We start from the raw sequence: 112,766 nt of genomic DNA on the forward strand, positions 1-112,766 counted from the left end.
TTACAAAATAATTCGTAGTCACAGGTATTTCTAGATTTGACTAAAATATGTAAAAACTCATTGCCATGTAGTTTTGTGGAGCTATAAAAGAATGCGTTGGGAGATTAATGTTTTGTAACATCACAGTCTTTGTAACCAAGGTAATCCTTCACACCATCTCTACTGGTACTGGTACTTGCCGGGCAGCACAGTGGCTGCCCAGCAAGTACTGTCAAAGTGCTGTCAAAGACATGCATGTTAGGGTTAATACTCCTGTCAGTACCCTTGACCAAGGCTCCTGGTCCCCAGGCAAGCCACTGTGGCTGCCCACTGCTCCTAGCTCCTAGTGTGTGTGTGTGCTCTCACTGCTCCGAGTGTGGGTGTATAGGATGGGTCAAATGCAGAGGGGTCAAATGCAGAGGTTGAATTTCACCGCTCACTGCTCCTAGTGTGTGTGTGGCCAATAAAGCACTTCAACTATTTAAGACTACTACCATAAAAGTCTCATGATACATGTGGAAGCCAAGCTTAAAGCCAAGTTTAAAGCCTGCTGCTGTAACGCTGATAGTGTTTTTTATTTGGGGTTCTCAAACAGTTTCATAGCACTCATAAAGAATCATACGATTCATATAAATCAAGGGTTAAAAAATACATATATGCTGAATTACAACAAATGAAAAACAATGCTGAACACACAATTCTCTCAGATTTTTCAAATCTGCAATTCTCACAATTTAACCCATAATCGCATAGTCATTGCCCGGTCATTGTGTATAAATAAACCAAATGCCATACATACCCAAACTAAATTATTTCCACAAAATTGCAGGATCAGCTTGATAAAACAAATAGACGTTGAATTTTTTTTTTCACTCTGATTATACATATTGCGAGTCAGTTTTGAACTTTATTGTCTTTTCTCGAAATCAAACCTCACCATTACCTTTCATGTAGTCTCTTAGTTATCAAGAAATTAATTTGAAAATCCACATGATTTTTTTTTTTTTAAAAAAGAAGAGGTACTAGTTGCAGAGTTATAAAAGGTTCTATATGAAGACGTTCACCAACAGTAGCCTCCTGACACACAGACGGAGGTGGGAAGTAACAAAGTCCAAATACTTCCTTACTGTACTTAAGAAGAGTTTTCAGGTAACTGTACTTTACTTCAGTATTTATTTGCCTGACAACTTTTTACCTTTACCCCTTATATTTTCGCTCCTTACATTTTCAAAACAGGCTAATTGCTTTAGTTTTAATGCATCTGAAGAGAATTATTGATTATTTTTATTTTGCATCACTGCGCGCCTTCCCACCCTCAAGACCGATTTCAACCTAAATGGATGATATGGGCAATAACACATAGAAAAGACTATCCCTTGGTGTATCCACTGGTGCATATCACACACGGTGGATGTAACAAGACGAAAATGACGTAACAGGGCGTAAAAGACTAGCAAGATGAAACAGGCAAGAGAGGGAGACTAGACCACGGAGAAAAGGTGTCTATTCATTGTGATGCCTGTGACAGGGAGAACTAGTAGCGGCATGAATGAAAGTGAACCAGACAACATTACCGACGGAACAGATTCAGAGCAGCAAGACATTCCCCCTCCATGGCCTTATTTAAGAGAAATGTTTGTTGGTAGCCCTGTCGAGACGAGGGAATTTCTAACAAAAGAGTTTAAGGCTCTATTAGACTTGAAATACGTTCTCATGTTGATCATGATGTTAGCTCTGTTGGTGACACTGAAAACTGATTTGCACATTGGAGTGCAGTTAATGTTCATTATTTGCAGTATGCTGTTTTTTATTTTATTTGAAAGTCTTCGATTTATACTAATATGATGTGAGGGTTCAGGTAACTTTGCATAGAAACAGCCAGTAGAAATGTCCTTCAAAGGGCTACTTTTTCCTCTTATACTTTGAGTACGTTTCACAGCCTGTCCTTTTTCACTTTTAGTTGAGTAAAGAAGTTGAATCAGTACTTCTACATTTACCGTAGTCTTTTTTTGTCTTTTACAGAAGTATCTGTATTTCTACTTGAGTAAAGAATATGTGCACCTCTGCCACCTCTGCACACAGATAACATGATAGGACCAAGACAAAAATAAGATCTTGGAATTTGGGATTTAAATGTGATTTTCCCATTATAACACCAACAACATCCAGTTATTCTGATAGCAACAACGAGGCAAAAACAACAGAGACTTACCAGTGCTGATGAGCCCATAGAGGGTGATGAGTAAAAGCAACATCTTCAATATTCTATTTCATCAGACATGCAGGGTCTGATTTTTTGTCCTCCTGGTGAGTTACTGTATGTACCTGTATCTAATAGGTAAAAATAGATGTAAAACTTTATCACAGGTAATAGAGATTTTCTTCTCAGGCGACACGTTACAGCCAGCAGTGCATCCGTTATAAGTAGACGTCTCACAATTCTCTAAGAGGGGCCCAGTATTTGTACCAGCTGCCTCTCACTAGAGATCTGAGGATCTGAAGATCTGAGCATTGAAGCATCTTCTTTTCACCTGCAGCTCAAGGTCCAAAGTTTAGGGATAGTGAAAAAAAACAGTGTCACAATCTAGTAGTGGGCCTTCCTCCACACCCTTCATGACACTTCAGAATGACACATTCCAGTTTGAAACAAGACATGTACAACTGACCGATCTTTAAGATGACCTATTTAAATATACAAAATGTGGGGACAACTGTGTAATGGACACATGCACTTTACGTGCTTGGATATTTACATGGATATTTACATATATGTATAAGTATGTGCTTCAGGACAGAACAGAATCAGAAAAAAAAAATATTGATTTTGTCACCTCAGTGTAAGATGCTTTACAGACCCCCTAAACCAAACCATGCACATTAAAACTAAAGTAATACATTAAGTAGGGACTTATTGCTTCGCTAAATCTGATATTAATCATAACTAATGTTATGTAACCATCTGACGCATAACAAGTCTGACTCTATGGAAAAACTCATTGAAAATGTAAAGCTGTGCTCGGTAATAGCTAATAGGTAGATCAGAATTATTGTCTATAAAAGAGAAAGAAATGACGAAACACTTATGTTAAACTTGCTGGTAGGCTGCTCTGCATAAATTATTATCAAAATCAAATTTAATAATGTCCATGACAAAATTAATTTGATTTGTTGTTTTTTGTCTTTTAACCATTTCACGTAAGAGAACAAAAGGCACTTACTATAGTTATATAAACACACAAAATATGAAATGACCTTTTATTGAATTTTATGTAAAGAAAAAGGCAGTCACAAGTGTACACTTTGTTTTTCAAACAGACAAATAGTCCACATTGTGGTGGTTTATCAGGATATTTTGATAAATAGTTCCTGTAAGTTTGAATCTATACCTGTGTTTGAACGGATGAAAAAGAAGATGCAATGAAGTGCAAAAGTTGGCATTTTATAAGCTTTACCACCCTGCATTTTTTCAGACAGTAAAAGTTTATTACAAACACTGCACCACAATGTTACCTATTAACTTGAATTTACGCTGCATGACAAAATAGTCAGCAAATCAATCAAGGTAAACAAAGGAATGTAAGATGCTGTTTGATGCCAAATCACTTTGTGATTACACTGCCTGCCTCCCCAGAAAAAAAGAAAAAAAAAACATCTAGTTGCACAACCATTCCAAATATTAACAGCACTTTATGTGAGTCAGATTATCTAGACTTTTCAAAATACAAAGCTCTGCTGATTACAGGCGATGGCTGCACATGAAATGTAACAGTACATGAAGAGAGATTCTCTCACTTCCCTTGAAAGAAAAATGTAGAAATGATAACTTTATAATAATTAAAAAGTGGATCAAGAGAGGAGAGCCAACATTTATTCTTTGCACGTTTACATATTTCTGAAGGGTCTATTGTCAGTGGACAAACAGCATAAATTCTAGTTTATTTATCTCCAATTCAAATAACCATCATTTCCAACGAGGCATTGTAATTTTCGGTGATGGTGCTACATTCATTAATAAGCTACATTCATGAATCAGTGTAGAGGAATGAATGCACTGTCAGAAACAAAGTTCTGAAGTCTGACAACTTTATTGAGACAATACAAAACAACATGAACAACACAAAGTTTCAGGCAAAATACATTACAGTACAGGTCAATCCTTCACTGAGAAAGCCAATATAGAAAAGCATTTACAAAACTCCATCCCAACAACTAGATAGGAGGGTCAACATATCAATAAATGTGATGTTACAACACTCTTAATGGTCAAATATTTCAGATAAGGATTATGCAAACAGAGCTGAATACCAAAAACAGAACAAAAAAAAAATCCTGATTGTTGTACAAGTTCAGTCGTCTTTGTCCAGTGATGCCAGGACAGTCACCCGTTCTCAATGAATTCTCATCACAACCACTGTATTTTTTTTCCTTCAAAAAAACCCACTGTCACTGAAAATCAGCTGAAAATCAGTCAAACAGAAATGTACCGAAGAGGAAAAAAACTTTTCTGGCACAGAGATATCACAGATCACAAATAAACAGATAACCTTTAATTCTAACTAAAGCTGTATGCTTTAGTTATGCTGAGGGACATGTGAATGCTTTCACAGGTCTTCGTATGATGGTGTACATGTAATTAATTTAAAGTTACAAGTTATGCATTGTTACTATACAGCAAACAATAGCGATATGATGTCACAATAGCCTTACAAGAGTTCAGTAGTTCAGTTATGCAAATGAACGCTTGCCCTTAAGAGAAGCTGTAATATAAGAAGTTAATACTAATTACTCCTCAACCTTCAGTCAACAAAGGCTGTTGATTTACAGCTGTCCAAAAGTTATAAATCCAAGAAGAAAATCTCAAAATATTAGATATGAGAGAAAGAATAAGCATAACACTTAACACCAAATAACCGTTTCCAAGCGAAACTCAGAGAGAAACACCACCAAAAGATACCCAAAAATAGCATTAATTTCTTCACTTCAAACATTCATGTCTCTACAATAGAATAAAAATATACTCAAACATTGCTTCTATCCTAAGAAAATAGTCCACAACAGAGCAATAAAATAATGCTATAGAAATGCACAGAATTTCACTGTTTAACAGTTCAAAGAAAACACAATATATTAAAACATCTTGGTGCTTTTTCACTCTCCCTGGACTTGTCATTCTGATTTGGCAGTGATAGGGGTCTCCTGCATTTGAAATGTGCTGTAAAATACATGAGAGCATTGGCACTTCAGTTATTGAGGAGTATGTCAGGACTAAGCATAGCTTTAACACTGTTCTATTGATAACCAGTAAGCCATATTAGATCTCTCCCTAGATCAACATCTAAACTCTAAAGCTTTAAAGCAGACAGGGAGTCCCATTCTACAGCAGCATAATTCACCAGATATCATACAGACCAGAAGACATCACAAACATTATTTCTCTCTCTTATCTCTTTATAGAATTTCTCTCTCTCTGTTGATTGTTTTAACGCAAACACAAGCTCTAGCAAGTCGTCACATGGATTGGGGCTGAGCGTTTAGAGTCCTGAATAAAATTCAACCCAAAACAGGTTGTGTGTTTTTCAGACCTGTGAGGAGAGTACTACTTCATCTGCATATACCACTGCTAATACAGCTAAACGAAAACATAAACGATAAAAAGTTTAAATATGTTTTACAGGTCAAGTAAGTCACTGATTAGTGCAGGTTAGAGACAACGAAGCTGGAAATGTTACCTGGCTAAGGGTATTTGTCAGCTTGTTACGAGGTTGCAGAAGCTAGCTGAGAGAGAGCAGGTGGAGATGTGCTACAGTTTCCAATGACAGCTCTGAGAATGGATCCAAATTCATCTTCAGCTGCTTTCATTTCCGAATAGAAACGTTTCTAAAGCACCTCCCGCTAACTGTTTTAGCTGAATATTTTAATGGCCCACCATTTTTATTTTTTAATTAAAGTAGAGGTTTAAATAGTCAAAACACAACAGAAAAAGCATGATACAATACTACCAACACAATTACTGAGTGAAGAAAAAAAAAATGTATAGATTGTGAAGAGCATTTTTGTTCCTGATCAAAACAAGTCTCCAAAACAAGGCTCCAAAACAAGGCTCCTGATCAAATCAAGTCTGCAAAACGAGGCTCATGATCAAAAGAAGGTTCCAGACTCCATACTGATGCCTAAGGCCTCTTCCATACATTGGGAATATGGGTTCAGCTGGAAGAAACGCTGTGTGCGTCTTGAAAAGCGTGGAAACCATTCGACCGTGTCTTTCAATGCGAGTGCGTCTGAGAGTCAGGAGTGATTTTTTTTTTTGATCACGTGCTCACATGCAGTCCACTACGTTACTGGAGCCCTGTCCCACATCTCGAATCTGACTGATATGAGAGGCACAGACCGCTACTCCAGCCCCGGCTCGGCAGTGAGACACCGAGCCCACCAACTCCCACCTGTGGATATACACACACGTGATACACACAACTTAACAGTTCCATACCGGGCATTTTCAGTTCCCACACCATTGAGTGAAAAATAACATATTGGTAGCACAATACTCTCTGAGTATTAGCGACGTTAAAAATCGCACACATTTCACTCACCTTTAAAATGACGACAGCTTAGGTCAAATACCATGTTTACTTCAACACTACCCCACTCACGCACAGACACACACACAGACACAGACATGCACATACCAATGTTTTGGAAACCAGCAACCCTATTTCTTACTGAAAACCAGCTCTCACCTGTTCATGCGGGGGTCAAAGGCTTCCACCGTATTCAGATAGATGTTCCCATTGTGTCCACCAACTGCAAATACGCGGCCCATCACCGTGGCAACACCAACACCCCCCCTGGGGGTAGTCAGCTCAGCAACATACTCCCAGCGATGCATCCTGGGGTCGAAACGCTCAACTGAACTGAGCGGCGAATTATCATCAAAGCCCCCTAAACAGACACAAACATTGACAGAGACAATGTTAGTACTACACTAGAATCAGCTACTGACTGTGAATTTGTGTGTTCAGTTTGCTACAGCATCATACTAACATCAAGACGTTCATAGTGCAGATTCACTAAAAATACTCTGGAGCACTGTAATATTTATGTTCAGCATACATACATACTATCACAGAGCTATATTAGCTGATATTTTAGAGAACATCATGCGAATCACAGAAAGGCTGAGGAGATGAACAAGCAGGGAGGGAAGCCATTCATTCATGTCGATTCTTTCAAACAATAAAAACAAAAACAAAATGGAATCCTTGGATGACTCCAGTAACTGTGAACTACAGTAGAGCAATAAAAACCTGTGAATGGCCATTTACCACACCTGATGAGTGACTTATTCATAAAAACAACCCTCACACCTCTGCACTTTGTGTCATTTCTTTCATGTGATACATATGTGACATCAAAAAAGAGCCGAGGGCATAGACCTGCCGACAGGCCGCTCGCCTCAGAGCAGAGAAGACTGAACGGGAAACACATTCTGGTTATCGGTATTTTTCTGAGAGGAAAACTTTTTCTACACCACCTGTTCCACTATCTGTCTTTCTGTAACATTTAAACTAAAACGATCATTTATTATATATTACTTATTTTCAAATAATTACTTGAATTACTTGAACTTTCCCAGTGAATGTCCCCAGTGAAAATGCGTAAATAAATCAGAGAAGACCGGGGGGGGGGGGGGATACAAACGTTGAAAAAGGAGGACTCTTTCATACCGACGACGTAGAGGCAGCCGTTGAGTTCGCTGACTCCGTTCCCTGCTCGTCTCTGACCCATCTCTCTGACATCCGTCCATTTGTTGAGATGCGGGTCAAATCTCTCCACGCTGGACAGAGAAGCCACGCCGTCATTTCCACCCACTGCATACACGTAACTCTGCCAAAAACCCAAATCCACACACAGCCCTGTTACTCAAACACACTGCACCGACTCACACATATCTATGTATAATACAAAGACGAATACGAATTACTTTATTAATCCTGAGGGGAAATTCAAGTGCCGCAACAACACCGTCAATGCACACCAAACACAACATAGAATAAAAAAATAGAATATAATAAGATAAATAGGAAATAGGAATAAAAAATTAAAACAAGTTAAAATAAAGGTTGTTTCCTGTACATAGTGCAGTAATTGGTAATGTAATAAATAGCCCTAAAGTGAGAATACTTTAGAGAGGTAGATAGAAGTTATTGCCATAGTGCAGGAGTTATATACATAGTGTATAATGAATATAATATAATAACACTGGGCATCACTGTTACATGATCAATATGGAGTCATTTTTATATAACATAATTTAAGATAAGTTCTCAAAATATGCTGTTATGTATCTACTTTGACCGTGATCTCGTCAGTTGTTTTTATTTGCAAGTGTTGAGATGTTTTAAACAAGAATAGAGGGTGAAATTTTTAAAAAATTAAAGGTTAAACAGTGTAATTTATCCTGCTTTCGTCAGAGTGTCAATAAAATACTGCATAATTTACAAATGACGGTTATAAAAATGGCCATTACAATTTACAAGGGAGGAAGTACATTCACCTCATCTGTGTAACAGCTTACATATTCAACTGTGATACACAGTAATTTAAAATTTCATCACACAAAGCTTACCGCATGGCCCATAAACCCATAAGTCCCAGTTCTCAACTCTTACCCCTAAGGCCACAGAACCTACGCCCCCTCTTGGAGTATTCATGGGGGCGACGGCACTCCAGCGATCTGATTCAATGTCATACCGCTCCACATCACTAAAGCAGGAGTTATCATCCAATCCGCCAATAGCATAGATGGGTCCTCCCAAAGCTGCCAGGGCAATTCCCCTCCTGCACAAACAGAAGGAATCGACTTTAAGGTCTGATGTAAAACACTATGACAATACCCAAGTGAATAATTCCTGTAAAGAAACATTAAAAAACGTAAGGCTGTAGCAAAGTGCCAACAACAGTGACCAAAAAAAAAAGAGACTCAGATACACAAAGTTCTTTTATTTTTTTTTCTTAGACAGAAAAAAAAAAAAAACTATGGATGGACTCTGAAATATTATTCCTTCACAAGATATATCGTTATAACACCTCTTTTTTGCTGATTATTCACATGCCGATCACATACATGTTACACATGGATAAAACCTGGTTATGTAGCGGTGGTAAATTCTGGTTATATAGAGGTGGACAATTGAATACATGAAACATTAAACTGTAGTTAGTTTAGGACTGATAGAGGTTCCTCTACCGTTTGGTATTCATGGAAGCTTTCATCATCCACTTATTGGTGAGGGGGTCAAACATTTCCATACTACCGAGGTGCTCGCTGCCGTCATGGCCTCCGACAGCATACACTTTGCCTGAGAGAGACAAAAACATTCATCCAGAGCTGACAAAGCAATCAACAAAATGCGTGACACGCACAATACAAAGTGAATTACACGTCTGTTTTTATGGAGGCGTCTGAACTTTTAAACTCTGATCTTTTGATATTTATTCCACGGAGTGTTCCAAACCCAAATGTAATTAGCAACAAGATCTAACCTCTAAATGCCACGTCCACACCAAAACGACTGTCCTTCCAACACTCAGCCCCACATCCCCTACCATCCAAACGTTTCACAGGCCTTGCTGGCTGTAAAGGGTGACTATATAACACGCTTTAGCGGGCTCAGACTTTTCAAAGTTTTATTTCGTTTTTACATTTAGAAATGTCAACAAGAGGAAGATTTTGCCAGCTGAACAAAACAAAAGAGTTGCTGTATTTCATTTAGCTAACAAACAAAAACAGACACTGCTGGCAGCTAATATAAGGGCCGCTGGGAAGAATATGGAGGAGCTGAACTGTTCTGGACAGGAATCTCGGCTGTGTTTGAAGAGTTTGAACGGGTTGGATCTGTGTTCTGAGAGACCACTGTGCACTCCACCAGAAACCAGCGATGCAATTAAAATCCTCAAAGCTCCTGCTAACACTCAAAACATTCAAGAGACAGAGACTGTTGAAGGCAGCCACACTTCATTTTACAGAGAATGAAAAAAGTGCAAGCCCTCGACCAGCGCAGTAATTACCCCTTTTTGTGTCTTCAATTACTCACCACTGGGATCAGAGATATGTAAGCTCCTGAACAATCACGCATGCATTTTCTCTCTCGTCTGCAAATTGTCTATTATCAACCCTCATCTTCTGCTTTCTTCCTTTCTCAGTTCAATTCAAATCTGCCTATTTAACAAGTCAACTTCAACTGAGTAACAGCTGCTAACACAAAAGCTAAAAAAAAATAATTTGAAGAATAAAAACAGCGCTCAGTTAGCATCAGTTCTCTCTGTAATATCAGTAAGCACGCTCTCTCACCTCCCACGGAGATCACTCCCACGTGTCTGCGTCGACTATTCATCTCTGGGCCGAAGAACCAGCTGTTTTTGGTGATGGAGTAACATTCGATACTGCGGAACGGGTCTCCAGACCCACCGCGGCCGCCCACGCAGAATAAAACACCTGCCAAGTCAAAAGTGAACACAGACTGTCTCCTTAACAGTCTTAAATAAGTATAAGTGTGCTGATCCAGCCTACAAAATGTCAGTACAGTGTAAGCCCATTTTATATAGCTGTACGTTTTCTCTTTTGCAGTCTTTTGAATCAATTCATTTCAGAGGGTTTCTGACCACGCATTGAACCATGCACTGCTGCTCAGTCCTTATGTGTCTGGTATCTTTCTCACCTGCCGTGTGTTTCCGTGGTGTGGTGCGGACAGAGTACTCGAAATCGGGCACGATCTTGTTGCTGAGGTGAAGATGATAGTTCCTGGCTTCGTCCAAAAGGTCACGGCAGCTCAAGTTAGCTTTGATCATCTCTTCTTTAGCCACTGTACCAGTCAGAAAGTCCACCGGGAGCAATGGGAGCCGAACCTGCCAACCAACACGTGAATAAAATGTCAGTGACGACAAAAACACACGACAAACATAAAAACGTGGCCAAACGCGGCCAGCTCCGATTCTTACAATCGGCATACATTTGGCAAGAACCGCGCACCTGAGACATGATCTGGTCCAGCCAGGCTTCATGGTGTTGCGGATTGGCTTTCAGCCACTTGACAGCAGCATTGTAAACCTGCGTCTCTGAGTGGATGTTCAGGTCACTGGAAGACAGCAGCGTGCGCAGGTGTTGAGGCGACACGCAGGGGAAATCCTCACATTCCACCACCTCCCGAAAGTGCTCACAGGCGTAGCGGTCAGCCATGTCCATTAGGTCGACACGGTTATGACTCTCGGCAAAGGTCCGGACCGCCAGGCAGTTGGACGGGTGGAAATGGGCCTTCATGTACTCACAGCAGGCTCTGGCCACCAGCTCCACTTGCAATATACAGGCAGCGTAAAGCAAAGGCTGCACGTTGTCCACAGTAAGAGTCAGTTGTGAAGAGTAGGCGAAGCGCACCAGGTCCTGGATGGCATCTCCATCGAAATCTCGGATTTCGACCAGTTCCTGTTTGGCCTCTGCCATGTCAGACAGAAACATGGCCCGGAAATATGGAATTACACAGGCCAGGACCAGCTTGTGACATGGTATGAGCCGATTACCCACCTCCACAAAAAAAAAAAGAGCGAGAGAGCGAGAGAGCGAGAGAGAGAGAGAGAGAGAGAAATGTGAAATAGTGGATAAGAAACATGAGAGAAAAACAAGTTAATTGGAATTCACATGTTGATCGTTCCCGTAGCTGGAGGCTTAAAATATGTTGTCTAAAAAGAAGATTTTAACCGAGAGTTGAATGTAATTTAGGCATTCACTCTAATTAGATTTGCTGACGGTTCAGCACATGCCTTGCAATACTGTAACCACAATAAGCTTCTAGTTCTCCTTGCTATTTTGAGGTTACTTGATGTGAAGCAAAACCTAATCTCACTGGCTGAGCACAAACTTTTGGAACTTCTCAACTGATCTGAGATCTGTTTCTATGGATACCTTCAGCGTGACATCACAGAGTTCTCCATTTTCGTAGAACTGCCTGAGGGAGTTATGGAAGTCCTTCCAAGCCTCGTGGGCCTCAAATACGAAAGAGCCGTCCGCTTCACACGCGTTCTCCGCTGTTCGTGCTTGTCGTTTGTCCTTGAGTTTTTGCTGCTTGCCATGCTCTGGCACCATGTCTCCTGGCACCATGGCAACTCAGAGACACCAAAACCTACAGAGAGCAGGGGGAGAGAAATAACAATTAAGAAAGAAAGAACGAGAGAGTTGGAGGGGGAGATCTATCCTCCTTCCAGAGACCTGCACTCTGGCAGGTTTTGAATCCCCTCCGACACCTAATTTGACTGTTTCTGATGGCTCCAGGGCTTTGCTTAATTGAATCAGGCGCATTTGATTGAGCCTTAACAAAGCTGCTTCCTTTGAAGGTGAGCAGCTCCCATACCTGGGTTTTGAAAACAAATGATAAAAAGCAGTAGGCAGCTAGTCAGCAAAGAATTTCAAACTTAACCTGTGCTTTCTTTCTCGCACTCTCTCCCTCTTTCTCACACTCACACACACACAAACACACATACAATGGGAGGATTAAAAGAGGCTGCACTGCTCTTTAAATATCTGGGTCATGTAAGGCATTGTACAGAGTGAAGAGAATGATGCTACAGTGTTCAGAGTGACGTCGGCTAAATTGACATGGCACAGCTTAAAATGGACCATCACAAAGAGAAGCTCATTTCAACCCACGCATTTCAGACTCCGCTTGGCTCTCTCCTTTTGAATAGAGTCTGTGTAGAACTCACTCCTCATCAGTATTCTCTCCCAGTTTAAAGGACAGAAGGCATGTAATTCACAGAGACTCACTAAAAGACCCCTTGTTCATGAGCCAAGTTTCATAAAATGTAACACAATCACTTGGTGCTGTTTTTTAAGATCCTCAGAACCTGAGAATGCTAAGACAGTGGAAAATGGGCTATATGGTCAATTTGCCTTTCCGTTTATTTCAGTGAGTCTACAGACCACAAGACAGATTTTCCATGATGAGCTACTTAAAAGCACACGTTAACTCCTAGTTTACCAGGGTTTAACATGGAAGAGAGTGAGTGTAAGTACAATCAAAAATTCTAGCAGGTCAACCAAAAACCGAGAGGAAAACACCACATGTAACAAGAGACGCACGCTAATGGCTAATATTAAATATCACAAATGATAAAATGCATGTTAAATAAGACTAGTTATCTATAACCACAACAACAGTTTGGTGTCTATTTGAACATCTGAATATTGATAAAAGCAAACTATCAGCAAGACAAGCAATTTTAAAACACAACAGAACAAAACAGAAAGGCATAATACGTGTCATGTATATACATATATATATATATATATATATATATATATATATATATATATATATATATATATATGATTTTTAAACTCATATCAGTACATACTTTATCTCCATTACAATTACAGAACATATACTATGTACCTAATTTATCAAGAGCACAAATTACATCGTGACAGCTTACCAACCAGGATGTACAGCTATCTGTTTGTTTATGTACCGCATATATACCTATGACTTGTTCCGAGTAAATAATATTGGAGAGGCAAACAAATAATTACATAACTTGCATCATTAAAAACAGACAAACTGCGATTTAAATTGGTTTTACAGTCAAAACGTCAATATCAAACTACAGTTAGCTAGCTAGCTGTCCTTTCCATACTAACGAGTTTACCTATCTCCATCTTTTTCTTTAGTTGGATGACAAATTTGTTACTAACCAAGCCAGATGACACGGAACCAAGAAAATGTCCCAATAATGCCAAAATATTTTTTCTAAAAATCTGTTAATTGAAGTGGTGAATGTCGTTAAATCAATGCTAGCTCAAGTCTTTGGTAGCTATTCTCCGCATGTCTAGTATACATTCACTTTGCAATGCAGTTAAGAGAAATCGACGTTCTGTTTGTAAAGCATAACAATCTAGGATATTCCCTTTCCAAAAAAGAAACGAACGATTTACTTGCATATTTTTGATTAACATAAGCATTTACCTCATTTTGAGGAGAGAATTCCGTTCTGTTCACTTTCACTTCGGAAGGCTTTTGACAATCGTTTGCACGCAAAGAACTATGGGAAGTGTCGTTTCAGCTCACGGGCGCATCCCCCCCCCTCCCCCCGACTCTTACCCCCATGTTTTCATGGTGTCTAATACGAGTTCAAATATAGAAGTTAATGGCAATATAATCCGAAACTAGAACGTAATCCCCAGGAATGCAAGGTAAAAAATAATTCAAATCTTAAGGAAGCAATAAATAAAATAAAATAAAATAAAATAAAATAATAATTAAATGTCTGGATGACAGTTATGATACTTACAGACAAAGTCAGTTCCTATGCATGTATACATTGATTTATATTAACTTATGGAACACAGTCATCAAAGTTGTATTTTTTTTTTTTCATCAGTGGTCTCATATTACATCTGTAACACTCCCTGGCCTGGAAGTGACTGGCCACAGTTAATATAGCATTACTTGTCATGGTGTCATTTTTGATACGTGGTCATAGCAACAACCATAGAGTAGCCCTTCAACTGTCCCCAGTCCAAAGCCTGAAACCTGAGGCCAAAGGTCAGATGAATTTGCCAGGTTGGGGGCATCACATAAACAAGTCCTGTGTGATCAGAAACTGGTTGTCACTGTACTCCAAGAGCATGGTATACAAATAAACCCTATGCTGTTTCTGTTTTCACTTCAGTGTTGCATAATGATTTAGTGTCACTTTCAATACACTTTTTTTCAGTTGTGAAACTATGACAACTATGGAAACTATGGAAAATGAGGCGGCATGTCATGCCAAGAAATGCTTTAAAAGACAAATCACTACAGCTGTTTACAAGAGAATTTTTCTGCTCTCAGACCACTGCAAAATCAGTATTTTCAGATATTTTACTTTAAAAGTTCTTTGTTTATACCTGTCAAAGCAAATCCAGTAAAATGTAATGTAGAATGTAGAACACCCTGACCAATTAAACCAATTAAATTCAGGGTAAATGACAAAGTAAAACATCCATCTGATTATCCTCCCTCATAAGTGGAAGAAGTTTATTAAATACGTCATCTATCTATCTATCTGTCTATCTATCTCTCTATCTATCTGTAATATAACTTGTATAACGGGCAGCCGTGGTCCAGAGGTTAGGGAACCGGGCTTGTGACTGAAGGATTGCCGGTTTGGTTTTCAGGACCAGCAACCACGGCTGTGTGCCCTTGGACAAGGCACTTGACCCCAATGCCCCCCAATGCACTTAACCCCAATGCAAGGAATGCTGCCCACTGCTCCTGCGTCTGGTGTGTGTGTGTTCACTACCGGTGTGTTGGATGGGTTAAAGCAGAGGATAAATTCACTGCTCACTTTTCACAGTGTGTGTGCGTGCGATCACGGAGATTTACATTTACATAACTTGCACTTGCAATGTAATATTGTCATTTATGAAAATAAATGAAATTAAATAAATAAAGAAAGAAATGTGAATTTTGCAAACCAAAGATAATTATGAAGTTCACTGCAGTTTACTTTAGGTCTGTCATACATTTTGAAATAAATAAGTGTACTATTTTCTGACTTTTTTTTTCACAGATTGTTGCAGCCCACACACACACACACGCACACACACATACACACACACACGCGCGCACACACACACACACACACACACACACACACACACAAAACACTGCGTAATGAATTAACAAGAACGCGGTAAATGTTCTTTAGTGCCATTTGCTATGTCAGTGTGTTTGTAATGGTCAGTAGTGATGCGCGGGTCAGGGTTTTTTAATACCCACACCCACCCGACCCGTTATGAGAGCCAATCCGCACCGCCCGACCCGCAAAAATCTGGGTTAATCAACCACCTGAACCTGACCCGACCCGCAAACCGCCAAATTTAGCCTGTATAGATATGGCATCCGTATCACAGAGCATGAGATAACGTTTTCTTATTTAGTGCGCATTTCAAAAAGGACAGACACTTGTGTAGACAACAAGGTTTTGCACGAGCCACCGTAGACTACAGCAAAGCGAGCAGTGTAGCACTATTTAGTCTTTTGGCTGTTTGCCCAAACGTTAGCATAATTATAATACATTGATTGCAGGACATAGCTTATTGTATCTTTGCCTAATAGCGTCTGGGTGTAGGCTAAGAAATAAACAGACGAATTGTTCTACACGGTGTTCTTTATTGCTAAATAGCAGCAAAAACGAGTAACTCCTCATGATCTCTCTCTCTCTCTCTCTCTCTCTCTCTCTCTCTCTCACACACACACACACACACACACACACACAAACGATGCGTCCACTACATCTTAACGGTGAACTTTAACAAAATAGTAGCTTACATGTATAGGTCTATACTGTCTTTTTCAGCCCCTCTCCCATACCTTACTGTTCTGTTTTTAACTTTTCCCTGATTAAGTAGGCCATGTTCTTTCTGACCAAAAAAAAAAAAAGACTTTTGGAGGTGTATAATCCAAACATAAGCTACGGAAAAGGGGTATAATGAGAACGAATGAACTGCCATAGCCGATAACCCTCGACCCCATAAAAGTGAATCTTTTAATCAGAAGCTGTGTATGTGTGTGTGTGTGTGTTACTGTCCAAGGATGGAGAAAAGTTGGCCCAGCCAGACTGGAAGGCTCATGACACTAGATCTGAGTCCTCTGAGGTGTTACACAAGCGTGCACACACACACACACACAAACACACACACACCAAAGTACACAAAGTAGAATATCTTTATGCCTTAAGTAGCTGACAGGGGTTATAAAGTTATAATATGCATTGTCTGGTATTTACAGGCCTCTAAAAGTCATATGAGAGACATGCTCTTTACTAGTAAAACTCTAAATTACACATTAACATCCATCTCTCTCCCTGACTCCCTCTGTCTCTCTTTTTGTGGGTCAACCATTCAAAATTGCATGTCACAACAACCATGAAAACTAATATTATTTCAGTGATTTTAGAAGAATTATATTCAGGAAAGGACTGAAATGAAATATTGTTAAGGAAATGAATAACAGCTTTTGAAATCTGATATTACTCCCAAACTATTTCTCATAAACTGTCAGAACACAAACTTTCACCACTTTCTGGAAAAAAAAAGCTGGGACAGTTATAGTACTCAAAGTATTTAAGGCTGGTATTATAGTACAGTGACATAGACATGGGCCCAGGCCCAGCCCAGCAGCACAACCATGACCCAAACCAGAGGACGTAGACTCCCGACCTGCACTCCTGCTGACATTTTAATCAGCTGTACTCAGAGTCAACAAGCACCTGCTGTCTGCAGTTATAGATCCAAATTGCTCTACAGACACAGGAGATACTTTGGTCTCAAGTCTCCATCTTAGAAGTGCCAAACAGGTTTTAATCAGTTGCACTCTGACATCCCTACAAATAAAGACAGTGGCATTACAGTGGTAGAGAGTAACATAGACCAGCACATTTTAGGCCATTAGCGTGATGTCAAGCGAGAGGTCAAGGCCAAAATTACAAGCTTCTTGTCCTACATTCTGTGAATGAGTCAACTGAGAGAGCACAAAGCATGGACAGTTACCAGCACTTGGATACTGTGAAGATTAGGCAACCCAATTCCTGTTGTGCTGTTAAAAATCAACTAAATATCGTGTTATCATGGATCATGCTTATCCAAAAAAAAAAAAAATAGAAATAAAAAAAGAACTTTTTGCACATAATTACAGAATCATCTGATTACTGTGGTTATCTGTGTCACACTGTACTTGGAACTGAGTGAATGGCACCTGAAGACATTTTTTTTCTATAATAAACGGCTGTACTTAATCAATGCTAAAACAAATTTAAAAGAATGTAACAATCAGAACACTGAATAACAGTCACTGACACTGACTAATATTACACCGACTAATATTAACAATTACTGATCATTTTTCTGTAAAATTTAACTGTTAATCGGTGCTTCCTCTGTGTTGAACTAATTCATTATTTGACAGGTCATTTTCAAAGCTTGCATTGTCTTCACCATGTTGTCTGTTCAAATCTGGTTTTCTCTCAAGTTCTTGTCCAGTAGAGATGATGCTGTCCTCTGACTTACATCTGTAAATGTTCTTGTAGATCTGATATACTGTAAACAAAAAGACTCATTATTGTTTATGCTCCAGTTTCAATACGGCACATTATCACAGCATAACAAGCTACAACAAAGACAAAAGCAATGATGGTAAATTTTACAGTAGAGTTATGTATGAAGTCCATTTCACACAGTGAAGGAATGTGAAAGGGTTTTACAACAGGTTATAATGAAATGAGCCACGAGATGAGTACACAACACCACAAACACACACAGCAAAAGGTAACAGACAAAAAAGTTAGAAAACTAAACAGATAAGTGAACAAATATGCCAAAATAGATAAGTGAACAGATAAGTGAACAAATATGCCAAAATAAATACATGAGTAAATGAAAATATGAGAAATCTCACTGAAATTCTAAAAATTAATCTATATTAAATAAAGCGATCAGAGTGAGGAATTGATGGCCTGTAGAGCTTGACATACATACACAAAGACGACTTCATTTAAACCTGCAATATGCAATGAATACAGTCTTCTTCTAAAGCTCGAATCTACCAAATGGCCACAGAGGCACTGCTGTAACAGTTAAATATTGTATCCTGTGAGAACTGATTTGATGCAGTTCTAACCTATGGCCAGCAGGAGGCCACTGAGGAGCTGGAATGAGGCATAGATGAGAGGGAAGGTAAACATTTGCACCAGTTGCTCTGCTGGGAAGGAGAGCTGCAGCACAGTGACAGAGATCGGACAGTTCTGGGCCCCAGTTTCCAAAGCAATTGTTCTACACCTAGAATCAAAATTCAACAAGATATTAGTCCAGGGCTTGACGTATACTTCAGAGTGCATAAAGAGGCCCATTCATACAGATCTGCACAGTAATGCTGGCACTGAGAATGTAAACAATTTCACAGTTTCACCACAAACACTCAGAGACTCACTAAGGTGAACTCCCTATTTTCACTATATCCATCTATTATATATGTGTATATTGATATATCTATACTGATCATTTATTTTATAGATTTATAAAATATATATATATGTGTGTGTGTGTGTGTATGTATACGCATACATACATATATGTATATATATATACACACATTAAATATTGAAATCTTAACCTCGGCCAAGGCTGCTGGACGATAATGGAGATGATAAAGCCTACAGCATATCCAATCATGGGAAATATCATGCCGATTATTAGTACAGAAACCTCAATGTTCCAAGAACCTCTGTACTGTACGACGCTAGCAATGGCTGCGAGGGTAAGGACCAAACAACCCACTACTGAACCCACCTACAACACAGCAAAGAGAGAGTGTTACACCAAAAAACTTCATTTCAAACCGAAAAAAAAAGCTAAACATATGGTGAAAGCTATAAATGTTGGTCCAGAGATTTTGGTGTACATAGTATTGTTTCTTGCGATACAATGTCTAGGATTAAGCTTTCATGACTGAGTGATTCAAACTGATTAGTACAAACCCTCAGTATTATCCTTGCTGCTTTTGGCCATTTGTACTTTACCAGGACTCCACAAGCCACGGGAACAACCATGGAGACCACTGTGATGGCTGTCACGAAAAAAGATTATTGATATCATTTCATTTTACATTTATGTTTATTCATTTTGTAGATGCTTTTCTCCAAAGTGACTTCCAACACAGGCTGAGTACAACGCCAAGCAAATAACCACTGAAGTTCTGATCGTTGCATAAATGCTATGACTAAGTTCATTATCAGGTTAGATATACACACAGCAAATTACAGGAAAATTATGAGTGAGGTACAAGTAGGTCAACAAGCCCCCGTGATATATTTGAAAGAAAGGAGTAAGGTACATAGTGAGGTAAGGGCCTGATATAATTTACCTATGTTTAGGTAGGGAATCTGGACATTTCCAGTCTTCATCCCGAAGTGTGAATATACATAGAGACAGAGAGGCATCATTCCCAACCCAAGCAAAGTGGAACATGTTGTCATGGCAATGCTAAACACATAGAGAAAGGCACAGTAAAAATTTCTACTCTGAAATTCCCATAAGTCCCCATCAGTGAGTTGGGTTATGGGCTTGACACAGTATATATATAGAAGATTTTCAACGTCTAGTGCTTAAAATACAAAATTCATCTTAATCCAGGGTAGGGTTTCCTTAGCCCTGGCATAAGGCTTATTTTTTTATAGAAGTTTTCATGTGAAATGTTACTTTGCCCTATGTATGAACCATTAGTTGGATAAACTGTTGACGTTCTGGATGTTACAAGAAATAAAACACTACTGACTGCTTACTAATGATAGAATTTATATACTTATTACACCAGGTGTTTTCCATCTACCATATTTAATCTGTTCCTCATTTATTTCAAACCTTAAATTAGCCTCTAAGTGAGTAATCGATCCAACATAAAAACTCACTAGATATTCTTTCAGTGGATTTTAAACGAAGTCTTTGGTTTAATGTTTTTTTTCTGCCAACAGCATATCAGTCATTTAACAGGGTATCAGTCATTAAAGAAAGGTATATCCTTGAAATTCTCATTCAAATGAGGACCTTAATATGATTTGAAATAAATTCCACTTGTCATTGCATTGACAAACAAGCAGGTAGAGATACGAGCATACACTCTCTCCTAGTCTCTCTCTGTCACACACACACACACACACACACACACACACACACACACACTCACCTCAGACTAATGTCCCCATCCACCCAGTGTGTAAGTATGTTAGAGATGATTCCGCCAGGACAGCAGCCCATGATGAGAATGGCCACGGCCTGAAGAGCTGTAACTCTGAACGCCAGCCCCAGCAGAAATGCGATGAGTGGCATCAGCCCAAACTGGCACACTAGACCCACTAAAATGCCCCATGGCCTCTGCAAGTGGTACCATACCTTCCCAAACTCCACACTGCAACCAAGGGCGAAGATCACCAAAGCCAGCATGAAAGGTAGGATCACATTCAGAATTTGTTGGGCGGACCCATTAACACCAACAGAAGTCCCATTAACGCTTGGTCCTACTTCTGCATCTGAGCTGTTGTTCCACATGACTAGCAGGATTAACAGAAACTGGGCAGATTTAACAGGGTGGCTGAGTAATAACAAGCTTTAGACCTCCAGCTATTCACGCTCCTCTGTAGGGAACTTGCTGTGTAGCCCAAATACACTAATAAATATGTATAAGAAATCAACAAGAGTCCAAATTATAATAAACTTAAAAATGTAATAAAGGTTGGAGAGTTTCTCTACAATTCAGTATCAGAAAAATACAGTAAGAGAGAAAGAAATCAGTGGTTATATAGATGTCCAGGGATCGTCCCCTCCATAGCTGATGACCAGTCCTGGCATGCAGGCTTCAAAACAGCCCAAGGTTTCCAGGGTGCCAACACGTCAAGATAAAAATAATGGACAAGCAGACTGGGCAAAGGTGTCTAGCAAACCATAGCTATGGAGGTCAGTGTGGTCTTCTTCAAGGATCACAGCTCTGTATCACTCTGACAGCAGGCTTTTGCAATGTAGTTGCATACCATAGCTATGGAGGTCAGTATGGTCCTCTTCAAGGATCACAAATCTGTATCACTCTGACAGCAGGCCTTCTTCTTCACACCACCAGTGGACAAGTCAGAACTTAAAAATTCTGGTCCACAAGGTAGGGGCTCTCTCACCTCCTGCTCACAACAGGGATTTAGTCTTTTCTCCCTCCAGGTATGAAATCAGGCAAAATGTTAATGTCATCCGCAACTCATCCTCGGGAATTGGAATCGCCAAGCAATCATGCACAAAACCTTAGGAGAATGCATTCAAAACCCATACTGGTGAAGATCCCAAAGGATGTCTCCAAAAGTCCCTCTATAAATTCACTGATATCAGAAAATGTTGCCCCGGGAACATGTACAAAAATGAAATCCACTGCGAAAGCTAAAGGTCCTTTTTTCTTGTCCACATACTATTCCTACAAACTTTTTTTTTCAGCACCAGTCTCTCCCGTCTCCACTGGAGTCGGAGCAGGCAGAGAGGTAACAGGAGCAGGAACGGGCTGATAAACAACTGAGTGTGTCGTAAGATCAGCAGCACGGTTCCCGCACGATTTTCATCACAGCTCCTTTCTCAGGAAGAGACAGGAGTCAGCCAATCAACCACTCATTTTTGATGATAAACAGTTAATCCAGCGGTAGTGAGAAATCTGGTGTCAATTCCACACCAGTTCAAGTAATGAAGAACCCCAGAAGCACACTCTTGGCGGTCTTGGTGTAAATGTTGACCATTTGTCTTTAAGTAAGGTGTAAAGCCCAGGAATCTGCAGGCTGCCACAGAACTACACTCAAAAATCTCCAAATGTTCACTGACAACAGTCAAACCAGCGTCACTGTCCGCTACTGTCACGAAAACTGGACCCGTGTCATCTAGCCAGGGCTCAGAACTTAAGGGGCTCGGATCGTCATGTAAATTAAATTAACACAACCTTATGGAATTCCCTCCCTGACAGGCAGAGACACACAGTAACACCAGCTGGTAAGGAAGGTGCAGGGAAGAATAATCCCTTTTTATGAAACTAATTTACAGCTTTCTCCGCTTCTCTACATGCTTCATTTTTGAGGGGCTTTGTCATTTGTCGGTTCTGTTTTAGCAAAGCCACAATCAAATTTACTCTGTGACCAAACCTCAGAAAACTTTCCAGTCAGGGTACACATCTTGTATAGGCTGAGCAGACAAAACAGAAAAATTAAGGTCATTGCGGTAGACAAAATGAGACAAGTGATATACCTCACTGCAGCACAAACAAATTATTTCATTACAGCAGCTAAAGCAGCTCTTCACTGCGGCATAAGCCAATTACTTTATTGCAGTCTAGAGAGAGCTTATATAGAAAGAACAGAATACCAGCTTCCAATTTATTCAAGATGTCAACATGAACATCAACATAATTGTACCAACATTGTTTATTTGTTTAGTAAAAAAAAAAATTAACACAAAAATGTAGGAATAGCATTCGACAACATTTACAAGAAATGAACCAGAGTCAAAATTATACGGAACATAAACATTTATTGGGGGGTTTCCCTACAAAACATAAGAAGAAGACAACAAAAGAGAAACAATGTTGAAAGCAGTTTAGACAGAGAGAGAGAGAGAGAGCGAGAGAAATTAAAAGTAGGATAAGGGCAAAAAAAAGAAGAAGAAGAAGAGAAAATTAAGAATAAGTCCTCAACAAAAGCCATCAATAGCTATATAACTATCTAGGGATCCTCCTCTGTACAGTTGATGTCAAGTCCTCATACTCAGGTTCCCAGACTAAGTCTCAGTATACTATTGTTGTATTACACATTTAACTAACCAACTGGCTAACTAAGTAACATGTAAACACAGTGACAGGCAAGAATCTGAATTAGAAGAGAAGGATGAGTTCTTCACAGGAGCATCTTAAAGTTTATTGGATGACATTGATGGCAGGGAGCATCCTCCGCACAGCACTTGCGGTGTCTCAGAGATGAAATGAGACAGACTTTGGTGATCTGGAGATGCTTGACTGTTCATCCTGGGTTCGGGTGTAAAGGCCTACTCCGGACTTCGAAAGGTTCCCTATTCGAGGGAGCACACATATACGAAGTCAGAGAACACCAGCACAAGCGCGCATGCGTAAAGTCCAATACCACCCACTGTTAGCACTATGTATGATGTTTGTCCACGTACTGAATATGAGAGAACATCGAGTGGAGTTATTCAGCATATTGGTCGTCGCCTACCTGACAAACATCTGGTCCTCACGTGTCTTAATAAGCGCCTGTCAAATAAGGTCAGCGCCAGTGCTAAAGGCGATTCATCACGGGCTGCTCTGACAACTTTTAGGAAAGAATCTGTAAACTCGATAGTCTCAGTCAGCTTCTTTCTACAAAAGAGGTGATACCCCTCCAAAATACACTCATATTCATTCATGGGCTATTTTAACGTTTTTAAGTTTTACATTGTTCCAAAATATATGCTTACTTGTACTGCAGTGGGTTGAAGTTAGCGCTGTAACAAGCTACGCGTGGCAAGACAGGTATACAGACCTTTAAGGTAAAACAGACCTTGTTTCTACGGTGGTTTAAATCCCAAAGTTCTCCCAGTAAATTCTACACTTCAACATAAATGATTAAGTCGCCTCCATCTCAGTAGCGTCTCATCTGAAATTTACAATTACAAACACTTACGTTGCAATGTCTGCTTGGCATTTCCGACGTAGGAGTAATTTGCTTCCCTTACATGACATCACAAGAGAAACAAGTTATTTGTTAGACATTATACTAGAATGTTTGTGCGTCACGTCACATTGCAAGGCATTAACAGGACAGTCAAAATACAGCGCCACATAAAATACTGTCCTATATATATGCTGCCAAGAGAACCTGAAAATGAAAACGCTACACATATAATGAAGTGTCATCACGTGTATGTTAGTAGATCATTCCAATACATTTAACAAATGACAGAATTGACAACAATTTTATATTAAACGGTGTTTAATGAAGGACATTAATAAATTCAGTTCTATACAGAATTCAGTTCTATACAGAATTTCATAGATATTATAATGAAGACGGAGAAAGACAAATTCAAATGTGTAAATAATGGTCCATATCTTGCAGATGTTGTCTCAATTATCCAATCAAATGTGTTCACATCAAGACTGCTATTTAAATTTCCTCTTCTTCAGGAGTGCGTCTCTTAGAGCAATCTGTGGGATCAAGAGAAAGGGATCAGATTTATGAGGTGTACATTAGAATATATAGAGAGATAAACAGTGAGAAATCACTGATTCTCAGTTTGATCATAAGTATCACGGTGATTAACTATGTGCAACGCTCAAACAATGTTTGAAAAAACTGTTTCCAGTAACTCTTTATTATGAGAGTTTATGATGTGTTCTTTACAGAAATAACAGTTTTTGCCAGTTTGAGTTAGACCAGCAAAAAATACAGAACCTGCAGGTAGAGTGAGTCACAACAATAAATCACATATGTACTGTCAGCATGATTGTTAAAATGTTTTAAAATATTAATGAAATAGCATGAACAAGGTTTCACTACAGAACGTTTAAGTTTAAACAGAATTAAATATCTTGAAATGGATGTGTTAGAAAGTAAAGGAATGATGTGAGGTAAAATGCCTGTTTACCTGTTTATCTCTGAAGGAACGCTTGGTCTTTGTCCTCACATTCTGACTGTGTCTCATCATCATGAAATTCTTTTTCTTCTTCTTCTCTTTGTTACTGGTACTGGCAAACGGGTTTAGCTTACTCCTCTTCTTCACAAACTCCTTCCTGTCTGTCCGACCAGCCTGGACAAATTCAGGGCAGATAAATAAGAAGAGAGTTGATATATGGAGGAGACATTTTATCAAAGTGCAGAGTAATAACCACACAGATTAAATAATGTAAATTCAGTCCCACTGATATGTGTTTAAATACTCACAGAGCACACTTCTCTCACAGTCCAGAGTGCAGCTGCTCAGCTGTAATTACTAACAGCCTGCTGAATATGCTATAATCCAGTGCAAACACACTCGATGGATTTTTAGATAAACCCACTAAATTTCAGCTGATCTCTTGTGAGCATCCAATGAGGGACGTGTTCTGTATGTAAAAGCAAGGACTTAGTACAAATTCACATCTATTTAACAAAGCTGTTCTTACCATGGCTGTTGCCAGACGTGTCTCTTTATCCGATTTGGGTTTTTTATGCAGACGTTCAATGTTTCTCAATGTGAGAAACTCCCCACTGAAAAATAATGAGAATCGTAATAATTTGTTAATGTTTTTATTTTATGTATGTAGTTGATTTTTTCCTCGTTCAGCATCTTCAAGTAGATCATCATGCATAGTACTTAAGTGGGGGGCCCTAGAGGCTACCTCAAAAAAAAAAAAAAAAAAAAAAAAAAAAAAAAAATATATATATATATATCAACTTATATAAACTAGGAAAGGTCATATATTAAAAATGAGTCTTACCTTTCCTCCTCATCATCGCTCTCCACATTCTTCCTCTTTTGCCCTTTTCCAGGGGCAGCTGCAACCTCTTTGGCCATCTGTGCTAGTCGAATCTTTTTGAAGTCGTCCTGAGTGAGGAGTCTGCTGGTGCTGACTGCTGCAGCCTTGGCTTTCCTCTCCTCCACGGGAATACTCTTGAGTTTCTCTGCCTAACACACATACACACACACGTGAACCATCAGTCGGTTTAATACTCTTGAGTTTAACTGCCTAACACACATACACACACACACACAAACTGTCAGTCGGTGTAGTACTCTTGAGTTTATCTGCCTAACAAACATACACACACAGGAACTGTCAGTTGGTGTAATACTCCTCATTTTCTCTTCCTATAACACATACGCATGTATGGATTTAACCATCAGTCAGTGTCGTTCTGCGCTGGCACTAAAGACAGAGAGGTGTATAAGCATCTGTACCACTTCCTCTTGGCCTTCATCAGACGAGTGATGAACAGTCACCCATTCTCCATCCTCATCATCCTCACTCATGCTGGCACTCTCCCATCCGTCTGAAGGGTGAAAAAAATATCATTCAAAGAAATATACCTCGTAAAAATAGGGGAAAGTATTAGAAAAGATAAAATACCAAAAACAACCCAACTCTATCATACCATTTATAACATTATTAAGCATCTGTGCTTAAATTCATAAAAGGTTCAAATGCTGTTATATCACTGATTCAATGTATTAAATGCCTACCCTCATCATCCTCTCCTTCATCTTTCTCCTTTTCCTCCACCTCCAGTACCTCTGCTCCAGGGACGTAGTCTGTGGCTGTCAGCTCTCCATAGTCATGAATCTTTGCCTCAGTGGAGGACTCTGTGGGTTTCCCCTAGCAACAAAACAGTGACCCCTTTACTCTACCGCGTTCAACATTTGTCAGAAGACAGAACCTAATTGGATGGAACATCCTGATCACAGAAACTGTTAATTAGCATTGACTGCTGTTGACCAACACTAATCTACCTTTGGTGTGCCGACATAAAAAATAATTAACAGAATTATGAGATAATAAAAACCTTAGATCAGTTTAATGTGTTTATTTTGGCTGATATTTGATTAGCTGGCAGTGAGTCTCTTACTCTGTCTTTCCTGTGAAGCATCTGTGGATTCAGATCTCTGAACAGTTGGATCAGACTTCTGGCTGACATCACCACATCTGCAAAAAAAAACCCCAACAACGAACAAAAAGCACAGTCAACAGCCGTGACAGTATACAATTCTAAGCATGTAAATAATCACCTGCAAATGTACATCACAAACCACTTCATCATCACTTCAGAAAGTCATTTCTCTGACGATATAGTACTGCGTTATATTTTCTGTAACTGTCCAGGAACAGGTCAAGTGAGCACTTGTAGTATTTTGACTGTGGACTGTCCTTCTGTTCATTTTGTTCTAGCTAATCATTGCATGGCAGTTATTGTTCTAATGTGTGATACACAAGGTGAACCGTTTGAATTCTGATGCAGAACAGTCTGTGGTTACGTACTCTTGTCTTTGTGAGATTTGTACTGTGTTAGATCCTGCAGCAGGTCCTCTGACATGGCGAGGGGACAGCGTGCCACCACCTCTCTGATGGCATTGATCCTGAGAAGACAGAGGGAAACACAACGAGTCGTTCACTCTTACGCTGCACGAAGACTACACTCTGAGCGATGCCCATAAAACACACACACAGCACTCACCCTACTGTCATGACCTCTCCTGAATTTCTGTCCGTAACAAAGTTATTGGCAATGGTCATGATCATTGGTTCAATGATCTGTGATGGAGAAAACATGAGGACACAATAAACAAAAGCAATAAACGAAAGTGACATTGTCAACTTTGCTGCCAACATTATTCATGTCATAACATTAAACAACAGTTCCTCAAACACAGCAGTCTGTTCAAGAACAGTTTTATAGCTTGTTTGGAGTAAAACACATTCATGTAAAACACCAGAGCTGGATTCAAGCAATGAGAAAAATGTGAATCTAAATGAAATTTCATTCATTTCATTTTAACTTTTGGAAATCCATACTGTAAAGTAGATATCAGTTAATAATAGTTATATAAACATTTCAATCAGATTATTTTCTTAATCAGAGAATCTGTATTCTGAAGGCATCCCTCCCCTTTGCCTTTATCACAGTTTAATCATTATGCATGAAAGACATGGCAGTTTTGAGATTCAAACCAACGGCTCAGACAGGTCACACATTTAGTGTACGTGTAGACAGTTCATTTGAAATTCTGAACCGGAATGAACCCTTTGGGGATGAAACAATATACTGCATGTAACCCGTTGTTGACAGACTGTAATATTTCAAACAAAATGAGTGTGGCTGTTGAGGAGGTATGGGAGTTAGCTCAGGTGTGACGGCGGATAGGTGTGGAGTGTGTTATACCTCAGGAGGGACCAGCTGATGAGAGGCTTGTGCTGCACACAGCAGGATCTTGGTCACCTCTGAGAGGAGGAACAGAAAGAAAAACTGGATTTCTATCTGAACCACAACCAGGAAACTTGCTCATTTCAGTTGAAAAATGACAAGGATTGTTGAACACTTGTAACAAATGAACAAATGGATTTTTAAATATCACAGCGACTGTTGCGTGTGGCTCTTTTTCCTTAAATTTCTTTAAGACTCCAGAAGCCAGCGCCCCTAATCGGGAGTGTGTCTTCTTAGACTTGTTGCTCACTTTATTAAATAGATTCTAATAATGGGACAGTTTTCTTTACCTCTTTGGTGAGGCTGCAGAAACCGCTGAACAAACGGGTAGAAGTTGAAGATGAAAAGCTGCAGAAAGAAAACTGTTTAGTTTTAAATCTGTCTTTGTATCACCTATTAACGTTACTGATTCATGATCAGTTTATTAAGCAAGTGACATTTCTGAATTGAACCAGTAATCCTTAGTTCACTTCTATGAGTTACCTCATGTATTCCAATCAGTCTGGAGATGAGTTCCATCATCATGATCTTCACCTCAAAGCGTTCCTTAGAGTCCTCAAGCTGCTTCAGAAGCTTCTCAGAAAAGTCTAGACGCAAATAACATTGTCACTGCCTTTTTGAAAGAGGTTTAGTAAAGGTATGAATATGTCAGATTTTGATTTAAACCTTGACTGTGCTCGCTGTAATGAATACTTACCTTGTGGGTCATGAATCAAGTGAATGGCTGAAAAATTAAAGACTTCAGCTTTCTTCTTCTTTTTATGTTTCTGTTAAAAGAAATAATAATATCATTCAGATAATTGCGTTTTTGCAAATCAATGAGTAGATCATATGAGACCATGTCAAAAGATGTATCAATGAAACGCTGAAATAATGCTGTGGTTCTGCCATGAATACCTTGAGAACTTTCATGGCCTTCTCCAGTTTTTTCTTATTTTTTGAGGATTTTTTTCCTGTAGAGTATCTTATCATTATGTCTCTGGCTGTGGGACCCTCATCCTGAAAAATGACAGTTCAAAAAAGTTCCGTCAGAGAGCACAGAAAACATCTGCCAGCCCAGGACCGTAAAAACCACTGTTCAGCTCTTTTATTTATTTACTTATCTATTCTTTTCACCTCAGACTCTGAATCACTGTCCTTCTTCTCATCTTCATCTTTACCCAGGAAAAACTTCATCCCAGCCACCAGGATCTGTTATCATACACATACCACACGAACATGAAAGAAATGGATTACGGACAGAGACAACTGAAAGCAACATGAACTCTCGATTTACGTTAAAGGATGGGAATCTCTAAAACAAGTCAAACCTTTGTGTATCATAAAAAAGAAGCTGGAAATCATACAATGAACAAATAGTCATATCAGCTGAAGGCAATTAATCTTACAGCAGAGACACTTTGTAACTGGATCATTACTCATACAGAGAAGTACCAGCAGTATAACAGGTTGACCCCACCTTTGTGACTTTGGAGAAACAAGCTGTGGTGATGACATTTACTGTTTTGGCATCGTTCCTGGGGTGGGGAATATATGGAGAAAACGATGAATCGTAGAGGAAAGACAAAAAGAACGTGCTGGTAAAATTATGAGAGAGTGGATAGAAAAGACTTACCAGATGTTCCTCTTATACAGTTCCACCATCACGTCTAGTGAAATCTTAGCGGCTATAGGGTTACTGTCCCTTAACATAGTGTACATAAAATTCTGCAGGGTCTGTAAAAAGAGCAAAAATACGTTAAAACGTTAGGCCAAATGCCCAGTGATGACTAGACAAACACAAAACTGTACAAGCTATAAAGGTTTTGGAAGGTAGGTTCCTATACAGTAAAAATATAATAGAATTGAAAAGGATAAGCTTACAGTTCAGAAGATTATATCAGCATTCCTGTTTTTAATATGACAAGTGATGAAAATGATTGAGACTCACTGTGTTCAATTTGTTGTTCTTGTGCTTGGCATTGATGTTTTTAATATCTGTCACGATGTGTGTACACAATGTCTGTAGAAAACACGGTGAAGAAAAGAGACCAGAATTCAGACAAACTCAGCTTACAGTAAGCAGGACTCTCACGCGTAAAGAGTCTTTAAAAGAATATGGAGTCACAGTTTTCTGCAAACTAAGAACGAGGACTGAATATTCTAGACGCACCTTTCGCAAGAGTTTATCATGACAGCGTAGCAACTCAAAGAACAGCTCCAGGAGACTGGTGGGATCAATCAAGTCTTTGTTTCTGAGGAGGATCAGAGCCTTGCAAAACGTCTAAGAGAGAAAGAGCAACAGAGAGAGGGAGCGTGAGAAAACTCACTCAGAGAACAAGACAATAGAGTAATATTTCTGTGATCATTGTGCAAAGCTTTGAAATGCTTTATTCCATATGTCTTTACTTGAATTCACAGTGATAATTGCATTGAGAGCCGAAGCAATATGTTAAATGTTGGATCATCTAGGATTCCCATTGGATTCTCTCCTAAAGAATTAAGCATGCTCTTACCATTCTGAGGTCAGCCTCCAGAACTGTGTGATGATTCAACAGTAGCTCAGAAAGTTCCTGAGGAAAATTTGAGAGTTCCTCCAAATAGCAGTGTCCAACCTGCATTTAAAAAAAACCCCTCAGAGTTTAGACTTTCCCTTCTCAGTAAAATGTCTGCAGATTTCACCTTAGGAGACAAAACGTTGCCCGACAACGTCGCTTGAAGTAGCTCGTACTATTTTTATTTGTAAACGTTAATACTGAATCACCAAATAGGCGATCGTAACAGAATCATCTTTACCTGCGCCAGGAACATGACCAGTTCAGACAGGTCTTTATTGGGTTTGTCCGGCTGGTGTTTAAAGATCTGCACATTGGATTGATAATGGCGATACTGCTGCAAGAACTGAAATAACAGAAGGTGAGGAATTTGATGTTAATGCAATTTCCGTCAGTTACAACGCAATATCTTTAACATTATCAGATTGTAACAAGTAGGCCTAATACATTTAACACGCAACAACATGTAAGATATTTAACTTCAACCAGCACTCAGCTAAAAAAATGATAAAAACAGCCTGCTCGATCAGTAACTAGATTGATCGCCATCTCGTTCACAATAATTTGATGACCCTGATGTCAAGACATCGCGCTCCGCTGAACGGAGGTATCTAGTTAGTAGTGCAAAGCACTGGTAACAAATGTTACATCGCCTTAGTTAGCTATCTTAGCAACTGGAGGAAACGCCACTTACTTCGTCAGTATAAGACTTGGGATCTCTTTTTATAAGGTTCTGCAGCTGTGGCAGATTCGTTGGCAACTTGTTATTGTGCCGACCCGACATGATATATTGTTTTTCTGAACCTCAACCGTGTTAATTAAATGTTTTCCTGTGTTCCAAAATGCGGTACAACTGGAAGCGTGGCTCATAGGTAAGTCGCCATGTTGAGCGTCTATTTGGACTACGGGTTGCATGACATGACAAACTGAACGGTTACTAAGCGAATTGAGAAAAACACTTTAGTATGTACGTAGTGTGGTACATTCTCATATGAGTTTTACAAATCCGAAATTACCAGATTAAACTGTTAGTTACGCACACAGAATGTACTGATGCTTGCAGATAAATTCAAATTTTAATCAGATTAATCCGTTTATAAATTTAGATAAAATGCTGTTTATGTACTCTATCCAACAAGTTGGCCACACCTTTCCGAGGATATGTACTACATTATGTCTTGCCAAAGTTAATAATCTTTTCTCTGTACTTTTGACAGTGCATACGAAAGTTTACACGGCAATATGAAGTTATTGAGAGTTTCTGGTTTGTTCAGTCCGAACAGACCACCCATTAAGAAATAGTTCGCTGTTATAAATGCACATCTGAAAATAAAGTTATTACTATGCTAGCATCTCGGTATTGCAGTTTATATGACTTTCTGATTGAAGTATCTTTTTTTTTTTTTTTGGAAACTAGTAAGCTTTAAAAACATACTTAATATTTTGAAACTTTGGAACTTTTTTGGAAATTTTTATTTATTTTTCTCAACCTCAAATTCAAAAGAGTATAAGACTGCATTTGCATTTTATTTATGTCAAAATTTCAGTGACTGAACATAACTAGGGGGTGATGAATTAGTTTATTTTCTTAAAACAAAGATGAATGCTGCATCGTCCAACATATTCTTATTAAAAAATAACAATGAAACACAGGTTATCAAAGGCATAATACTCTTTTATTTACAAATTGCAAATTGTCCAGTATGTAACAGTTTAAAACATATCAACAATTTTCATGAGATAAATATGTACACTTTAATTTCATTGATTACCAATGGCAGTCAGAGACTGATAATAGATTTACAAAGCAAATACTGTCATTGTATTCTGTCAAGGCAACTTCCAGCATCACATAACTTTAAAATACACATGAATGATTTTGTTCCACATAAAATAAGGTACTCATCTCTCATGTCTACGTTCAATCTCATATTTTTCATTGATCTATAAAAAAAAAAAAGTACTGTTTTCTTTGTCTTTTTTTTTTTTTTTACCAAAATAAGGAGAACATATAAAATCAATGGTTTCTCTGGGTTTCTGAGAAGTAGCAGCCAAAAGGAGAGGACTCAACCTGGGGAGATATGGAGAATCCTGTGACACTGTTTGTGTAGTGTGAGTGTTGTGCATTTTTCCACAACATAAGGCAATTCAGGACACTTGATAAGATGACGGTAGTTCCTCTGTCAGAAAAGGTTGTGAGTGCTGTGAGGACTGAGGTGGGAAGAACATGTCTCTGTCTCAGGCTCTCTCTATAAGAAGAGCATCAAAGCATCTGCAGGAGTCCATGTTACTATCCAGAGATGTTTTCCTCTGCTTGGAGACATCTGAGCACATATAAGATCACTTGATAGCAGAAAATGTATTGTTCCTGTGGGAAGACACAAAATTCATGAGAAGGTATTAGCATGGATTCTCCCTCTCTGTCTGTGCTGTGTACACACATACACACATACACACACACACCACACACACCATTTTCCAATGATGAATTAATAATCTGAAAATCACCTCTGTCTGGACCATTCCTTGCCTCTGGAGCCTCATGTTCCGAACAACGTCAGAGATGTCGAACTATTAAGAAAAAAATCGATCAGAAAAAAATTAAGAAAAAAATAGATCATTAGTTAAAGCCACACAAAGGACAAATAAAAACAACTATTCAATGTTTGTTGATGTGGCCCGACAAATAATAAATAAATAATCTTCACATGATAACTGAACTCACATCTGCATCCTTGCTGATGAGACCAAGGACCACGTCTATGCAGATGAGGGTTCCAGATCGACCAATCCCTGCACTGCAGTGAGTGATGATGGGCCCTGTTTGGTGGATGTGCCTCATGTAGGAGATGAATGTGAGAAGCTGCTCAGGCTGGGTGGGTGTTCCATGGTCTGGCCAACCAGTGTAGTTTAAGTGAGTGACCCTCTGAATCTCATTGGTCTGCGGGACAGAGAGTGTGGGATTGAAAACTTTATATGGTGGATGACACCTGAGCGACTTGCATCTGTCTAAATGCTTTTGTATTCAGTAGTTGTTAACATTTGGCAAGGCAGTAATTTCACATTGGTTTATAAATAATACCATTTTAAACCCATAATTATATTAAATTATTGTCAAATTAATTCAAAGTACATTTATGGGACACATGTAATTATTCCTTTGATTTTAGCATGGAAAGTAAATGAATTCATCTCAGTTCATCACAAGGACATTTAGACAGACTAATGGGAATCCTCATGTAGACACTGTTAAACACACAAGGTAAATGTTACCTGGATGTCTTTGACTTCGATCAGTCGGATGACAAAGTTGTCCAGATGCTGGTCTTTGACAAGAGTAATCTGAAGTCTTTCATCCACCATTTCTGCCGTCCTGGGTGTGTCGGGCCAGTAACGCTGACATTTGACCTTTCCTCCTTCCACTTCCTGAGTCATCATGGCGATGACATTGGACTTTTGCTCCCACACCATCTGCCAGAAGTCGCCGAGGGTTGTGGGTAAGGGGCCTTGGCAAGCGATGTACATGAAGACCTCGTCTTTCACTGTCATCTTAATGAAGTTGGCATTGATGTAGCCTCCATCTTTTCCCAGTGTGACTCGGGTGGTGTCAACTATAAATTAAGATGAATAATAGTAATAACAACAATAACAATCACAATGAGGAACTAGAGTTGCAGCGGTGCTTTGAAGCAGAACCATAGAGGACTTTACAGAGGGGAAATTACACTGCTGAGAATGAAGAGTCATCCTTACTCACAGGGGACTATGTTTTTGTATCTGTTCTTCTTTTTGTTTTCCTTGGACTGTCCAATCAAACAGTCATCCAGAGGCTGCAAATTCTGTAGATTCTTTTCAGTGAGAAAAAACACAAATATGAGCTTAATGTGAATGAGGCGGATGAACAAAAATATTCTTGTGATACTGGTAAACTTATTCTGCCAAAATTATTTGGCTTGACAACAGGCTACTGTTCAAAACACTGAGCTGCAACGACTCTTAACATGTGTGTCAATACTGTGAACAAGCTTTATAACTCCATGATGTGAAACAGCTCATCTCAACCACCTCATTTTTTTCAAAGGGCCAGAAATGAACGCTAAGGGCAAAGATGTAAGGGTCAGCGGTCAATAAGAGCAATACATGCTCTCAACAGGAGATAAAGGAAAACTGGAACATTAACAAAACTTTTTAAAAAAAACCCAAAAAACAAGTTATTTGTAAATTATACAAAGCAGCAGAAATTGTGTACCTCAAACTCCTGCAGAGGCACCTTCTGTTCCAGCAGACCCCTCAGCATGCGTACCACAGTGTTCAGTTTAGCCCCTGTGTACTGACCATCAGGGACCACCTTCACCAGGGGCAATGACGTCAACTCCTCCTCTGTAATAATGGGCCCATCTAAGAGAGAGCGAGAAAGAGAGAGCAAGAGAGAGAGAGACAGCGAGAGAGATCCGTTTGGGCTTGCCAAATGCATACTACATGAATTAACTTGACTAAACATGGGAAGGTGTGATACAAGGGCAAATACAGAACTACACTGAAATGAACTAACATGATTTCACTTTTATAAAAGCTAATAGCCAGCTGCTCTGGACTGTAAGATCTGTAAGTACAAGTGTGAAAAGCTGGAGAGAAGTGCTGGGTTAGCAGTGACTGACCTTCAGTAAACTTAGAGCTGATATTGTCTATGGGAAGTTCATCACTGCCCCAGGTAATTTCATCCTCCTCCTGCAGCCCTGATGAAGTCTGTAGGAAACTGGGAGGAGAAGAAGAGAAAGGTTACACAACTTGACCTGAAAATGCTCTTTTTTGTTGGTTTGTCCTAAATTTAATGTGTTAGGAGCTAAAATGACTCTTGCCCAAAACCTGCTTGAGACTGAAGATCTCAGTGATCTTCCAAGAGTCAAATGTTATTATTCTTTAAATGAAAGCCTGGGGTTACATAATGACCATCTGGGTTTTATTTTGTAGCTTGTGAGGGGAAGCATATTTCCCCTCTCTCTCCTCATTTTCTCACCTCTTGTTCTGTGGAGGATCAACATAATCTTCTTTCCACTCTGCCTTTCTGGAGGTCTGCAAACACATCACGTGCGCATTCAGATGAGGACCACATGTACATTCATATTTATTTTTAAAAGCGACAGAACAGTTATTTTTATATACATATTTGAGGAGTAAAATGGCACAGAAGCTGACTATAAGGATGCTGTTACACACACGCATTTATTTTTTCATTTTATTAGTAAAAAATGAAAAAATCCTGAAATTCTGATGTACCTCAGGAGAGTCCTCAGGGAGGGAGGAGCCATCGCAGTCTGTGTCCTCTGATAGGTCAGTGTTCCTGTCAGTCTTCTTCTCTCGCTCCAATGAACCCATATCATAGTCTATCACACAACCAACATAGGGATCAAAAAGTGCTTTATGGAAAGAAAACCTTTCATCAGTTTGTCAAGGAAATATTTCGATACTTTTCAAGGTGACTGCTTACATAAAAGTTCTGATGCTTTTTGCATTTATGAGCTACTTAATCAATGACCATGCTGTACCTATAGGTGGCAGGGCAGGTGGACTGGTGGATTTCTGGCCATCGGGCGGACTGGAAAGTTTAGTTTTTACTCCACTGTCCTCACTCACGTCTGAAATCACACAGCAGAGTGACAGCAAATTATAACATAGTTTAGCACCACTGATAGGAGTAAGTCTTAATTCTAATTTACGATCTCTAAGAATTACAACTCAGTATGTGCCAATAACACAAGTGTAATATGCTCCGAGAACGTTTTCTTTTTTTTGTTTAACTTCCTCAAATTTTGTTCATAAATGTCACAGTTCAGTCACTTTGGACTAACAGATATCAACTGGCAAAGAAGGAAAACCTTCGTACTTGTCCAAATTAACAGCAAATTTGCAGACATCACAAACTTCTGTTTTACACTCATGGAGCTACAGGATTAACCCAACTGACTCAGGCATAATAAAGTGGTGTTTGAAGCTGCTGGCTGCACCTGTATTTCCATTATGAGTCTTATTGTTGTTGAGGGGGAGGTACCCCAGGTATGTGTCAGGGGTCTGGTCAGGTGGGCGGGACACGATGAGGTGAACAAGCCCTCTAGTCTTACGAATGGTCGTGACAGCTTTAGCGTGGGACACTCCTGTCATCAAATCATCATTAACCTGGAAACACACACACAGACACACAAAAGGCACAGACATCTGTAAGAGTGCAGTATCACATCTCTTCTTATATAATGTGTCCTCTTCAAAGGCCAGCAACACTAATGGTATTAACATCCTCACTGTACCAGCTGTCATGTGCTCTCTGTTGTAGTTCCTGGCGTAACACGCACACAACACTAACAATTCCATCAGCATATGTAATGCTCTTAAGTAAGGGTTGTCATTTTGTGTTAATGGTAGATTGGGTTTCTGACAGCCGGGTAATCAGTATTCACGAGGTTTTTTTTGACTCACTTTGAGGAGGCGGTCTCCCACTTGTAAGGTCCCTGCAGTGTGGGCTGTGCCTCCAGGGGTGATTGACTTGACAAAGATACCCCTCTCTCCACCAATCACAGAAAAGCCAAGCCCACCAGACTCTGGCTTCTCCAATTCCACGTGAATGAGTTGCTCCTAAACAAAAATACAGACAGGAGAGAAATGGAACATCACTGGGACAAAATTCATTGTGTCATGAAATCAGAGCCAGATTAAAGTTCATTTTAGATGAATCCTTGTACCATCAGTTGATAATTTACATATTCATTATTACCATACACAAAACAAACAGAACATGGTCAGCAATCGATTTCTAGTAAGTCGTGAATGAAAGTTTAACATATCTTGTACGTATTTCCAAATGTAATGCTCTACAGTGTACATTATTTAGAACCCATTATGGTGTTTAAAAATGACAGCAAAAGAGTGTTTGTAAAGCACGTGAGAATGAGATGACCTGTTTACCTCAGAAGGACACATGCTTGAGATGACCTCTAAATCACTGCGATCATTGAAGTGGAGATAACCTTTCACAAAATGACGAGAAAGAGTTAATATTTAAGTGTAAAAAAACAATCAATATAAAAAGGAAGCAAAAAACATCACTGATACAACGTTATACATTTTTTGCCGTGCTAACTGATGTCATGTACCCTAGTAGACAAAGGAGTAGCTATAAGCTTTGTAAGATTACTGGTGATTTGCTCATTGCTAAAAATCCAAAACTCACCATTCATACTAGAGGATAAGTTGATTTTGGGACTGACGTTGTTGTTTAAGATGGAGATCTTCTCCTGTCCTGGACTTACAGGCACTCCATCCCTACAGAGCAAAAGAACATTTACGCTGACTTCCTATGGTACTACATACATATAACTGTCACACAGTCATGACTTCCTCTGATACTGCAGACTAAAACCTAACTTTTCAACAGGCTTTCCATAAACAAATACAGCATGACACACCTCTCGAAATTCAGTTACTGCTGCATCTAACAAAGAGTTGCTCTGCATGCGTGTGTGTGCGTGTGCGTGTGAATCTTTGTTTGTTCATGTGTTCTTGTGTATAGCATGCTTCTGGGCAGGAGCTTCTGTATGAATAGTCTCACATATGTCGGGCTGTTAATGGGAGTGTGTCTGCACCCACCTGGTAGCCTTCAGCGTCAGGTCTTTGAGAGAAAGTTCCAGTAGTCTGCGACTCTCGCTGAGAGTGAGGTCTTGTGTTGGTGCTCCGTTGATGTAGTGGATCAGGTCCAAGTGTTTCAGACTGCCCTCCATAGAAGCCACCGAGCCTGGCACAATGTCCTTCACATACAGCACTCCCAGCTCACTGTCTCTGCCTCCACCCAGTATCAGACCTGCAGAGTCCAAGAGTACACACCCTCAAAGGAGGAAGTCTTCTCAGTGACAGTCTCAAAATTGTCTCCCTTTACTTTCACCTTGTTAAACTGCTGCGCTCATCCAGAGAAAGCAATGTGTGTAAGAGTGAGGCGTATATTTGCACCAACACACGGACAAGCCTGTACACAAACACACGATCACACTCACACACATGCAGAATATGTGTCCTGTCTTTCTCTGTAACAGACCATAGTAAGTTCTGATAACTGCCTTAATCCCTTCAAATATGGGAGTTCACCTTCACAATGATAATCTTCCCTGTTAATTCTGAGAATTTCTCTTAGTGGGAAGGGAAGTGACGCTTAATCTCTCTCCCTTTCTCTCACACAGACACACACAGACTCAGACACACAGACACACCCCATGTCTTCTCTTTCTCTGACACCTGATACCCTTGCATATCCTGGTAACTGGCTTAGGCCTGTACTCATTCCATCTGAAAACCAGGTGTGTTCTGTTTACACTGATTCTAATCTCCCTGGTTGTGAAAACGAATGCCCCCCCCCCCCCCCCCAAAAAAAGACATCTTGACCTAAGGGAGGAACAAAACCTGAACAAAACCTCAAACCATGGATAAATACACAATTGTACTGAAGGAAAAACAGTTCCAGTACCTAAATTGTTGTCATGGCACTTAAAACTGATGTCAGGCAGTAGGTGAGCTTCTATTGGTGGTTTGGGAGGTTCTAGAACACGCCCAACAACGAGGTCTACCACTCTTGGTGCAGCACGGACTAGGTTTACTACTTCAGTGTGTCCCATATGGGAGACATCTGTATTATTCACCTGGATGAGGAAAAGACAGAGGAGAGTAAGAAAAGTATGAATCGAAGGGGCAAAATGTATTAGAAAAAAAGTACATTACATAATGTATAGAAATTTTGGTCGTTCTTTACCATGATCATCCGATCTCCAGGGCGGAGCCTGCCGTCCCCTTTAGCGGGATCTTGAATGATATCATGGATGTAACAGCTCTGGTCATTTCCTTTAGTCAGTGTGAATCCCAGACTTCCTTTCTCAGACTTTACCAGGGATACACGCAACTCTGCCTCCTACCAAGAAAAAGGGGTAACAGAAAAAAAAAAAATGATATGCCCACAATTAAGGATGAGTGTAAGTCTTGTGAGACTGAGTTAAGACGACAGACTGTGATTAGTGCTGATAGAGATTAACTATAAGTGAATGGGGTACGCTCACTGAAACTGACTGATATTGACAATTAATTCCCCAAAATTTCTCCACGTACAGGCACAAACTCGTCCATGTCCTGGTTGTGGTCAGGGATGGAGGGGTTCATGGGTGCAGGTAAAGGTGGAGGCAATGGATCAGGGCTTGGATTCAGTGTGCTGCTCTCATCTGGCCTGTCAGATGTGTCTCTCTCTGTTGGACCACTGAGGGGAGAAGAGGCAGATGAAACAGAGATGGTTATGACCTATGTATGTTACAATATCATGCTGCAGTAATTCACACTTCCATTACTGTGTGATGGTGTTTATTATCACCTGGTGCTCTTATATATTACACCATCAAAGGACCATGTGACTGCAGTAAACACTAAAGAAAGACTGTAACTCTTAAAATCTGCTTATGGGGTTGAGAGTGTAAAAACTGCATTACACTGTTGATGTAAGTCTTTCTTGAAAAGAACAGCAATAATAGAATAAATATTTCATGCTACTTTCCACGCACTGTAGCAAAAACAATGACTCAGTGAATGTCGTTACGTGAATCTGCTGAGTCATGAAGTGAGGTGCATTAGTAAATACCACGCGGTTCATGTTAGTAAATATACCTCAGTGAGAAACAACATGTTCTGACTAATTCTATCAGTGACTAAGCCATCAAATCAACAACACGCAGTTCTCTGGCAACACTGCTGACGGTTTAGCAAACAGACTCACAGGACAAAGGAGGAATGAAACGTTCCATTGTAAGCAACATTGTCTTTTTTGTCTTTCTGAAAATCCTTGTGACAAAAAAAGTGCGACAAAAATTGCTTTCACCATCAATTCACCATTTTCCAGCAACTGCCATTCTAAATGAAGACTGAACGTAAATATAACTGTGTTACTGGATGACAAGTACTTCTGAATCCTGCCACTATTTATCACAAAGCTCTGTTCTATTGTCTTGTCTTCTTTATTGAGACTCGCTTTGTTAACTTTAACACAGACTATTTAGAAAAGTCCACATTTCCTACGGCTTGGCGACCTACACTTAGGCCCTTACCCTCTGTTGACGGACTGGTTGGGAGAGTAGTAGGCTGACCGAACGGTATCATCCAGCTCACAGGGGGTCTCATACTGGCTGAGTCTGCCCAGAGTGAGGCTGTTGCTGGGGGTTTGGTAAGTACTCCTGTCCCATGCTTGCTCAAGAGCCGGGCTGAAGGCCTCCTCCACCTCTTCATCCTCAGTGGTGTCGCTGTAGCTGTCCCGTCGCCCTGGCGACTTCTTCAGCAGTCTCTCCAGAGCCTCCTCCACAGGGCCCACGGCCCGTTGGGTCTCTGCTGGGGACTGAGCCCCCTTTTTGGGCATGTTGGAGTCTGATGGGACGTTGGCTTCTTTACGAGGAGAAGACATGGGACTCTGCAAGGAGTAAATCCACTGATCAAGGTCAGGCACTCAGCGCGATGCTCTCCCTACCTTCGACAGTTATGCATGTATAAATGTATAATCACACTGTTCTTCTTGACTCTGTAGCTCAGTTTTTACTTTCTTCCACTGTTCTTGCACTTGTGTCTGGTCAATCACTGAACTCAGCTATGGTACTTACACCACTGACAGTTCCTGAGTAGCTCCATGCTTGGATTGTATTTTGCCTAACTTTGTGTAAAAGTGTCTGCTAAACGAATAAATGTTCACATTAAAATAGAAATGTGAATAGAAACACTGAGAAGAGGCAAAAGGTCATTCTGTCTTACCAGAGCCGAGGAGTCCATGTCAGGCAAGGCCCCAAGGCTGGGTCTACAGAGAAGAAGTGTGACTTCCTGACCAGTGCCTCGCAGAGCAGAGATAACCTCCTAAGAAAAATAAACAAACTATGATGAACTAATGAGTGAAAGACAAGTTCCGTGAGACAGACACGTGGTAGTGTTATTGAAGCATCAGCATGTAACATCTAAAAACAGTACTGAAACCTAGTTCTGTGAAAGGCTTGTGTTGTTTGTTTCAACAGCTTTGGGAAAAGCTAATTTAAGCTTTTGTGATTTAGTGACAGTGAAAGCATTTCTCTTCCCTGAGAATGATTTATGTGAATTTATACCAGTTAAGAACACGCACATGCTGCGACAGCCCCTTGAGAGGGGTTTGATTGACACGGAGGATGACATCACCCACTTCAATCCGGCCACTTTCGGCAGCTGGTTGCCCGGGAAACAGCTTCTTAACCCTGACCATGCTGGATCCGGCAGGCTCACCCGGAACATTCTCCTCTCGGCTAAAACTGAAGCCGAGGCCAGAGGAGTTCTTCAGCAGGCCCACCTCAAACACATTATCTGCACGGGAGAGAACAGCAGCAAAACAGGACACCTCAGTCAGAGACGTGTGGAGAAAGAAATAACTAATCCGTTTACACAGAAACAAAAGACTGATACTCTAATCACCGTGTGTCATCAATAACGCCTTTTGGAACAGTTTCCAAGAATTCTGCATTTAAACGCATCAAGTTTGAAAGGTCTAATCTCACACAGACAGGCAGTGTTTTTTTTTTTTTTTTAGGTGCACTTTGCTGCTTCACACGCTCACCCTCGGTGACAAAGCTGTAGTCTGGCTGAGGTTTACTGGCGTGGCTGGGCTCACTCTGGACCGGTTTCTCCTGTCTGAGCTCTGACGTGCCCTGTGGGGTCAGTGGAGCATGGACACTGTCCAGAGGGAGCTGACCCCGCTCCAGTAAGAGGTGCACCACCTGAATATAAGACAGAGAGATCCCTTTTAAGGCCAGTGCATCAGTGTGTGATATTTGCCCCTGTGTCAGAATGCATTATACATGACTATTCATCAGGCTAGACAAGGATAACTCACCTGCCCTGTGTCCCTGAGAACCTCCACTGCCTGTTTGTGAGTGGCTCCCTCCAGGCTCTTCCCATTCACTGCCACCACACGGTCCCCTGCATTACACAGCACAATTACAACATCATACACATGCTTCTTAAGGGACCATTAAGAGTAACATTCAAATCATTTAGACCTGCTTCTTACTTCTGGTACATAGTTCTCAGAACAGTTAAAACTAGTAAAATTATTGTAATAAAGTAACAACAAATGGCGGCTCTGATCAGGCTAATAAAGATTTTTTAAATTGTCCTTCCAGGTGAGAGTCAACCTGAAACTTCACTTATGCAACTTTAAGACTATCCTCTCATTACCTTGTTTTCATGTGTCACAAAATCAGTTGAACAAACGTTACTATATCACAAACCCCATGTTTGGAGAAGACTGATTTACTTAAAAATTATTCATAAACACCTGCCCATTTTGCTGTTTAATGATGAGCAACGGAAGTTTTCTCACCTTTCTTGATGCGGCCATCCAGGTCTGCTGCTCCCTTAGGGATGATTGATTTTACATATATCCCACCATGCTTCACTGTTGTGTTTGAGCCACCCTGTCACAGACAGACAACACTGTTACCATGGTCACTCACACTCTATGAAAACATGTGGAAGCCTGTGGGAATATATCTTACTGATTCATCATCACATCATATGAATTACCGTTCTTCTATTTGTGGGGGGGTTTATAATCATTTTATGGTGCTACAATCAGATGAATGCCCATTAAGTCATTTACTTGGTGGTTCTTAATCTGTTACAGATTATGGAAAGGGAGTGTGTCCTCACAGACCAAAGGTCACCCTCACAGATGAGATGATTTAGGAAGGCCCACAAACACGTGCAATAGGTGTGCGTTTCAGATTTTAAAGCTTGATTTTGAGAATCACGATTACACTGAAGTAAGTTTTCTCTCAGTGCACAGATAGTAGTGATTGTGAAACTTTGTAAGATAATTTGGAGATCCAATACAGACCGACACATTTGAAATCACTCAGATTCACAAAAGGAAAAAAAAAAAAAAAAAAAAAAAAATCACACTGGTAACACTCCAGCAAACTGAGGTAGCACGCAAAGGCAAATCTATGCAGGCATTAGTGCAATCATGAACACTCACAAACTGATAAATGACTGGATGTATTCCCTGGATGTGGACTACGCTCTTCCACTATATTGTGATGTACCTACTGTGTTTGGTTTACCGTTAGCGTTGAGTCAATTCAAAATGCCTGTAAGAATCTGCATGCAAAGAGGCAAATCTACTTTCCCAAAATGAAGCCAAGCGGATAGCTTCCAAAAGCAGTGCGGCTAAGGGCAAAAAGAGCAAAAAAAAACACACACAAAGTAATGAGTAAAGGAGAAAAAAGGAGAAAAAGAGAGAGTGAAAACCTTTCCGAACAGTACCGTGACACTTAGGCCCAGGCTGCTGTCTATTTTGGACAGCTCAATGTCAAATAGATCTCCAGGTCGGAGACTACTGACCCCTGGGGCACTAGCACTTAAAACTCCCATGTTGCTGCTGGGAGAGAACTCCTGTGAACAGAGAAGAGTCGGTTAAGTGCATTGCCATTCTCAGGCTTGCACATGCAAAAAGGTCAGGAGGTCAGGGCTCATAGGTCAAGCTGAGCAGGCATTCAGTGATTAAAAAGGCGTCATGCACGACTGTATTGCATTCATGTTCAAAAATGCAATTGGGAGTTAAAGATAAAAAACGACGCATTAATTTGAGAAGACACAGCAAGCAAGCTGGACAAGCTAGAGAGGGCGCATGCATTTCACATGCTCTTTCAACTTAAGTAAATTACTAGAGGCCAAAGGTAAACTGTTATTCTGGAATTTGTGGAAGTCATAAAAAAGAAAAGAGAAAATATAAGCGGCCTATTATACTTAGAGCAGTCACTACACTAACAATTAGCTTTAATTAAATGTACATTTTGTGTGTCTTTTGTGTGGAAAAATACAAACACACAAATTTGATGAGGAAGATATGGCATTTTTAACTGCTGACAATATAAGGGAAAGGCAGAATGCTTTTGAGCATGAATCTCAGTTCACTCCAAAGCGGTCATCAAGAAATCTTCAGAAACCCATTAAAACTCATCATCTGACAGTACCTTTTTTGACTTATGTTTCTCCTGACTACTTGAATATGTTTCCTCATCCATGTCAGAATCTCCTCGATCAGAATATTCTGGCTCTTTGGCCATCTCTGCGATTTTAGCTTTTCTGGTTTTGGGAGGTAGAGCGGGTGGTGTAAGTTCAGTAGGGCCGCTGACAGTTGTGGTAGAGACATCAGTGGAAAGGTTCCGATGGAAGCCATTGAGCTGAGATTGTGATTGGCTGGCACTCTCTGTTCTAGAATCTTGGGAGCTGAGACTCTCCTGGCGTTTGGTTGCAGGAGCCGTTTGGGAGGGGTTTGTCACCGCTGAATTTAGAGGGGGGTTGAGGGTGCTAATGTGCTCCTCAGAGGAAGACTCCAGAGCTATTTCCTGTCTCTTTGTGGGCGTGGGAATAGGCGCCTTGGTTTTGTAGTTAGGAAAACCCGAAGGAGAACCTAAGAGACAAAAAGACTTACTGGATTTTCAACCAAGATTTTGTTAAAAAAGCATCCAGCAATAGTCAAACAAAATAAACTACACACCATGTTTCTGCTCTTGCCATCATGAGACCATGTTTATAAAACATTTTACAATTTCAAAGTGATAATTTAATAGGAATGTCTGACAGGTCACCCAGCACTGGGTGACAAACTCTTATTCCTCCAGAACACAAAGGACATCACTAGGTCTCACTGCCCTCCTCACCTTCAAACAGTCTCTCTTTGGGTTGAGAAACCACCAGTGTGACATCATCAGGAGCATTCTGAAGGATTTCGACAGCAGCATCATGAGGAAGACCATCCAGATTCACGTCATTCACTGAGATCAAACGATCACCTGGAGGAGACGGACAGCAAACACACCACATTAAAAATCATAAGGAACGTTCTGGAAAGGTCAATATTCTAACAGCATGTACATGAAGTGAAACATGCAGCCACTTGACAATATTGCTATAGTCCACTAGGAGGCGCCTAAGCTGTAGCAATATCATAACACTGAAAGGGACAGATATATTCTTACCTGGTTTAAGGCACCCATTAATATCAGCAGGACCTCCTGGCGTGATGGAGCTGATCAGAGTCCCTAGACCCATCCTGCCAGAGTTCTCTCCTCCAACAATCTGAAAACCTGGACAAGTTCAAAAACCAGCATCAGTATTACTATCTAGTCATGTGAATGGGAAAAGCTCACAGACTGCAGACAAAGCGGTCATAAAGATGTCGCATTGTCCAGCAGGCGAATATAAACTACTCTTCATCTGAATTCATTTCCAAAAGATGTTCAGTTCATGAGACGATTGACAATTACGGTGACCGAAAAGTCATTTTAAAGTAAATCATGTTCATTCCGCTCATTCCCTGAATTGACTGAACCAGAGCCAAAACAGTATTGATTCTGACAGGAAGTAAATATCATGTCATCATTGACATTCTGTTCTCTCACCTCACTCAAATACCTAACATCACTAAAACCAATTTCACCTCAAAAGCCCCCCCACCACATTAAACTTGTAAATAAATGTTAAACATTCTTCTCCTGGCAGGTTCATTAATCAAATGATTAAGGGTGGTGAGAGCTGGCATGTCTCTGCAGTTTATCCAACTGTTTTTTGTTCCTGTCTAAGTTTTTTCAAAGTCTGCAGCTGCTCAGGTCCTGATAACCCAGCAGCTAATCTAGGAGCATGAGTTTATCAGTGTGCCTGTGTCAATAGACCCAGCACTCACAGTATCTGTGGCTTTCCCCTCACAGTAGAGAGACACATAACCAATGCAGAAGGCCAAACTCACCCAGTCCATACTTCACATCCTTTTTCAGATTGACAGTTGTAATCTCTCTCTCTGGAGAAGGCAAGGCATTCAGCTTCTTCTTCAGAGAATCTGTGTTAAAACACCATTGAGGAGGATGCAGTTTATAGAGACGTGTTTGTATAGGCAGAGATGGATGTGTTTACAAACCGAGAAAGGCTATGTAACTGAGTCGTATAGTGTACATTAGCCTAAGAAGAGCTGGATCCTAAGGATGCATTTAAGTAGGTGTTAAAATATTAAATGTGTTTTTTGAGGACATTCATTAAACATGAGGTGGAGCTGATAATACAGAGTATAAAAATATACATTACTGACTTCAGTAAATGTGGTTAGTGAGGACCTTAATTACACACATAAGAACTTGTGCTGATAATGCACGAAAAAGTCAAACATTAATAAATAAAGCCAAAGAGGATTTCATAAATAAGACCTGTGACTGCACTGAATGAGAAGTTTTTCATGTTTGAGAGGATTTCAGGACTGGACTCACTGAGGGTCACATATACACAGAAAGGCACTGGATACTTCCATTAGAGAGACAAATAGCACATTAACATGATGTCAGCTGGTAATGGAACGAATTATCTTAGGCTCATCACTATGATTGATGTGACTTGCTCCCTACACCAACTAGAGTCTGCACAGTGGTCTCCATAATATGTTTAGGTAGAACAAATCAGATCTCTGTCAGATAAATTGTTTAGGCCTCAGAGGAGTTATATATCAGTGTCACACCATTCTAACAGGACCCACAAATGGCTTTTTGCTTGTCCTTTACTATGGCGCAATTCCCCAACCCCTAATGCATCTAGTCAGAGAACACTCTAGTGTCCATAGCTGTCTATTAATCAGTAATTTCACATGGAATGTACATCGATTGTGAATTTGTTTGGTTCTGTTTTTCAGTTGTTTTTTTTTGTGCTTTTTTTCCAAATAAGCTTCAAAATTTTGGAACTACTTGCCTACATCACTATGTAGTGACTGGTATAACTAAATGAGCAGGTAGATGGAAGAGGAAGTCTGATGGACTCTAAGAGCATGTGTTAGTAAAGGGACAGAAAAAGAGAAGCACAGGATTTGAGGCAGAGGTGGAGAAAGACAAAGAGAGGGTAGAAGCACATTATCCACTCCAAAAAACACGAGAGGACGCAGCGTGCTGTGTTTGATTTGGATTAGAGAGATTTTTTCCACAGCATGTGTATTCACAGAGTAACATAAAACGAAGTCTCCTGTCTCTTTTCTCTGATGAGGTGGTTCCTCTGAATGGACTATTGTGGCTGGACATGACATATGTTGGAAGCTATGTCTTACCAAAAGTTCCTTGGATTAACGTGGGTGTTTACTTTCCGAAGAGAATGTTTTTTTTTTTTCTTTTTTACACAGCATGTGATCTTTGAGGCTTCTCTTTCCTGTTTAAAATGGATTCTTGACATCTAACATATGACTCCATCTGCATTGTAAAACCAACTCACTTTTGTCAACATTTACCATCTTTTACTTGTAATCATAAGAACTGTGACTAAGCTAGCAGATGTGGTATGGGCAATTTATCAACACCTAAAACGCTTCACTGTGAACTTGATTTGGATTACATTTGCACAGCTCTAGCATAAGCATTTTAATGGTAAGATCTTGCAAAACACCAGACAGCCTTGCTTATAGAGCAGGCGGCTGACATGAGGTGTATAACCTCAGTGAAAATATAAAAATACATGCAGAAGCAGTTGCAGTGGCATGCTGACATTATATGGGAAAATACAGATACAGTGAAAAATGAAGCATTAAAGTCACATACCATTAACAGAGAGGGTGGCAGGAGTGGAGGGCACACCAGAGCTGTGCATGCTCACCCCTAAGGACAGGGAAACAAGGGTGTAATTTGTGGTGTCAACAAGAGACATCATTATAAAAAAAACACGGTAGATTTTGAAACTTTGATTTCATATTATTTCAAGCAGAAAAAAATGTTATTAACAGAAAGAATGTGAATGAGACAAACAAAGTCCTCTGACATGAAGTAGCTGGGCGTACTAATGTGACGTGACTAATCCCCCCCCCCCCCCCCAAATTAAGCTTTGCTTCAAATCTTATCCAGTTGTGTGAACATAAATTTGCACATGGGAACGCTAGCAGGAGAACAGGGCTCACAAATTTTGCTTTTGAAGCGATCTATAAATTTCCACGACTATTTTCCCTGTGGAATAAGACGTTGAAGAGGTTTTAGCTTGAGGGTCTCTGAATGTGACAGAGGATGATCTGATAAAACGGAGGAGGATGATAAGATCATCTACAGTGAGTGAGCGAGCAGAAAAAAGGGAGAGAGAAAGAGATGAAGACAGACTACGTCTGACAGCCTGTGGTGTGCACAGACAGCTAGACTGAAAGAGAGAGGTAATGAGGAGATAGCATGAGAAGGAAAAGGGGGGGGGGACAGAGAGAGTGGGTGAGAGAGAGAGAGAGCACACACAGAGAGCTTACTCAAACCAAAATGTAATGTCAAAACAGGAAACTCAAATAATTAAGACCCAAAAAAGGAGTGTGAGTGTGTTTTTGTGTGTGTGTGTGTGTGTGTGTGTGTGTGTGTGTGTGTGTGTGCGTGTGTGTGAATGAAGGGGTGCGTGAGTAAAAGAATGAGGAATCATAACTGCACTTCTGTTATGCCTTAACACACCATGAAATGCCATAAAGCTAGAAAAAAAAAACCACTACCCACGAAACAACTTTTGTCTGACTAACAGACAGGCAACACTGGAGGATCATGGGCCCAGAGACAGACAGGAGGAATAATTTCTCCTCAGGAGTAATGGTGCTGACCTACGACGTAGGCATGGGCTGTGTCCTCACAGGACGATGAGTCAGACTCCTTCTTCAAGCTTTTGGGACTCCAGCTGGGACTGCCGTGGGCCATGGAGCCAAAGACTCTGCTGAAGAAGAGAGAGAGAGAGAGAGAGGGGAAAAGAGCAGAGGCAATTACTACCATCACTAGAGCAGAACAAATGCAGAGCAAGTCTTTTTTTTTTTCCCGTTTTGTTTCCACAAGTCCTTTTTCTTTTTCAGACAAGAACAATGCCCCGTGCAAAAAGTGGCGAATGAGAAAGGATGGACCAAAAATAGACCTAAAACTTCTAAAACCGTCAAAATAGCCAGTACAAATAGCCAAAACCCGGTTTACTTTACATCATCTAAATCCGTAAAGGCCAAACCTATTCAGCTATAATGTGGAAGAGCTTTCTAAAAATCCAAAGGTCTCACATCTACAACAATGACACAATGTTTACAAGGAAAAAAAGAGACTCTCCAAGTGATCTTTATATAGAGACTAAAGCTCAGTGGAGCCTCAGCAGATTTGGCCTGTCCTTAGATGCGTATTTTCCAGGTATAACTAAAGCAGCTGGTGCACCGGTCTCATAAACTAGGGGAAAAAAAGCTCCTGCTGAAGTTAGGTGATGCTTTGAAAAGTGACGGCATCAATCTCTTGGCAAAAGCATGCTGAGGAAAGCACAGCGATGCTGCAAATAATGCATTACACTTCATTAACATAAGTAGTCAATAGGAAATTAGGATAAAGAGGTTGTGAATCTCTTCTATAAGTAGACTTTAGATAGATTAGATTAGTTTTGATGGTTAGATTAGACTTTAATACCCCATACGGATGAAGATGACAAAAAGGAAAGTGGAGCACTGTGGTCTAAAAAACGAGGAGGAATCCTCTCGTGCAGCGGGGCACTGACGGTTGTGGTAACTCACGTTTCCTGTGGTCTGTTAACGGCGATGGAGTCTGTGTCGGAGCTGGCACGCTGGTGTGACGCTAGCAGCTGGGAGGGGATGGCCCGGTGTTCGGGGGACTCGGGAACCTGGCCCAGGTTGTGGTGGGAGCGACTCTTTGACCGGGGGTTTGAGCTGGTGCTGAAGCCCGGGTAAGGCGCGTCGACAGGGGCCGGGAGTAGACCTGGGAGTCCCTGGTTTAGGGCCATCTCTGAGTGAGAGATCCTCTTCAGATGGTCAGCGTCTGAACGTGAGCCGGTAGAGCTTGGGGCCAAACTGACCGCGCTGATCGCTCTCCCCATTCCCTCTGTATCTGCAGCGTACTGTAGACTACTCAGAGGGGAATTCTCTGTATGGAGAAAGGGTGAGGTATTAAAATCATAACAGGGACTTATTCAAGCAATGTTTAGTTCAGGGTATGGGGCTGTCTACTGTTGGTTCTGAAGCACTGGTTTTTCATTATAAAAAGGCAAACCGTGTCACAAAGCAGTAGCTTATTTGCTGGGTATTAAGAACTAATTAAATCTGGTTAAATAAATATGTAATACATCCTCTTGTTATAACACAAAAAGTGGGATGCTATCTAACCATGAAACAGATTGCTTTAAGAGTGTTTCACACAGAACTCTGTGTCCCTAAATTAACTGGTAATACATGTTTGTATTAAGGAAATGTTACTTCAAAGAGAAAAATGCATAACCAAGTGAATCACTGGGCTAGGACTCCTATCCTAGGAGATGTTTTCACTTCAATGCTGTATAGGAGTACAATGAGAGATTGACAGTTGGGGAATTAAGTAGCTGAATAAATAAAACATTAAAACACGGTCTTTGCAGCTCTCTCGCTGTGTCACTCTCTCTCACCAAGGTCCTGCAGTTCTTGGTTATTCTGTCGAGCTCTCATGTGTAGATGAAACTTGTGCTGTGCGGAGCAGAGATGGAGCAGGTACTGACAAGTCTTCTGGCTGTCCGTTTGGAACTGGTGTTTGATCCCGTCGGACGTGTTCTGGAGGCAAATCTTTTTTTTCTGGGGCAAACAGAAAGGAATAGGAGAGTGGGGAATTGAGAAAGACATGCTCCTAAAATGCAAATGTCAAACGTAGCATCCAATGTCTGCTCGTTTCTATACAAACTTTACTGTCAAACCTGCTTTTTACATCATTCCCCTGTCTCTCAAATATTCTCCAAACATACATGAGCACACACACACACACACACACACACACACACACACACACACAAGCACGCACACCTGTCAGTCATATACAGCACACACCCACATGCACACCCATCTTACAGTGAAAGAGATCTTCTTAGTCTCTCTCCAGGGGAACCTCAAAACAGGGGTGCGGTTTCCGTTCAGCACCTCAAAAATGAGCACGCCCTTAGAGTAGACACCCAGCATAATGCCTGTCTGAGATCTCTTCTCGGGCAGGATTCGGTGAAAGTGCACCCCATACTCTGTCAGCCGCTGGCACACCTGCAAGGTAAGCCGCAAAGGAGAGGCAACAATCAAAACTGCCCAAACTGACAAGACTTTATACACCTAACAACACAGAACTGAGGCTGTTTTGAACATAACATTATCTGGTTTAACCAGTCATTTTAAGGGAATTTTTTTTTCCCTAATTGATTTATTCGGGGTACAAATCGGTTCAAGCGGTTCAGTGCAAACCACCCTGTGGGACTAACTTTTTGTAAACTGTCGACTGCCAGACTTTGGAGTTTATGCTCTGAACAAAGAGCGCAATGAAAATTGTCTTTTCAGAAAGAAACAGATTACTGCAATCTGTTTTTCTGTTTAATATCTCAAGCAAGTCTGCCAAACTGAAACTTCTGCTGCCCAGAAAAACAGTCCAAATCAAGCCACAGAACCCTAAAATGAAAACTGTGGAAAGAGACTTGTTTAATCACAAAAACATTATTCCCATCAGTTCATAACGGGGTAATATACTATAAGTGAGAGCAACACCATCATCAATGTTTTAAAGACTGGGCTCATTTTAGCTCTTTAAATTTTCAAGGGTGTATAGTGGTTTACTTTTCATTCCTCTTAATTTGAACACTTTTAACTTTTGTGAACTTCAAAACTTCTCACATTTAGGATGTTTTCACAGAATGAAAATCTGTAGCTAACGCTTGACAACTGGAAACATTTTAAAACTTTCAGAGTCATAACCACTGCCCTGGTAACAACACCCTCTTAGGACTTGAGTGAATTGAACATTCATAAGGTTCCGTTCCATGGTTTCCTTGACCACACTGCAGTCTTCTCCTTTACTTTGTTCGAGAAAAGACTGAGGTAGAAGCTCTGGAGTTGGACTTCACCTTCAGAAACTCATACTCAGCCTCCTCTTCATTGGCTCCGTAGTAAGTGCTATGCAGTTTGGGGAGCTCTTCTTTAATGGAAGACTGGTCTATCCTGTCGAGCACTGAAGCTGGAAGATAATGCTCCAGTCTGAAATATGTCTTTCCATGGAGCTGAGAGAAACATGTCAGAAGGAAAAACAAAACAAAACAATCTTAACTCAAGCCCACAGGATTAAAACACTTTGGATAAGCATCTATTTTGAGATTAAACGTGTAAAGAGACCGTGAAAAAAGCTGATACCTCAGGTTGGTAATCTCCAAACTCAGCTTGAAGTGCCAGAGATGCCAAAAGGATGGAGTTCTCAGCATCGCAGCGCATCCGCTCCTCCAGAATATCCTTCCGCAGCTGCAAGTAGTACTGATGTTTGGTCATGGTATGCCTGGGGAAAAAAAAAGTACACAGACGTTAACAACACAAATAATAATTCTACTCACGTATTCTCCTGAATATAGATGTATCTGTCATTTTTTATGTATTTATGAAAGACTTTACATGAACAAATAAAAAGACACGTCATACAAAACCAAGTTATTTTAAGTACTGAATTCAGTTTGAAATAGCACATAGGTGTCAAGTCTGAGTAACTGCCACTACTGCAGTCATGAAAAATGGCCTCATCACATGTTTCAGCATGTGAGAGTAAGCTGCACAAGCTGCTTTAAGATCAAAAGCTCCCCGATGACTCACTGGATGAAGTTAACATCATCGTGGAAGAACTTGATGCGCAGGAAGAGATTGAAGTTGCTGTCTGTTTTCTTCTTCTTTGGATCATCCTTCCATCCATCCGGTGCCACTTTAGAAAGCTTGGTATCAGAATCGATGAAGAAAAACTCATCATCTGGGTAAAAAAACACAAGCAAACAAGCAAATAAACAAACACATAAATAAGCATATGACATTGCTTTGCCTTGTCTTTATTTACTAATCAAGAGTTACTGAGTCAGCAAATGCAATGAACCATACGCAAACACAGAATGAGATGTTCATTAAAACCAAATCTGCTTAAAGTGACGTCTGCATCTAAACCAAACAGCATTTACAACTACACAGACGCCATCGTTACTCCATTTTTATCAGACGTGTCCCTAAACAGGACTCTCATGTACTCATTCATTAGAGAGCTCGAATAAAGCTCCATGGAGGTGCTAATGACTCAAACAACAGAGGTGGTGTTTCATTGGGGACGACTGGGAATGGTCCAAGAGTAAATTAAGAATTAAGCTCAGAGGGTCGCATTTATCACTGTTTATAAAATCTGGATAGCACACTGGGACAGTACAGCTTATGGCAAAAAATGTTTTGAGACAGAAATTTAAATTTAGCCCTGACCAAGTGTATTCAGTCTTTGTAAGTACAAGTGAGGAGAAGTTGGGGAAGCTTAGTTCACACATGAATAACGCCTTTGTAAATCCAATGCTTCTGATGATTGTTACATAAGTCAGCTCATATGCACTGTTCATGTGAGATCCTCTGGTAAAGAGCGTGAATGAGGGACTCTCACGTAATGACTCACCTTTCAGATAAGCCAGGCTAAAGAGATGGTGCTCCACCAGCCCCACGTGGGCCACCACCATATCCACCACATCCTTACACACAGCTTTCACATCACAGCACACCTCCAACTTCTGTCCGTTCAGCAGCACCACACCCACCTTCCTCTGCATGTCTTCCACTTTTCCACGCTTGTTCTGTAAACACACACACACACACACACGTGGACTCTACGTTCAAGTTATCCATTCACAGTTAATTATAAAGCATAGGATACGTACAACACGCTGGATATGTGTGTTAAAGGCACAGGAAAAACAGAGGTTTGAACAATAACTTCTAAGGTAGCTCTGATCAATTTTAGTTTGCCCGTTGTTATTCATTAACAGACGTGTCATGACACTGGGGCATGTGTTTCATTTGGAAATATCAGATGTGTGTGGGAAGCTCATATACAAAACGTTACCACAATTATGTACTCAGGGTAGCAAACGAAAAACCACTGAAATGATCTGACACTGCAAAAACCAAAAAAAGCACCGTGCGACTGGTCTATATCCAGACTAAAATCATGAGCGGGACTTTGCATAGCTCTTCATCATTTGTTTGGCGGTACAGCGGTGTGTGCGCTTCGTTTCATCGGAACGAATGAACAACTCTCACCATAATGGAGGGTGGGACGTCCAGCACCACACAAGGTTCACTGGCCATCTTCACAAATTCAGGACCAAAGAAATTCTACAGGGAGAGAGACAGAGGGGAATAAAAAAAAAAGCTTTGTTTCCAGAACTCTCTGCAAGACTCATATTGTCAAACTGCCTGAAACGATTACTATCAGTGGACAAACAGACTGCTGATTCAAACAAACGGAAGCACGTGATAGCCAAGGTACAACATAGGGACAAACCAAATCCACTCCTCAGGCAGTTAGAACACTACTGTGCTGTGAGAACTGTTTGATAAAATGACAAACACAGCATTTCTCCATGTTTCACAGCGGTTCTTTTCTCAGTCCCTCTGCATGAGATAGAGCAATCCTGCCGTACTACCTTGGGTTTCCGCTGCTGGATGCCCCCGTCCAGGGGGCTGCTCCTTAGAGGTTCTCTCAGGTCCATGATGGAGGTGTGGCGGTCTTCACTGGGGTAGAGGCTGGTTCGAGACAGCCGAGCCTGCAGCCTGAGCCTCTCTTCCTCCTTAGAACCGCTCTCAAAGAGCCTGCAGAAAGACAGAGTGTGTGCTGTGAAATGAAAGAGTGTGAGGATAATATGTACGGCGGATAGGGAGGGAGACAGAAAAGAGGGAGGGGGGGGAGAGAGAGAGAGAGAGAGAAAGAAGGCAACATGCAGAAAATGTAGGAGCGGCAGGACGGCCTGAATGAAAACGATAAAGCTATCATAAGGCTTGGCTTGTTTTTTTTACACTCAAGTCAGCAGAAATTTTCTGATAAAGATGGAGCTTTGAGGACCATGACAATCTATAATATCAAGCTGCAGTTCTCGGTAAATGTGACATAACAATAAAGAGGGACTCGATAAAACTTCACAAGTCCTGTATGTAGGATCGAATATGACAGGCTTGAAACCCTATTCCAAGAAGTTTCATTAATCCTTTGAAATACAGTCTAGACAGAAGACACAAGACTTAGCACTTCATTTGGTTTTATCATTTGGGTGCTAAGACATTGTTCTGGCATTGAGGATACCCTGGCACTGTTGATGAGCAGTGACCTCAGAATAAAAGCATGTGACCCAGTAGTAGGTCCAGCTGTTTGCTGAAGGCAGTCAGTGGTGCAGCCCCCTGCCCCGGGCCTATATAGTGAATCAATTACCAAACAATAGTGCTGTACTGATTAACCACCAATGCCAGGTAACTGTTTCCATGACAGCATCATTCCTAAGACTGCCAGAGAGGTTTTGCAGCCAGCAGAGGGAGCAGGACAGCAAGAAAAACTTGGCTGAGAAAACAGAGACAGAGAGAGAGAAGAGCAAAGGGAGGCAGAGAAAAGAAAGCGAAAAGGAGTGGTGACAGAGAAGAAAATGAGGAAAGTATGGGTGAGTGAGAAAGAGGAAACAGAATGAATGAGAGAGCTTGACATTTGGAAAATTTCAAGCCGTGATCAGGTTACAAAAAATGCTTTACCACGACAAGGCAGCGGAGTGTTTTTCACCATCACAAGTTGAGCAACATTTTTCCATACCTTGAGAGGCACGTCAACAGTTGTGATACGGACATTTAGTGAGTGGTGTGAGAAAATGTTAACCCTACGTAACCTTTAGGTGAACATTAACTGAGAGTTAACCTGGGCCGTGGTATAGTCATGTATGTGAGCAATAGCTTGTCATCCTGCAGGTCCTCTGACCTGCATGACTAGACTAATACATGAGAGAAGAGAAGAGAAGAGAAGAGAAGAGAAGAGAAGAGAAGAGAAGAGAAGAGAAGAGAAGAGAAAGGGTTACCTATGTCTCTGCCCGCTACCGAGGGACACAGCATCATGCTCCGACAGGCCCACCTGGGAACTATATCTTCTAATATCCTCTGTTTTTTTAGCTAAGAGAGATGGGGAAGAGAAAAAGAGACATTTGCGTTAAATATTTTTGCCTGGGAATTCCAATCACCACAATGTTTGTAGGCATTAGGAAGAGTTGGTCTCAAAAGCCAAGTGTTTATCTTCAGACTGTCAACTTTCTTCAAAATTGAATCATGTTGTGAACAGTAAGCATCAGGTGACGCCAGCTGTTCTGATCAAACATTTTTCTTAATAAGAGTTTGGACTAGTTATTTGCTTTCACATGAAATCCACATATTACCATCATTTTCCTTTCATGAGGTATATATTTAGCATTGGGAGGAACAAAATTAATTTGGTTTAATAAAACATTTCTTCTTGCTCCTCAAGTTTAAAGTATGCATTGGATTCTACAAAAATCAATGCCAAAAAACAACAAACAAACAAACAACAACTAAACCCCTAAATGTTTAATCAGGTGCTTTACCTATTCGGTAGTCTGGATCTGAGGATGTTACAGAAGGACTCTCACTGGATGAACTGTAGTCACTGTGGTACCTTCTGTGAGTGTGCAGAGGATCTGAAATTCAATAAGAGAGATGCAATATTTCAGACATAAAAGGAAATTAAATTACAACAAATCTGGACCCTGCTTGTGCTCTTCAAAAGATAGAAATCTTAACCTATATTAAATTCTCTCAAGATATTCGAAACTCAAGATTCCTTTCAAGATATTTTGGCAAACCTGTACTGTAATGTATTATAACGTCACTACAAATTGGTTTAACTTGTTACCGCCACAGCAGATAGGTACAAGAGTGGCAATTTGCTCTAAAACGATATGCTCAGGTGTTTTGGTATACAGAAATTGCATTAAATTGGCTGTAAGACCAAAACTCAAGTTCCGAGTGTGTTGAATGCAATGGTCCGTCATGCATGGCCATACAGAACACAATATCTTGGGATTTTATAATGTAATACATAATGAGGCATTAAGATGAAAATTTGGTTGACATAAAAACAAAGGTTTTACAACACTCATCAAAATGGCTTTGCAAAAAAAAAAATCTGTGGTAATCCACTTCAGTGGGATCTCATCTGCTTTCTCTCCTCGCGCCGACACTGAGACAGCACGGCCAGTGGAGTCTGACTACAGCTCATTCGCAGAGCACACAGCTACCAAAGGATGGGTTTTTTTTTTCCAAATTTCAAACATTAATCTGGAGCTAAATCACATGAAAACACAAAACAGGAACTTTGTCAGACAGATAATCAAGTCCACGTGAGGTGAAGCATTAAAAAACTCCATTATAATGTATTAGGAATATCATAAATAGCTCCATTCCTAATAGCAAAGCCAAAATATTCCCTTCTAATTTACAAGAAGAAAGAAATAAACAGTGAAAAAAATTAGGGGAATTTTCTGAATTAATTCTTTTTCGCTTGTTTGTCTATTTTTCTTCAGCTTTGATGCTATAAAAACTTGGCCCCAATTCAACAATGTCATATACAATCCTTTTCATCTGATACAGGATCGCTTATTAAATGTTCCACAGGAGAAATCATCTTCAGCGTTTCAAAGTTTAGCCTTGCAATTCTTTCTCCAACACACAGAAACCGTCCAGGAGACTGGCACTTCTGTCGCATTTGTAATTCAAACTGGTCTCCTATTTGCATTTCCTGAGGACCATTTCTGGAGGGAAAGTACGATTCAGTAGTTCCAGCAAAACGCAGTCATTTTTCTGAGAATGTCACAAATAGCATGTACTTTGTAACAAGCTTTGTAAAAACCAGAAAATCAAGTTCTTGTATCAATCAGTGCAACATAGTTTGCATGCATGGAATTCTGTTCAGCTGTTTCAGTCTCCATGTTTGGGTCCGCAGCTTTGGGTATGCTAAGCACCATACACCTTCCCTCTGCCCCAGCGTCAGCAATCAGTAAACAAAGCACCTCAGCAGTGTGGAAAACTCAGAGAGCTTGGATCACAATACTGAACGGCAAAGCCGTCACTATTCTTATGAGCAAAAAAAAAAGAAATCAGAAATTTGTAATCATTCCACAGCGTGTTGCTTAGATAAGGTATCTGGAAAAACCTTATCGCTAAACACGAAGGAAAAATGCGGTCAACTAACCGGTCCTTGTGGACGAATGAAACTGAAGTCATGTGGAGATCTAAGACAAGCCCTAATACTCAAACAAACACGTCATCTTTACTGTCACACTAACAGGACAACACTGTTACTGTTTGCCGTACATTCTTCCAAACACTCCATTTCTCAGATTCATTCCAACATACATTTTTTTTCTCATTTTGTCACCTCTCCTTATGGTCAATGCCATCACAATAGCCCACTGGCTATACCAGAGACCTTCTGAGGCAGTACACAGTGTCTGCTCAATGGATTTGGTGAATGGATTTATGAACTCCTTCACTACACTTCCTTTTAAAAGCCGTCCAACAAACTATCCCTTCCTACCACAACTACTACACTCAGCTCCTTTAAAACGTCCGTATAAAACTGTTACTGCTTCACAGACCGCTGCTCAGCTTTCTTTGTTTGCCTATACTGAGATTGGTTAATCTTGTCTGTCTCCAGGGGTGTCAAGCCCATACCATTTCACTCTTTTTCCAAGAAACGATAGGGACCTTATGGACCGGATGTAGAGGTTCTGTGGGAGTTTTTTTTTTTTTTTTTTTTTAAACACACATGAGCTCTGATCCAAAGCTGAAATAACTATAGCCCACACAGTCTTGAGTTCTGGGGCTTTTGTTAGTGACGTAGCGCTCAGGCCCATCAGCAGATGACTCATGCATAGTGTAGCACTCCAAGGCGACCGGCAAAGGCTGGTATCGCCACGGTGTCCTATGGTAACCTCCTGCAATAAGGCAGCGTGTAGGTGTCAGAACACGTTTCCAAAAAACCCTGAGAGACAAGTCCAGAGCTGTTGTCTTACAAATTATGTGTGAGTAAGTGAGTGAGTTAGAGAGCAAGTGTGCACTTGTGTGTGTGTGTGTGCGCGTGTGTGTGTGTGCGCACATGCACCTGCATGTGTGTGTGTGTGTGTGTGTGTGTGTGTGTGCGCGCGCGCGTGCGTGCGTGCCTGTGTAGGGGGAGGTATAGACTGTACTATCAAGGAACATATGACTCAATTTCTTTTTTTTTTACCTGCTGCTCTTTTGCTGAAAATCATTCTCGGTAATCGCATTACTCTGCAAGGAGTTCAGCCGCTCTCACAATTTCCTGACAAGATCAGTCTTTGTAAAAAGAGGCTAAAAGAAGCTGAACCAGAGCTGAACTCTTCTGACATGAAAAACTAGCACATTGGAACACCTTATCACCTATAAATAAGATGACGAGCCTGCCTTCTGTTGTTTATGCGACTCTGAGAGTCTGGACTGACTGTGCTAGCATATCTGCATGAGAGGCATTTCTCAGAGACATTTCTCCACTTTCTTTGGACCTTGTGTTGGACCAAAGACAGTCCCAGTGGAGCAGAACCACTTTAGCAAAGAGCACAGGTGTTTCCGGGCTACCTCTCCCACACTCTAGGTCTCTGTTTCTATGTGGAGAACTGAAGCCGTGTAGCATGTCTGAGTTTTCTCTGTGTATGAATGTGCCAGACCCTAAGAAATATGTCTGAGCTTTTTATGTCTAGTGTGTGTCTGTGTCTTGGGTTTTCTCTCTCTCTCTCTCTCTCTCTCTCTCTCTCTGTGTGTGTGTGTGTGAGTGGGTGAGTGTATGAGTGTGTGAGTGTGAGAGAGAGAGACTCTAAAATGACTGTGGTTTTCTGTGGCTCTAGGTTAAGCATTAGTGTGTCTGTAGGAGGGTGACAGTCACAGTGCATGTCAAGGCCAAATACACACACCCAACCTCAGTGATGGTTGCTAACAAATGGCCAAAGGGGCACAAACTTACATTTTATCCCTTCACTGCTCTCTCTCTCTCTCTCTCTCTCTCTCTCCCTGTCTCACAACACCCTTTCCTCAATCTCAACCTTTTCTCTCCTCTGCACTTTGTTGATGGAAGAATGATGTAATACAGGACGCATGAAAATTCAAATTTTCACCCTCTCTCCATCCGCTGCCCATTTTCTCTTCCCCCGCTTTGTGCGTGCTCTCTCTCTCTCTCTCATAGGTCTGTGCGTGCTCTCTCTCTCTCTCTCACAGGTTTGTGTGTGCTCTCTCTCTCTCTCTCTCTCTCTCTCATAGGTCTGTGCGTGCTCTCTCTCTCTCTCTCACAGGTTTGTGTGTGCTCTCTCTCTCTCTCTCTCTCTCTCTCATAGGTTTGTGTGTGCTCTCTCTCTCTCTCTCTCATAGGTTTGTGCTCTCGCTCTCTCTCTCTCATAGGTTTGTGCGTGCTCTCTCTCTCTCTCTCTCATAGGTTCATCTCTTTAGAAGACTCTGGCCAACCTTTTCTAACTGTCACGCTCAAAAGGCACTGTCTGTGCGCATGTCTCTGCTTACTTGGCTCACAAGGGCTGCAAATGCTAATGGTTTTTTACCTAAAACAGAGAGATTAATGAGGCAATTACTGCCTTGATTCAGAAAACTGGAGTAGGAGGTTTTGTCTTTGTAAACTATTTGTCTTTTTAGCATAAGCAGACACTCCACGGCAGCCAGGCTGTTTTCTGTTAACCCTACATCCCTTTATTAATTATTAACATCCATTTTTCCCCCCTTTCCCTGCAAAGCTTAAATGAATGTGGGAACCACTGACAAACCAGTGGAGGAATAAAACACTCATCTCAGTGCAAGTTTTCAGCTTAATCCAATCATTTGTAAGTCGTCCAATGCTGCTCACAAGTAATGTTTCTGGACTGCACTCCATGAAATGTGGTATTAATAAAACGCACTCTTTTTAATTATTGGTAATGGTCTTTGAAGGGTTGTGTATATCATCCACTGCATTCCACTCCCGCTGAAAATATGAAGTTACATAGAAGTGGAATAGATTTGGTTTAGTATACTTAATATGCAAAGAAGAGAAGGCAGAGCACAGAAAAACTCAGGAGATAAAGAGAAATTTCCATGACAGTGATAATTTTAATTACCAGTGGTGACTGGTTGACACACTCTCTGAGGAACACACCAGAAAACACCCACCCACACACACACACATACACATTCATCAGCACAAATGCTCACACACTCATGGACTTACAGATACACATTCTCTCTCTCTCTCTCTCTCTCTCTCTCTCTCTCTCTCTCTCTCACAGAGACACACACAAACACAAACACACACACGCACGCACACAAGCACAGCAATAAAAACGGCATTTCATCAGATCCTGCCATATTCTTTATCCAGAACAGGTCTAGTTTGAATCTTATCACAGCTTAATATTACGGAAGCGATTGGTAAGATGAAATCAAGCAACTTAATAACTAAACTTTGATGTGGAATCTGATCCTGATCATAATGAAATGCGTATTGGAGATCGGTCATGTAATTGCGTTGTTAAGCCTAGAAGGCTAAATGGGATGGTGTCCTTGATGAGGCACTTCAGTGAGGCCTGTCAGCGGTTTCCTCTCCTCTCATACAGACTGATCAATGCCAATACGAGAGAGTGCACAAACACTCTGCTCATTAGAAGAGCAAACACAGCTTTAGCCTTAGAGATCTGAACGTCTAAAAGCACCATAGGTGAAAGAGCATGCGTGTGTAAACGAAAGACAGAGATAGAGAGCGATAGTATGATGTCTGTAAATGTACGTATGTGCTTATGTGTGAGCGTACACCTATGAGAAATCCTGAAACCCTAACCCTGACTCGGTGAATAAGGATGTCTGCTGACTGGGTCAACATGAAAATCAGCTGTGTGTCCGGCACAAACGTGACACAGTCTCTGGCTGGCGGAGCAGTGGTCTCATGAGATGGAGACAGAGAGAGCAGGAGCGAGGGCTCTATTGCTTTATTAAAGCATCTCTGAATGCTGAGGTCAGCTCAGGCTTAGAAAAAGGACTTTTCCCTATGGCAGAGAGGCACACCTTTGACCAGCAGGGTGAGAGAGCCCTCCCACATCCGCCCGGAGACTCTTAGCTCTCATTACAAAAACTCACTCTTTCTCTGTGTTATCAAGCACTTTACCACCTTGTTTTCTAGCTTGTGAGTGTATACACACACACTCACAGGCCCAAGAATCACACCCAAGCCCTGTCTGGACCACATGACCAGATGCCCAGCTCCAGGAAGTCCAATAACGTTAGGAATGCTCTCATCCGCTACACATGACTCCAATTACTGCCCTCCGGCCCAGAGGAAACTCCAGCTCCTCAAGCACCCTGGTCCCGAGAGGAGATTTTGAGGGGGTTTACAGAGAAAGAGAAAGAGTGAGAGACACAGAGAGAGGAAGAGAGAGAGAAAGAGAGAGTGAGAGTGAGAGAGATAGAGAGAGAGAGAGGTGGGATGCCTGCGAGAGAGACTGAGTAAGGGTTGAGGAGTCTGTTTAAGTCCAGCAGGAAACCCGAGCATTCCAACCGCACTGCTGTGTGATCATTTTCATTTGAAATGGCCACAAATAAAGAAGGAGAGGAAAAAAAAAAAAGAAAATAGACGGGGTAAAAAAGACTCGTGGAAAAGTTGCCAAATAACACATCAGCAAGGCCTCTACAAATGGTTTGTGTTCAATTACCTCCATTCATGGTGAAAAAGAACCACGAGAAGGACAACACTGGAGGTCGGCCGTCACGTGCGGTTGAGTTCGTTTTAATGGTGGTTGGATATAACCGTGTTTGAGCATTGCGTTTCAAATGGGCGATTATTTTGCTATCGCGCTGATACGTTACGTTCAGAGGCTCTGAAACACAAATGTAGCATCCCGTATTTACACAAGATAGAAAGACAGCGACGCGACACGACACGCCCTTCTTCCATCCCACTGATTCTCCCTCTCCATACTCATGTCTCAGTCTCTCCTTCAAAACAGCACTCCCATCCCCAGCCTCCTCTTACACCCTCACATTAAAATAAAAAGGTGGCTGTGGCCACAGACAGTCTGCTGATGGAGGGAGGGGAGGGGAGGGGAGGAGAGGGGAGGGGAGGAGAGGGGAGGGGAGGAGAGGGGAGGGAGAGAGCCAAAGCTAAGCCGCACGGTCGGGCCAGAGAATGCCTTGGGTTCTGGGCTCGGTCCGGGTTAAAAATAGATGCCCAAAGCGGCGCAGCCCCGAGCGGCCCCAGGCCGGATGGAAAAAGCCCTGAGGTTTATTATGCTGGAGAGAGATTCAGCTTTGTGCCACTGAGGCCTCCAGATGGTGGGCAGATACGGCAAAGTCAAGAAAAGAGGTAAATGTAACCGTGGCACATGTGATTCGTACGCTCACAGCAGCAGATTCTTCAGTCAACTCAGTCTACCTGCTCAGTGGCAGGAATCCAGTCCAAAATCACAAATCCACTCGCATAATGCGTAAGTGGGCGTAAGTGTGAGTGTGTGTAACAGATAGATAGAGTGAGGGTGTAAACAAGAATTAGGGGCAGAGAGAGAGAGAGAGAGAGAGAGAGAGAGAGAGAGAGAGAGAGAGAGAGAGAGAGAGAGAAAACAGATGGAGAAAGACTGGATAAAAAGAGAAGGAGTATGAGAGAGACGGAGGGAAAGATGCAGAAGTGTGCAGACTTTGAAAAGCTAGAATTACCCATCTCCCTAATTAGTTCCAGGACTTTGGAAAGCACACTCGCTCTGACTCATGCTAAAACACACGGTACCAGAGAATCCACACTAAACCAACTTCCAAGTCAGGAGGTGGCTGTCTTTGCTCCTCCACTCTCCAAACCTTTGGCTAACCATCCCTTCAGCTCCCTGGGAAGTGGTGATTTTTATTGGCTTAGATCTAACAGACCCGGGGAAAAAAAAAGGTTATTTGGGAATTTTGTCAGGGCCAAAACCCCAGCTACTCCATTTCTTCACACAGTAGTACATACACAACTTTATAAAATCTTTCGTACTCATTCAGGTCAGATGTTTTTTTTTTTTTTTTCTGAACTGTGTGTACCACCTGAGCTGTCAATCAACCACCTTAACGCTTACACTGAAACTGTTCTGTCCATGTGAACTCTTACTCTAATCATTCAAAAACTATCTACAGTCTAGTATGCTTTCACGGCGTGCTCTGTTTGTTTAATGTAACGCTGGGTCCAAGCAGTGGTTTATGTAATCTGCAGAGACAGGGCAAGAACACAGACATCTGAGATCCTATCTACAAAATGACATCATTACATCACCAAAGACCACAGATAGTAAAATGAGTTGCAAACCTGCTTCTCCCATTACGAAGGCTTGTCTTTAAGCCAAAAGACTCAGTTTCACAGAGATGCCAGAGCAGGACTTTAAACCCCAGGCTCATTACAATACCATGTTTTAAGACACGCTGTTATGGCTGTGTACTCACCATCCATGGCTTGGTTGAGGGCGTGTAGCTTCCTCTGTCTTTCTCTGATCCGGTCATAGGCGCTGTGACTGGCTGAGCTTACAGACAGCGCTGAGATGTGGTGGGCTTTTCGGGTCTCCAGGCTTCCGAAATCGGAGTAGCGCGTGTCTCTGGTGCGGGAGGAGGATTTGATCCGGCCCGTGGAGCGCGTGCTGAGGGCGCTGCTGCCCCGTCGGGCGTCCTCGAGCGCTCCGAAACGGAGCATCTCCGGGTCGAAGCAGGCCAGGTCCACCGAGGACGTCCAGTTCTTCTTCCTGTGGTCGCCGCGGCGGGGGACCAGGCAGCCGGCCTGCTGGAGCAACTGCTGCTGCTGTTGCTGTTGCTGGTGAAATTCGGCAGAGGATTCGGAACCGGGGTTGTATTCAGAGGCGGGGTACTGAAGGGATCCTTCATCTGCTCTCAGGAGGTCCTGGATGGGTAGGGAGCCCATGGAGCGACTCAGGCCGCGGTTCAGGTTGGCTTGTTCTTGGGTCCTGGCCCGATACCGCTCAAGTACACGATGGGCTGCACTTCTCCCTGCGGGGGAAGGGACAGAAACAGCAAAACCTAAATGAGCAAATGAAAACCATGAAGATCATACTTTAGTGACACAAACATTGAGTTTGGGGTGCCAGCACACAAGGTCGTTCCCCACATTATTTCCATTGTGTCATGATTCAAAAAAAGAAATGTGGTACTGGTATTCAGGACAATGCAATACCATCTCTGTCTAAAGGCAGCACAAAGTCCACATGACAATATAGAAAAAAATGGACATTTAGTAAAATAAATGCATAATGAATTGCAATTCTTGACAGGACAAAATTCACTGGCGTCTTAAAGGAAACTATACAATCCCCGAAGCAATTCATCACATTACATTACGAAGTTAGAAACGGCCTAATGTCACACTGTTCATTTGAAAAAGGAGACCAACCACTTCCAAAAGGAGCCTGTTCTTCTAAGACTATTTTGATTGGATTGCATTTGTCAGGCAAAGATTAAAATGGGCTCTAATTGGCTGAAAGAGCAACAGAACAAAGAAAGTCTTTGAGTGGTTAAGTGCTGCTCAAACCCTTCTCTTATTGCAGCCACTGCTTCTTCCTGATACGCATATTAGCCATGGCAATTGTGAGTCTGTCACTCATAAGACCAGGGATGTTCCAGAAGGTTCTCTGTACAGCACTGAGATTTCTAGGGCTTAGACGGCTTGACAGAAGGCCCTTTTCATTGTCACAGATGCGAAAACAGTCTACTGTATTTTCTAAAGCCTAAGCATTCATGAAGGGGCAAGTTCAATTCGCTGAAAGCCGAGAAGCGTGTTAAAGTCATTATAATGGATGAAAAGTGACTTACTAATGTCTTGTGAGTTTAGCAATCTACCACAGATGAGAAATTAAACACCTGGTGTGAATATATACCTATATATATATATATATATATATATATATATATATATATATATACACACACACACACACACACACATATACATATATACACACACACAAATCAATCTCATTCTAATCATCCTCTACTGAGGAATAGAGCCAGCGAGTGAGAGACAGGGAAACAGAGACATAAATGGAGTAATGGAGGGAAAAGGGGAAGAGAGAGAGAGAGAGAGAGAGAGAGAGAGAGAGAGAGGGAGGGCATAAAGGGAGCAGTCAACATTGCATGTGGCACTTTAATCTACAAAGCATATGCTCCATACTTCCCCTGAAAGGCAACATCAAAAGCAACACAGAGAGGCACATACAGACACATACACGCACACACACACAATTCTTGAAGTATTGAAGAGGCAAACAAGGATGTGGACAAGGGATGAAGTAGCTAAAGTTTTAATGCCCTCAAAGGAGTTTCTGTTAGTCTCTTTCCTTTTCACTTTGAATCCTGACAAAAGCACCTGAACAGCTGCTGTGTTGTGAAGGTGAGGACAGGTTTTGTGACAAGTCATCCAGACATATGGCAACTTAGACATGACTTTGAACATTAAAAAACAATGACGGTGTGGTATGCTACAGTAACTACTTCAGCCATGAAGCCCTGTACCCACTGAAAGTCGACTGGAAAATAACACGCGTGAAATGACTCATGTCTTCACTATGCTAGTGTCTTCAAAGAGATCTGACCTTATTACATCACTAGACTCACAGCTACAGCTTCACCAAACAAAAGGTCCTTACGAAACAAACCAGAACTATTTCTGCCCTGATCAATACCGTAGTGCACTTACATAACCACCCTGTCCTGTTTGTGTTCACAGAGGACATGGAGAAACTGTGCAGAGTTCAGAAACCACAGGGAAGATTTGGTCATATTTTCCAAAATTAAAACTCTCTCCGGTTCTGGTCTGCGGTGTGATGCTTGTCTAGTTTCAGTTTTAACTCTTAGACTGTCCACAGTACAATGCACCACAAAACCAGAGGGAGGGAGGAGGAGAAAGAGAGAGAGAGACTGGAGGTAAAATAGGAAAAAGAGAGAGGCGGAGACTAAGACGAAAGAAGGGGAGAAGTGGGGGAGTGTAAGAGACACAGTGAGAGTGAGGAAGATGAGTGACAGTGGAAGACAGCGTTTGTTTTTCTCTCTTGAAAGACACGAGTGTGCAGGGGGGAGTCTGAATGTCTATGTCTGAGAGGATCACAACCAACTGAACTTCATTTTTTAATTTCAGAAAGGCTGTTCTCTTTAAGTCCAAAATGTAACACACATTCTCTCTCTCTCTGTCACTGAAGAGTGCTGAAGTACTGAAGAACTGAAGAGTAGCATCTGGGATGTGTCTGAAAAAGAGACTGTGGAGAGTATGAGAGTTTGGACTGCAAATTGGTTTTATGATTGTCTCTGAAAACAGACAGAAACATTTGGGTAACGCATCTCATGAACTCCTCCATCGCCCTTATCCAGAGATTTTAAACCATGTGATTCGACAAGGAAGCTGGCATTACCATAACCTAAACACCACACCCCAGTCAGACAAGACATTGTCTCAACAGGTTTCCCTATTCCGAAATACTCACTCATCTGTCTGAAAAATAATTAGGCAACATTCATCAACCCAGCACTAATCATGTCAAATAAATGGATTAGATAAATGAAAAAAAAACCCAACCCAAACAAACAAACCAAAGAACGCTTTGGACACAGACACCTAGTTCCCCCATATCTTCCTGATCTTGGTAAGAAAAACAATGAAATGATTAAACTAATCAGTTGAATATCTATATTCGACATGCTAAACCAATAAAGAAACAAATGATCAGATGAAGAGGTAAAGAGGATCTCACACTACATAAACAGACAGTCTGTGAAAAGGTGCCTGACTGTCCCACTTCTCCTCACTCTTTGTAAAACAATTATTCCCAGACAGCAGTGTCCTGACATGCTGGAAATCAGGGAGTCTCCTTCTGGAAAAGCCCGTTTCCCATTTCCCCATCCGTGGCTATCTCTTTATATCTCTGTTTCTCCCTCGCTCTGTTTCTCTGGAATGGCCTGAGGCGCTCTGTGGACCTCTCTCATTCATGCCTGTTAGAACAGGAGTCATGGCTGTGTTTACATTGTGAATCACTTCCTTGCACTCCGTGGTTCAGAAACACTGATAATGATGACTCAGCAGATAATAGTGGCACACATTAAACATTGAATCTGATTGGACACTGTCAATGTCATCATTGTAAAAAAAGGCAGGCCAGGAAGAGGCACGCCACAACGCCAAACAAAAGCTCAAGATGGCATGGCTTTGTCTAAGAAAACAACCACAGTACAAAAAAAAAAATGGTTACATAAAGTTCATCAAAACTGGTTTGGCTTCTGGATCAGAGAAGCCTGTATTGCAAGAAACTTATGTTGACAATTTGTTGATATGGCAAAGTGTTAAACAGCTCATTTAAATGCTCCACCCAATTCAACAAAGTCAACAGGCATTACACCGAAACAATCACATGCTACATACTGATAGTGTCAAGCAAAGAGTAAAAAGTAGAAAATCTGCTTTTTAAATATGGTTGTAACAAAGCTTTCGTGCGAGTGTAATTCCAGGTTTTAAATCATGTTTGTTAAAACAAAACAAAATAAACAAACAAAAAAATCATAAACTGTATTTGATCAGAATTTAGAGTAATGGCAGTGATTATTTCAGGAGACAAGGACTATATACTGTGAACTGGTTAGTCAGTTGGTCAGTCAGTCAGTAATAAGCAGAACATCAGTAAGTAAACAGTTGCATACACTTGGTTACATCTGGTATAAACATATTAGCTAATGAACATCACCGGGTATCTGACACACTGGCCTGGAGCACAATGCTACTACTTACTATTAATACAATATTATCTAATGATGGCGTGTATGTTACAATTATACTCATTTAGCTGATGCTTTTATTAAGAGTGACTTATAATTATCATTTTCTCTGTCGGAGACCACAGAGCTATGGAGCAGCCTTGAGGTTAAATGCTTTTCTCAGCAGTGAGCCATCACGATCAGGACTGAAACCCACAACCTCACGCCTGCATGTCAGCTACCCTTACCACTGCACCATTACCACCAGTGTGTGCACGCATGACACAATATTTCTGTGTGTGTGTGTGTGTGTGTGTGTTGGAGGAGGCCCCTATGTTAGAGCAGTAGTATACAGTGAGGTGTCAGTTACCTGCAGGTAATCCTTTTCCCCTCAGGCGCTCGCGAATCTCCTTACTCCTCTCTGGCAAGGACTCTCTCTCTGTCTGAGACAACAAACCATCCAGCTACAGTGCAGGGCAGCACCGTCAGCGAGAGGAGCAGGGAGGGGACACAGAAGGGGAGAGAAAATGAGAGTAAGTGAGAAACAATGGTTCAGGTTAACATAAAATCTCTTTTTTTTCTTTTTTATTTCTTCTCCCTGAGGGTTATCGCGCCAGCTCACATGCTTTGTCGTCTATAATCATAAGACGGGGAGGCTATAGAGTAAGAGTGTCTGTGCAGCTCAGCTGAGAATGGAGATATTGTGCTGAGAGCAGGATCAGATAAAGAGCTTTTATCAGACTGTTTCACTCCTGCGCTATCACTTGGTAAATATACTGCCGGGTAGCGCGACCCTGAGAGAGAGGACACGAGATCAAACCCCGCTGTCAACGAGGGCCTGTCCCCATTTGCAGATTCATGCAAAGTGACACTAACAGTCTGAGATCAGAATTTCTGTAAAACAGTATAGAAAACAGGTTCTCTAGTAATACAGGCAAGATGCAATAATTAAAGCGAAACCATGCAAATCTTTACCAAAAGAATCACTTACATAGTAGATACTGAGACCAACTCATATATGGATATTTTGTTTCATAATTATGCTGTGGGTTGCCAGTTCAGTGCACTGAATTACAGGTACTGCGGAAATTCACTTTTTACCCTACAGATCTAAATCACAGAGAGCATATCATTTCGAAGCAGAGAATTCTGTTCCTGAAAGCCTTGTGGACATGTAATTTTCAGGTTAACCTTTAAATATTTTACTTATCAAACCTTTAAAACACCATCTCAATCTAAAGAAATTCTTTTGTCACTTCATAAATTACTGAGATGCGACAAATTCCAGCTCACAGAGCATCTCTCCAGCACTGGGTTTATCCAACCCTCAGATGAACCTCTCCCAGTGTTCTCCTGAGGACTGAGAGGTGGAGTTTGGGTGTAGGAGCTGTTGGATGGTGTTACCTGAGAGAGGCTTCCCAGCACCAGCCGCACCAGTTTCCTTATGTAAGAGAAGGAGGGCTCACAGTTGGAGCTGCGGATGTGCGTGCTGCACGCGTCCAGAACGGTGCGCACTGACAAGCGCGTGAGCGTTGAGTCATCACACATCTTGAGCAGAATGCCGTTAAGGTGTTCTCCCAACTTCATGGGCTGTTAGATGGACCAAGAAACACACACGCTTTCATAAACAAAGACTTTAAACCCCATAGCACCACGCATTGTTTTCTACTGTTGGCATGAGAATGTATAAAGGTATCACAGACCATGTGATTTGCCAAGACCATGTATATTAAACTTTTATTTCAGTTTTAGAGGGTGTTGCCAAGTGTCTCACCTGACTTTGAGGAATCTCATAATCTGCCCCCCAAAACAGTGTCATTCCAAGAGAGTACATGTGCATCTGTAAGAGTTTTAATAAAACAGATATATGAATCATACGTATTCATAACTCAGTCGCAGTTTGATAGCTTCATGTCAAGCTTTCAAAACTCTAAAAACAGAATCTTTACAACCAATAAACTCCCCTCTACTATTAATGGCCTCAAAGAAAAGCAGCATAATGTCACAACTGCAGTCACATGGCTCCTTTGATTCAGATATGCATGGAACCTTAACAAAACTGAAAGTCACAAACCAATCAAAACAAAACCAACTCAGAGACAAATTGAAAGGGCACACAAAGACACTGGGAGATGGCAGGAGAGATATAAATCTCATTAAATGAGAGAAACAACAGCTCTTCAGGTCACGACCCCTACACTGATAAACAAACACACACACAGACACACACACACACTCCCAGTGATCTTTTGCTCTGTTTGTAGCTGAAAGTAGATTAACCTCTACAGTCACATTTCACTAGTTATGCTCAGAAAACACACAGTCCGTAGCTCTACCTACAGTACCAAGTGTGTGTTTGTGTGCGTGTGTGAAATTCAGTCTGCTTGAGCATTAACCCATGGTACATCTAAACATTTTTCCATCTTCCCTCTCTTACACTCTCTCTTGGCCTTCCAAAGAAAAATAAGATCCTTTCCCTCTGCTTGGATTTGCTAGGGGAAAGAATAACTCAAGTCTTTGCCAAAGAATGCAAGAGATTCTTTCGCTTTTCTTTAAAGGAACAAGGCTTTATTCAGTGCTTTATTTGCTATGCCGTGCTATAGGAGTTCTCCAGTCACCGGAATGGAGAATGGTATCGATTTTATGGATATCGCCTAAAAGAGTATAGTTAGACACATTTAAAGAGAAAATAAGTGGCCGTAACCTTCCCTAAAATAAGTCAAATCCTGGAGCGTTTCAGTCTCTCACAGCAAAAAGCATTACAGTATAGAGGTGACCTGGCAGAGAGCAGGGGGTTGGCGCTGAAAGCGTACTTCACTGATCCAAAAGGCTGAGTGTTAATGAAAGATGCACAGATGAAACTTACATCTGCTCCCAGAAGTTTCCAAAAGCAGACTGAGATGTAATTTTTCCAACCACAGTGCAACAGTTATCGTGAATTTCAATTTACGCACCCGGGGGAAGAAATCTAAGAGCAAACAAGCCTTTCTGAAAAAAAAATGTGAAAGACCAAATAAGAACTGAAAAGCGAAACAACATAATCCCCAGCACCTTCTCCATATCAGACACAGAGGTCAGGTTGAGGCCTTCCAGAACTTCAGGGGCTGTGAAGGCCGTTAGGTCCCGCTGAGTCACATTCTCGTCTGTGAAAGAGACGCTTCCAGAAGGCATGAGTAGGAGTGACCATGGCGAGATGATAAAACCAAGGGCTGAGGGATCTGCAGAGGACAAAACAAACAAAAACAAATTAGCAGAAGAATGGAAAACATTAAAGTTATCAGTGAGTGTTAGTGCAGGTAATAGTTGTGGATTGGGATTAAAACATTGTGATGAAAACACTCCAAGACAGGTTTTTGTAATCCAGAAAGCTATTCATAGAAAGAGGTCTCTATGTAACACACAGAGGTTAGCCACAACAGTTAACAGCTAACCTTACAAACATGTCATGTCTCAAGAGCTGGGTTTTAACATATATATACATTTTTTTTTAACTATATTCAGTTTAGGTTATCAAAACTTAACACTATTCAGACAAAGTGAGGAGGATGATTAACCACTTTCTCTTATTTAAAATTTTGTATTTCAACTTTTGCCCAAAATGAAAGTAAAATATCATTCTGCCTTTTATCTACTCGGATGTAAAACCAGTACCAGGTTTCATTCTTTGGCATTTCACACATGAAAAAGGTTTCAAGATTCTTTGGTATTTCACACTTCGAGTGTGAGTGTAGGCAAGATATCTCTCAGCATGCCTCATGTAATTTGCAGCTCCACTGAAACTGGTTTCCTGAAATTCAGGCAACAGAAAGAAAATATGTTGCGTTCATGCAAATGAAGATCAAAGGACAGTATTTTGATACCGACTGGGGCTTCGCGAGTTCACTTCAATTCCTAATCCTCCACCTAAATCATTACAAAATGAATTTCACAACATGCATGTTAAGTTCCCTTACTTCTAAAAAGGTCACCTCAAAATGAGACTAATGCATTACAATAGACCTTCATTAGCACAGTAACAGAATGGCAGAGGAATCATTTCTGGTGATAATTTCTGTGTTTTGAGAACTTTGCCAAGTTACTGCCGAACACACAAAGCGTTGGATGACAAGTCATACTAACACACAGAAACAACGTTAAGTCCCTGACATTTGCTCTGGCCGTATTCCATATATAGTTTTTAGTTTTATTCTCTGGTGACTTCAGCAAAAAAAAACATCTGGAAGCCTAAGTGAAAACTCACAAAAACTAAAACACATGTTCCTCCTCAACACTGGAAAAACAAAGTATCAAAGTGACATATCATAAGTTATAGGCGACAACAGTCGAAAACTGTTTAACTGTATATGACTCATGTCTTTTCCTCTCTAGCCACACAGGTCGGTGCCGCACCACTGTGGTTTAAAAGGAATGGACTGCCTAATGCAGTCAACAACACACAATAACTTACTTGACAGGAAAGCCACACGAGGAAGCAAGAAAACCAAGTTTTAAGAAATGAGATACATGCCTCTCAGTTCTGAGTGAATGGAATTCACAAAGTAAACACACGTTTCCTGAGGAGTCCCCATGACCATGGTAAGACCTCATTGGGCTTATTAAAAAAAAAAAAAAAAACACACACACACACACACACACACACACACACACAAATCCCATTTTAGTTGTCTTTTGGGAGCAAGTGATGGCTTTCATTATACCATTCAAATGAACCACCATAGAAAAATGGCCTCTGCTCCTATCACTAGCTAAAGATCTCACAACCCTTGCAGCTCCTCATGTAATACTGTGCAAGCCTGAGAGATACAGCATCCATCATTTCACAATAGTTACATAAACACAGACAAGAGATGCAGACACACTGTTGGAAACTCTCGAGACCACCACATACAAGAAGCTTTTGTCTGTGCTATCAGGGTCTAAACCAGTTAGCATGAAGAGTGCCAAGGTGTTGACAACTAAACACAGACCAACAAATCACAGTGAAGCTACTCCAAAATCCACAGATGTGGGAAAGATCAAATACTGCACACATATGAATGCATTAGAGCGACAGAGAAAGATAAAAAAGTTGTGATTTACAAGAAGCAGTCAGTGCTCAGACAATGCATTCACAGTGCCTACAATGATACACACTGCGATTGGTCACGTTGACCAAAACTGTACTGAGAAAATTCCCCCTGAAATACAAGCAGCACAAAGAAAGGTAGCATATTTGAGCAGGAACCGATGCATGCTTTTCCTCTGTGATTGTGTTTCAGCGGTAGTGTCACGGTGTGAAGAATGGTTCTTGCCTTGACTCTGTAACTGTTGGCCTTGATGAGACAAAAGCAGTCGCAATGCAAACTGTTACCTTGTTTCTGACTCCAACAGGAATTGGTTCTTTGAATGTGTTATCTGACTCAAGTAGCCGGTAACTAATTATACAGTTTAGTAAGTGTTCTTTTGTCTGGCCGTCTAAAATAGAAGTAGACAGATAATGTATGCATAATTGCTGACATCTATATGAAAAGCTGACCTTCCAGGCCATATCTCTAAAACACTTTGATATGTAAAACACTATTCACATCCCCATACCTGGCACTGATAACAACATATAAAGAGTCAAAGTCAAATGAACACTGAATGATTTCTGAAGGCCAATTTCTTTTTGCCTTTTAAATCACCCGTAAGATAGAAAAGTGTGCTAATTGGAAGTGTTCTATTATGATAGAATAGTGCATGGGATTTCTTCAGGCATCTGGATTTAATATGGAATATTTCCACTCAGCATTCCAAAACCGTACACATGCGTGTGGACCACAACATGTTCAATATGGGTACAATTACACAGACCGTAGTAGCTGACAATTCAAAACGATACAGAAACTTAAAGCTTAAACTCGGTTATGTCACAACGAAAAGTTCTTTCTTCAAATATTTTCAGGAAAAAATAGCTTCAATAAACTGTTTACTTGGGTCTAAATCTAATCCCCTCTTTATACCATCACCTTTCTAATTACATTAAAATCAAAAGAAAAACCTAAACAAGCTTCAAATAACTATCTATTTGACTATCCTTCAAAGAAAACATTGGGTTTAATGAGGGAGTCTAAGCCTGTGCATTTATTGCTGAAAAATACTAAACTCTAAAATAAAACTGTGATATGTGAATTGCTACACTGGCATTTTACAAGTTCCCTGGGGGATGAATCTGAATGGAACAATTCAAAGCACATAGCTGAGCCCTGAACTCTAAGGTAAATAGTACTGGAAACTTTGGGGAGAAAAAAAAAAAAACCAATAGAATGCAAGTGAGTCTGCTGCTCAGAAATGCTTGAACCCAGATAATGAAGTTACAATGAAACAAGGCCAGTTGCGTTCCATCCTCAAAAAGCATGCCGAGCAGACTACATCACCAAAGGGCCCGCGGGGCAAATGCTTCATTATCCTCCAAACCCAATTGGCTGAAAGCCAGAGTTAGAGGAAGAGGATGTCTCATTATGTGTATGACACAGTGAGGAATTCCCACTGACCCCTCTGGCTGTGAGAAAGCTCGGGAATATTTGAGAATTATCCAACGCTAGTCTATCCATTTGTAGTAAACAGCAGCTCCAAAAAAGATGTCGGGGTCTCGCGGCATAGATGACCAATCTGTAGACTGGGAGGGTGTGACGCCCACTCAAATACTCCAAATGGCCTATTGAAGCTTCTTTTGGATAGTCTATGACAATAATCCGGTCTTTGTCTCTACTGTAGCAAACCACCATGCTCCTAATGACTCTTATCAGAGAGAAGGAACTGTACTGACACTGGGTCAGTTTAGTAGAGGCTTTTGATATGTTTTACTGAATTAGCACAGCTCAGTTCCCAGGAGAGACAAGCTGTCTAATGTGGTTTTGTCATGCGGAACTGACCAGTGTGGGCTTTTTGGGGTTTTTTTTTTGCTTGTTTGTTTTGTTTTAATTTCTTGGAGTACCTCACTAATGGGCAAACGTGGTAATTGATATTCTTTTCCTTAAGACATGTTAAAGAGGTGTGAATTAATCACGTGGGCCCGTAATTATGTATGCATGGACTGACTGACTCATTCAAAGTACAAAACTTTCCCAAACCCTGCCAAAAAAATGACCATTTAGATCTGAAGTCTGGTCAGATATTTAAACGCCCTCCATATGGAAGTGATGAAGGAATACGGATATCTGTGAACTTCATGAATCCCTAAGGGGATATGACAAAGAAGGGATTAAAATTTCTGTGCAAGACCACACGATAGAGGCAACTCTGTTGGACAAGTAGCAACATGCCTGCAGTTTGAGGAGAAAAAGGCATTTGTTTACATTAGAGTGAGGCATTAGGAGTCATGACATGCTTTGGGTTTTTTTTTTTTTTTTTTTTAAGCTGCAGTGCTTCTTTCTGCCTCAGGCCAAAGGCAGTGGCTATCTTACAACAGGCGCAGAGAAAAACAAAACAAAGGTTAGGGAGTGCTTCATCACATAAAACGAGAGTGATAGTGGGTGGACTGGAGGGCTCGGTGGCACGAAGAACGTTTGAACTCGTTTAAAATCAACAGTCTGATTACAGACGTGTAACTGCAGTACTGAATGACGTCCTTAAAAAACACTGTCACTCTCGCACTACTTGGAAGACAAACTCCAGGAGGCAAAAAAAAAGAACAACAAAATCAGTCAGAGTACAGCCTCTAATCGACACACAACAAGGGGATGAAACCTGAGTGCTAGGTTTATAATCCTGAAATCTTGGATGTGTTCTGAGAAGAAAGAAATGATGAAAACAGTCCTGAAACAGACATTACAGAAAACATTTTACAGAAACACAAGGATTATAAAGGGAGTAAAACCAGCAAGCAGTAGAAAAAGTCAAGATGAAATGTGTTGGGACATGACAGCAATGAAAGCAAACAAAAGTCATGGGAAGTGAGATAAGGTTCTCAGGAATAAAACAGGAGATTTTCTTGGGCATGTGGTAGTTAAGGTGAAAAATTACCCACTGCAGCACAAGGATAAGTGACAAACTGATCCAGAGTAAAGGAGTGTAGGGGGTGTGATGGGCGGAAACAAGCTCAGTTCTATTGAACATTTGTAAGTGATGATTTCAAAATAGGTCAGATGTGACAATGTAGCTGCTATGCTTTCACTGCATTTAATTCAAGCTTGAAATTGTGGCTGTCCTTGGTTTCCTGGATTCCAAAGCTTTTACAAATTTGTAATTTCATAGCTTTTACAAATTTGAAATTCTCTGGATCAGCATTGAATTACACAAGACAAATTTTGACAAATTTAATAACTTCCCAGTAGCCCACTGGTAAACACCAACACAGGGAGGAGTTTACAAAAACGACAGTATAGCTAAAGAAACACACACACACACACACACACACACACACACACACACACACACACACACAAAACACCCTCCCAAATGCTGATTTGGAAAATGTTGGGTTCCACAGGTGCAGACCAGACTTCTAAACATGCCTTCAACTATGCATTAAAACCCAGACAATGGGTATGGATTTCATGGGCATTTTATTCAAACATCAAGTTTTCACACTCCTTGCTAGTATGCAGGTTTGTCATCCTGTGATAGATAAGCACTGGGATTTTTCTCTTTAAAGGAAGCTTGAAGATACGGCCAAGCCAAATAAGTGTTTTTTCGTTCTTTCTTTTTTTTTTTTTTGGTATAACTTCCCAACAAATGGGCTTTATTAGTATGTCCATTGTCACAAGAAGTTAAACTACTTTGGCCACGGCTAAAACAGTGCAGGACGAATAAGATTTTGAAGAAAAATAAGTAGTCGCAGAAATCGTAGCAAAAAACGAAGGGGGCCGACCGACACCCCCTCTGTGAATAAAGCAGTCTGACAAGAGAAACCAGGGGAACGAGATAAAGCAGGGAGAAACAGAAGAAAAAAAATAAAGTGAAAAAAGCCACAAGTTTTGTCAAGGACACAACAGCGAGCTCTAACACAGATAGTGTTCACCGAAGCACTGAACAGTACACAAGGCCAGATGATGCAAGCTGGTTTTTAGCACATGTCTTTGGCCAAACCAGCAGCCATTGCAGGTTACCTGGCAACAGCAGTGTGAAAACAAACAGAAAAAAAAGGCATCATCAGTTTCTTGTGTTAATAGTCTGCCACACTTGCTATCAGAATGGTCCACTGTTACATCCACTGGTATGACAGCTAGGATTTAAAAAAATCACACAAAACCAGAAAAAGGTGTAAGACTACGAAAACTTCATTCCAACAGGGACGGCGACAGATGGAAGGTTAAAATACCTCAAGAGCTCAATCCTATGAGGACTGAAAAACTGGGCCAGATTTTGTTAAATAATTTTGTTTTTTAAAGCTCTCTAGCGCAAAGCCGGCCTAAAACAGCGAGTGGCGAGAAACCAGACAGTGACAGACTATGATATGACACAATGAGACTGCTACTCTGTTTATCCTCCACACACTTTGCCAAGTTTGGGCCTTTTCCCTCCTGTCTAGAAACATATGGCCCTGCATGGCCCTCGCTAAACAAGGTGGGAGTCAGTTTGAACCAAGATGGGATAACTGGAGCCAAGATGGAAAGGGTCATTTTGAGCCAAGATAACCGAGTTTTTTTTTTTTGTTTTGTTTTTTGTTTTTTTTTTAGGTAATATGGTTTTGATCTCTTCAGCTAAGGTGGTGGTAAGTTGTTTTAAGCCCGGATGACTAACTGCTAAATCTTTACCTCTGTGGAGAAGCTCGTGTAGGCTCTCGGCGCTCTGACTGAGCACTGCCCACACCTCTTCTTCCTGCAGCGGCCCGCCGCGCACCTCCAGGGCCTCAGCCAGAGACACATGCATGGTGCCTACGTGAGAAAGACAAACAGGAGAAATATATCATCAAAAATAACGTCCAGCAAGATCGGTGCTTACAGAGGGACAGGTCCATGCTTACATGTGAAAACTTCTGCCCTTAACAGCGCCTCAAAACATTAACGAGTCAAAGTTCAAGCCTTTCTTGTTTTTAGATCGGTCTGTGTTGAAAGCCATGTCAATTAATGAAAATAATGTGATGGAGGCAGCAAAAGGTCAATTGTACCTCTTTTCTAAAAACAGTTGTGTAAGCAAGCATGCGGAACCTGGCTTTTCGGAAAAGGCTTTTCAAATAACCTTGTCAAAACACAAAAACAGCGAATGTAATGTTACTTTGCAAAATTTGTATCCAGCATAACATTTTCCTGGTACCGAGGCGATTATTCTCGAGAACTGTGATGCAACAGTCATTTTAAATACGGCCCTTTTAAACTGTGACCACTACACAGTTGATAATAATAATTACAGCTAAGGAAGATGCCATTAGAGACCTTCCTAATGGAAATTCACAGTAGGAGGTGCAATCTTTGGTCTCTAAGAAAAACAACAAAGAGAGAAAATGATAGAACAAGAGGTAAAGAGCGAAATTTCTTGTCGTTTTTTTTCCCCTTTTGAAAAAGGCCATCTTTCCCCCTCCATTAGTCTGACGTCATGGTGTCCCTAGCTTGAGCTGCACAGACTGAGTCATCCGTGAGAGAGGATCAGAATAGCAGTTTGTTCTGTTGGCTCTCTATCCTCCGTCAAGGGGTGTATTTTAACACAAGGTTGTGAGTGCATCACTCATTAACTAACAGGGTGTGGAAGTTTCATTACAAAGTCAATGACTAAACAAAAATGTGCATGTTTGTGGGTTGGACTGAGCGTGGTGGAAAACATGCCTAACGCCTTACAACACAAACAGAAAACAAAAAAGACAATATTCTTTGTTTTTATGCATGTATAGATTACCAGTATGCTCTCCTTGTTGGACATTCGTGTAAATTCTTACCTGTCAATTAAATCAACACTCCTTTAAACAGAAAAACAATAGCAACTCCTTAGACAATGATGGTGAATCTTAATCCTAAACAAGAGCATTTTTCAAGCAGCTTCGGCAGTCATGGTGATGAGTAGGTCTGTTTTGTTTGTTTGTTTGTTTGTTCCTTCTGGTTTAAGAGGGTTGTAAAGGGACTCATACATTCTCACTTGTAAAACTGGCAAAGCGTATTGCTCTAAGTCCTTCAAAAATGTTGAAACTATTTCTCACCCTCTTTGTTTAGTTTATCTCAACACCTACAAGCTCACGCATAGAGAAACATAAAGGAATCCTCCTTGCCATGAGACATAACTACCATTCTGTCTCAAAACCATCGTGATGCATCACAGCTGCGGAGACAAAGACATTTAAATCCTGGAAATCCCAGCGCGACATGACACTAGCAAAGTATAGGAAGCCCGGGCTTTGGGGGATTAACTTTGACTAAGCAGGGACCATCACTACCAACATAGTTGCTTGTCACTTTTCAATTGAAATGTGGAGTCAGTCTGTTTGACAGGGGACGGGTGGGGGGGTGGGGTGGGGGGGTGAACGTGATCGACGTCATGTACTGAAACATCAACAGGTCACGCATTACATGAACTCACAACACTCCATCTACGGAGCATCTTACTGATGGTGCTCGGTACGTGTCAGAGAGACGATTCTGCATTTCGGCACTGAAACTGTAAGAACCGAAAAAAGAAAACATAGAGCCTAATCCCGGACCAACGATGAAAAGGGAAAAAAAAACAGAAAACCTAGAGCCTAATCCTGGACAAACGATGAAAAGACGACAACAAGGAGGAGTTCTGTGTCTGGCCATCTCATGCTCTTGAGAGCTGCTTTGGAATAGAAAGGAAAGATAATTAACTAAAGCCTATATTTGAAAAACAAAGCACACACCACCAATAATCAACAAGGATTATACGCATACCAGTAAGGACAAAATACCCAGACGCACCGTTCCAAAAATTCAGTTTACACTCAAAGTGACAGTTCTCATGCCAGATTAAGAAAGGGTCTATAAATAAAAAGCTTGAAATGCATATTCATGCTGGAATGTATATTAAAAGCGACAGGCTCACGTCTCGGTGAGGGCCAGGAGAGGGGGGGAGAAAGTGGGTTACAAAGTTCCCTTCCAAGCCCCCCACCCCCGCCCCCCTCCCCAATCTGCCTCATTAAACAGCAGAGAGACTGAACAGTGTAGGGTTGGACCTTGGGGCCGATTGTTTTTGCTCCCCTGTGTTGTTTCAACAGAGACCTACAGCGGAATGTTTTTATCCTCACAGAAGCTGCCATGGATGCCAAAGGCCGTTCCCACTGCTGCCTTCAGCCACTCATTTATCAGGGGGTGGGAAGGAGGGGAGGACTTGTGGGTTAGGAGTGTCGGGGTTGTATAGTCACTCCACCTCTCCGCTCTTTCACCTCTCTTTCCCCTTCTCTCTGAGACCTAGGGAAGGGTGGGCTGGAAACCAAGGTATTCCCACACGCACTCCACACGAGCAGGGAAACAGAAACAAAGCTAGTGGTCAGGGATTTTGGTCACAGTCACACGGATTTGAGAAAGAATAATCCCTGAAACGTGATCGCTCTCGGAGTGCTCCGCCGTGGGATGTTCTTATTTTCTCCAACCGCCGTGCAAATTTGAGTGCCACTTCCCTGCGTGTTAGGCGATGTTTTTAAAATGAATCAACCCCTGTTTTTAAACATTAGACAAACCTCGGAATGTCTAGTCTTTCCCGATCGACCTCCGGACGATACGGGCAGCATTCCCTCATTTTCCCGTGAATACCACAGCCAATGGTCATCACTTGCTTCTGTCAAACTATTGCATTCTCTTCAACAGCGCTGAAGTAGTCAGAGCTGGAGATTCATTTACTCCTGAGGTAAATGAACGCGTTTTAAAAAAAAGCACGACGGTGTCCGGTGGCATAACGCAAATTCCTGATCAAGAGCTTTTTAATTTTCTCATAATGCTAAGCTGCGTCTGGAGCTGGTAAAATCATCTGTAAATCCGAAAGAGCTCGGTGCCAAACTGAGCTGAAAATCTCTGTGGAGAAATTCATGCCAGGAAAAGAGGAGCACTGCAGCTGCCCACAAACTCTTTCACGCAATCATTTTACCATTCACTAAACATTCCCATCCCTCTCATTCAGAGCCCCCGACAGGAGGATATTTTTAAACAGAATTACAATGAATGGTTAGGTATGTAGCCATCATTTCCCTCACAATGAACAAGCAAGCAAACAAACAAACAAAAAACTCAGAAAGAGACGAGAGGCAATAATTGCGCTGTCCACGTTTGCACAAGCCTGTTTTCCTCACAACTGCTTACCACACTAATTTTGACATGCTGCTTAACATGTCACGACTGAAGCATTTCTGTAGACTTTGGTACTTACAAAAACTGCAAACCTAAGACATTTTCATGGGAAGGACAAGCTAAATCCTGGATAATTATGTTACAGTCAACTGTGAGCCCATAAAAATGCATGTTTCAGTGCAAGTACACAAGATATGCTCACAGCAGTTAGCAGCAGAATTGTACTAAAGAGGTAAAATTACATCAGGACAGGACCAAAGCTTCTTAGTTCACACGCAAACTCTTTTCCTTCATGTGTGACCTGTTATGTGGGCAGCGACTTTTCACTCTGAGTGACTCATTTGCTTAAAGAAAGAAAGGGGGAAAAAAGAATGCTAGTATGTGGGCACTTTTTTCATTCTACACCTCATTTTTGTCTCTCTCTCTCTCTCTCTCTAAGTTTACCACACGCTTTTTCCAAAAGATTGGACAGTGAATCTTTCAGCCCTGATTCTGAAGAGGCTCTACCTCTAATTGGTCTTACCTCATCACCCTCATTCAAGCTAATCACGGGGTTGCCATGGAGACCGTGACACACAGAGCACAGTTTTAGTCAACCACATTCTTCCTCCCTTGCTGATAATGCTCTTATACTCTCCTCCTCACACACTCACTAAACCTCAACAGTCTTTCACGTGCACACTCTTAGAGTTTTCTCTTACTCCCCAAATTTTCTCAATAACACCTGTGTACACATATACACAAACACCCTTTCTACCTCACTCAACTAATCTGTCACTACTCCACATTCTCCTAACTCATTCAGTGTCTTTAAAATCTCTCTCCCTCTCTTACTCCTTCACTCACACCGTTTCAGAGGGGAGGTCATTTCAAAATCCTTGGTCCTCCCTCAGGTGTGATCATTAAAGCTGACTCAGAGCTCTGAGGAACAAGAGAGGCCCCCTGGAGAACGCCAGCTTATTTGTGTTCCTAGATTTCACATACATGTTAATGCCGTCCATCTGTCAGGCCTGAGGAGACCATGTCAGCTTTTTCACTGATAACAGAGAGCTCTCTTTAACACAAACTCAGGAGGAAAATGCAGGAGGAAAACTCCCAAAGCCTTTTTTTTTGACTGAGGCCATGGCACCAAAGTGCCAATTTTCTATTCAAATATGTTTTTCTAAGTATTTTTGCAGATTTGTAGAACAAGCTTTTATTCTACAAATTGTCAATTAATGAATGTATACATACATACATACATACATACATACATACATACATACATGGGACCTCTGGGATAAGCCTGGCCTTAACCTTTCATCCCATTATCCCGATGTCATTTGAAGACCTGCTGCTGAAAGACTTGTTACTCCACATTACAGTGAAGAGGGCAGTAGGCCACAGTCTGTTGCCTATGCTGCCACACTTAGCTGCATGTTAGCTGCAAAAAATAGATCAGCAAAATGTGCAAACTTTTTAATGCACTTGTGATACTCAAAAAAAGGTGCTTAGGGCACAAACAGAAAATTGGACACAAAGATTAGAGTGAAAATTGGAGTCGCAATGCCTGAAGGTAAACTAATTAGTAGTTTTAACGTATGATAAAATCATGAAATTGTTACTAAAGCATTGCAGAACAGTGGATTAAAATCTTGCAGCACAGACTGCTGATTAAAATCCGGTTGACGGAAAACTCAGCACAGCTATGGAGAGAGACGCAGAGAACGGCTGGGTCGCCCTGGTGCACCACCCCAGAACAGCGGAACGGTGGAAAAGGCATTTCCTCAATGGAGGCCAGCCACAGTAAAATAACACCCTGAAGAGAGAAATTAGCATCAAAGCTTGCAGGCACCAGCCAGCATTGAGCTTGTAATTCAAGTGGCACAATAGTCAAGAATGGGGCAAAAACAAGGACCAGTGATGAACATTCTCTTCACTGGAGACCAACGGAAAAACATATGCAGAAAACTCTCGAATCCATTTTTTTCCCCAGAAAGCCTCGTTCTGAACAAATAGTTGAAATGGGGTGAGAATCTAGACAAATCCAAGCAGCCAAACCCATACCTGTAATTTACAGATATTATCACGGTTTGACATAAACTGTCCAGTGATTATCAAGAAATTATGTACTAAGCATACAAGTGGACGAGATAGGAATGCCATCCTAAATTCACAAATTCTATTCCAGAGCCCAACTGACATGCACTGAAGCACAAACAGTTTACACCACCAATTGTTCCTGTACTCAACATGAGATAAGGTGAAATCAAACCAAATTTTCATCCTATAAATATTTCACTGGCTCAACTAAATACTTTAAACAAATTAACAAGCAAATTTATAATGCATTTTAAATTGCTAACACTTTTCCGACTCCCACAATCTCAAGATCCTCAACCCCCCCCCCAATTTACTTTAAAGCACCTCCTAACACAGCAAACATGAAAGGTACACCTACACACAGCTCTATGTCTCAAATCTCAGATGTACTCAGTGTCAAGGAGCATTAACTGTACAGAAAACCACAAAACAAAAGGTCCATTCAAAGTAGAACCCAGAGAGTGAGTTGTCTTTCCACTACAAGGACTGAAAAAAATGTGTTTGACTCCTCAACATTGTTAAAACATTGGCTTATTTGTTTTGCAGATGCCCTGGCCAGTGTGAGATACATGGGTTACTGCTTACATTCAAGCAGGATTTCCACAGATATCCATCTGTACAGTCAGTCTCTCTTTAAAAAAAACCCACAAGAGTCCCCAAGGAGGGGAATCGAAGATTTGCCCTTTCTGTAAAAGACAAGCCAAAGCCAAGATCTGCACATACCTTGTAAGACTTGTCAGCTATGCAATTAAACAAGCCAACTGTTTAACAAGCAAACGTCTCGATTTTGATTACCATGTTATGTCCTAGAACTATGGCTCAATATGTTTATCCATTATTTAGAAAATCTAAACACAAATAGGCTTATCAAAACATAGCGGAGGCTTGCAATAAGAGGCACACAGAAAACACCTCAAAGAAATACGGGGGGTTATAGCTATAACGCTGAAGCTACTAACACGGTATGAAAGGAACTAAAGATATCTGAAGGTTGGTCAGACTAAAAGACGTCGCCTCGAAACTTTTTTTTTTACGTAAGGGTAAACACAATTTAACACTACTGTCCGAGCTAGTGTTTCCACATTCCTAGTCTCCTAATGAAGACAGATACTGCAGATACAAGCGACACAAACTTGTCAGGTCGAAACCATACCATGAGATCATTTCAGACCTGTTAAGACGCGAGATGCTGAAGTAGCACTCTTTTTATTAAAAGGATGGGGACTTTCTCAAAGAAAGACTGCAAGGAAATTTCGACATAAGAATGTGTTTTAGGGATGTAACAACATGCAAAAGTATGAAACATTTCAAGAACCTCGTTCGCACAAATTTGAATAAGAAAAAAACCCTAAAAATGTCAAATTTACGATCACATCAATCATGACGTAGCCTCTTTACACCTCAGTGAAAAGGCACTTTACCAAGAGAGATCTTCAAACACATCTCAAGTTGCTATCACCTGTGTGAGTGAAGGATGGCTACGGAGTGACAAAATCAACTACTTCAGAAGTACTGAATTCACCTCTGAAAATAAAACGACATTTTATTTGAATTAAGTCTCGTTTCACTTCGTTGCAGTAGGTTTGCTCGCGTACCACGCGATTCTTGCTCAAATATGACGTTGCGCATCTAAACCTTATTTAAGTATAACTAGTAGTCGTAACATCGAAATAATACTTGACGGTTTTATAACACCTAAGTGCAAACTAACCATATGAGCCCATACTAACTATATTTTCACCTATGCTACAAATTAACCTTTCTTAACTGGTGATTCTTGTTGCACCGTTTTCACGCGATGTGCTTCAGCTTGTTGCTGCCCTGCCCGCTTAATTTCCAACCCCAAGCATAACTAGTGAGCTAACCAAATTTTATTCCAGTATGGTAAGAAACTTACCTTCGAGGTAATATTAGTAACTTGCTTGAAAAAACAGACTGAAGTGCGGAGAAGGAAGAAACCACAGCATCACCTCCACAATGGAACTTAGAATGGAAAACCAGGCTGGTCGAATTGGCAACAGGTTTACTTCGCGAGCGCACACTCGACCGCAAATTCCATGATCTCTTAGAAAATCTTGTCCGCCGATGCCTCTTATTATCGAGGTATGTTATATTTAGGAGGACTTTTAGGAGCAGTAGGAAGTAGTTTGCTTGTTTTCCGTCAGTTCGTCAGGCTAGTAAACATTATTGCTGAAAGATATTCTCTCTCACACACTCACTCTCTCTCTCGTTCCTCTCCCTTAGCCTAGCCTTGCTTCTTCTGACGGGGAGTAACCAGACACCGTACTCCCACTGTTCATTGGTTAGACGCTGCAAAGCAGGCACCGTCATATAAGCAACAAGAGGCGTCTCTATAGAAACCCTCTACTGGGAGGAAAATACCACGAAAAGTTGTTGTAGGTAGGTAGGTACAATCCACTGTGGTTAACCTTTGTGTTAAACTGCGATGGCACAGCTTAAAACAGGCTCATCCCTGTTGTTAGGACAACGTTCATATCAGTAAATTGGTAACACCATTTCGTCTTTGAACGCACACATCTCACAGCTATATGTATCTATAAATGATTTTCTGTGAATTAAATCTCTCTCTCTCTCTCTCTCTCTCTCTCTCTCTCTCTCTCTCTCTCTCTCTCTCTGGTGATGTGTATTAAAACACTGAAACCTGCATGTTGTTTGGGACATTCTTTCTGTCTATCGTTTGCATAAGGTTGCCCTAGCATCTTTCAGGAATGACACTTCTCTATTTAAAACCCTAAATTCCTTTACCCCATCCCCACCCCCTCTATATACCCCTCTTCACTCCATGCATTCACTGACCCCAGAAGCACATCTTTTGTTCAAGAATGTTGTGGCATTACAAGCAGCTTGTGGCTCATTCTGCACAAAACCACACAGGAACTTCCATATGGATCATGGAAGTAGTAAAATAAGGCAATGAAATATGTTTCTTCAAGCAAATCATTTTGAAAAGGAAAAGAATTTTTATATGTTCTTTTTTTCTCCATTAATTTCAGCTGTGTAGCACAGAAGAACTCAAAGACTTCACAGAGGTTTGTGCCTTCCAGAACTTAGATCTCCTGGAGGCAGATTGTCAAAGGGCTTAAGGGAAAGAGTGACACAAAATTTTTATCTTTACATCGTTATATCTCTATCTTTAAAAAGTTCAGATGATAGATGTTTCATAAAACTGGCTGTGATAGCTAAGTGTAAAAATGCCAACATTAGCATCCTTGTACCTAGAAACAACAGAAGAGAATGAGGTAATGGGAGGGTATTTGACCTGCTGGCCTCTGAACCTTTCTTTCAAAGCATCAGCTATATTTGTGATCACTTTTCAGAGCAACAGTCAAGTTATTAATGCTGTAACCTTGCTGAAGGAATAGACTCCAGTAGAGAAGTTGTGTATTTACATTTTCTTTGTGAGTAGCAGGAAAAATTAAGCCTCATGCCACAAATGGCAGGGTACAGAGGAACACAATGTCACACTAGGCTGCTTGTTATACTCCAACTTCGGCATTTTCTCTGAAACCTTATCCTGAGAGAGGCAGAATGCTGGCTATTTTAATGCAGACCACAACATTTTATTCTCAGTGCTGAAGAATTTCAGAGACAGAGCGTGCAAGAGAGAACAGCAGGGTGTGTGCATATGTATGTGTGTGTGGGTGTGGGTGTGTGTTTGTGTGTGGGTGTGTGTTTGTGTGTGGGTGTGCGTGTGTGTGTGTGTTTGTGTGTGTGGGGGGGGGGGGGGGGGTAGGGTAATGTTCATGGGCTAGAATGCTTGAATATTCGCTTACTAACTGTAGATCAACTTAAACTAGTTATTTAAGTTCTTCTCTTAGGATACTATAGAAGTAACACTCCCAAAACAATGTCTCTTGGTCTCCAAATTTATGACTTGCCCTTTATCTTCACTGTAAACAATTCTGACGCTCTAACCCACATAGTGACGGGTCAACATACGTCCAAGTGTCCTTGTTTCTCAAGTCTTATTGGCTCTAAAGACTTTCACATGAGTAGTGGAAGGTGTCTATTGGGGAGAAACATGGGTTTAGGAGCACCTGGGGGAGGTAAACAGCATGCGCTTGGCCTGTGGCCGAGGACATGAAAACTTTTGTGGGTTTCCTGAGAGGGAAAAAGAGGGGAAGAGGGCAGAGCTAGATTGGTGGGTTCAGTAATTGCTTGCCTTGGCTTTGCAAATCTGCTTCCTGCAGCACTTTTTTACTTTTTTGTTGCTGTGTATGAAAATGGACTCCCCTGAAAGACAGAGAGACAGAGAGAGAGAGAGAGAGAGAGAGGGAGAATAAATATGAGTTCAGTCAGAATGCATTAAGAGTATAACCTCTATACGACTGAAACAGGAGTTGTGTAAACAGATGTACTGCTTCTTATGTTATTACCCCTTCCCTATGAATCAAGACCCTTTAGGAGGCTTAGTCTCATGGACCTTAGCTCCAGATCTGCATACTTGTCTTAAGAGGCTGAATTCCAACAAGTATAACGTCCACTGTTGTACAGTTGTCAATATAGGTACAGCAGAAACCACATTAAGATAGATTTTCCCCCAGAAGGAGTCATTTTCATGTTTAGTGTGATTTCGAGCAAACGAAACTAAACAGTGTTGTGTGAGACCATTACAAAGAATTTAATCTGAGGTACTTCTGTAATATCTAAATCAACCGATGTAAATTTGTTTTTTAATATTGGTTTTTAATTTTTTAAATAAAATTTAAATATTGTTAAAAGTGTATAAACTGTGATTTTGCATCTGTAAGTTTTTAACATATTTTTGTTTTTAACATTTATACTATTTATCTTCTACTGATTTTTAAATGACCTCTTTTAAACATACCTCCCTGTTAAAGGTAACTGAATGGATTTACTGCTATGTTTATAAAACTGCTGGGGAGATATGAAAGAAAACTTAAGTCTAGGGAATCTCACCATGTGTGGATCAATAAAACTATTGGATGCTCAATTTTCTGAGTGCTCAAGTTCTCTAAATCTCTGAAAGGGACTTTGTTGCTGAGATTGGATAAATCAAAACATCGTAACAGCCTCGGAGCTTGGCCAGTTTTAGAGCTGGCGTATTGGGCTGAGAGTGTAAAAGTGACAATGATTAATGTTTGGAACATACAACACACTCAACCTCCACAAATTAGTTGGCTTCTATTGACACAGCGACTGTTCCTCGCTATTTGCTGAGAAAGCTCAAACATACAGTAGGCCTGTTCTTGCATTTTTTTTTACATTTTATTTTATAAAACTTGCATTACTAGAATCTTATCCTATATTATCCTAACAGCCATGTTAATCCTAATGAAGCAGCACCATGTGCAATATGTAATGTTGAACTGAATACAACCACATGTACCAGCTGAATAAAGACAGCACTAATTGAAACAGGATCTTATTGATCCCATTCGTTAACAGAATATTTGTTATGTAATTGCGTAATGTTCTCATGTACGGGCAAGTAAGAATTATAAGAAGGAAAATAAACACATTTCTTTATATAGCTCTGTATATTTAAGATGTGATATTGTTGTTATTTTTGATTGGTGACACCTTCCTGTTTAAGAATATCCAACAATAAATCCTTATATGAATAGCGCTGAGGTGTTACAAAAAAATGCATGTAATGCTTGCTACAAAACACTTCTTATCTCACTGAAAATTTCCGTCCCAGAAGAACAAATAAATTATCCAAAAAAAAAAAAATAAAGAAGAAGAACAACAAGTAGAAGAACAACATTCCGATCATTATTGTGCTTTGAACCCTTGAAAGAGATCCAAACAACTTTTGTGTCTCAGAGGCAGCTCTCACGACGGCAGGAAGTTATCCAACTTGGAGTGTTTCCTTTGCTTGTGTCATGGTGATATTTAAAGGGCAATATTCGCCCCCTAGTGGATTTTAAGTGTTGTTACAGTGTTGTAGAAGCAGTCTCGAACTTGAAAACAAAGCAAGAGGGAGTAGAGTGATAAGCCTGCTACCTCTGGTACTTAGACAGAGATTCACAAACTGCGAGGTCATTCCAAAATATCCATGACAAAAACACATTTAAAGTATGCAACATATCTCTAACGAGAGAAAACCAGGATGTATATTAACTACTAACAAAGAAATTCCATGAAAAAACTCATTATTAAATTGTCTTTATATTTTGTCGTGCAGTTTACCAGAAAGTTCAACACTACATATATGTATCTATCTGTTTATTGTTCCTTTTTATTCAACTATATTCACTGTGCCATGTTTCTCAGTAGACATTGTGAAGTTACTCATTCATTCATGTTAAGAATACATCAGTTCTGCACAATATCATGAATGTTCACAAGAATTATGTGAAAAATACTATGTGGTTTAAGATATTTTAAACACTGTCCTGAAAAGTCTGTATCCTTTGAGAGAATATAGCTTTAGTTTTAGAACTTCACCCACATCACTTGATCCTCCATTTGACAGTTATACTTTCTGTCAGTATGACAGTTAAATTGATCTCTTTCTAAAGCCCTTCATATTATTCCTCTCTTCCTCTCTTTTACATCATACCACCTCTTTTGTTATCACTTTTAAGATCATATAAATCAGATGGCATTTAGAGTCTGAGATGAAACCTGAGAGACACCATGAGGGACAACCTGCTACAGTGAGTGGATATGAACATATACAGTACATACAGTGTAAAAATGCCATTTATTAGTTTACTCAACCTGTGGACTTTTTAAATGAGAATTTAAAGTGCATCTAAGGTTTAAGATAGGGGCATGCTTTATCCCACAAGGCAACACTTATTTTGTCAAAAACTGAATATGGCATTGCCTTTTAATGCTGAATGATTAACTTTTCTTTCCTTCCAGTTTACATATAAAAACATATTGACAAATTCACATTTGGCATCAAAAACTGTTTTTGTGAATTTAATCTTGTTTTAAACCAGATTAAGATTAGACTGTTACACTGCTTGACACGCCAAGTAACAGACTTTTGATCGAATGTTACAGGACTAGGCAGCAATGAATGTGAGTAGGGCATAGCTTGAGGGAACTTTCACCTTGTTACTGACATAAACTGAGGTCAGTAGTGTTCTTCATTACTGTCTGCTATAGAAGTGACTGTTGATCGTATTATTGTGACGATTCTCTTTAAGGAAGTTGGATTATTAGAAAATTTTGTTCCAAGCCTGTTGTGAATTTTCACTGTGGAGAACACTGCTCGCACTACAAATCTCAAAGAATTATGGGCTGAAGGCTTCATCTGAGAGCTGTTTAATATGTGGCCAGCAAACATCACTGGAATCTGACAGGCCTCTAGCTGTTTAGTACACACACACACACACACACACATACACACACAGACGCAGGTTATATAGGCCTATCCATTAAAATCCATGGCTGATCCATGTCGTATTGTTTTGCTGAGTAATTTTACTGAAAAAGAGCCACAGAAGGTACCGCACTTACTCAGCGTCAATAAGTTTAAAACAGAATAGATTCCCACTGTATCCAGTCATCGCTCCCCATCCTTCTGACCAGCGCTTTGGCCTACAGGCACTGGAAATAGTGCACTGACGAGCTACCGGACAGCCGGTCAGTCCAGTGAGCTATTCCGCCCGCCTCCCCCGGCTCTGGCAGTCATGTGTGTGTGAGCGCTGCTATCTACTGGTTGACGCGTACGGCGAAGGATCACAGAGCTGTGCATCTCCCTCCCTTTCCCTCTAAAGACTGCTTTAGGCCTTGACGTCACATGGGCTCCTTTCGGTTGCTACAGCAACCCATTTTCCCTAACCCCCTTTTCCACCTCTCCTCTGGTTGGCTCCACAATGGTACAGCCAGCATCTTGCAGCACAATGGTTGCAAGACGGTGAGCGGAGGGTGATTCAGCATCGCTATCTCGGCATTAACCCTCTTTTTTGTTTAACCGTTGTTTATTTGTATATAGCCATTTTCATTTGTCATAATCCGCCTCTCTGCGGTCCGCAAATGTCGCCCGTCGGAATGTTTTGAACAGGACTGTCACCGGAGCGGGACTGTCGTCAGCTTGCGCGGAATGGTAGGTCGGTGGGTGATGTTGATGCGGGATCCGTGCAGAAGGGTGGGGTGATGTGTATTGATTGCTGCGAAGGTTAATGAAGTCGACTGGTAGCCATGGCTTTGAGGAAAAGGACAGCCAGAATAACGGATCAGTTTGGACTGTCGGCCTGTATGGAAATGCTGATACTGCCATCCGTCCACTTGTCATTGTTGTCTTCCTCTGTGGGGACAACAGCTTTGCAGGACTAACGCTGTGTGATGTGTTTTCCTCTTTCTAGTCTAGCCTGTGTCCTGCACTGAAATATCCTAACAAGGCTCGGAGACGGGCCAGAACTAAACAGAAGCGAAGGACAGTTAAATCACATATTCCGTTTTAGGCTATAGTTTTTTCATCCGTATTCCCCTTACAATCATACTAATTTGATACATAGAGAGGTTATTTCAAAATAAACGGTGTAAGAAAATAAAATTATTGTACTAATTGCAGTTTGTCTTCTTGAATACAAAGTATAAGCTTGTTCTTTTTGAATTTTGCAATTCAGTACACATGGCTATTTAGGATGCTGAGCTCCAGTTCTGTTCATAACCTACAAGCAGTGCTGGTTACTGCACCTGCCTGCTAATTTTCTTCCTGTCTCCTCTGCCCTGGTGAATTTGCTAAAAGGACCATTTTGCCTCGAGCTTATGCTTGCTACACTGCAACACACGAGCATGATTTGATGCTTTGATTTAGCTGTTCATATGTCAGGACTATATTGTACTGTCCTTATTGTTTATCCTTATAGTCCATATATTTTCTTCATGTCATTATTATCTAAATAAGCAAATTATGCTTTTTGATTATCATGTCAATTTTAGAATCAAGTTATGGCTTGAGGTTTAGGGCTCAATGATACATTGCTATGGTTGTTTGCACTACAGAAATTATTTGATGTGAGACCGCTAGAGTTTAAAATGACCCTCTCATCTAAAGGGATTTGAAATGCATTGTGAAAATGGGCCAGTTCCTGATAGGGCTTACCGAGTATTTTGGCAAAGGGCTAATGCAAAGCAGGATTCAGACAAATGCTTTCACTTGCATTTGATGATGAGCTTTTGGTGTATTAAGGTGTGAAACAATAAAATGCTCATATTGTTTAGGGACAGCACCAACATCAAACACACAAACTAAAGAATATAAGCATGAACTGTTTATATCACATATACAGCTAACCCTGATTTAAATATCCAGTTGTTATCATTTGCATGTTGGTGTCACAAATTTGTGCTGACCATACATTGCTCAGCTGTGCACTAATCAATGCCAAGCTCTCTCTGCCTGTAAATGGATCATTAAGTCTTTGCCATTGTGTTCAGATATTGCTGAAGCACACACCAGCTGATGCCCTGGTTAAGTTATGCCAATTACTTCATGTCACAGCAGCATTTGGAACTCGATCATTCGCTTTGTCTTTTGCGTGATTGTGAGTGTTAGGGTTGTGTGATGGCATTTCTGAAGAGCATGTTACTGAATGAGAAATATAAATTATTAAAGTAACTGGCTGGCAATTTGAGTTACTAACTGGAAGTGATATAACAAACAACGGTCCTCGGTGATAGGACATATTTCTGATTGGGGCAGGTGTGTTTTCCAAGGCACCCCCTATTTGTGGCCCAGGCTCAAGTGAACTGCCATTAGAGATCCTACTCTTATAACAACACAAGATTGATTTTGACAGTGTGCTTTTCATTTTGGCAGGCGGATGTTGCGTGGTGGAAAAATTTGTGACTGAAAACAAAATAGAGAAATTTCAAACTAACAGAGGAAAATGCAAAGAATTAATCTTAGAAACTGACTTTTTTGAACTAGACCCACTGAATGTAGCCACTGTAAATTTCTAAATGCATGATACTGATAACACAACCAGTAATTGATCAGTTTGGAGCCATCTAATTCATATGAGAGTTTAAATGGTCCTTTAGCAAGTAGGTTAAATCTGGCTTTTATGCGTTGTTGTCATCTCAGTTGCGAAATGGTGTCAGTGTTTCAGAACAAGCATTCTGTCCAACTTTTGGGTTTGATACATTGTTTTGTCATGTATACCACTGCTTACTAGAGACTTCACTAGAATACAGCAAATGTATTGCTGTATCCTCATCTTTTTGCACTTCAAAGACCATCCTTAAACTGTGTTATCCTAAAAAGACTAATGTGTTTGACTGTTCAGCAATGAAAGCAACTGTATTTCAACAATCCAGCTTTTAGTTCTCTCAGTATAATTCATGGAAATTAAATACTCCCTTTCTAGCGAGGTCTGAGTTAAACACTAACTAAACATTTGCTCCGTAAATGGGCCATTTCACGCCCCTGACTAATAAAATTACCTAAGCGACTCGGTTTGGTGGATGAATCCCAGGAAAACACACGTCTCATTTTGCCATATGCCGTGCTAGCTACCTTTGTCCCCAATCTTAACACTGGATCTTTCTGACTGGCATTCTTTATTTAGCTTTTGTATCTAATCTCTGTTTTAAATTATTCATATCTGTTTTTGCCATCTGATTTCCATTGCCAGATGTTTCAAGAGATGACTTGCTGAATACACCGCCTTTCACTGAGCCGGTAGTATAATTAAAGTTATGCATGGAGAGCATTGCCAAAGTAGGCCTGAATTTTGCACCAGACATGTTTTTAGCTTCATTAGGCTAAATTCATTTTAACATTCAAACCTTCATTTCCATATCTATGGTGCTCCGTGGAGGTGATGGCCTAGTAAACTGCCCAGGAATTATACATATTCTTATTAGTATGTATTGGGAAAATATTACTAGAGAAATGTCTCAGTATTTTACCACAACACTGTTTTTAGGTTTCTGTTGGACCCAGGTCTTGACTTGCCTGGCAACAAGAAAAACAGTTTTCCTGAGGTAAACATGGAGATATTTAAACCTTGTTGGAGGACTTCATGACTTTGGCATTCAGTATAAAATTGTAATTGTAGTTTTCTAAAAATCGTCTCTTGTACTAGTGCCAACAAAATGATCACCAGGTTTAACCTTTGTCCCTAACTCAGTAGGCATGTTTCACCTCAATTCTACAGCCTTTTAAGATGGTATAATGAAAGTTAAACTGTTAATACTGAGTGTCAGTATTGCACCAAGATGTATCGGAGCACACCTGTTTGTTGAGTTCCTCAGCGCAGTTCCCCTAACCACTGGCTTTCTTCACAGATTCAAAGAGCTAAATGTTAACTCATACTGGTTGGAGCAAGGTGGTCGGGCTGTGACTGCATATAGTGCTAGTGTTTTCACTAAGCCTTCCATTAGTGTCAGTGTTTGCTCTAAAGCATGTACTTTGCAATAAAACTCTGTGTAATGGTATGAAACGAATGGTATTTGGTGTAGGAGATTGATGCTACTGCATGCATGCATGTACTGTCAGTGAAAAGAACAGCTTCACAGTTCACCATTTAATCTCCTTTTTGTATAACATGCATCTTTGGGACTACATGTAAGATTGAAACATCACAGCTCAGTAGGTTTGGCATCATAACATCCTTTTGACAAGTCCATTTGCTTTAGCTCATGAGAGAGAGATTTAGCTGATGGCAAGTACTGTAACATTCAAATGATGCAAGTATGCAATATGTCAATTCAATATGTTGCTGAAAACATGAGGCATTTTTGGATATATTGTCATATGAAAGCCTAAAAATAGGATGAAATGAAATTACATTTGATTTGAAGTCATTTTTGTTTTACAAATCAACACGTTCTGTCACGGCATATTGAATCTGAATACAAGACATTCCTTGAAGCTCACATGAATGTGGAAATGCAAACAAATTTGATGGATGACTGAAATTCCTCAGTCAGCAATTTATAGAGGACTTCCAGCATATATAGTATAGTGTGTAAAGTGTGCTGGCAGAGTAACATGTTCTGATGTTGCATCATCGTGTTCTGGGGTGATCAGTTTTTATGCTGAACCATTCACAGATTTATTATGACAGCGATGATAGTGCAGATCATAGGGCCAAAAAAATGTTGGCTTGCAATCATATTTAACATTCAACTAAAATGCTGAATCTCTAAGTCTAACCACGTTATACTTTAGCTTTACCAGGTACGGTGAGCTCTAAGAATAATAGTACTTGTGAGGTATAGACAAAAATGTGATTTTCTGTACATGTTGCTTGATTGGGTCTGTAAATTATTCATTTGTGGGTACCACTATAGACATCTGTCAGACCATATTATGGATGATGTCATTTGTAGTGACTTGGAGGCACTCATTATGAGTGAATAATTATGCATCTTGGGAATGGCTGAGGAGCTTGAGGAGATCAGCTAATCAAAGCATAGCACTGATATTGGCGCATTTAACTGTCTGCTGAGAAGTCCAACATTTTCATTTGAGCTGAAGAAAGTGTGATCTTCATTGAATGCCTCCACACCCATTTGTGTTTCGTTAAAGATACAATGGGTGATTCCAATTGTGGGAAGCCTGTCTGTACCACTTAGGATCCATTTTCTCATGCGTCACTTAGTAAAATTATCCTACGAGGTTATTGGCTCTCTGGATCCAGAACATGTCATACCCTGAGGCAGTTATCAATGATCCGCTCACACATTCTCTTTTGTTTGAGAGCTTTTCTCAAGGTGATGTGAAGTAAATTACTGGTGAAACATGTATTTACGTCAACATCTCTGATGATTTTTACGTGCGGTGTATGACCATGTGTCCCAAAATGGTGTTGTTCTCAGGGTGAAATGTGGCAGATGTGGCAGTCTCAGAGATGCCAGAGGAAACCAGAGCTACACATTTGATTTAATTCAGGCACGTTAACTCGTAGCTCATCAATGCAAAGCTCAAGGTGTTCTTATTATCCACCAATATTACCAGTATGACTGTGTGGGTTGCTGAAATTCTACTCACGGTTGCTGGGTAGCTGTGACTCTGTGTCTTGCATAACACATTGGCTGGTGTGAATGATTGCGAGAATACAGGAGCTGAACAGCTGTTAGAATCTATGTGGCATAATGCATGTTACATTTTTCTCTAGAGTCCTTGTCATGCTTTCTCATCTTCTTCAGGTTGGAATTTTTTAGCAGCAAGTCAGAGAGGTGCCTAATAGAAACACCAGTTCTTTTTTTTTTTTCTTGCTTTCTTTTTTTCCCCACCTCTTCTTTCTCAGAGGCGTGAATAAAGATAAAGCCTAGCTTGAGATTTCAAAGGAGGTTTTTAGCTGGCAGGTGCTGTCATAAGTGAGTTCAAGTTTATTTTTTGAAAATTTTCAGCTGTTAATGGATTGGTAGAAGCTTTCAGTGCTTAACCATTGCAGGCACACTGCTTTTGTATTGGCTCTCTGTTTAAATGAACTAGATTGGCAATGGTTTCAGAAAATAGCACTGGTGTTGATGATGTTTAGAGACTCATGAGTATTACTAATGGGCCAAACACTTATGTTTTCTCTGTCTGGATCAGTAGTGTGTTCTTGTGCCGGTATCACACAAAATAACCAAAGGTAAACAGCACCAAGAAACCTCACTGCTGGTGGTACCTCTGTTATAGCGAGCTAAAGCTTCTGCAAAATATTCTTTAATTGCATTTTCAGTGCATTTCTTTTGTCAGAAGGGCAGATCCCAGATGGCTTGAGCTTGGAAGAAGCTATCAAATGGGTTTATAACAGAGATACTCACCAAACAGTGCAGAGAGATACTCTTATGTAACTGGATTTGTTGGTGTGTTTTCAGTCTGTTTGTTGGTCTAAGTTGACATGCAGTTGAGTATGTGGTCAGGATCATTGGAGGGTCCGTATAGAAAGCACAGTCATTAAAGCTGATGAACTCAATGCTGCAGCCATCACAGGATTTACAAAGAAAGTATTAATGTGGATTTGAAAGTACAGAGTAGCCCCGGCCACTGGCACATCTGCAAATACCGCCTGTGTGTAACGGGTCACTCCTGATCTGGCTTTGAAATGAAAACGAATAAATCTATCTGTATCTCATACTGTTATTGGGTGGCATGAAAGAGCAGTGTTGTGCAACAGAGAGGGAATATTTATTGCAGAACCTTTAAGTGATTCGAGTCGGCAGAGGTGGGACCGGGAAATTTGAAAACTGCCGCTTAAATCTTTTATTTAAAAGCATGTATATTTCATTCCACATCTTAACGGTTTCTTCAGTGTCAATCAAATGGAACAGGGCAGCTGAATGTTCTTCTATTAAACGTGCAAATCCTGTTTGTCTTTGGTATTTACCATATTCATACAAAAGACTGAGAATATTTGGAGAAGACTTCACAGGAACCTAACATGGACTGTCAAGTCACCAAGCTCCAACTATTCTTTTATTTGCCTCGATAAGAGCAGAAGATTGAGACGGTGAGATTCAGGTGATTCTGGAGAACCGGAGTCTGAAGAGCTCTTGGTTAATAAGGTTGACCAAAATTCTAGGCCAAAACTTTGTACTTATTACCATATCACCAGAGAGCTTTTGCTAGGGATCAGTACCTACGGTTTATTCAATTTGTCTGCAGGTCCCAGTACAGGAGTGGTGGAGGGCACAGGCTCATGACTGGAAGGGCTGCCTTCTGCTTTAGGAGGGCATGCAGTGTTTCAGGCATTTTATGCTGATTAGCAGCGCGGAGAGAGATGAATGAGTGGTCATGTCCAGGCCTGCGCCGGCTCTGAAGAAAAGTGCAGTGTCAGCACATTTTCATTCCACTCCACCATTTATTCTGAGCCCTTCAGTCTGAATGAGTGACAGAGAGAGAGAAAGAGAGAGAGAGAGAGAGGGAGGGAGAGAAAGAAAGAGAAAAAGAGAGAGCGAGACAGGCAGGGAGAGACACAGAGAGAGAGAGTAATGGCGTTTTACTATTTTTCTTCCAAAAGTGCAAATCTTAGTCGTCAGCCGACACACTGTATTTGTTCAGTCCTTGGGTATGACCAAAAAGCAGCGCAATCTTGTCAACGTACTATTAAAGACAAAGGATTGTTTTCGAATGTAATTCATCAATATTCTTCTTCCTTTTATCAGATTCCTTCCCATCCGTTCGTCGCACAGTTTGGCAGACTTCGGGTACATCTGTTTATACCCATGCTTCCCTCTGTGACATGAATAATTTAGGGTTTTGGAGGTGTCTCCATGGCTGGGTTATGCAAGAGAATATTTTAATTGTGTCAGACAGCACTAACGAGCTCTTGTGATAATCACACTTTGTTTGTGTTTCGAACATCGTCGCCTGAACAAGTAGAGAAGCAAACGATGTTGCACAGAAGGATGTTCGGACCCGGCCATGGTCTGTTCTAAAAGGAGGCAAGATTAATCAGAAACTCGGCTTAGCCTATACGCAATCTATCAGTTCTACTCCGTCTCCTCTAAAGCATGAGATTATATCTGTGGTGAGGACATATAGGAGAGGCAACAGGAATAGACACAGCTATTCCAACAGTATACTTGTGTTATTCATACAGAACAGAGACAGAGACGTGCAAATATAAAAGGAGCATTGCTAACACGGTTAAGCGACCGCAAATTGTGTTGTGTTTACTAATAAATGGAAGAAGAAAAAGATTAATCTGTCTTGACTCTCTCCTGTGCGCAGTCTCTGGATCACAAGCTTTAAAAGAGAGGTGGGAAGCTGTCTTTTTATTTTTTTCCATGCTGTCTGACTTGACCTGATGGACAGTGAAGTCTCATCTCTCCACACTCATTATCTGTTGGCATTGGAGTAGCTCTGAGATACTGTTCAAAAAAGCCATAGCACCTAAATGTTAAGAACTGAAATGATATGCGTTAATGTGTAAAATATGACTGTGCAACAAGAATCAATCTTTTTTTTTTTTTTTTAAATCGCTATCAGTCACGCACACACACACACACACACACACACACACACACACACACACACATGCATACAAGCACACAGGTCTGCCCTGCAACATTTTTCCTGAGAACAGATGGAGATTCACATCATCAGGAAATGACTAGAAGGCAGCAAGAGAGGTCTGCCGAGGAGGAGGAGGAGGAGGGGGAGAGAGAGAGAGAGAGGGAACAGGAGTGGAGTGGAGAAAAGAAAGCAAGAGTAGAGATGAAAAGGTGGGATGGGGAAGGCACTAAGAGTGAAGAAAATGAGGAATTATAACCACTCCACAGTAGTAGATGAGAGAGAGAGAGAGAGAAATTCAGCATCACTGCCAACATGTTGTGATGGTGTACGATGACTGTGAATCCGTCCCTGAGGTAGTGGAGAGAATAAGAGAAGAAGCACAACTGATGGATACACACACAGTTCCCATTATTTCCCATTAGATATTATACACCCATGTGTTCTGCCAGCATGAGGATGAAGAGAAAAACAGACAGAGAGGATGCATAACAGAGTAAAAAACTGACATCTTTCCTTAGACGTCGCACCTTCTCTTGATAAACGGATGGACGTATGCAGAAAAATCAAATGGAGGACTCTTTTAAAATAGTCTGTGTTTCCCAGCAGAGCCCAGAGTGCTGTGTTCCTAAGCAGGCTTGGTCTATTTCTATAATTCAGTTTCACTCAAAAAGCATGCTGCTCTTAAAACAGGACAGAGAGAGAAAGAGAGAGCGGGGAGAGAGAGAGCTTGCAGCTCCTATGCCACTGAACATGCGTTGAGGGAATGTAGACACAGAGGAGTGAAGGGCCGGGACAGGATGTTCGGGAGAGGGTAAGAGTGAACGGACAGGACAAGATTTCAGTGAGAGGACGAGAGGACAAAATTTCAGTGACAGTACATCAATATTTAGGACAGTATTGGTACACAAGGAAATTGTCAAAGCAAATCAGGAGAGCGTCAACTGTAACGTCTTGGTTATTACAACTGTGAACTTCTCATGATCTGTTCTTTTTTTCTCCCTTATAATCTGCATGTTTTTTTATTAAAGGAAAGTATAGTATTGTGTAGTATATAATGTCAAATTGGTGTGTTTTCTAACAGTAAAAGCATCTACTACAGCTGTGATATTTTTGATACTATATCTTACTGTCTAGTTAAAGCTTTGTACCACTAATAAGTCATAAAAAGCCTCTAGCTATGAATGAGAGAGTACAGGTATCTGTCCTGATAACACACCCTATCTGTCTGTGCTTTTGGCTGCTATGCCTTCTGGGGGTGGTGTGGTGGAGTTACCTGATTGGCTGCATGAGTTGCATCCCCCCTGGATGATGCTGGCCACTGATTGGTTGTGTCCAGTGAGTGGGAATGCGTGCTGTTGCCAGAGCGAGGAGGATTTTATATGAACACTCCTAGAGTAGGTGGTGAATGACATTTGCTTTGTGTTGGTAGTTGGCACCAGCCTTTGTGAACCTGACTCAGTCTGTCTTTTTTTGTTTTATCCTCATCTGATTGTGAGAGAGGGAAAAGAAGACATGAGTGACGTGATAATAAGACTGCTTTGAGACTGTTTGAAAACGCTAATGTTTAGAGAGAGAAAAAGGTTTTATTTAGGGCTGTTGTGAAGAGCAGATTTTGATGTAAATTTCAATCTCTAATGGCTCTCTCTGTCTCTCTCTCTTTCTCTCACACTGGTTCATGTTCAAAATGAGCAAATGTTTTTATTAGTGTTAAGATAGTAGTGTTGGGTGGGCAGGTTGGTATTTTGTCTTGAATGAACATACACCTTGAGTCAGAGTCTGATGTCTATAGCTTGATGAATCCAGCCTGAGTTTGTGATTATGTGTGGGGGACATGATTGGTCTTTAATGTGCAGGAGACAGAGAGCAAAGGAGAGTGTTGGGGGAGATAGCTGAAATCTCTTTTATAGGGTCAGTCCCATATTACACCTGACAGTCAGGCTATAGGTAATTTCCTTGAAATGGAAGGGAAAAGAAAGAGAAAAAGGAAAAAAGTTTAGAAATTATTACTGCTGCTAATACTATATACTAATCGTAAAAATCAGTTATGATAAATTATATAACAAATAAGAAAAATAATATTATCTTAATTAATACAAAATAATACAATAAAAGTAAAAACAAGATTTAGAGACAAGAGAAACAATAAGCAAACAAGACTGTGAGAGAGAATTTGAGATGCTTCAAGTCACAAATGGCTGTGAGAAAGCAAATGGGATTACAAAAAATACAATTTTAAGAATACTGGTAATTTAGCCAATAATTTATTAATGTCTTTTGACAAATTTCTCTTAGGATTTCCTATCAAGTGAAGAATGTAAAGGTTGAAGAATCATATTCTCTGAAGTGTCAGTGGTTTTACACAATAATTCTAAGTTACATAACCATTCCCATGACTGATATGTCATTGAAATAGAATCGAAAATCTACGATATCTTCTGAATGAAATAACAAAGGGTCACACGCGACTGTATGTAATTATCCAGTTATGCCAATGTGATGGTGTATACCGTGGAAGGACTTTAGCTTCATCAAGAGTGCAGTGTAGTCCTGTTCTGTGTAGTGTTTGCTGCGGGCTGAAGAATTTCGTTCTCTCCCTCCTGTTTACCTCAGTCTCAGGACTCTGCTCTGAATCAAAATGACCTGATGACAGTGCAACCGCAGAGGCTGTGTTCTCTCTGCAGCGCACAGATTAATGAGCCCCACCATTTAGAGTCTACATGGCCAATTCAGTAACATTAACAGCTCTTTTATCTTTTTGGTTCATTCGCCTGTCTTTTTTTTATTTCTTTTTTTTTTTTTTCTTTTTTGTATTTTTGTAGATAATTCTATTTAGATAGAACAACTTTTGCTGCCCTCTAATTATAAGTATTTTTGGTATGGGGAAATTAGTGACGACCACATGTAATCTGGAGTTTTCATAGGGCACTGCAGTGGGGATATAAACTTTTGAACACATCCGCTTATCATGCTCTCATCTGTCTTTGTTTGTAATTGCAATTTCGTCAGTAGACTGAGATTATGCGGAATTACAGATTACGTAACTTCATTCCCAAATGGAGCATTGGGTTTACACGTATAACCCACTCTTTGAAATCAAATTTGCTTTGTTAGGTGCATTACAATAATCTAATCACATTAGGGGGTGTCAGTGAGAAATGAACACCTACTGTGGTGGATGCATCTGATAATAACCCCCCTCAACACAGTCCTAGAATAATCCAGCTCTCTCAGGGAATTCCCCTGGATTATTTTCTCAAGAATTTCATTCCACTTACTCTGCACACACATACTCGTGCACGTGCATGCGCACACACACAGCTAGGTGTTTATCTGTACACTGATGGATAGAGCCTGTTTGATGAGAAAAGAGAGGCAAATGTTTTAGTTGTATCTCTGCCAAGTTCCATCTGCTCTCTGTATGAGCTCTGCCTCTGCTCTGCAATGGCTTCTGCTCCATGTTTGGTGTATATTTATACAATGTTGATGTCATCTCTTTCACAGGCTGTATTTAATGTTTGAAATGGTGGCTGGCTCTGTCTTAGCTGTCAGTGACATGTGAAAATAGCCCCTCTGCTGCCAGTGCAAACTGGAGTCTTTGAGAATATTCGGTCATTTTGGTTCATGGCCTATTCTTTGATGTGTTAAAGTACTACTTATTCCATAAGTTCATATAGGGAGACTCACAGCTGAATATGACCAGAATTGACAAAAATTCTTGACTTGCAGAGCTGCAGAAATGCACTATTTTAGGGTTTGAATGGTTGTTACATTATGGCAAGATGATTTTTAGGGGGGCGTAGATTATGTTCCTGTGTTCCTTTCATTTCACACACACACACACACACACACACACACACACACACACCTCATACAGCTCCCTGGGAGACCAGCTCAATGCAGCAATTTTATTTTGGACCACCCCTAAGCACTTTACCTTGGTTATTATAACTTTTGGGCCCACGGAAATCTACGGATCAGCACAAGGCTGAGTAGTGTCACGTTTATAAAAGAAGCTGACCTAAGACATCTCTTTTTTAAACACCAGCATACACAGCAGTCTCATTATGACTTAGAGATCTTTATTACAAATTCTGCCAAATCCATAACAAACAGTATAATTACATGAACTGAGACCACTCATTGAAATATTGTATATTTAGCAAAATCCTATGCTTTTACAGTCCACATCAGTTCCACCACTGTGGCTAGTACACATGCAAGGTAGGTGGTTTCAAATAATTTTTCTTAAGTGCTCAGGACATACCGCAAGACATTGGTAATGAAAGCATGGAGACAAATAGACCAACACAGGTAAGTGCATACATCTTCAACAATTTCATCCCATTTTAATGTCAGTTTAAGCTGCAGTATGTCAGCATTGCCTTAACATTGCATTACAAAACATTATAAAAATCAATATTAACTTTACAGTTAGGTTTAGATGGGTATATGTTTTAGTCCTATAGAGATGAGAAAACTTTTAAGACTGATACTCACTTTCATCTATTCTTTTAGTTGTTTTATACATGACATTGTGGATTTAGCACTGCAGCTAATTAACATAGCATCCAGTAAATCTTCTAGCACTTTACAATCAGTGGCTGATGCTCTCTGTTGATCTGGGAGCAAAACAAAACACATAAAGAGGTTCCCTGGTGTTCCATCATACTCCCACGACCCAAGGCTCTTTGAGATGTCAAAACACACTCATATTGAGCTTCCCATTTTCTTTATCACTTCTCTTTTTCTGATGATTAAAGGAGCAAATGAAAGTTACTTCTCTGAACTTAATTTCATTCCGTGCGTCTTAAAGTGGTGTCTTACACACTTGATTTACTACGTTGTCAAGTATGTTGAACAATAAATGGGAACTTCATCCGCAGACATTTACACTGAGAGACTGTAATGCTCACGTTTATTTAGCCTTTGTCAATGGGCTTAGATTGGATGTAATGAAGGGCGAAAATAGCTGTTTTTTGAGGTACGTATGTGAGTGTTTTACTGTAGACTTGCTGAATAAGCTGCTGTAATGGGAGAAACCAATCCTATGTGTCAGGAAAACTTAAGTGTGAAATCAAATGTCAGCACTGAAAGCCAGTGTGCTGTCTACCTATAGCGCCTGGTTTGGCCACTTGTCTGTTTTGTTTCACATTGCTTTTTTTGGCTGTTGTAGTCTTTTTCTCCCTCTGTTTCCTTGTTGACTCAGGCCTTTGCTTTTTTTTCCTTCCACAATTTCTGCGTCTACTAGTTGCGTAGTTTCACAAAGCATCGGCTCCTCCTTTATTTCTGCATAGTAGAAATACCAAATAACCAATGTATTCCATTACCGTATGCTTCTTTATCTTCACAAAGCTCATCCTGATGGAGCCATACAGGTGAATTTTGCCTGAGGTGAAAGCATGCCTGGTTACAAGTATTCACCGTCGCAGAACCTACTCTAGTTCAGCCACCCTGCAGAGGCTGGGGAGGGGAGGAGTGGAACAGATTTTACATTTTCATGTTGCTCCTGTTGTTCTCCAATAACATCCCTCCTCCATGCTATCTGCCTGCGGCAGCCCCAAGGATCATAAGAATGACAGGGGACCGGATATTTTGAGATTTTTCAGGTAGTAACCGCTCCATTTGGAACAAATGCTTGAGCTGATTGCCGTAAGGCTAAACATTCTGTTTGTTGCCACATAAAGTTCCATGGCAACCATTGTTACACTATTTCAGTGAAATAACTGAACAATATATTCAATCACTCAGAGGGTTCCATATCTCCCTTTATGACATCGCTGCCCTCTATCCTCCATGTTCCTCTGAAGGCAGCTGTCTGCTCCAATAACAGTGTTCAGATTCATTCCAAATTACGACTGACAGAGCTTTACGACTTCTCTAGTGACTCAGCCATTCCTAGGATGTGACAACCCATAAATACTCAAACACAGGGCAGGGCAGATGCTCAAAATGGCTATTTAGGAGTCAGCTTTGTTAGAATATACTTGTTATTTGCCTGGGCAGAGATACTTTTGTTGCTCTCTGTTCCTAAATCAAGGTTAGGATTTTGAAGTTTAACATTGTTAGTGACAGGGCCGTTTTACTGAATAGTTATGTATACGTTCATGCATATTTTTGTTATACCTCTGAAAATGACTGAAGGCTGTTTCAGTTTGATACCAGGCAAATGTACAGGGATAGTACAGGGATTATCAGTCAAATACAGGGCTTCCCAAGATACTGTCAGGGGCCCCATGCTAGATAATCAACAAGTGCTGATTGCCAAGTGATTAATTAAATGTGTACCACTTAAATTGGATAGTCTTGTTTCATTTGTACATAAAAGGAATTCACTTTATTGAAGGTCAAGAGACACTGCTTTATAAGTTATTGCTTGCCAGTATTGCATATTGTTGAAAAGACATTGTGCATAGTTGAAGGCTACAACTAAGCAGTGACCTTTTGACCCCATAATGTCAGAGGTCATTTAATACTGTGCAGTTTGTTGAGTGGAGGGAATTATGCATTTCATAAAAACCCTCCATCTGTCACATGTATCAGTGTTATTACTGGATGGGTCATTCGGGAGTCTACGTTGTGTAGCTCATTTAAGACATTCTATAAGGATAATTTATTTATTTCTAATTACTACAGTATGCCTTTTACGTTGATATTTTTAGATGTCTCTGTCAACCAATGTCTCTGTCAACCAATGTGATCCTATTGAGATTTGTGATGTATATCTTGCTGAGGTTGCATCTAGTGGAAGAAGGTGGTGGAAAGGCGTGAAAGAAGGGGGCAGAGGAGGGATGTGACAAGACAGGAAATAAGAGGACAACTGTTTTTTTCCCCATGTGTGTAGGTTGTGTATGTAAGCATTTATATGTGTAATAATGTATTTACATTGTGTATTACATTTCTTATGTAGTGTGAATCAGTGGCATGTGTAGAGGATCATGGTCATATGCGGTCCCTTTTTTGCTTGTCTTGATGCCAAGACATGATTTTCATCTCGTGTTCAGTTAAAAAAAGAAAAGAAAAGAAACATCTCTGCATCAGGGAAAAAGTGATGGATATTTTTATAATAGATGTTCAGACATTTCAAATAAAATGATCAGATACAGGATAAGTAGATGTAAAGGACAGCTAAAAAATGTTGAATTTTCTCATTTTAAATCCTCCTTACCTTCTGAAAACCTTCTATTTTTCCCCTAATTTTTCCTCACCTGCCTCCCCCCTCCTTTCCATCCCTCCAGCCATTTTTCTCTTCTCTGTCATCACTCAATCAGTTTCATACCCCAACATGTCAAAGTAGGCTGCATATTCTGGGAGGAAATAAGTGCTTGTTTTTTAAATGCAGTATAAACATACTATAATAATATTGTGCAAATGATTATGAAATATTCTCTTACTCAAATGGAATCATTGTAGATAATACTGGATGTGGTATATTGCAACAGAATAAAGTCAGGCAGAATTCTCTGCAAACACAGGGCATAATACACCCAGGGCTTAGAACTGATTGACAGATGAAATGGAGGATTTGTGATAAAAAGGAAAACACAAACACACACACACATACACACACACACTCACACTCACACGCACGCAAGCACACACACACACACACACACACACACACACACGCACACAAACATACACATAACCCAGACACAATGACACGGACATCAGATGAAGTCACGTTATTTGTATTTGTAATTAGCTCTCCAATTTGACATTCATTTAATGCCACATTTTCAGAGCGTCTTTCTTAACATCTCATTTGCACATTCATGAGGGCAGGGTGCATACAATATCTCATGACAGTGGAATTTCATAGTAGGAAGTGAATGGCGCTAATTATCTGAGTGGGAAATGGACCCATTTGCTGTATAATACTGCCATTTAGAGCAAGAGGCAACAGGTAGAAGTCTGTTTGGATAATTTGAGACGAATGCAGTGATAATGTTGAATGAGATTGTGTCTGGAACTTGTAATAGAGCTCATTCTCTGGAGTTTGCCCAGAACAAAGAGGAGACAAAACAGCTGCAGTCTAGACATGCAGCCAAAGATCTGACTTTGAAGCCCCATGTCCTGTGGTTTGGTGTCTGTTATGAAGAGGTGCTTATTCCACTTAGTCATACTTTATTAAAGAAATGTATCAATTCTGCACTGCATTTGCAATTAGAAGATTGTATCTATACAGGTAGAATTTACAGGCTTAAACTCTATATTACTACTGTGATTTTTAACCTAGATTTAAACAGTTGTTCTTTGAGTCTATTTTCTATTCCCAAAGAGGCATAAATCAGATTTTCAGTTCTACTGATCCACAAAATTCTGAAAAAAATAAACAAACAACAAAAAATAACCCCAAAGGAATTGCAAAAATACAGATTTTTTTGCAGCACTGGTCTCTCTAGATATCATTTCAAATAACCATTCTGAATTTTTAGAGGGCTTTTAGCATGTTTCAAATTCAACGGCAGATGTTCGAGGGGTTCATTGAACAAACATTGCTTTTTCATATATCGTTTCACGTTGTCTTAACGTTTGCTATTTGGAAATTCTCTTTTGGTATTTGCATTTGTCACATGAAAAGTGCTGAATAAGTTTTCATTTTTTCGTACTGACGTTGTGAAATGCAGTTGTTAAATGTAAATGTAAACAGTGTCTGAAGTGATCATTTGAACTAACTGTGATGAGAGCATAAATTATAAATGATTAATTCCCCGTATTGTGATAGACATCATTATCATAGCTGCACACAGATTGTATTCACTGATTGTTATTCTGAATTAGTAGTATTAGACTAGGGCTTCAGGGAAGATAAACATGAGGTACCCAAGCTGGCAGAACGCCACTGCTTTTACTTCGGTGGTAAGTGGCCAAGACATTGCACTGCATAGCATAACAATTTATCTACATGTGCACTGAAACTGCGTGTGTGTGCATGTGGTTTGGTGAGAGAGAGACATAGAGATATGGAGAGAGAGAGCGAGAGACAGAGACTGAGACTGAGACAGAGACAGAGACAGAGGATGGATGTTCTTTATCTGTTACTTTCTAAGGTCTTGATGATTTATTGCGCCTTTGGTAATACCTGTCTCTTACTTTCAATATGTCTCCAGAACATTTAACACCTTTTATCCACAATCAAAGTACTTCACATAATTAGCCTCTGAATGCCATTTGCAAGAGTCAGAGGTCTTTAGCTTGTCACACACAACACGCACAAGTACACATCGTTGATCAGTACGTACTGTGGGCGTACTTTATTAAAGTGCTCCATGCAGATTGACAGTTCTGTCAGAGTATAAGGAGACTCTTATCTGCTGCTCAGGCCTCTTCACACCCACAAGAGTTTTCAGCACATCTATTCTGCATGCAGAAGGTGGGGAAGACTCATCGGTGCAGCATTCAAAGTGGAACAGAGTGTACATGACTCCAGAACGCTTGGAGTTCACTCTTCATTCTGGCTCTGGCTCTCAGAGTCAATCAATCTGACCCAGTAAATCAGTCACTGCTTTTCAAATATATGTTGATTTAGCTCATTTATACATATATAGTTCATTTAGCTAACACTCTTGTTTAGAATGACTTCAACGTTTTACAAGGTCAGAGGCTACATGACTCTGAGTGGCTTTGGGATTAACTACCTGCCTTTCTCAAGGACATACAGGCAAAGACTCGAAGCAACAACCCTCTGGGATGTTTCCCTTATTATTAGAGCAGTCCCACCCATACAGTGAAATGTGAAGTGATATCACATGTGAAAAGAACAGTATTAAGATTCAACTCCACACCACTGATTCAGAAAGATGAAGGTGATGGCACTGTAGTCCTGATGGCTTTAAGTACCTCGCCATTCATCTTATGTTTGGTCTTATCTCTGGTGAGCTATGTTCTTCTGTCTTTGCTGTAGCTCATCTTCACCATAGCCAGAGACCCTGAACTTTTGCTCCCTTTCATAATTGTTGTGATAGCACCATATATTCTCTCAGAGATGTGTCAAGCGCTTATCAATGCTCACCATCTTCTACTGCCAACATTCATCAGTGCCTCTGTCTGTGACCTTCCTATGCACTTGTCCACATCATCGTTCTTCACAGCCACAGGGATATTGCTTGTATTGCCTGGTGATGTAAGTAGTCTATGCTGAATGTTGCATAACTCAACTTAGATGGATGCTACATGTCACTAACAGTGTAAGCAATTAACACAAATAGCAAGCCTATATTATGATTCTGGGCATTCCTTGATTATTATGTTGAATATTTCAGTTGAGGTGTCAGGGAGAATACTTCTAGGTAGGCAAAGAATACTCATTCTAATCACTGTTTAGGCAGTGCTGCAATTCGTTGCATTATTTTAGACTTAATGAAAGTAAATTACTTTCTAAATTTCCTCAGTTGAGTTAAAAATAGCCAAATTTACCATTAGAATATTTTCATGTGTTCTTTCCTCTTGTGGTTTTAATTGGAATGCTGATAATGTGCTGATACTCAACGGTTGAGAATTTCAAATTCTCTGCTGCTGTGGCTGTTATCACGACCATAGGTGATGAGCTGCATTTTAATAGTTGCTCTCTCTTTCTTGGTGTCTCTCTTTTTCTGTATCGCTCTCTTTCTCTGTCTCTCTTGATTGTCTGCTACTATTTTAATGACTCACGGCTCTTTGAATTTACCCTCAGCTGTCTAACGTGACAGTGCACTCAGAGGTGTGTTGAAAGTGTTTGTATTTCTCAAGGTAATATTCCAGGAGGGAAACGCAGTCTATCTAAAGCCAGCACCCTTTCCTGTTTAAATATTTCACGTATGTAATTTTGTGATAATCTAAACCAGGTCTATTCATTGATGGCCCTTGGGCCAAGAGCAACCTCCAGTGGCCCAGAACCGACCGCAGTCATATTCGAATAATGCAACAGTCCAGTCAAGTAATTTGATTGGACAAGAGGCATTCCATGAGTGGTGATATATGTAGTATAACAGCACTGGAATGTTTTACCATATGTGGCTTTGAAATTTGTCACATTTGAATTTGTAATTGAATATCCCTGATCTAAACACAAAAAAATCCCATTTTTTCTGAATATTGCTGCTCTTAGTTATTGTTTTTCTTGGTACATTAACACTGAACACAACTGATGTTGCATTATATGTATACGATGTATGCACAGATAGTAGAAATACATAGAATTATTACATGCACATTAATACCATTTTAGTATTCATTTAAATTTTCTCAATTCTTCAGTTATTGTTTTACCAAGACCTCTTTCACTATTGTGATAGTTACTTCTCTCCTGTAGCATGTCAAAGCAGAGCTTGTTGCTAAGGTAACACATTAGAGCAGTTCATACGCTCAATAAACAGAGTGACTCTGTGAATTCTTTTAAATTTTTCTTTCATAGCATGTTTTTTTTTCATCACAGAGAACAAAGAATTGATCCAAGAACTGATTAGTGAGTAATTTTAATCAAGTAGTTTGAGCTTTCCTTCCCCTGCTTGGTAAATAGTACACTTTCAAACTCTCTAATGTCATGAAGCTAGCCTACTAATTAGCAATTATCAAGGCAAGCAGCAATTAACGAACCACACCCACAGATTACTTCATTAGGAACTGAGGGGAGTTTTTGTAGAGTCTGTTTCTTTCTTATGCTCCTCTTTTCTCATCTTTTCTCCTCTTCTCTCTCTCTATATATATTGTTGAGTTGGGTTTTAATACATATATTACTCCTTCAGGAGAACAGGAAATTCACACTGGAGATAAAGGAAATCATCAGTGGAAACCAGCATATTGTCTCTGTCTTCAGGATGACATGAGCTATTCCTGGAATGCTTTTCATTGGCCAGAACTCATGCAGAAAACACACAGAGCTCTGA

General features: G+C 40.6%; 4 protein-coding genes across 6 annotated transcripts; all 4 read right to left on the bottom strand.

The window, feature by feature from the left end:
* Positions 1-6,176: 6,176 nt before the first annotated feature.
* Positions 6,177-12,131, bottom strand: klhl8 (kelch-like family member 8). Of its 2 annotated transcripts, XM_030769438.1 has the most exons (9): positions 11,936-12,131; positions 11,009-11,557; positions 10,698-10,884; positions 10,331-10,474; positions 9,227-9,338; positions 8,649-8,817; positions 7,704-7,863; positions 6,717-6,918; positions 6,177-6,419 (listed from the first exon to the last, which is right to left on the bottom strand). In XM_030769438.1, the coding sequence occupies exons 1-9, from the start codon at positions 12,128-12,130 to the stop codon at positions 6,296-6,298; spliced, it is 1,842 nt and encodes a 613-aa protein (XP_030625298.1). In that variant the 5' UTR covers position 12,131; the 3' UTR covers positions 6,177-6,295. The 2 variants fall into 2 exon arrangements, with proteins under 2 accessions (XP_030625298.1, XP_030625299.1); XM_030769439.1 differs by lacking the exon at positions 11,009-11,557.
* Positions 12,132-18,681: 6,550 nt separating this feature from the next.
* Positions 18,682-21,109, bottom strand: LOC115807088 (solute carrier family 10 member 6-like). Its single transcript, XM_030767949.1, has 5 exons — positions 20,748-21,109; positions 19,929-20,047; positions 19,585-19,631; positions 19,179-19,354; positions 18,682-18,844 (listed from the first exon to the last, which is right to left on the bottom strand). Exons 1-5 carry the CDS (start codon positions 21,107-21,109, stop codon positions 18,682-18,684), a joined length of 867 nt encoding a protein of 288 aa, XP_030623809.1.
* Positions 21,110-24,543: 3,434 nt separating this feature from the next.
* Positions 24,544-31,932, bottom strand: sdad1 (SDA1 domain containing 1). Of its 2 annotated transcripts, XM_030768218.1 has the most exons (22): positions 31,756-31,932; positions 31,303-31,407; positions 31,023-31,121; positions 30,680-30,790; positions 30,458-30,529; positions 30,143-30,243; positions 29,987-30,044; positions 29,644-29,718; positions 29,425-29,526; positions 29,225-29,294; positions 29,011-29,114; positions 28,818-28,875; positions 28,486-28,544; positions 27,781-27,857; positions 27,585-27,682; positions 27,175-27,251; positions 26,792-26,924; positions 26,510-26,601; positions 26,049-26,236; positions 25,734-25,818; positions 25,217-25,378; positions 24,544-24,776 (listed from the first exon to the last, which is right to left on the bottom strand). In XM_030768218.1, the coding sequence occupies exons 1-22, from the start codon at positions 31,843-31,845 to the stop codon at positions 24,732-24,734; spliced, it is 2,061 nt and encodes a 686-aa protein (XP_030624078.1). In that variant the 5' UTR covers positions 31,846-31,932; the 3' UTR covers positions 24,544-24,731. The 2 variants fall into 2 exon arrangements, with proteins under 2 accessions (XP_030624078.1, XP_030624079.1); XM_030768219.1 differs by lacking the exon at positions 30,680-30,790 and having other exon boundaries at positions 31,756-31,845.
* Positions 31,933-33,071: 1,139 nt separating this feature from the next.
* On the bottom strand, positions 33,072-79,560 carry ptpn13 (protein tyrosine phosphatase non-receptor type 13). Its single transcript, XM_030768149.1, has 45 exons — positions 79,446-79,560; positions 72,781-72,947; positions 71,504-71,569; positions 71,134-71,319; positions 70,100-70,193; positions 65,431-65,985; positions 57,531-57,623; positions 56,994-57,084; positions 55,587-55,752; positions 55,201-55,275; positions 54,560-54,734; positions 53,734-53,884; positions 53,287-53,425; positions 53,004-53,156; positions 51,973-52,155; positions 51,540-51,702; positions 50,659-51,025; positions 49,726-49,832; positions 48,707-48,763; positions 46,891-46,980; positions 46,124-46,231; positions 45,806-45,937; positions 45,116-45,555; positions 44,406-44,534; positions 43,462-43,555; positions 42,973-43,058; positions 41,874-41,972; positions 41,183-41,538; positions 40,200-40,344; positions 39,850-40,005; positions 39,568-39,739; positions 38,700-38,910; positions 38,284-38,375; positions 38,019-38,080; positions 37,533-37,688; positions 37,067-37,235; positions 36,339-36,445; positions 36,079-36,134; positions 35,720-35,817; positions 35,311-35,459; positions 34,819-34,909; positions 34,335-34,672; positions 33,787-34,002; positions 33,570-33,632; positions 33,072-33,429 (listed from the first exon to the last, which is right to left on the bottom strand). The coding sequence occupies exons 1-45, from the start codon at positions 79,558-79,560 to the stop codon at positions 33,352-33,354; spliced, it is 6,996 nt and encodes a 2,331-aa protein (XP_030624009.1). The 3' UTR covers positions 33,072-33,351.
* Between the last annotated feature and the right edge of the window lie 33,206 nt (positions 79,561-112,766).

Source organism: Chanos chanos, chromosome 3, assembly GCF_902362185.1.
Source record: "Chanos chanos chromosome 3, fChaCha1.1, whole genome shotgun sequence".
NCBI lineage: Eukaryota > Metazoa > Chordata > Actinopteri > Gonorynchiformes > Chanidae > Chanos > Chanos chanos.

Excerpts from the sequence above, each read along its gene's own strand:
- klhl8 (XM_030769438.1), bottom strand. The coding sequence starts at position 12,130 with ATGGTGCCAGGAGACATGGTGCCAGAGCATGGCAAGCAGCAAAAACTC. Across the intron at positions 8,818-9,226 it reads GCTTCCATGAATACCAAACG|GAGGGGAATTGCCCTGGCAG; the intron begins GTAGAGGAACCT and ends CTGTTTGTGCAG. Across the intron at positions 6,420-6,716 it reads TTTGACCCCCGCATGAACAG|GTGGGAGTTGGTGGGCTCGG; the intron begins GTGAGAGCTGGT and ends GTATATCCACAG.
- LOC115807088 (XM_030767949.1), bottom strand. The coding sequence starts at position 21,109 with ATGTGGAACAACAGCTCAGATGCAGAAGTAGGACCAAGCGTTAATGGG. Across the intron at positions 19,632-19,928 it reads GATTCCCTACCTAAACATAG|CCATCACAGTGGTCTCCATG; the intron begins GTAAATTATATC and ends TTTTCGTGACAG. Across the intron at positions 19,355-19,584 it reads CCGTGGCTTGTGGAGTCCTG|GTGGGTTCAGTAGTGGGTTG; the intron begins GTAAAGTACAAA and ends GCTGTGTTGTAG.
- sdad1 (XM_030768218.1), bottom strand. The coding sequence starts at position 31,845 with ATGTCGGGTCGGCACAATAACAAGTTGCCAACGAATCTGCCACAGCTG. Across the intron at positions 29,719-29,986 it reads GTTTCTCCAAAGTCACAAAG|ATCCTGGTGGCTGGGATGAA; the intron begins GTGGGGTCAACC and ends GTATGATAACAG. Across the intron at positions 29,295-29,424 it reads AGGCCATGAAAGTTCTCAAG|AAACATAAAAAGAAGAAGAA; the intron begins GTATTCATGGCA and ends TTCTTTTAACAG.
- ptpn13 (XM_030768149.1), bottom strand. The coding sequence starts at position 79,560 with ATGCATGTGTCTCTGGCTGAGGCCCTGGAGGTGCGCGGCGGGCCGCTG. Across the intron at positions 45,938-46,123 it reads TAATGGGTGCCTTAAACCAG|GTGATCGTTTGATCTCAGTG; the intron begins GTAAGAATATAT and ends CGTCTCCTCCAG. Across the intron at positions 39,740-39,849 it reads CTGGAGATCGGATGATCATG|GTGAATAATACAGATGTCTC; the intron begins GTAAAGAACGAC and ends TTCCTCATCCAG.